The 144,179-nt window shown below is 40.8% G+C and overlaps 3 protein-coding genes across 10 annotated transcripts; 1 reads left to right on the forward strand and 2 right to left on the reverse strand.

Moving 5' to 3' along the window:
• Positions 1-8,883: 8,883 nt before the first annotated feature.
• LOC113022917 (uncharacterized) lies at positions 8,884-16,063 on the reverse strand. The gene is made up of 2 exons (XM_026168845.1): positions 14,060-16,063; positions 8,884-12,931 (listed from the first exon to the last, which is right to left on the reverse strand). Exons 1-2 carry the CDS (start codon positions 16,022-16,024, stop codon positions 10,403-10,405), a joined length of 4,494 nt encoding a protein of 1,497 aa, XP_026024630.1. The 5' UTR covers positions 16,025-16,063; the 3' UTR covers positions 8,884-10,402.
• A 371-nt stretch (positions 16,064-16,434) lies between these two features.
• Positions 16,435-46,462, forward strand: LOC113022918 (zinc finger BED domain-containing protein 1-like). Its single transcript, XM_026168846.1, has 13 exons — positions 16,435-17,949; positions 18,125-18,377; positions 18,555-18,775; positions 38,355-38,462; positions 38,556-38,687; positions 40,736-40,810; positions 41,308-41,446; positions 42,829-42,949; positions 43,047-43,122; positions 43,283-43,419; positions 43,615-43,693; positions 44,562-44,649; positions 44,835-46,462. Exons 1-13 carry the CDS (start codon positions 16,835-16,837, stop codon positions 45,195-45,197), a joined length of 2,907 nt encoding a protein of 968 aa, XP_026024631.1. The 5' UTR covers positions 16,435-16,834; the 3' UTR covers positions 45,198-46,462.
• A 13,651-nt stretch (positions 46,463-60,113) lies between these two features.
• Positions 60,114-117,325, reverse strand: sema3fb (sema domain, immunoglobulin domain (Ig), short basic domain, secreted, (semaphorin) 3Fb). 8 transcript variants are annotated; one of them, XM_026168853.1, is made up of 19 exons: positions 116,887-117,325; positions 114,787-114,967; positions 79,127-79,287; positions 78,708-78,770; positions 78,103-78,222; positions 76,747-76,836; positions 74,962-75,055; positions 72,845-72,964; positions 72,463-72,602; positions 71,137-71,251; positions 66,218-66,287; positions 65,972-66,116; positions 65,521-65,743; positions 64,369-64,457; positions 64,202-64,243; positions 63,408-63,565; positions 62,967-63,034; positions 62,594-62,727; positions 60,114-60,681 (listed from the first exon to the last, which is right to left on the reverse strand). In XM_026168853.1, the coding sequence occupies exons 2-19, from the start codon at positions 114,902-114,904 to the stop codon at positions 60,229-60,231; spliced, it is 2,403 nt and encodes an 800-aa protein (XP_026024638.1). In that variant the 5' UTR covers positions 114,905-114,967; positions 116,887-117,325; the 3' UTR covers positions 60,114-60,228. The 8 variants fall into 8 exon arrangements, with proteins under 8 accessions (XP_026024638.1, XP_026024637.1, XP_026024635.1 ...); XM_026168852.1 differs by having other exon boundaries at positions 62,579-62,727; XM_026168850.1 differs by having other exon boundaries at positions 62,579-62,727; positions 62,967-63,049.
• Positions 117,326-144,179: the final 26,854 nt, after the last annotated feature.

The following is a 144,179-nucleotide window of genomic DNA, read 5'->3' on the forward strand; positions in this document are numbered from 1 at the left end:
AAGTCGGTGTCTCAAACATCTGCTTACCTGCGCACAGTGAGAAATGTAGCTGCTCCACTCAGCTGCCATTTGTAAAGCAGCTACAAGTTCAGTGCAAGCCTGCTTCTCTTTCTAAGCATCCAAAAGCATACACACTCTAAAAAAAGATCTGCTGGCTTAACGTAAAAAAATTAAGGTAACAATTTGCATGGATCTTTTTAAGTTACTTCAGCTTAGCCACTATAGCGTAAATGCCACAAGAGTTCTCTAGTTAGGCAAACTCTATTCCTTACGTACAAACAACATGATTTGCTTTGTCCTCTACAAGCTTAATTAAGTTGAACCAACTTAATTTTAATTGTTTAAAAAATTACTCCATTTAGTTATTAAAACTTATTTTTTTACTTTTATTCTACTCAGAAATATCCATGCAAATTGTTACCTTAATTTTTTTGAGTACTAGTAACTTACAATAACTTATAACTTACAATTATACAATAAATTACACATTGAAATTCCAGTTTTATGATCAAACTGTTTATTAGAACACCAGTCCACCATTCCAGACTCATTGACATTTCAATAGCAGACAAAATTGTTGCCTCCATAAAATAAATGACATAAAACACCCCTGTAAATCTGTCTCAAAAAGACTGAACATTTTGACAGTCATGCTCTGATTCAAGTTTGTTTGTGTTAAAGTGATAGTTTAGGTTTTTTTTAAGTATGAAGTACATTGTGAGTGTATTACACACAGTAGACAGCAGTCACCACATTCCTGCCACCAACACGCACGATAGGCTCAGTTTGTTTGTGTGACTTTGGTAAATCTGAACTAACCCGAACTAACACCAAAGTCACCAAATAACACAATTACACTTACTGATCAAGGCAGCAGGAGACCAGCAACTCCTGTGTGCTGTCAGGTAAAATTGCTGTTTTTGTCCATGGACGCTGGTGGGCCAGAGCGATTGAAACAACAAGCAGTAGAACTTCTCTTTCCTCACAGAAAAGGCTGTCTGATAGCAAAATAAAGCAGTAAACATATTCTTGATATAATGTACATTTAAACTGACATCAGTTTTATTAGGATGGAGGCTCATCTTGCGTGCCGGTGGCCCCGTCTGCTTCTCCGTAGGTGGAGCTTACTGACTGCCATCTACTGTGTGTAATACACTCACAATACATATGTACCTCATATACAGCCTCACTTCAAAAGACCCGAGCTATCCTTTTAAAGTGCATTATTTTTAACTAGGTGTACTTAATGCTCAACGCTCAACTTTACACCTACTGCCTACTGTAAAGTATGTAACACAACACATTGCAAACAACAGTGGAACATTTCCCGTTTAATTTGAGGATAGCCTCACTCTTCACATTTTTTAGTACAACAGTTTACTTTTTAGTGACATTACCTTAGGACTGGCTTTCAGATCATCCAGCTCGAGGAATATCTTTTGAAACACTTCAAAAGTGTTTTTCAAAAGTGTTTTTCAGTTCTTTTGGGTAGCTGAGGTTGAGTGCATATATCAGCCCCATTAGCAAGGCACAGGCTCTGGGTACATCCAGGTCTGCTAGGACTTCTGTTCCTTCAAGTATGATCCTTGCGCTGGCTGGATCAGACGTTGTGGCACCTCTGGTTACAATCTTCATCACTTCATTGGTAATATCCCCGCCACCATCCTGGTAGATCAGAATCAATATAAATGTTTTAAGTAATCATACTTATACATGAGAGTAACACAAAATAGGGCTGCAACTAACAATTTTCTCGATTATCTGATTATGTCTGTGAAGGTTCTCTTTGCAAGCTCCTTTGACGATTATCTGATTAGTTGTTTGGTCCAGAAAATGTCAGAAAATGGTGAAAAATGTCAATGTTTCTCAGAGCCCAATATGATGACCTCAAATGTCAAACATATTCAGTTTGCTGTCATAGAGGAGTAAAGAAACCAGAAACGATTCACATTTATGAAGCTGAAACCAGAGAATTTGGACTTCTTTTTCTAAAATAATTACTTAAACCGATCAATCAATTATCAAAATAGTTGCCGATTAATTTAGAAATCAATTAATAATAGATTAGATCGTACCTCTAATACAAAGTATAGTCATGTCTGATTTACCTGCTCTTTGAAGAGATCCTCCTCCTTTTCCCTGAGATACACCACTAAGCCACGGATAGCGACCTCTCGCCTTCTCTCCACAGAATCGTCCTGTGAATAAGAAAAAGAATGTCGAACTGCTCTTCGAGGAGGATGGGTTTTTGATAATTACATCCAAAAAAAAAAGGAAAAAAGGATTGACTTTATATGGCCTGAACTGTACCAATTATAGATTTCCAGTGATAATCAAAATAATGAATTGATCATTTCAAAGAGCCATTTCTCTGAAATGATCAATTCATGAACTTGAAAAATCCAGGTAACAAATAGAAAAACTGCAAAATCTTGCAAATTACTCTGCCAATCATGATCCACATCACCTATAATTTGTTTTATTATTAAGTATTTATAGTTTTAATTGATATTTGTGCCTCAAGCTCTAAACAATAATTTGACATAGTTGAGTTGTAAACAGCTACCTTTTAAGACTCAATATCACCTATTGGAAAAAAAAGTGGATTATCCTATTTGAAATAAACTACATTTCATTCATTCATACCTCTAGCAGCATGTTCTGGATGCGCCGAATGCGCATTTTTGCAGCCCCTCCTCTTGAGGACAGCAAGGACATTATTTTCTGAGAGTACTGGTCCAGCTTTGCCATGAATGTTGTCTCCAGGTTAACAGTGGTGATCCTTCTGAATTCTTGGTTTATCTGTATAAAAAAAAAGGCACAAATAGGCACAACATGTTAATGTATACAGTTTACTTTAAAAGAATACATACTGCAAATTATCTTATGGAAAAATATTTACCTGAACTGCATCAAAAAGAGCAGGCCATCTTTCTTTCAGGTCATTGATTTTTGGTGCTTGATTGACAACTTCCTGCCTGCGAATGGAGAATGTTATGTTATGTTTCCAAATCAAAGATATTTTTTCTTAAGTGATACAACTGCGCTTATGTATCTGCAGTTAACACCCAAAAGAGCAAAATTATATTTTATGTGCTAATGCACACTCAATGTAATGTCATTAAAACAACTAGTTTATGAATGTTACTTAAGATCTTTCCTGTGGCGTTTCTACAACATGGCGTTCGCTTCCTCGCCCGCGTTTTTTGACTGAACTTTGACACAGGCTGTTCTTCAGCTAGGGCTCAATTAACAAACTTCAATCTCACATAAAAATAACTCTAGGACTTAAACATCAAAATGCATCGATGTTAAACCAAATGTATACTCAGTAACCTACATTTGTTTAGTCATGAATGTAAAATGGCCCAGCCTTTTGCTGGTCAAACCTTCATCAAGGCTGCAACGATTTCAAAGTAGAAAGAAGAAAAACATGTATTACCCTGTCTTTGCAGAGTTAAAACTACTGCTACAGAAGCTCAGTGTCAATTAACACCATTTGGCTGCCACCGTAAAACAAAACTTAACAAAGACTAATGTTACGGTCGAATTACTTCACAAGTTAGCCAGAAGTGTAACGTTACTAGCTTATCACCACCACTCGCCGAGGAAGAGTTTAGTGTTGTGTAAAAAGGATTTCTTGCAGTGCGTGTTGATAGAGTCAAAGTTAGAGTTATTAGCTGCTGTGAATAAAACAAGGCAAAAAATTGTACTCACCACAAAGCTTTAACGTTTGATAATGTTCCGTACAAAATGCCGCTTCTCTGCTTTCTCTCTTTGCCTCCGTTTCTTTCGATCAGTGGTCTGAGAGCACAACATGTCCGGGCAAGTCAGCCTTGTACTCAGCTTTTAAAGGACGCTTACGAGATTTTTAAGTTGTATTAACTGAATACACTTTCATGTTAAGTTAACACAGAAATGTCTGTTCAAAATCGATATATTACTGAGCTAAGACTGTTTTCTTTATTTTCATTTCGACCAACTCATTAAATTAAGTTATCAACTGATTACAATGTGTACATGCAACAAACTTAATTTTTTATGCAGAAAAAGCTATTAATTTTAAGCTTTACTTACTAACCCCATGAATCATTTTTTAGAGTGCAGCAGTGACACCATCCTAATTTTCATGAACATTCTGTCAAGGGAGATTATGCATTCCTCATCCTGCTGCCCCCCCAGAGAGAATAGCTGGTAAATATGATGACGCTGTGGTGTACATTGCAAAAACGACCTACTTACTTAGACATTACACTGTATGTAGGTTTCTGTGTTACGAACTGGATCTTTGATATTTTACAGACAAAGACAAAAATGTTATTATCCCTAGTTTACATTGCACCAGAGATTACTTACTCTGCAGAAAAGCTTTTTAACAAACAGTCTTTGCACAAGCATAAAGGCGATTTTTCTCAAATAGGACATGAAGGTTGAATTAATCTGCTCTGTGGCAATGTTTTAAAGACCTCGGCAGACATTCTGCATATTTATGACTGCAGAAATGTCGGATCTAATTATTGAATTTGTGGTAATTTACTAACTCTCTTTAACAAATTTGCCACTTAGGCCCTCGTGCCATATTTTTTTTTATAACTGCTGTGCAAGAACAACTAACTTTCCCGCTTTTTATCTTCAGTAGAGATAAATTATCCTCACAAGCTCCATTCTGAAAAATCTACTGTCCACAAGAAAGTACACATAGACCAGCCTGTTTGAAAAAGTCATGCTTTCCTTTGTGCATAGTTTTCTTGGGTGTACAGTATGTGACTGTCAGAACAAAGTACTGTACATGCATACTGATAAGGCCTCTGCCTTGAGCTGCCTGATTCCTGGATTCCAGATGTAAATCAGTGTAAAGATTTTTTAAAAGGAAATTTTAAGAAACAGTTTTTGCTGTCTGGACAATAATGAACTTATTTCATTTTTGTTCTAACGGTTTTGCCTGTCTGTGCACAAAACTATCGTAGCTGCCAGGTATACTGATTTTAATCATTATTAAATGGTCACGCGTCTGTTGTCCGTCCATTCGTACACAGTCCACAGTGGTATCACCTGTGGTAGCATCTGCTTGCACATAATGATCACCCAATCACACAATAATTTGGTCTTTACCCCAAATTGTGCTCCAGGTGAAGGTCTCATTTGTCTTCTTGCAAGCAATAACATATGAATCGTAATTATTTCATTAGAAGGTTCACTAAACACTCATTTTCAAAAAATTTGAATTCTCTAGCAATTATTTCATGGTTCAGACTGTAGAGGGTTAATATTACCTTATCTTAATTACCCTAAAAAATTGTATCAGCATCTGTTGAAACCTACACTCCATTAAACTGTGAGTTGAGCTACACACTCCCACACAGCGTTTCTCATTTCTTTGGCTAATTAACCACATATTATTCCTTATAGCACTGACTGTGGAATTGATGCATTGTTCAAGACAATAGTTAAAATCCTTGCACTCATAATTTTTACATTTATAGGTACATGTACCTATACTGGATGGCATATAATTTCATCATGAAATCACCGGCCCCTTATCATCTTTTTAGCTGTAAACCGTAAATGCTTAAAATGTGTAGGCTATGAACCATTTCTAACCGAATTATGTATGAACAGCGGAACTGATACTGTGACTGATACTGATCAATATTGCTTCCTTTTGGTGCACACGTATTTGTATTTGGTTCACAAGTCTTCAAAAACATCAATGATCATTCCTAAATCAATCGTTTGCTATAGATTCTCTGGATGTGGATGCCAGACAACAACAGTACCCTTAGAACGTGCAGCAAGGGAATGCATTTGTCATGTTTCGGCTGTGTGGCAGGCAGGAATTGGACCCAGATGCAAACTCACGGGGACAGAACTTGAACTCAAAAGCACAGCTTTATTGCTGGAAAACAGATCACAAACAATACAAAACTAAACTGGGAAAAGCTAATTATAATGTACACCAGGAGACACGGGGAGAATCGCACACAGCATGAGGGAGATCGTGACACTGACACAGAGAAATACAGGGCTCAAATACACTGGGAAATAACGAGGGGAATGAGACACAGAAGGGGAGCACAGCTGGGAGAAATCAGGACTGACGAGAGAAGGGGGCAAAGTAGTAGGATACACTCACATGAGACACAGACCTTCAAAGTAAAACAGGAAGTAGCACAGACGCAAACTAGATTAGGGGAGACAGAGCAACTAAGAAAAACAGAGAACAACAACAAAGAGACATAGAGGGCAGCTACTAAATACTCAGAGAACTAAACAGAATACAAGAAGGCCAAATTAAGACACTAAACTATAGAATAAACTGGGGCAACAAAGAACTAAGAGCATAATACAAAAACTCAGAGACACAAGAAACTCAAAACACTGGGCCACTGACCCAGGACCGTGACAGCATTCATGTATTGTTGTCACAATGCAAAATACTGCTTGGGTCCTGGCATCCATGTGGATGACATGCACAACCCAGCTAAACATTGTTACAAAGCAAGCAGACAATTTGGCAAAGAGTTCATTTTGAGCTGAATCATCAAAGCAACAGCACCCTGTCAAAATCTGTCTTCCTGTCCTCTTGTTTTTGTGTCTCAAATAAAAGCCATGTCAAACTAGTGAAAGCTAGTGTGCTCTGCTGACTGACTCTGAGCCTAAATAATGAAGGAAAACTGGAACAGTTATTTCTTTTGTGACCAGATGCTTTTTAAAAATTTGGCAGGTTAATCTGTGTGACAATAAAGGGAAAAAGGTTTATGGTTCTTGACTGAAATAAAACCTCAAACCTTAACTAGAAAGCTGTGTGTATTCCATTTCAGGTGGTAAACATTTAAAGTAGAATTCATGTAATGATATGCTCTGACTGTCTTTACTGTACTTAACATCTCCCTGCAGGAGTTTTGCTGTAGATAGTCATCATTAACTGATATAATATCCCCGTTCCATTTCTAGGCTTTTCTCCAAAGCAGCGAGCGTTAGAAACTTCTCTTTGATTTCACACCAAAGCCTCAGGAAACAACAGTTCTGTAACACTCATCCCCATCAGTTTCTATTCCCTCCAAGAACCTAGTAGCACACTTCTAACAAGCAGCGGCATGGTGCCCTGACCACAAAGTCTCTTTATGCTGTTGAGTTTTATTTGCTCTCTCCAAATTAAAGAGAATTTAAATGAAGACGTGGATGGCTTTTAAGGCTGGACTTGGAGGGAGAGCTAACAAAATCTAAAACTGGTTAATTCTAGAAGAATGAGGGAGGCCTGTTTATGAGACTGAATCATTATCGCTGGGTTGGTTTTCATCCGTTATACTGCAGTGTGTGCTGATTTGATGATGGTTTCCTGCTGAAAATGAGTGAGCCACGTCGATTTCACACCTATGAGATTGCTTTCCTTTTACACAACAGTGTTAAACTTCCCACTGCAGCATTCCTGTTTTTGCTGACTCACTTTTTTTTAGCTGAATACCTAAATCTATTTCACCAGAGCTGATTTATACTGCTCAGATGCATTCAAGTACTTAGCAGCCTAGCCCCGTTTTGCAGCTGTACACAGTATTATTTTTAGCATGCTTCTATATATATCATGTTGCTATATATATATAAATATATATATATATATATATATGCTGGGGTAATAGGCTGGCCAAAGGAGGAGATAGAAGCCACTGACATAAAGACAAGAAAGCTCCTTACCATGCATGGAGGGTTTCACCCCAAGTCCAGCACCCTGAGGCTGTACGCTAAGCGGAAGGAAGGGGGCCGGGGACTGGTGAGTGTCAGCACCACAGTCCAGGATGAGACAACGAACATCCAAGAATACATTGGGAAGATGGCCCCAACTGACCGAGTGCTCAGTGAATACCTCAGGCAGCAGAAACCCAAGAAAGAGGAGGGAGACGAGGAACCAGCATGGAAGGACAGGCCCCTGCACGGTATGTACCACCGGCAGATAGAGGAGGTGGCTGATATCCAGAAATCCTACCAGTGGCTGGACAAAGCTGGACTGAAAGACAGCACAGAGGCACTAATCATGGCAGCACAAGAACAAGCTCTGAGCACAAGATCCATAGAGGCTGGGGTCTATCACACCAGGCAAGACCCCAGGTGCAGGCTGTGTAAAGATGCCCCAGAGACAATCCAGCACATAACAGCAGGGTGCAAGATGCTAGCAGGCAAGGCATACATGGAACGCCATAACCAAGTGGCCGGCATAGTGTACAGGAACATCTGTGCCGAGTATAACCTGGAAGTCCCGAGGTCAAAATGGGAGATGCCCCCAAGGGTGGTGGAGAATGACCGAGCTAAGATCCTGTGGGACTTCCAGATACAGACGGACAAAATGGTGGTGGCTAACCAACCGGACATAGTGGTGGTAGACAAACAGAAGAAGACGGCCGTAGCGATCGATGTAGCGGTTCCGAATGACAGCAATATCAGGAAGAAGGAACACGAGAAGCTGGAGAAATACCAAGGGCTCAGAGAAGAGCTCGAGAGGATGTGGAGGGTGAAGGTAACGGTGGTCCCCGTGGTAATCGGAGCACTAGGTGCGGTGACTCCCAAGATAGGCGAGTGGCTCCAGCAGATCCCGGGAACAACATCGGAGATCTCTGTCCAGAAGAGCGCAGTCCTGGGAACAGCTAAGATACTGCGCAGGACCCTCAAGCTCCCAGGCCTCTGGTAGAGGACCCGAGCTTGAAGGATAAACCGCCCGCAGGGGCGTGCTGGGTGTTATATATATATATATATATATATATATATATATATATATATATATATATATATATATATATATATATATATATATATATATATATATATATATATATATATAAAATATCACGATGGTATGTGATCTTTACGTATTTTTAAGGAGCATATTTTGATGTCAGTGTCTGCACTCTCTGTGGATTGATGCTATTTTGTCATCAAATTCATAATGATGACTCATGCAGATTCCCATATCCTCATCACACGTGTTGCCTTTGAGCAACACGCTGTCATGTGGCATTCAGTTTCAGATGTGCAGGACTTAACACAAAAGCCTCCACATCATCCTTGTTTTAACCATCAGGCTCTGGGTGTAGCAGGAGGAGCATCAGCACTCTCCATCCCCTGTCAGAGGCTCTAAACTTCCTATTTACAGTTTATCCAGTTCAGTGAAAGGATGATATAATGGGAGGAAAAGAATCCTCTGCTCCCAGATGGGAGAGCAGGGCTGTTCAAACTGAATGAGAACAGAGAATAAAAGATGAAGCCAGCATGCAATGCTATGCAGAGATAGAGCAGGAACTAATGAGAGCATTAGACCCAAACTACTCGCCTTACACTGAGTAGAGGAAACAGCAGATTGTGAGAGGACACGGGGTGGTGCAGGAAAGAATTGGATTGTGCTAACAACAAAAAAAAAAAAAAGACAAAAAGAAATATTGGGCTTTTCCCTCTTTTTATCACGACCATGATATCAGTCAGACACATGCCATGCAGTACAGTCTAGGATTGTAGTGCAGTGCATTAATAAAGTTGTATGTAGGAGTATTTTAGTCTTTGTCTGTTGATGAAAACCCCTTGGAAATTGAAACTGAACTGGAGGGCTCCAGGCTAATTTGCGTTTGCACATTTGTCTTGAACTGGAAGGCTTGGTTCCTAAAAGATCACCCTTAATGACTTTGGTGATCCCCTTACTCTTCCTTTTGTACTATGATGAGATTGATGGTTTGAGTCTTTAGTGAAATGTCTCAGCAGATTTTAAATAGATTTCTGGTGGTTAGCCTTGAAGAGCTGTTAGTAAAGTAGGACACAACGATGTTTTATTTTTCTTGCTGGACTCCTATGTCTTTAATGTGGAACTGTACAGGCATTAGCTCAGGGCTGCACCGATTCAGCTGCTCATATTTCTCCCCACACTTCTCTTTATTTTCCCCCTCTTGTCAATTTATCAGGCAGATTCATTAAGCCTCAGGTTAAGAGAAAATTATCCAGTTGTTTTGAAGGGAGGAAGGTTCAGGGCTGAAGCAATCAGCTTCATGGGCTCATCTGGTTAGAATAAGAAAAGCAGCCATCTAATGCAGAATTATTTTCAGGGTACTCCTTTTATTCTCAAATAAATAAGGCAAAAAAGGAAGGAAACAAAGACACACATGGACTGCCAATGCTCAGCTGCCGCCCCGTGTGGAAGTGAGGAAAGAGTCAGCCAAAAGTGAATGCAGTCCTTATGTACTGTGTGACATATAATGTGTGACAGGTGAGTGCAATCAAGGACAAGCACCACACCCAATCAAAGGTGAGAGAACTAAACAAGGTGCATCTGGTGAAGTGAGTGGGTGTGCTGGGATGTGCTAAAAGGTGGGTCTCTACAACAGCCGCCCCCATATTTCTAGTGAGAAATATGTTGATATGATCAGGATCAGTCTTCGTCAGGAAGCGAGGGCAGGGGGATCAGACAGGAGACAGGGCGGATATAGGTTTTATCCTGTACTAAGACCTCCACAGTTCTGATGTGGTCATCTGGGCTTTTCAGCAAGCGCGTCACTCTTCCTACAGGCCAAAGGGCTCGTGGAAGGTGTGAATCCATAATCATGACGACAGAGTTCAGTGTGAGATCTGGTTTTTCCTTCTGCCATTTGGGTCTTCTTTGGAGGGATGGTAGATAGTCTCTTATGAAGTGTCGCCAGAAGTGATCTGCCAATATTTGTGCATGTCGCCATCGTCGTCGGCCTAGGAGGTCAGAATCAGAATAGGATACCAGGGGGAGTGATGAATCATGTCGGCCCATAAGGAGAAGGTTTGGGGTTACGGGGTCAATGTCCGCAATGTCTGAGGATACATAGCCTAGGGGTTTTGAGTTAAGAATGCCTTCAATCTCAATTAGGACTGTTCTTAAGACCTCTTCAGTGACCATCTGTGCACCAATGGTTCTCTTCAGAGCATTCTTCACAGAACGTATCTCCCTCTCCCAGGCTCCACCGAAATGGGGTGCATGCGGGGGATTGAATTTGAAATGGATTCTTTTAGTCATCAGGACCGGCTGTAGAGTCGGAGCAAGGTTGTTAAAAGCTGCCTGTAGTTCCTTATCTCCTCCTTTGAAGATAGTTCCTTGATCACATATAATTTCCAGGGGTGTTCCTCGTCGAGAAATGAATCGTTGGAGGGCCATGAGGAAGGAGTCTGTATCCATACTGTTTAGGAGGTCAAGATGTATACACCGAGTGGTGAGACATTTGAATATTATTCCCCACCTTTTCTCCGATCTGCGGCCTGTCTTGACCTTGTATGGTCCAAAGCAGTCTATTCCTGTGGAGTAGAAAGGTGGTTTGAATAACCTAAGACGAGCAGCAGGCAAGTCTGACATTTTTGGAATGATGGGCTGTGCTCTCCATTTCTGACATGCGACGCAGCTATACTGATGCCTGCGTACGGCTTCCCTTCCTCTGAGAATCCAGAATTTCCGACATAGTTCAGCAAAAAGTCTTTCTGAACCAGCATGATGCAGTTTGTCATCATAATTTTGTATGATCAGTTTGGTCACTGGATGAGCAGGATCAAGTACTATTGGGTGAATGACATTCAATTCCAAGTCTGGGCTTTGCCGTAGTCGGCCTCCTACATGGATAAGTCCAGAATTCCTGCACAACACTGGTGACAAACACAATAGACGGCTGTCGGATGAGAGGGGTTTGTCTGACTGTAAACGGGCTAAATCTTCACCGAAACTGTCCAGTTGTGCCTGACGAAGGATTTCTTGTTCTGCTGTTTGATAATCAGCTGCAGAAGGAATGTTACCCTTTTGGTTGGAGAGTGAATGAGCCGTGAAATCCAATAGCTCTTGATACGTTCTGAAGCTGGGTGTGTATGTATGGGAGGGTATACTGACAATACCAAAAAAGTAGGATTTCTTTAACTCAGTCTGATCATCATCAGGATGGAGATCTGTAACTGTGGGCCAGTTATTTGGAGGTTCATGCAGAAACGAGGGACCCTCAGTCCACCTGTTTGGGCTAAGGAACTCTTTCAGGGATTTACCTCTCGTAACATCATCAGCAGGATTTGTGGCTGAATTGATGTATCTCCAGTCTTGACTGTTTGTGAGGTTTTGAATTTCTGAGACTCTGGCTCCTACGAATACCTTGAAACGGCAGGAATCTGACTGAAGCCAGTGAAGCACAGTTGTCGAGTCAGACCAAAGGGTGGTAGTCCTGACTGGTAAGGCGAGTTCTGTTTGTATGAGCTCACAGAGGCGTGCGCCTAGTAGGGCTGCGCATAGCTCCAGTCTGGGTATTGTTAAATGCCATTTAGGAGCAACACGTGAGCGAGCTAACAAGAAACTCAGTTCTACATGGCCTTCAAGATCATCTGATCTCAAATATGCGACAGCACCATATGCTCGCTCTGAAGCGTCACAGAAGATATGAATGTCTCGAACTGTGGTAGAAACATCCATTTCCTTAGAAGTATAGCAACGTGGGATGGCAATTTGTGGGAGATAACAAAGTTCTTCTTCCCAGGACTTCCATGCCTCTAAGAGGTCGTGTGGAAGGGAAGGGTCGTCCCAATCTCTCTCTTTTCTCCATAGCTCTTGCACCAAGGTTTTGGCGCGTGTTGTGAATGGGAGTAAGTAGCCTAATGGGTCATACAGACGAGCAAGTACTGCATAGATACGACGCATTGTGGTGGGGTGTGAGGCTAGAGTTCTGTATTTATAGGCAAACAAATCAGTCTCACAATTCCACAATAATCCTAATGTGCGTTCATGTGGGCCAGATGGCTTGTCTTCAGTCAGGCAAAGTTCATTACTTGCCGTTCTTACCTCAGATGGTAGATGGCTAATCACAACAGGATTATTGCTGGCCCACTGGCGAAGGTCGAAGCCTCCTTCTGATAGATGGTTTCTTAATTTGTCTAGGAGTGTTCGAGCTAACTCTGCTGATGGAAAACTCTGAAGACTCTCTGAAGACTGCACATCTTTGTCAGATTGATATTCCTTCACATGTTTCTGCAGTGCATAGATTGCACAACAAGGGCTGCAGGTCGTACCAAAGGGGAGTACCTGCCACTCATACACTGAAGGGGGAGCTGCTTTGTTCATGTCACGCCACAGGAATCGGAGGAGTGGTTTATCAGGAGGCAGAAGACGGACTTGGTGAAACATGCCTTTGATGTCGCCACTTATTGCTACTGAATGTTGCCTAAAACGCAACAAAACACCAAGAAGTGTTGGGCCTAGGATTGGTCCTGGCAATAGGTACTTATTGAGACACTGACCTTGAAATGTGAAAGAGCAGTCAAAGACTATGCGATCTTTATTGTTGTGACTTGTCATATGATGAGGGATATACCAGGTTTCTTTGCTATTGTGCATCTCCTCTGGGCTAAGTTTGACTACATAGCCTGCTTGCTCCAATTTCAAAATCTGATCCTTGTAAGACATGGCTTTGTCAGGATCTTTAGCTAACCGAGCCTCAGTGTTGTGGAGTCTAGACATGACTACAGTTGGAGGGACATTCAAAGGAGGAAAGTTTGCCATCCGAAGAAGAGGAGTGGCGTAGCGATTAACACCATTGATCTCAACCCTTTTTGTGGCCTGTTCAAGGAGTTCCAGTGCCAGTTGATCTTGCTTTGATCGGATCACAGATTTCTCACTGTATTCAGGTAAAGTGTCTAGTTGCCATAGCTTCTCAACATGATAACGCAGTACATCTGCAGATGAACTGAGAGATGTGAACAAACACTGCACATGCTCTGTACTGCTCTGGGGCTGAAAATCTGTGATCGGACCTTGAAGTGTCCATCCTAATTGGGTTTTAACTCCTGCAGGAGACCCATATGGTCCCTGTCTCAATGGAGCAGTAGGCGTGATGAGGTGAGTATGATCTGAGCCTATGAGCAGGAGTGGCGCTGCTTTATTAATAATGGGTAATGGGATACCTTGAAGATGCTTGTATCTCCGTTGGAGAGATGATACAGGGTAGGTGTGGTCTGAAAGTGCTAGGTGACTTGCAGTGAAGGCATTATTAATTGTGTAGGTTTTCTCTGGGTGTGCGATGGGTGAGATTTTGAAACTTACGGAAGAACCATGAATAGTTTCAACTTCTTGACGGACCGTTCTAAGTGATAATCTCTCTGCTTCCCCAGTTAGGTTGAGATGCTGTGCAGCTGATGTCAGAAGAATGGTACGCTGGGAGCCATCGTCAAGTACTGCATATGTTTCAAGGGTTCTTTTGCCGTTTCGCAGGAGCACTTTCACAACCTTTAAAAGGACACTAGGACAGTCACTAGGTCTATCAAAGTACAGTGTCCTCACTACAGGATTAGTTTCAGTTTTAGATCTCTTATTTACATCACATAGGATCTGTAGATGTAGTCCCATACAGGTGGCACATGCTTTCCTCAGGTCACACTTTGCGGCCTGATGAGTCCTAGCACAACGCCAACACCGTTTGTTTGCTTTTATCCAGTTTATTTTCTCATCCTTTGTCTTCTGAATGAACTCGGGACACTTACTAATGTGGTGTTCAGGTGAGCGGCAATATGCACATGTTGCCTTAGTTATGATGGGTTGTGCTGCCTGTACAGGATCATCAGATGTATTTGCCCCATGTAATATTGTTGTAAGTGGAGAAGCGTACTTACGGGCAGGTCGTGTCTGGTTGAAGGATGGAACAGGACTGGCCTTCTTTGGTTGACACCTGCATTCCATTTGCAACCAGGATGAGAACAAAGGCAAGGTATACGTCATTTCTCCCTGTTCCCTGTAAACATGCCGTTTGAAGCGACTGAAATGCTCTGCAGGCAACTTCACTAACAAGCGATCGACATGGGAGCCACAGTCTAGTTCTGCACGTCCTTGTTCTCCCATAGTGCTAAGCAACCCAACTAAAGCCTGTACTCGAAGAGCAAAATTATCAAGGCTCTGACCATCACCTGCTCTGATAGGAGGCAGTTCCAGTATATTCTTTAGCTCTTTCAATGCCAGCTGTCTTGGTTGCCCATAACGCTCATCAAGGGCTTTGATGGCTTGAGTGTATGGGTCAGGAGCGTAGGAAAAGGCAAGAGCTAATCGTTTAGCTTGGTCTACTTTGAGGTGATCAAGAAGGACATGATATTTGAAGTGCTCTGTCTCATGAGGATCAAGAAGGTTTGTAAGGGCTATCCGTAACATCCTGTATTGCATTTCGTCTTCTCTACTAAGGTCTGGAAATGAAGGACCTTCAAGCTTATATACATGTGTTCTCGTGCTAGAGGAGTGACCCGAGCTAGCAGTACCAGATATCAAAGGTTTCTGTTCATATGAGGTATTGGATGTAGCTGGTTGCTGCTCTAGAGGAGGGCAATGCTTGTGGTCAGATATGCGAATGAGAGGTTGAACAGGGTCTTCAGCTAAAGGAACAGCAGGTTGAACACATGAGATCTGGTCGGGATCCTGCCGTGATAAGGCCAGGAAATCAAAGGGAGTCTCATCTTCTGTAGCAAGGACTGGTCTAGGCAAACCAGTTGAAGGGATAGCAGCATCTAGTATTGTTGAATTAGGTAAAGGAGGGCTGGCAGCTGTAACTAAGCCAGACTGACGGCTAATCTGCGGGGGCCGGAAGGGTGATTGACAGGTTACTGTATCAATCACTGGGAGCTGCTCATGTTGTTGATGTGTTTGAGGACTGGCTCGTAAACTGCATACAGAAGCTTTGATTCCATCAGATGAGACTGTGCGAATTGAAGATCTGGAGCTACGAGAATGGGAAGGAGATGATTGAACCATAAATTGCTTAATCTCCCTCATGGTCGTTAGGAGTTCCCTCATGACCTCATCTTGGGTGGTGGGTAAAGGAACAAGGGATGTCTCTGGTGATCTTTCTGACTCTCCGACAGGATCCTGCAGCCCATGTGTGTCTTTATCACTGTGCTGCCATTCAGTTTGGCTCTCTGTCTCACATGTAGCTCTTCTAGCTCCAGGGTACTGAACTTCATACTGTTGCAGGTAGGCAGGAGGTCTACTATCACGACTGGATCTTCTAGATGGCTGCTGTGTATCCATGATGCTAATACCTCTCCGGCTTGGAGGACCATGTTTTGAAGGGAGGAAGGTTCAGGGCTGAAGCAATCAGCTTCATGGGCTCATCCGGTTAGAATAAGAAAAGCAGCCATCTAATGCAGAATTATTTTCAGGGTACTCCTTTTATTCTCAAATAAATAAGGCAAAAAAGGAAGGAAACAAAGACACACATGGACTGCCAATGCTCAGCTGCCGCCCCGTGTGGAAGTGAGGAAAGAGTCAGCCAAAAGTGAATGCAGTCCTTATGTACTGTGTGACATATAATGTGTGACAGGTGAGTGCAATCAAGGACAAGCACCACACCCAATCAAAGGTGAGAGAACTAGGTGCATCTGGTGAAGTGAGTGGGTGTGCTGGGATGTGCTAAAAGGTGGGTCTCTACAACACCAGTCATTTAGAAGCATTTTTTAATTCCTGCAGATGTATCTTTACTTCTGTCTGTGCTGCCCCAGGCAGGGTGCTTATATATGCATGTCTGTACTGTCTTTCCATGGACTGTATGCACCATCTTGTTGTACTGTATACAGGCTAAAACTGAAGTTTTGTTTTATTTTTAGGGGTGTCAAATTATCGCGTTAATTGCGATTAATTAATTACAATGCTATTTAGCGCGTTATGTTTTTTAATCTCGTTAATCTAATTTTTAATCTCTTGACGTCATTGATTTTGTATGAGAGTTGCTATGTTATAAAATCCGTTTTTATGTGCTGGGCTCCTTGTGCTTGACTTGTTGGGGGTGGAGTCACGTCGTGAGGTCAAGGTGAGAAGTGGTGATTAGCTTACAGTGTGGATATGGAGGCGCATCTGAGAGTTGTTGGCCCAATGAACGGGAAATTTGTATTTCATAAACGCCCCGACGGCACCATTGACAAAGGTAAAGTGGTCTGCCTAGAGTGTAAGAAGGAGTTTGCTTACCACCGAAGCAGCTCAAGTTTGGCCTATCACCTCAACGCAAAGCACCCAGCCGCGAGTGCAGCAACAGCTAGCAGTGAAGACGTTAGCAATATAGCAAGCCAGAGCAAAGCTTTTCGCCAAACAAAACTAGAGAATACCCCTCGTATGAGCAAGTCTGCGACCGACAGGCTGACTAATGTTATTGCCAAGTGGATAGCGATGAACTGTAGGCCGATAAATATAGTAGAGGACGAAGGATTGACAGAGGTGTTGCAAATTGCGTCCAATGACCCGTCATACAAGCCGCCGTGCAGGACTACAGTAACGACCAAAATCAGCAAAATGTACGACGGCGAAAAGAAAAAACTTGAGATTTTGGCGGAGGATTCTCCCAACTGTGTTGCTATAACCGGAGATCACTGGACCTCAGCTGGCAACCACAGCTATTTTGGGGTGACTGGACACTTTATTGATAGTGAGTGGAACCTCAACTCATTTGCACTGACCGTCATGAGAACAGAAACCAGGCACTTTGCTGATAAATGCGCCGAACAGTTCCTCAAGGTAGCAAATGACTGGGGTATTGAAAACAAGATATCCACCATTGGCACAGACAGCGCAGCAAACATGCTGGCTGCTATGAGAGCACTTCCATATGAGCACATCGCCTGCAATGCTCACATTCTCCAGAGGACCATCACGGTATGTCTCGATAGCAGTGGTTTTGTCGGTGTACTGGCAAAGTGCCGCAAGATTGTTGGTCATTTTAAACAAAGCCCTGCGAGTACCACAGAACTTAACCAACAACAAGTAGCACTCGGAAAGAAGAGCGATCAACTTATACAGGATGTACCCACCAGGTGGAACTCGACTCTCGCAATGGTCTCACGCCTCCTATGTAACCGAGAGGCTGTCCAGGCTACGTTGGACCAACAGAACCACAGGTTGGTCTTGTCAACCGAAGCTGAGTGGGCGAAACTGCAGAGGCTGGAGCTCCTGCTTGAACCATGCAAGTAAGTTCAAATAAACACCTTCCCATTTTAATTATATAAACTACTGTTACATGTGTAAAATCAAAATTAATGAACATAACAAGGAACTTTTAAGGACAATTAAATTGGAAATCAGTTACACTTTGATTTAAATGAATCCAGCTAGGTTTATTTAGCAACCTCTCCACCTCTGCAGGTATGTGACAGAGCTGCTGGGTGGTGAGGCCTACGTCTCTTCCTCTGTAGTGCTGCCTGCTTTTCGCCATCTGTACCGTGTCATGGACATTACTGATGATGATCCTGCCTACGTGGTGAAGTTCAAGAATGCCTTCCAGAAGGATCTGGCAGCACGACGAGCTAATGGCAACGAGATATGGTTCGAGGTGGCCACAGCATTGGATCCACGGTTTAAGGATTTGAAATGTCTTCCAAGAGAAAAGAGGGAACAGGTAGGACAATAAGGTTAAGCTGGACTAATGAGTCCAATTCATTATCAAATCAAACTTTTATTTATTATATGGAACACAAAGTTCTTTACAAGATTAAATAAAATTTAAAAAAAGCACTTAGTTTTAATCACATTCATTCATTCATTCATTCATTCATTCATTCATTCATTCATTCAGGTGTGGACCATTCTGGAGAATATGCTCCAGGCAGCAGAGCCCAGAAGAGCAGATAGTCTCCAGCCCTCCACAGAGGCTGATGGACCAGCTCAGAAGAAGAGGAGGAGCGAACTCCTTCTGGGGTCTGACTCTGACTCAGAAGATGGAATTGAGTCTGGAGAGCTGCAGCGCTACAGAGCAGAACCCAGCATCAGTATTGATGACTGTCCCCTGCAGTGGTGGTATGCTCACTCAGGAGTCTATGAAAAGCTGTCAGTCCTAGCACAAAAGTACCTGGCCTCCCCAGCTACCTCTGTACCCTGTGAGAGACTCTTTAGCCTTGCAGGCCACATAGTGCAAAAGAAAAGGGCAGCCTTGCTTCCAGAAAATGTTACCAGGCTGGTGTGTCTTAGCGACTGGCTGAGGAAGAAGAAATGAGACACATGTGGTCAGCATAGCTGCTGTGTCATTTGTAGCCTACTAGAATAGATTGCTTGATGTTCAGCACTTTTTTTTGTGATGGAAGAATACTTTGATGTGCTAACTTGCAGCACTGCAATGTCAGTTTTATTTTTCATTATCTGAAGCAGAGGAATTTCAGTGCTGTATTGCTCAGAAAAGAGCAACTCTGATGTGCTAACTTGCGGCACTTAATTTATTTGATTTTATTTGTATTTATTTTTCCACTTATTTTACAAAAGAATACAACAGTATGTAAATGGTTGCATCTGTTTAACGTTTGTTAAACAATAAATGACTTTATAAAGTCACTTTCTTTGTTATATCAGTCTTTTGGTCTGCCACAATAAGTTGAGGGCTTTCCTCAGCTATTTTTAGGTGAGATTAAAAAAGAGATTAATTAGATCAATTAATTAAAAATCATAATTAATTAATCTCTATTTTTTTTTAATCTCTTGACAGCACTATTTATTTTATTTTTTTTAATAAAAAGCTTCAGTTTTGATGGAAAAACAAATCAGCTGCTGGAACTCCTAGAGTTCATAAAGTACTGACATTCTTGGTTTTAGCATTTCTTCTTCCTGAAGACAGGTGAAAGTAGATTTAGCAAAAGGATGAGATTAGAGTCAGGGGTGGCTGTCGCTCCTGGTGATGACTTGATGGATCTTGAGACTACGAGAGTAAGACAGGGCATTTAGTGTGTTGGGTGCTGGGCCAAAGAAATAGCAGTTTTTCATTCAGCTAATTTGATCTGTTATATATCCAACTTCAAGAAAAGGAACTGCTATTTTTAAGAGGTTTTTAAGAAGTCTCTGATAACTGATCAACATTCTCCTTTTTTTGAAGGAAGCCATGTAGCAGGAGCAGCGTTATGAAACATGTAACTGACTACCTGGCTGTGTTAATAAAATGCTATTTAATTGTGGCTTCATTGTGACTTTAATCTACCTTTTATGTTGCCAAACAAAACAATATTATGTAGAAAAAGAAACATCATGAATATCAGCCTGAGGTTGATTTTTTTGCTGTGTTTGTCCTAGAAAGTTATTTTTCCTACTGTTTTCTTTCTTTTCTTTCTTCTTCTTCTTCTTTTTTAACAGTTGTTTGCTCTAAATGTGACCAATTTACAGTCTCATTTGGTCAGTTTTATTTATGTCCTATCATAAATTTACTGTTCATAATTTGTGTCTCTTTTGCTCTGTTAATTTCACAGTCAGCACTCTAAGGGGACTTTCAATTAGTGTTAGCTCGACATTAAAAACAAGTCCATTTTATTTATCACTGCTTCTAGATTATATTTTTCATGTAATGTCGATTTTATGGGTAACAATTAAAGTGTCTGTCCCGTGAAGCAGCTTGCAGGAGCAAAGCAGTTAATGAGGTTGGCTTAGTAAAGACTTGGGTGTTGTAGAGGAGAAGTTGAGGAGAGGAGAAATCTCCCAATGAGTCTCCAAAAGGCACAGCTTTATTAAAGTTAATTTGTTTGGAATTGGCAGCCATGATTATTAATCTCATGTAATTTCACTTTTGCATGATTATGGATGGATGGATGGATTGATGGATGATTATGCACCTAATAAATAATTTAAGTGGTATAACTTTTGTTTTAATGGAAATCATACAGCAATCATAGCTTATGATATCTTTAAAGGTGCAGGAGTCAGGAGGTAGAGTACAGCTTCTGCCAGTCAGAAGGTCAGTGGATCAGTTCCTTGTTTACTCCAGTCTGGATGGTGAAGTATGTTTGGACAAGACAAGTATCCTTGTCAAGGCAAGACAAGTTTCCCTCAGTGAATCCATCGGAGTGTTAGTGAGTGTCGGGAATGTTACAAAGTGCTTAGGTAGGTAAAAAAAAAGTGCTTACATGAATGTGTGTTTAAATATATATGAATATGCTGACATCTGCAGGCAACATCTTTGGTACTGGGAGTGTTGTGGTTTACATTCGTTGTCCTATTAATGACTTTAGTTTTACTGACGACTGATGTTTAAGCAGGTTTTGGTTCAATGAAAATCTTGCTAGAGGTTTTGCATCAGATACCAAGTGGCTGGACTGGAAACCCTTTCAAAAATAGGCTGTTGCCCCCAGAGAAAAATCACGTTAGGGTTCTTGATTCCTTCCACTGTGACCCGTCAGCCATAAAAGTCTAATGGGGTATTGCTGTCACATCACCAGGCATGGACACCGAGTTTCAAGCATTTTCAAAATGATGCCATGGGAACATCTACTAAAAATCTTGATGATCAAGGTCAAAAGTCATGTTTTCTGAAAACCTTATGAACACGATAACTCAAGAAAGATGGCACCTAAGATTTTAAAATGTATACCATAAGTGCATTTACTAGAAGGCTGAGGGCTAGCATGGGCGACAGCCAGTATCTTTATAGTTATTCTGGAAATGAATTGGTAGTCAAAACTGTCGCTGACTGTCGCATCTTCTTGTGAATCTACTTTGTGCAGATTTGTGTGCATACTCAGGAACATCTGTTTTCTGCACCAATGTTAGACATCACCAATCATTTGTGATAGTATTGCTAAGACTCTTGCATTAGCCTTTCAACCTTAAATTCTCCCCAAACTTGTATTCTTCTTATAATCTTTGATGTGTATCTACAAAGAGTACAGCCGGAGAACACATACAATATGTTGTGATTCGTTACAATCACAATACTTTTGTGTATTGAATTACAAGTGACATAACGGTACAGGAGTGTTGACAGCAGAGACATTTCTTGGGCTAAAATTAGAAATTGTGGCTGTCTCCAATGGAAATCCGAAAGGACACAAATTCTCATAGAGCATCACACTATATGGTTTCACCGTGCATTGCACAATGGCAGGCGTGTATTCAGGTATGTACTCATATGTATACAAACAAACTATTCTCCTTGTCTGCAGCTGTTTCATCAAAAACAAGCTAACATTGTTTCTCACACACTCTGTCCATAGGGAATGTGCTTATGAGCCATGTTACCTGAAGACTATTGTGCATATATACAGTGGGGCAAAAAAGTATTTAGTCAGCCACCGATTGTGCAAGTTCCCCCACCTAAAATGATGACAGAGGTCAGTAATTTGCACCAGAGGTACACTTCAACTGTGAGAGACAGAATGTGAAAAAAAAAAAATCCATGAATCCACATGGTAGGATTTGTAAAGAATTTATTCATAAATTAGGGTGGAAAATAAGTATTTGGTCAATAACAAAAATACAACTCAATACTTTGTAACATAACCTTTGTTGGCAATAACAGAGGTCAAACGTTTACTATAGGTCTTTACCAGGTTTGCACACACAGTAGCTGGTATTTTGGCCCATTCCTCCATGCAGATCTTCTCGAGAGCAGTGATGTTTTGGGGCTGTCGCCGAGCAACACGGACTTTCAACTCCCGCCACAGATTTTCTATGGGGTTGAGGTCTGGAGACTGGCTAGGCCACTCCAGGACTTTCAAATGCTTCTTACGGAGCCACTCCTTTGTTGCCCGGGCGGTGTGTTTTGGATCATTGTCATGTTGGAAGACCCAGCCTCGTTTCATCTTCAGTTCTCATCAGTTCTCACTGATGGAAGGAGGTTTTGGCTCAAAATCTCACGATACATGGCCCCATTCATTCTGTCCTTAACACGGATCAGTCGTCCTGTCCCCTTGGCAGAAAAACAGCCCCATAGCATGATGTTTCCACCCCCATGCTTCACAGTAGGTATGGTGTTCTTGGGATGCAACTCAGTATTCTTCTTCCTCCAAACACGACGAGTTGAGTTTATACCAAAAAGTTCTACTTTGGTTTCATCTGACCACATGACATTCTCCCAATCCTCTGCTGTATCATCCATGTGCTCTCTGGCAAACTTCAGACGGGCCTGGACATGCACTGGCTTCAGCAGCGGAACACGTCTGGCACTGCGGGATTTGATTCCCTGCCGTTGTAGTGTGTTACTGATGGTGACCTTTGTTACTTTGGTCCCAGCTCTCTGCAGGTCATTCACCAGGTCCCCCCGTGTGGTTCTGGGATCTTTGCTCACCGTTCTCATCATCATTTTGACCCCACGGGATGAGATCTTGCGTGGAGCCCCAGATCGAGGGAGATTATCAGTGGTCTTGTATGTCTTCCATTTTCTGATGATTGCTCCCACAGTTGATTTTTTCACACCAAGCTGCTTGTCTATTGAAGATTCACTCTTCCCAGTCTGGTGCAGGTCTACAATACTTTTCCTGGTGTCCTTCGAAAGCTCTTTGGTCTTGGCCATGGCGGAGTTTGGAGTCTGACTGTTTGAGGCTGTGGACAGGTGTCTTTTATACAGATGATGAGTTCAAACAGGTGCCATTCATACAGGTAACGAGTGGGGGACAGAAAAGCTTCTTACAGAAGACATTACAGGTCTGTGAGAGCCAGAGATTTTCCTTGTTTGAGGTGACCAAATACTTATTTTCCACCCTAATTTACGAATAAATTCTTTACAAATCCTACCATGTGAATTCATGGATTGTTTTTTCACATTCTGTCTCTCACAGTTGACGTGTACCTCAGGTGCAAATTACTGACCTCTGTCATCATTTTAAGTGGGGGAACTTGCACAATCGGTGGCTGACTAAATACTTTTTTGCCCCACTGTATGTACTGCAGTGTCTGCACTAAAGTACCCATGGACACTCATATTGGAAGTCAAAAGTGGCCATTTGGATTGCATTTCTAATAATACAGTTTGATCCTCTCAGTAGGACGTAGATATAGAAGTTAATTTTTTTATGTATGATATCTAACTCTTTGTCATTTACATACGCATAATAGAGATATAATCAGTTTTATCAGCTTTTATCAGCATTTTTAGCTGTATGCTTTATTGGAACAGCTGCCATCAACACAACTCTCACTACTTCGCTGTTTCATTGAGCTAGTTTCACTAGAGAAACTGCACTTGCAAGAGACAGTTCTACATTTTCTAGTAGAATATATAACATTGTACAAAAGTCTTTAGCCACCCCCTCATTTCATTATAATTTGTTCCAAAGGAGTCAGAGTTTCTTATAATTTTTAAAAAGTGGTCTTAAGCAACAGTTTTTCAGGGTTTCTGAAGCTTGTTTGTCTTTGGCTCTTTTTTACCTGTCCATTTTTTATAGGACTGAAATGGCCTGCAAAAGGTGGCTGCAAAGAACCATTCAAATTAGGTGAACAAGGGGGGAAAAGTGAGACATGCCAAATTACACAAGAACTTGACTGAAAAGTTGTGGCAGCAACACATCCAAATTTGAAGTTTTTGGTTCAACTTGTTGTAAATATGTACGGAGGAGGTCAGGAGAGAGTTACCACATTGTCTTCAGCCTTCAACAAAACGTGTTGGAGGCTCTGTCATGGTTTGGGGAGGCATTTCACCCGGTTAGTGTTGGAGATCGAAATTGATGGAATTATGAACACAGAATCTTTTGATTTACCATGTGGAAAGCATCTGATATGCAACTAATTCATTTAACATTCTTGAATGATCTCAAACACACTGCCAATGTAAAAAAGAATAATACAATAAAACACTATCAATCATGGATGGCCTCCCCAGAACCTGAACCTGATCATTATTGAAGTCAGCATCCAAAGAAGAGCTTTGTGTGTTCTTCAAGAGGCTCGAAGAAATATTCCTGAAAGCTACTTAATGCACTGACAAGAAAACTGTCTAAGAGAGTTCAGGCTCTGCTGAAGAATAAAAGTGGTCATGCCTAATATTAACTTTCAAGCTTTTTAGAACTGTCCAAACTGTTTTTGGCCTATATGCTGCATTCCCTTGAATGTTTGCACATTTTAATGAAGTGCTCCACCTATTTCCCATTGTCCTAACAAAAAATAAAGAAATGAGGGCTGGCGCAAACCTTATTGTCGTATGCACATCACTGTAGAGACTTTAAATATAGTAAAATAGGTATTGCATTCTAAGTAGAGCTGGACCGATCCGATATTACGTATCGGTATCGGTCTGATACTGACGTAAATTACTGGATCGGATATCGGAGAGAAATAAAAAATGTAATCCGATCCATTAAATATCAAAAAAGCACCTCATAAAATGCGTCGGAGCTGTATGCATCACGTGATAGAGCGGCTGTGTGTATTTGGAGCCTCGCTACCAAACCAGCATTTCATCTCCGAGGAAGTTTTCCCAGAGAGAAGTAAAGCAACTGTGTAAGTTCATCTCTGAATGTTTGTAAAGCATTCCAGCATTAAGCTTAACAACCGATATATGGAGCAACTGCCTCTTCTCTCCCTCCCTCCCTCTCCTGCTGCTACTTCAATCATGAAACTGATTAATGATCAGCTGATTGGCTTTTGAGAGTCCGTCTCTCCTCTTTGTTTTTGGCCCACTTTGCACCAGAAAGAGGAAACCAGCGGCTGAACAACAGCAGCACGTTTAACCTTGATAAGCTGTTGTTAGAATTTATTTAATATTACTTTCTACACCAGGATCCTTTTCTAGCTGACGGCTGGTAACTGTGCAGGGGCGGATCTAGCAAAGTTTAGCCAGGGGGGCTGATAGGGCATTAATAGGGAAAAGGGGGCACAAAGACATACTTTTCTTTCTTATTCTCATTTAAAATGTCGAGCTTTTAATAAATAATTATTTGAATCTTACACCCAAAGTTTTAATCTTATGTAAAATATATAGAAGTCCATTACTGTATAACTGTTAAGTCTAATATACCCTAGTAAGCTATACTACTAAAATATTTTGGGCGCAGTGTATTTTTTACATACAGGTATAACAGAATGGCTTTAGTGTTGTTGTTTATTTAAATCTGAATATGAACTTATACAAAATGCAGCAAGATATTAAAAAAACAGTTTTATTGATTAAAAAACACACTATATCGGAGTCATATATGTATCGGCAGATATCCAAATTTGTGATATCGGTATCGGACATAAAAAAGTGGTATCGTGCCATCTCTAATTCTAAGTACATTCTAAATACGTTCCCACTTTTTAGGGAAATATGGTTAAATTACTTTTAATTCAGAGCTGGCCTATTAAAAATTTCTTTATAGTTTTCACTGAGTATTAAAATACTTCAAAAGTTTATCACACTTGTAAATGAACATGTATCATGAGTATAACAGTTTCTTTTGTATTCAACAACAACAAAATGGTCTATACTGTGTAATGATGGATGTGTTTCTTTTGTACATGGTGGGCATCAGATGTAAAAAGGGTTGTTTGCCGGTCCTGGAAGGGTTGGAAATACATTGACCATATAACTGTGACTCTTTGCTGTATGTGACACATCCTGTTGTCTCACTTCCTCTCTAGAAGCTGCCGTAAGAAGCAACTGTACTCTGATTTGTCATGTGACTCTTGTAAGGTGCAAAGTTAAGCTCGTGCTGTTGTTTGCTTAAAGTGTTTCGCCATGAAGCGTGGCTGCGAGAGAGTGATGGCACAGGATGACAGAAGGAAGTGGGAAGGAAGTGAAGTGCAAAAGTGCACTTACTCTTGTGCTGATGAAGCAGCTGCAAAGTGTTCTCATTCATAGAAGAATGCAGCAGTGTGAGTCAGATGCACAGCTTTTGTTTTGAATGAATAAAATCACATCGTCACCTATTCTTTAATAAAGTAGAGATAGCACAATACCACTTTTTTATGTCCAATACCGATATCATAAATCTGGAAATCTGCCGATACCTTCAGGGAGTGCAGAATTATTAGGAAAGTTGTATTTTTGAGGAATAATTTTATTATTGAACAACAACCATGTGTTAGGTGTGGGCTGTGTGCGGACAGGGATAGGACCCAAGGTGCAGACTCCAGAGACAAACGTAAATTGAAATAGCTTTAATGCTGAACTCAAACATAACATAACTGGAAAAAATCTAAATAAACTTAAACCGGCGGATTGACAAAACACACAGCAAAATAAACGGTAGATCGCGACACGGACACAGAGAAACACAGGGCTTAAATACAAAGAGGGAGCAATCAGGGAATGAATAACAGGAGGGAAACACAGCTGGGGCAAATCAGAACTGACGAGACAAAAGGAAGCGTAAACTGAACACACTGAGATAAGACAGAGATCTTCAAAGTAAAACAGGAAACACATAACACAGACTCACATGCAGGCACTACAGAGGGAACAGAGACGTAGGACCAGGGCAGACACAAACACTGACTGAACACGGGGATATAGGAACTAAGGATACACAGAGACGCGAACTAGACAAGGGGATACAGGTGATAGGGGAGACAGAGCAACTAAAGAAGACAGAGACATAAACCATAAGACAGAACTCAAAGAAACCAAAGACTAGAAAGTATAAATAATATAATAAACTCAAAAACCCTGGGTCATTGACCCAGGCATCCTAACACCATGTTCTCAATGAACCCAAAAAACTCATTAATATCAAAGCTGAATGTTTTTGGAAGTAGTTTTTAGTTTGTTTTTAGTTTCAGCTATTTTAGGGGGATATCTGTGTGTGCAGGTGACTATTACTGTGCATAATTATTAGGCAACTTAACAAAAAACAAATATATACCCATTTCAATTATTTATTTTTACCAGTGAAACCAATATAACATCTCCACATTCACAAATATACATTTCTGACATTCAAAAACAAAACAAAAACAAATCAGCGACCAATATAGCCACCTTTCTTTGCAAGGACACTCAAAAGCCTGCCATCCATGGATTCTGTCAGTGTTTTGATCTGTTCACCATCAACATTGCGTGCAGCAGCAACCACAGCCTCCCAGACACTGTTCAGAGAGGTGGACTGTTTTCCCTCCATGATGGACCACAGGTTCTCAATGGGGTTCAGATCAGGTGAACAAGGTGGCCATGTCATTAGTTTTTCTTCTTTTATACCCTTTCTTGCCAGCCACGCTGTGGAGTACTTGGACGCGTGTGATGGAGCATTGTCCTGCATGAAAATCATGTTTTTCTTGAAGGATGCAGACTTCTTCCTGTACCACTGCTTGAAGAAGGTGTCTTCCAGAAACTGGCAGTAGGACTGGGAGTTGAGCTTGACTCCATCCTCAACCCGAAAAGGCCCCACAAGCTCATCTTTGATGATACCAGCCCAAACCAGTACTCCACCTCCACCTTGCTGGCGTCTGAGTGGGACTGGAGCTCTCTGCCCTTTACCAATCCAGCCACGGGCCCATCCATCTGGCCCATCAAGACTCACTCTCATTTCATCAGTCCATAAAACCTTATAAAAACCAGTCTTGAGATATTTCTTGGCCCAGTCTTGACGTTTCAGCTTGTGTGTCTTGTTCAGTGGTGGTCGTCTTTCAGCCTTTCTTACCTTGGCCATGTCTCTGAGTATTGCACACCTTGTGCTTTTGGGCACTCCAGTGATGTTGCAGCTCTGAAATATGGCCAAACTGGTGGCAAGTGGCATCTTGGCAGCTGCACGCTTGACTTTTCTCAGTTCATGGGCAGTTATTTTGCACCTTGGTTTTTCCACACGCTTCTTGCGACCCTGTTGACTATTTTGAATGAAACGCTTGATTGTTCGATGATCACGCTTCAGAAGCTTTGCAATTTTGAGACTGCTGCATCCCTCTGCAAGATATCTCACTATTTTTGACTTTTCTGGGCCTGTCAAGTCCTTCTTTTGACCCATTTTGCCAAAGGAAAGGAAGTTGCCTAATAATTATGCACACCTGATATAGGGTGTCGATGTCATTAGACCACACCCCTTCTCATTACAGAGATGCACATCACCTAATATGCTTAATTGGTAGTAGGCTTTCGAGCCTATACAGCTTGGAGTAAGACAACATGCATGAAGAGGATGATGTGGACAAAATACTCATTTGCCTAATAATTCTGCACTCCCTGTATATGAATCCGATATAGTGTGTTTTTTAATCAAAAAAACTGTTTATTTAATATCTTGCTGCATTTTGTACAAGTTCATATTCAGGTTTAAATAAACAACAACACTAAAGCTATTAGTTATACCTGTATGTAAAAAATACCCTGCACCCAAAATATTTCATGGTTCAGTAATACTGATCAATCAGATAAACTTAAACCTACACCATCCTTCCTATTCTGGTATTTTAAAGAGTACTTAGCAGAAATATTAAGCAACCTAACTAATAGGGTTGCAAACTCCCAGCAAAAAAAAAAAAAAAAATAGGGAACCACCCTCCACCTCTTGATGCTTAATTGACATAATCAACTTTAATTTGATGCAGTGTGAAAAAAATTGCACATAAATAAATTACTTTTTCAAGAATAATTAAATAGATTCAACATCTTTCTTCAACAGAATTGCAGACTGCACAGATGGTATCTTCCCAAAGGAAAAAGTAGCATAGCTTACTAGGGTATATTAGACTTAACAGTTACTACATACAGTAATGGACTTCTATATATTTTACATAAGATTAAAACTTTGGGTGTAAGATTCAAATAATCATTTTTTAAAAGCTCGACATTTTAAATGAGAATAAGAAAGAAAAGTATGTCTTTGTGCCCCCTTTTCCCTGTTCATGCCCTATCGGCCCCCCTGGCTAAACTTTGCTAGATCCGCCCCTGCACAGTTACCAGCCATCAGCTAGAAAAAGATCCTGGTGTACAAAGTAATATTAAATACATTCTAACAACAGCTTATCAAGGTTAAACGTGCTGCTGTTGTTCAGCCGCTGGTTTCCTCTTTCTGGTGCAAAGTGGGCCAAAAACAAAGAAGAGAGAGGACTCTCAAAAGCCAATCAGCTGATCATTAATCAGTTTCATGATTGAAGTAGCAGCAGGAGAGGGAGGGAGGGAGAGAAGAGGCAGTTGCTCCATATATCGGTTGTTAAGCTTAACGCTGGAATGCTTTACAAACATTCAGAGATGAACTTACACAGTTGCTTTACTTCTCTCTGGGAAAACTTCCTCGGAGATGAAATGCTGGTTTGGTAGCGAGGCTCCAAATACACACAGCCGCTCTATCACGTGATGCATACTGCTCCGACGCGTTTTGTGAGGTGCTTTTTTGATATTTAATGGATCGATTACATTTTTTTATTTCTCTCCGATATCCGATGCAGTAATTTACGTCAGTATCGGACCGATATCGATACGTAATATCGGATCGGTCCATCTCTACTTTAAAGGTGACGAAGTGTTTAGGATCCAGGGTCCTTCAATAAACCCTCAAAAACTTTTCATTCCTCTGTGATGCTACGCAAACAAACGAGAGATGTAGTGGATCTGGAGAGACTGGCCCTGTGTGAGACTGATGCAGACACCGTGAGCAGTATTGTGTACTGAACTAGGATTAAAAGAGGGCTGAGTGGAGAAGGCTTGTAATTATTACTGTACTGCCAGACCTGCCATGCTTCTGCTCCTAGCACACTGTTTAGCAAGTGCCCCAGGACACAGAGATTCCTCGATACAAGAAACACACGGATCACAGGCCCAGTGAGACACACCGTGGAAAATGAGACTGCCAGCCATGAATAATTAATTCAATTGTGAATTGGCCGGCTTTTTAAAACCTTTGCCACTATCTTTTTATTCTAACCCTGCTCTACACATGCTGCGGATTAATGCAACTCCCAGTCCCTTCGTGTGTTCCCTGTCTGCTGTTATTACCCTGCCTTCCTCCTCTTGTTATAGAGCTCTCTCATCCATGTTCTTCAGCTAGCTCTCTAAAGGTTGAAACAGCAAGATTTATACGCCGCCTTGCAATTTTAATTAGTGCAGTAAAAAGCCCCAGAGACATAGCATGCAAACTTTTTTTTTTTTGGTCAACATTTCTAAGAATTCATTTCCCTTAATCAAAATGAAAAAAAGATGTAATTCTTGTGCAGTGCAGTAATGAGGCAGAGCGATGATGTTGCTGATGCTCTTCCAAGTGAGTTTTGGGGAAGTTCTTTTATGAATGCACTCATATGCCACTCAATTAATGCAGCTTGAACTGTATACTGTAAAATATCTTTGAACTGGTTTCCATCTTGGTTGGCCCATTTTTCTGGGAATAGTAGCAGCTATTATTCTGGCCTCTATAACAGAGGCACTGCCGGGGTCACTTACTGCCGATGTAGATTTATTGCATACCATCAGTATTCCACCGCGTCTGCTGGCCTCTCAGTTACTCTCCACACTAATGGATTGTCTCGGCTCTTAGCTGAAACTGTTTATAAAAGTTCACTTAGAGTTGGGCAGCTTTACATTAATGGATAGCAAATGATTTCAGTGCAGTGTCTATATTTGCCTGTATCTTTAATTCATAACAGCTACAAGGGTAAAATTGCACATAGGTTTTGAGTTAGAGTACAACGGCTGGACTGCCTTCATGTCATTTTAATGATTTACTTCCTGTAGCTTTCATACACCTGCTCACCCTTCACAGCCGACACATCCTTTTGTTTTATGTGTCTACACCCGACTTGAAAAATAGCTGCTTCACAGTCTTGGTGTTGCTTAAAATTATTATTGCACCTTCAAAACTTCACACCTGCAAGTAAAGTCAGATTTCTTTTTTGAATTAGTAACGTTTCACTTAGAAAGCAGACGTGATAGGTAAGATTTACAAAGCAATTGTTGGTCATTTTTTTAATATAGCACTCGTCTGACCTCTGAGATTATGTTTAACACGTGACATGTATATGATGTCATCATAAACAGAAACAGAATACAGTGTATGCCACAGGTCGGCGTAACGAGGAGCATAAGATTAGACAACACCTGGGTTAGTAAATATGTTGATACAGTTATCGATGTGAGTTACAAAGACAGGTTGTTAAATGCTGGATTGAATGTCTGTAGACACTGCTTAGGACTGGAAAATGTGCTCTCTGTTTCAGTGCTTTATATTGTTCTACTGTCAGTCAGGAATGAATAGAAGAGCACCATGGTCTTTGTAGTACAGATGCAAATACAACAATTACACAACAGAAGCTACAGAGGTTCTGCGTATTATGTCCCCCATAGTAACCAATCCCATCGCCTGACGCTGACAGTCTGTGTGAATCTCAGTGAAGCTAGGATTTGAAAAGAATCTTGAAATCATTGTTTGAAAGTCGTGAAAACATGAAGGAGTCGATACATTCTTACTGAAACTCAAAGTTAACTGTAGCCAGAGTGTTATTTATGAGCCCATTAGTTTTCCATTGTTTTGGCACAGCTAAAGTTGAGGGCTTTCAGACCTGACGTGCTGCAATCCAACAGATGTGCTTTCTATTAGCTTTCACTGCAAAAAGAATAGTTTCCTTGCACTGTGTGCGTGCAATAGAACCTTTCTGCTCAGAAGGCTTTATTAAGACTTACACAATTGTCACTGTGCCCATCTGTGCTGCCCTTATTTTCTCTTTTTAGCTGAAAGCAAAGTGCTCTCGCAGTCTTTTGGGCAATCCCAGGAGGAGATCAGTGAGGATGAAAGAAAACGAAGGTCAAGAATGTTTATTTCCAAAAACCTAGAGAGACGCGTCTTTTTAGACTCAGGCTCCAACCAGTCTTTAGGAACACAGAGAATGGAGAGATAATGAGAGACAGAGAAAGAGATGATATTTGATCTTAGCCTTGTCAAAACAGAATTAGTAGTTTGCCCAAAACACTCAAGTAGTGTGCTTGAGGGACTCAGCATGGGTGGTATTTGTGTGAAAGATGAATTTTGACCACTTATTCATATTATCTCCTGGTTATGTTTGCTACCTAAAATCTTCAGAAGAGCATTAATAGTAAATGATCGGACTGTGACTGCAGAGCTTCAGTGAAACATTATAAAGCTACAGTGTGTTTCCTTCAAGGTCTGATATGCCACACTGGCTGCGTTTTGGCTTTTTTAATAATACGCTGGCACACCAGTGTTCAACTATGTCACATTTAACCAGTCAAACGCAGCTAACTGCATGTAACGGTTTATCCTTTGGTTTCCTTCTCACGTTTTGGTGGCTAACTCTGGGTTACCCTCAAAGCGTGCCTGTGATCTCTCAGCTGTAGAAGAAGGCTAAATGGAGAATGGGAACTTTCCTGCTGTTTGAGTGAAACCTCTCTGTTTGTCCAAAGGTATCTTATTAGTATATTAGTCTAATTTTTTGGTCTTAGGTGCGATATAAAAGCTTTTTATACTTCTTGATCCTGAAAAATGTTTTCAAATGAGAAATGTGTGATATTAAAAAGATATGACACGGTTTTCAATCATGTGTTATGCTGTTATTCTTATATAAGATGAGCAGTTATGTGTGTAAAATGTGGTTTGTGCATGACTGTTGCAGTTTAGCACTGCTTGGGTTCGCTTCAGTGAAGTATGTAATGGCCTACAGTCAGCACAAGCGTAATGCATGGGATCTGATCTTTACTGTGCATCCTCATTTAGTAGCTACTGAGGCAGAGGGGGAGTAAGGGTGTGAAAGAACGCCGCGCAGAGAGTCAACAACTAAACATGAAGTGAAACATTTCTTAAAAACAAGGGAAAAATGGCTCACTTAAGTAAGCTAACTATACCAACTACTTCCCTGTGGAGTAACCCTGCATTATATCCCAGTAGCAGCTAAAATAATCCCCACTTACGTGCTTCAAAAAGCACTTTCAGCACTGCCTTTAGTCTAATCCCTGGCTTTTCCAGGCACTGCAAGAGTTTCATCAAGCACAAAGAACTAAAACGACTCATTTCCTGACGGCCTTGCCTGGCTGAAGGAGGTATTGCACTTGCTTAATAAGCCTCCATCTTTTTTCACTATCCATCTTCTGTCCTGTAAATCCTCACAGCACTAGCAGAAATTCCTTGGTGATATAGTACTGTGTCCCGAGGTGGGCCCACAGCAGAGTCACAGCACACAGTGGCACATAAAGCATTAAGAGCCATTGAGTAGTGCTCCCCAGAGGCAGATAACAGTCAGAACACGGGGCGATAATGCTTGAATGTTGCTGATGCCGGTCGATTGAAATGGATCCATTATGCAGCCTCTGTTATGTGATATAGCAAGCATCCTGCTATTTCTGCTTCAAGTGCTTGACAAGTTCTTCTTCCATTACATTGCTTCATGAGTTCTTTGAAGAATTACATTATCTGGTGTTGAATTTTTTGCGTATGTTCTCCCTTGTGCTTCTTGTGGCTTTGCAGGCTCAAGATAAAGTTTTTCAAAAACCGCAAAGGTTGATTTTCTGGATTACTTCATGCAATTCATTTCTCAAAATTGCGTGCCCACTCTCTTCTTCTCATGTGCATTTTTCCTAGAATGTCACGACTGTGGCTACTTGCTGAACGTAGCCATAATGTATTTTTCGGACATGTTTTGGCCTTTTTCGGTCTGCTAAACCTACTCAGAATGTCCTCCATTTAAACCACCATCCCTGCAGAACTTTCCTTTCATCTTTGCAGCGCAATTTTACTGAGCCACAGCATTGATATACAATGTACTGAGAGTGAGAGAAAGAGAGGGAGCCAAAAAAGGTCAGCTCCTCTCACTGACTGCACAAGTCAGTGTTGTGCTTCAGTTAAGAAAAGGAAGGGAAGTGAGCACAAAGTTTTCTCTTCACAGTTTTCTCAGCTGAGCCTTGTTCATTTAGATTGGATATCAGAAGCTGCAGAAGACAAATTTCCTTCTTACATAGTAAGAAGGTTCTCATTTTCCCTACTACCCTGCGTCACAAAGTGACAATACAAATGGTTGCTTCATGGATAGGAAATATATATTTTATACCGTATGTTCATCTCTAGAAAATGCTGTTCAGGCATTTTCCACTACTGCTTTACATTCCTAGTTTTGCAAAGAGGATATTTATGCGAGTCCAGTCAGCAAGCATGCAGTGTTGTGGTTGCTGGCCCCAAGGTATCTGCACTGGATTAATAAGTAGTATGATTCCTTTTTAAAAACACTAGTAGACACAGAGAGAGTCACTGCTTTCTCTCAGGATTTCTTGAATATATCAAGGGATTTCATCCACATTCTTGCTGATTCCATTTCTTTTGGTTTTTGGAGGGCATTTTTCTTCGCATTGGTTGTTCAAAACACAATAAAATTACATTTCTCAATATGTTAGGATTCTCATACCATAGGCATCCTCATGACTTATGTTGATGCAGAGAGCTATTCTTTAACACAGTTTTTAACCACTGGAGGCAGTGTTGCCAATCAATGAGCACAAGTGTCTCCATTTCTCAGGTATTAAAGGTGCTAAATTAGCGAAACACAACACTACTTATGTTTTCACAAGATTTACTACCATGTGATATAGAGGGTATTACTCAGGCAGATGCGGTCACATAAATCTATAGAGTCTATGGGGAATGAGGAAAATAATGATAAAAGAAGTTTCCATTTGTGGTCCACTTTTTTTTTTGATCCAGGTAGTTTATTAAAATTATTTTTCCAACAGTTAAACACATAAGCATATACCAATAAATGTACAACATTGCTCCCACCTCTCAATAACAGATCTCAAGTGAAAAATAAAATAGTGATATATATACTCAGAGTACACACAAAACTATAGGCATGCAAGACAATGGGCCACTGGGCTATATACATTCAACATAACAGAATCATGATTCCATATCACAGGATGACATTTTGTCAATATAACTAATGACCGGTTGCCAGGAAGGATGAAATTTTCCAGCACACCCTCTGATGGTGAACTTAATCTTCCTTAGATGAACATCACGTCTCTAATCCACAGGCCAAATGTTGGGGGCCGGGGGTCCTTCCACTTGGTGAGAATAAATCTTCTGGCCAGCAGAGAGGTGATAGAGCAAGTTTATTCAGGGATGCTTCAGAGGGAATCACACCAAACATTTAAATCAGAGGGGTTGGCTGGATCGTTTGTCCTGTTATGTTGGAGTTAGTCTGAAAGGTTGAGCTCCATCCATGTAACTTGTGTAAAACATGTAAAACATGTGCAGCAGAGTGGCTGGAGCTGTCTTACCCAGGCCGCATGTGGGGTCCAAATCAGTGGAGATGATGTACAACCTTAAAATGTATAACAGATCGCCTGATGAGTTGGAGATATTCATTGAAACTTGTAGCCAAGTTGTCTCGGGTATTGTTTCTCCTAGTTCCCCTTCCCATCTATGCTTAAGGCCCTCTAAGGTAGTCAGCTTGTGGTCATTAAACACTGTATACATTTTACCAATGATCTTCTTTGAGTCCGTTTTGTTTTTAATTATCAGGTCCAGCAGAGAAGTGGACGGGTGCATAGGGAAACACTCAGAATTAGATGAGACAAAACATCTAATTTGCAAATATCTAAAAGACTTAAATCAACGTAAATTAAAACTTTTTGAGAAAGCTTTTTTCAAAAGAAACAAACCTCTTATCTATATACAAATTGTTGAAAGACCGTATCCCACACTCCAGCCAGCCGTGAAATGCTTCGTCCATAACCGAGGGTGTAAACAGGTGGTTTTTCCTTATTGGAGCACCAAGTCACAACTCAGTAAGATTAAAGGCTTTTCTGAATGAATAACAACACGGTTGTGTGTATATGATGGTTTTTAAGTGGTCCACTTTTTGCCCCAATTCTAGTGTTGAGTCGTTTTGAGCAAGTTCTGGTTGTGTTAAGCATTATGCATGGAGAGCAAATGAGGAAACTAGTCTGATGAAGTCTGGAAACCGTTGGGTTTGTTTGGAATTAATTTAGTTTTGATTTTGCTTTTTTAACCCAAATTCTCTGGCACCCCAAAACTAGTGAATGTGTTCCCAGATTGATAGGAATATTGATAAGCATTTACTGCTGCATAACTTTATTTAAAAAGTACAACAGTTAGAACACTTTTTAGTGTGTTGCCACTGAGCATCATGTATGGCTTTTAGTTTGCTTGAGTTTAGGTCCTTGTGGAATAAATGCTGTTGTTGTCTGGTTATTGATGTCTTTTTGAATGAGTTGGAGTGATAGGAGGGACTAGACTGAGGTTATTCGATGCCTGGCCTTATATTCTAAAACTCTGAGTCATGTGCTTGATACACTGTTATATTTGTGACGATCCCTAATCTCTTTTTCATTACCAGTTTCAGACGACGCAGAGATACATTTCTTGTTAAACTAGTGAATTTATTAATTGTGTGTAACAGCTTTCTCTTTTGTGTTTGATCTGTTTGATTTGTGTCTGATTTGCTATGAAGATTACTGAGAAGAGTTAGAGTTGAGGTTTGAGATAATTAAAGACACGTAAAAAAGCTGATTGAAGTCTGTGAAGTGTTTGAAGATGGATTGGGAATTTTGACTTCAGACACAATTTTGCATTTGGCCATAAACAAAAATACACATGCTAACCGCAGCGAACCATGAAAATTCAGAAACAGCTCGGCTTGTCACGGTCTTGGTCTTGGGTTCGCTGCTCCTGACTTTACTGTGCGGAGAGAAGATTACAAAGAAAAAAATCATTTCTCCTTTGATCTCTACAATAATTATTACACCTCAGCTGCAAATAAAACCTTTAATGTGTAGCAGTGATGTGTAGTGACTTTTGTAATAAAGCAAGCAGAGAGAAATACAAATAAACAAAATAAAATAAAGTCTTCCACTACTTTTTATTAAGAAAATGGACCACATTTAAAAAGTGCATGATTTTATGATGCCTGCCTGGCATCTTTCTGTGTTATATAAAATATTATCACTTCAATAGATATTGTCAAAACATTTATCATTAGCTGACAATGAGTGCTGGAGGATTTTTTAAATCATAGAATCCTTTACTAAAAATAGGAAAACTGTGAAAACTTGCCAACATAGAATTATGTTACGCACCCCCCCCCCCCAAAAAAAAACAAAACAAAAAACAAAACAAAACAAACAAGTTTGAAATTGAAACTGTTAAAGAGAGTCACAGAAATACTGTAACGCAATTAGATATTAAAGTGCTGATTTAGAGCTTAGAAAATACTTGAATTCCCTCAATTCCCTCTCTGGGTGCTCTGCCGATATTTGCTGGTTCCCTTTCTTGATTGGAAATGCTTCAGTTGTTGTGGGATTCACCTTACTGGGCTCTGTGTTTGAATTAACCGTTAGTCCTGCTGCTCCCTGACCCCTGTGTTTTGTAAGTTTCTGCCCACGGAAAAGTGCTGGTATATTCAGTGCAGACTTTTCAAAATTATGAGCTGTAACATAAAGGTAGGACTGTGTAGCAGTTATGCCTTTATTCTTATTAATGCTGGATCATGAAAGCTCTGTTTAGCAAGTTTAAAACAATCTGTGGCACTCATACTGCCTCTGGTGACTCTTTAGTGCTCACACTTTGGAAATGCTTTCTCAGCATTTCTGGAATAATTATTTTATGGCTGAGGGAGGGATATGTTGCAGCCAAGTCATCGTCCAGTGTAAGATTAAGGATCTGTGTGAGGGAATAAATCAGCAGTAGTTGGAATGACCTGACAAATTGCAATGATTTTAATCTTTATTCTTATTTATTTCGCTCTGTCTTTTTTTATACCACAGGTCAGGAGTGGCCATGCCATTTGGCTGTTTAACAATCGGGGAAAAGAAGGATTACCACAGTCCTTCGGACGTGACAGATAAATATGACCTGGGTCAGATCGTTAAATCGTAAGTATCTCGGAAGGTTTTTGCTTTTGAATTTGAATTATGCTTCCATTATGTTGTTTAAGAAAAACTGAAGTGCTGTGAAAATCTTTTCAGGGAAGAGTTCTGTGAGATATTCAGGGCCAAGGACAGAACTACAATGAAGATGTACACATGTAAAAAATTCCTGAAAAAGGATGGGAGGAAAGTCCGTAAGGCTGCAAAAAACGAGATTGCCATATTGAAGATGTGAGTTTTTCATCTGATTCATCTTGCTGTGTGACTCTTGCTTTATATTTAATTTTACTGAAAATGATTTCACAGAAAACATCTTTTTATGAAGAAGAAGAAACAGCTCAGTGCTCTTTAAGAAAGCAGAAAAGTGAACTTCATTCTGCTGAGTGATCATATGCAGTCACTTTTTAAAGCCTTTATTATCAGAGATTTTCCTTCAGCTTCTCTTTGATGATCTGACTTTCTGGTAAAGCCCACATTAGCATAACCTGAGCCTTATCAAACAATTTGTCGCTGTCAGCAAGCAAAGCAGTAGAGTGAGATTACCATAAAAGTGCTTTTTTTTTATAAGGAGCCTTTGAAAACACCGATTATTCCATTCAAAATTAGACTTTAATAACAGGGATGTGCACTGCATCCACATTTCATGTTGTAGTCATCAATGAAGGGGGTTGAGCAGTAAGATGACAGTGTCAAAGCCTGTGAATAATTGCTGGCAAAACATCAAATTACATTTTGAAGAGACAAATGTGGGCTGACATTACAAAAGAAAAGAATGAAAATGGGAAAAAAAGAGATTACTCTTTCAAGTTACCTTCTTCCATTTGTTTTGTTGTTACGCAAGAGAACGTTCAGTTGTATGTTCTGTCAGTTTAGCTTCTTCTTGTTTAGTTTCATGTTTTGGTTCCCCTGTAAATATCCTGGATTTGAGATTTAAATCTCAGTTTAACATGTGATGCAGCCATAGTTTAATACGGGAAAAGTAACAGATCTAGTAGTAGATCTAGTACACGTCTAATTGGGTTGGTATGGAAACATTAAAGAGGTATTAATGATCAAAGAACTGACCTCACAGGCCATTGTTCATTCTGTTGTGCTAGTTTCAGTCATTGTGCAAAGGTACTGTTTATAAGGTTGGGGAAACCTGCAGTCAGCTGAGACTGAAGAAGTCACTTGGACGAGTGGTGAAATGTTTCTCCCACTGAAAAAGCTAAATCCAGTTGAACAGAATTCTCTTTTTCTTTTACTTGGATGATTGAGTTTGCATCAAGACATTGGGTATAGCTACTTAGATTTGCATGATCCAATATCATTTTAAAATAGTATATACTATTCCTTACCAGAAATGCTCAACAGCATACACCTTAGTATCTTCTGGAAATATTTTTGTATCATACTGTAAAACATAAACTGTCACTATGAAGCTGGACATTGTTCATTTGGGGGTGTTTGAGGATTGACTCACTTTTGGAACCAACCTCAGGTAGCCCTTCCAGGAAATGCAGTTTTTAGGCATCATTGATTATTTTAAAACTAAACTAAATATTCCAGTCCTAAACAACAACAGAAAAAAATAGTGTTTATCTGCTTTAATAAGTTGTTACAGTAGCTAATAGCTGGTCTGTAATATACTGGACTGCATCTACTTTCTGCCATTTATTTCATGGCAGGTTTGAAAAAGAACATTTATATAACACATGATGAGTATGTGCTCTTTAAAAATTCTCCAGTACTTCACAGCTTGTGTCTGGATTCTGATTCAGACATGTAAATTATGGTTACAAAACACACACCTGTGATGCACGATGAAAATCATTCATAAATGTCCCAAATCTCAATTTTCCATTCACAAAATTAACTTTGTGCTTGGAGTGATTGAATAAGGAAGCAATTAAAGACAGAGCTTTTTAGCAGACTTCCACAGTCAGCACTGTGGAAAAATGATCATGAAAATAACCAGTAGGCTCGTGAATGTCCTTCAGAGTTTCTTGCATGTTGCTGTGGTTGTTGAAGGCATAGTCAATGCTCATGATATAAATGTTTGAGATATATGCCCATATGGATACATCAGATTACACAAATCTGCGTATCTATGGGAATTTAAATATGTCTTGCATATTTAAATATGTCTTGTTCCCTCTCTCAGTTTTCAGAATGCATGTTGTTTATGTGCATTAAAATGAAAAGGTATTTACATTAGCCTTCTAAAAGAATGAATGACTCAGATCTTATCTGATATTTGACTTGATTCTCTTCTTGTGTCTTTTGACACATCTTTTCAGGGTAAAGCATCCCAATATTCTCCAACTGGTGGATGTCTTTGAGACCAAAAAAGAGTACTTCCTCTTCCTTGAACTGTGAGTTCCGATGTCTGATGAGCCAAGGGAAAACCTTTCTGCTTGTCTTGACCGTAACTTAAACTTGAAATGTATCTGTTTATATTGTTGATACTTGTGGTGAATGAGCCCAAGGTCCTGTAGATACAAGAACAGCTCCAGTCACTTGGTATTCATTGTGAAATTAGCTCTTTCATGATTTTGTAATCTTGTGTACTGTATTCCATGGAATTCCAGAACGTGGGATTCTTTTTTTGTGATTTAAAAAGCTTTTGGTTATACGGAAATCTTTTATGCAATCTTGTTAAATAATAATCAAATTAGGATGTCTTTATTTCAGTTTAAATTACAGATGTATTTTTTTTTCTTTTTTCTAAACTGTTAATAGTAGAGAGCAAAGGAAGAAAAAGAATAGGCCAAGACAGAAAAGTTTTTAGTAAATCTTAAATTTAAACTGTTCGTTAAAGCTTTCACTACTGAAATTAAATTACATTCCTAATTTCCAACAACTTCCACAGTGCAACAGGCAGAGAGGTGTTTGACTGGATCCTGGATCAAGGCTACTATTCAGAGCGGGACACCAGCAATGTGGTACGCCAAGTGTTGGAGGCGGTTGCCTACCTCCACTCACTCCACATTGTTCACAGAAATCTCAAGGTAATATGCTTCAGGATATCAAGTCGCATCATCAAATCAGAAGTATTCAAAACAACATGACTGTACTGGAGTTCATTAAAAGAGACAAGAATATACAAAGAATATCATTTTTAAACACATGTCCTCAGTTAATCAGTTAAAAGCTGTTTTCATCACATTGAAATAAAGAGTACGATGTAAAAAGGTTTCCAGCAACTTTCAGTCCAGTTTTACTAAATGGCTAAATGACTTTTCCCTGAAAAACCAAACTGAAAGACATTTCTGCACCGTTATCAGTTTTCTCAACAACAAACCTCAGCTTAGAGAAAAGGTGTGCAATCCAAAACATCTGCTTCTTGGAATTAATTTCCCTTTCTGCCAAGCTACCTGCTACTGTGCATAGTCACAATTGTTCCACCCTCTGACAGCTGCCTCCTGCAGCGGGATGTTGCACACACCACTTTTCTTTCTTAAAAATGACGTATTTAATCTCATTACACTGAAAAATGGTGAGTTTCAGGTTTGTTTTCTTAAGAGAGCATCTCATAGGTTATGTATGTCCTTCACAGCATAGAAAGAAGAGAGCAGGCACAAACATCTAGTATTATTTTTCCCCCAATGCTAAGCCACCTCCATATGATGCTGGTACAAATGTGTTCATTTGTAGATAACACTAAGGAAACGAGGCTTTCAGGATCAATGACGCCTTTTTATTGACTTGTTTTTCTGTAATGTTGCTTTTTGGTCGTCTTTTATTGTTATTAAAGCTTTTGTTGTCTTTATTCTTTTATTTGAATTTTTTGTTCGTTTGTTTTAATTTCACTTTTAAGCATTACAACTTTTTCTTCTTCATCTTAACTAGTTTAATTGTGTTGTCTTACTTATCATAAATCTCAGACCATATGAGATAATGTTTAGTCCTTGTAACCTCTTGTTGATAAAGTTAGCATTTTTCTACAAGATAGCATCATTGCACCATGATAGCAAGATAGCAGCACCTTAATTTCTCACCAAATACCTCCAAAAATAATGATTATAGGCTTCATAAAACTAAGACACTACAATATAGTAGCCATGCCAAACATTAGAGTGTTATCATTATGAGCAGTGAGAGGGATAGCATTAGCATGTAGCTAAAAACCACTGTCTTGCAACTCATTAGTATGCAAATTTGAGACAATTAGAGAACGGTAGGTGTTGTATGATTTTGGACTTTTAAATGTGTGTCAGTGACAAATGCTGTGAAAACTGTTGAAATCCCACTTCGTAATACATAATTAAACATTTACATCATTTAAGTCTTCTCTTTATTTTTGTTTTGAAACCACTGGAAATTTAAACTCGCTTTTTTTAATGCCTTAAATATGAATATTACATCAGCTAAAAAACGTCACTTTTCACAGTTGGAGAACCTGGTTTACTACAACCGCCTGAAGAACTCAAAAATAGTCATCAGTGACTTCCATCTTGCCAAGCTGGAGAACGGACTAATCAAAGAGCCCTGTGGGACGCCAGAGTATCTGGGTGAGAATATTAAATTTCACAACATGCAAATGAGGCAGTGCTTGTTCTGGTTTACAGACGTGTAGAAATTTAGTGAATGTCTTTTTTTCTGGTGCAGCTCCAGAGGTAGTTGGCAGACAGCGATATGGCAGACCTGTGGACTGCTGGGCAACAGGCGTCATCACGTATATTTTGTAAGTTATGTTTATGAGACTTAAAGGCTTATTCTCAGTCACATGTGGAAATTTGATTGATCTGTAATGCTCTGTTACAGCATAAGCTTGTTTAAATATGGGATGAAGGCTTTTTTTGGACTCCACATATTCACTCTTTTTTCACTCTATCCTACATCAGGCTGTCAGGCAACCCACCTTTCTACGATGAAACTGATGATGATGATTATGAAAACCATGACAAGAACTTGTTCAGAAAGATCCTAGCAGGAGATTATGAGTTTGACTCTCCGTACTGGGATGAAATCTCTGATTCAGGTACTTTTAGGATAAAGATAACATTGTGAAGCAACACACTGACAGCTTGCTCGGTAAACATTTCAGATTTGGAGAGTTTTCTCCTCTTCTTTCCGCTAGAGTGTTCAAACATATGTCATATTTATGTTCTCGTCTGTCGGGGGAATATACCTGTTCTTTGTTGAGTTTCTTCTGTACGATATTTTTCTTTGACAGCTAAGAGTTTGGTTGCTCGTTTGATGGAGGTGGATCAAGACCAGAGACTGACAGCCCAGGAGGCTATAAACCATGAATGGTAGGCAACGGAGCTTTGATAAATTGTGCATTTAAATGAAAGGACTCTGATCCGACCATATTAATTTGACCTGAAAGACTTCTCAAAAGTTCATTTTGTTTTTTGGTAGAATCATGCAAAGAAACAGTGGTTAGCATTTCCAGGATTGTTACTGTCCTGAGCATTATTTGCACTTTCTCAGTGCACTCTCTGACAGTCAAATTCTGCACAGGTGACAGCGACACATCAAGCAAAAATATTTATTATAAATGTTTTTTTTAAGCATATAGATGTTCACTATAGGTGCAACAATATTTGTGCAATGTTTGATTCAGATTAGCCCACCCATTAGGGAGCAGATAGGGTACAGACAGATATATATACATATACTACGATCATTATAGTAGGATTATTAGCGGTTAGCCAATTATTATTGGCTGCGTCTGAGACAAAGATCAGGCACAAACAGTCTTAAAACTTGGTTCCCTGAAAATATATTGATTAACATTCTTCTGAATCCCATTTGCATGTCTAAATGTGCTTTAATTGGAGTTACCTGTTACATTTCTCTATAAATATAATCTCATGTTATCAAGTTGACTTTATTACCTGTATACAGCATTTTTTTAGCTTCCCAGTTACCACTGCTTATTTATATTTCACAAGTCTAACCTATGAACACAAATAGACTGTCAATGCCAAATTCCTGAAGAAAAATAGCCAAGATAAAAATGATCCTTAAAGGTTATTTTGTCCTTAGAAAAGTTTGCCAATCGATAAAACAAACAGCAAATTGAGTTATACTGTGTGTAGCAGCCCGTGGCACATGAAGGTAAGGATAATGTGAATCTCTGTTGTGAAGTTGTATTTCTCCTGTTTTGTGCAACAGGATCTCTGGTGGTGCAGCCTCAGATAAGAACATCAAGGAAAACGTGTGCGCACAAATAGAAAAGAACTTTGCCAGAGCTAAATGGAAGGTGAGCCCTTTTGTTCTCTCTTTCCGGAAGCTTTTTTTCTTTTTCAAAAAGTTCGACAATAGTTCTACTGTCTTTGAACAAGGATATACAGCAGCACGGTACAGTGTTGTGTAACTGTTAGTTGCATTTTTTGGGGGGGGTTATAGCATCAATTTGAGTTCAGTTTGATCTTAATTCTCCCACAGAAAGCTGTTCGGGTCACCACCATCATGAAGAGACTGAGAGCACCTGAGCACAGTGACGCAAAGGCGGCAAACCCTGCAGCCGGGGCCCCAGCAGACTCCACAGCTCCCCAGGCTGCTGCCGACCCTCCTGCTCCTTCATCTGCCACAGCACCTGAGGGTTTAACCGCTCCGGTCACAGAGCTCCCCGCCGGAGCGGAGAAAAGTCAACCGGCACCAGAGGCCTCGGCCGGGGTGGCACCCTCAGCCGAAGACCATCAGCAGCCCAGCCCCGCTCCACATGGGGACGAGCCCGCATCGCGTTGCAACGGTGAAGCTTCAGCTGCCCTTCACACACCTGCTGAAGCTGGTGATGAGCAGGGTTAAAAACCAACCTCCCACCCCCGCGCCCTGTTTGACTTCTGCAGTCCCCACCTACTCCTGCACACTGTACATTAGCTGCTAGCATGGTGACACTGACTCTGCTTCTCTTTCACTTGCAGCATTAGTATCATCTCATGGAAGCTGTGTGCTACCTTTCCTGAGCCTGACTGCTACGTTGCCTTGGCTTTTTCTGTTTGTTTTTTTTTACCCATGTACGGTGCTTTTTTTCCCCTGACCTCCCCCAGTGTGCGTCAGATTATATAAACACTAACTTCAAAATCTTTAGTTTTAGGGCTAAAACGATTTGCTGTCAAGCTGTGGCTTGCAGCTAACATTTTCTTTCCATTTCTTCTCATAGTGATAAGAGAATAATGGAAGACATAATTGTGCTGAAAACAGCTTTGATTCCTCTTTAATGAGCCGACTTGGGAAACTTCTCCCTGCAGTTATCCTCGCAATTCCAGTATTTGTTTGTAGAATCGGTAGAAAAGTTTTGCTTCTTAACATTCGCACCTGAAGAATATCACGAGCACTTCTCTCACTTGACACATATGGCTATCTTTACCGTCTGTTGTATTCTCCACTTACCAGTTAATGGGCTTTTAATCAGCGACTGGGAGTTTTTAAGCCAGTGTTGTTTAGAACGAGGCAGCTGCACACATAAGCACACACAGACACTATGTTTCTTTGCTAAGTTCCTGCTCAGGAAAGAACCTCATAGCTGTAAGTGTAAAGATTCTGTACATAGAGACCTTTGTAGAAGTAGCCAAAACAGCATGCTTTCTCACTTTTGCTGTTCATTTTACACCCACTTGGTGGATAAAGATGTGCTACAGCCAGCTTTGTCTTATCACAGGCCACAGCATTGTCGTCTCTTGCCACAAGCCATGTGAAGGCTAATGTTCTTTTCAAAAGCATACTGTACATTACGCTATCAACTGCTGCTGTTCCTTTGGCGCCCCCGCTGTTAATGTGAAACAACCCCACCACTCTTTTCCTCCCATTTTTACATAGCAGTTCTATGCATCCAAATTTTTTTGTAGCTTTTCTTTTTTAGACGCCCTCGTGACATCCCGCCATCTTTGACTTGTTCAAAACATTTGCGTTCAGATACCGACTCAAAATACTTCATGCACTGTGGTGACTTTGCTGTAATTAGGGCACCATCACTTACTCTTTGTTGACCTGTATTGTACTGAGATGTGCAACCACATATTTACACTGTGTTTTTTTTTACTATTTCTATTATGTATTTATTTAAAACTTTATGTACATGATCATTTTGCTTTTTTCTGTTTCTTTTTATTTATTTGGCTCTTACTCTCTCTTTTTATTTCATAGATTTTTCAGCTTATACTTGATAAACAGTAATAACAATCTCATCTTTTCTTATCACTGATCCCCTTGAGTTTTAATAATGAGCTACAGAAGGAAACCTCTGTAATCACTCTAGTGGAGTTAGAGCAATATTTGACTGGCTGCAGAAACTGTGATTCCTGGTGTCCTTTCGATACAGTCCACATACCTGTAAGTAGAAGTCTGTAGTCCTTTCTCAGCTGTCAGGCCCATGAGGGCCACTGACCTACATAGACACTGACATATGGCTGCTGTCAAATTCATATGTGTCTCAATGGGTGGACTGTAAGTTCCCATGAGCCCGAAACACGGGCCACATGAAGACAGTAGCCACTCTGCCAGTGCTATGACTTAATTCAAGTGTAGTATGTCATGGCTTATGCACAGCCAGCTTGTCTGATTTCCCCACTCTGTTGTCAAGAATATTTACTGTGCACACCTGTCCAATTATATAATAAAAAGATATATTTCTCCATTTGAAACTAAATGGGAAGAAAAAAGAAAAGGTTTACAATAGAATCTCAAGTTTGACCTTTTTTTGTTACAGTCGTTTACTCATAAAAGTATCTCTTTGAATGTGTTTAAAGTAGATTAGTCGAAGCATCGTTCAGATTGCATCACCATCTTTCTTACATTGTTTAGGATGAATATTTCATCTTTAAAAAGATGCTTAGTCAGAAAGATATCAGATTTTTTTAATGTGAATAGATTATTTCATGTAGTGTGTTCTCTTTGTTTAGATGGCAAATAAATACTGTTCATATACTGTTGCACAGTTTGAAGCAATGCTTTTTCCCAATACATACTCATAAACCCTGTATTTAATAACCCATGTCTGTTCATTTTGCCGAGCACTTCCAGGTGTATTCGTAGATGTGATGTTGCCAGGACCAGTGATCATCTGTAGGTCCTGTCCTGCATTTGTGAGCTCTGTACTGTACTCTTTGACTGAGTTGATGACTTTGATGGTAATAAAATTGGATTCATCTGTTTATCCATGTGCGATCAGCTCTTATTTCTCGTCCAAGCGCAAAGATTGTGTACAGCATCTTTCAAACCAGTGAAGATTATTTTGAGAAAATGTGGGAAAGAGCCTGCGTCATTACACTCTGCTTTCCCCTTAACCCGGAGGAGAGCATCTGTGTTACACGCGCTCAATTAGCACCAGCTTAGCACCCATCCTCGTGGGGTGTGAACTCGTGTTTCGAAAAATCCCAGCAGTGCCATTTGGTGACACTTTCCAAGACACTTGAATTGCATCACACTGGAATAATAATGCAGAGAGCTCACTCTCCAGGCCCTCCGGGGTTTAAATAGGCTTCCTCTAGTGAGACTTTCTCTTTTTAATGCCCATTCTGCAATAGTATGCAGCCATTGATAGAGCCATCAGGGCTCAAGGGGATCCTAACTCTGTCTTTTTGTCATTGGATGACTTCATTAAAAATGGTAGGATGAGAGAAGCGTCTTTTTCCTCACTCTCTCAAGCAGTTGCGTGGAGATGAAATGCCAGTGATCAGAGTCCGTCCTTGCTGAGAGGAGAAGAGAAATTCATATGGAATACAAAAAATGTTCTTCCTCTGGGCAAAGCTTACATATAAGCTAAAAGCTAAGACAATAACTGCACATTGGGAACTAAATTTTGTGCAATAATGTGCAATTACAGCAACAAGCAAGAATGAATCTCTTCTTTTTATCGATGGTCTTTTTGGTCTTTTTGTCGATGTTACTACCTCTTCCTCAATCTGGTAGTGATTAACAGATGTGCTGTAGACTCAGTTATTGGCATGCAGGTTAAAAAGAAAATCAAACAAATCATTCCCATATGAACTTGCTTACCTCCCTCTCACTCTAAAATCCTACAGAATACACGTATATGTTTCAGTTGTTATTATCTGTAAACAGTCTATAATAGTATAACTTTGACAATGAATAATGTTAATTTAAAAAAAATGCATCTAAATTAATGCCAAGAAATATTTTAGTAATATGTTTTTACAGTCTATATATGATATTTCTAGGGCAATAAGGACACTGAGCATAATCTGTGGTATTTTTCCAAGATGAATCAAATATATACTGAAAAAAATTGTCAAATGGCAATATATAATAATTGATACATACATGTTTAAATATTGTCAAAAATAGACACTTTCACTTAAGTGCTATACTTCTTATAGACATGGTTTTACAAATTAGGTCCATAACTTATTAAACAAAGACCTATTTGTTTTAGTTTTGTCTCTGTACACCACCACAGTGGACTGTAAATCAGTACATGTGTGACTGAAGTACAGACTTGAATTTTGAATTGTACAAAAAGTTTGCACTGATAGTTTTGGCATTACAGCCGTTTTTACACATAGTCCACCATTTTCAGAGGCTCTCTATTAAATTTTGTTTCATTTTAAATACAAAGATTGCTTTTAATACTTTGATGAAAATTGTTTGCAGTAAGTGATTGTCTGACATCTGGAATCCATAGACGTCACCAAATGCTTTGCTTCCTTCATCGAGATGCTTTTCCAGAATTTTACTGCTACTTTATTTGCTCCAATCACTTTTAAACTGTGATGTGCTGTCTGCTCAGTTTTGCAAAATGTGGTTGAATCTGTGCAGAGAGCACAGCTCTCTACACTTCACAGTTCATCCTGCTGCTCACACGAGCAGTCACATGATCAGTAAACATCAGTTCCAGTGGCAGCTACACATGCTCATGACATAACATCTTTTTTTTGTTTGTTTTCTGTTGTTTTTAAGTTTTCTGGGAAAGCCTGATCTCATTCTTCTTTTTCTAGAGTGTAACCAGTCCTCTGCATTTCCATTCATGAAGGTATCTCTGGACTGCAGATCTTGACAATGACTGGCTTATCTCAGTGTTCTTGACTTTGCTAGATGATGCAAGATTGTTTTTCTGAACCAACAAAATTCTTCTGCCACCATGAACTTTGCCTTGTGTGATCTTTCAAACATTTCGGTGTTGCTGAGCTGTCCAGTTTACTGTTTCATATCTATGGTTCTATTGTTTCACAGTGCTTGATTGATCTACATGAAGCACAAGATCTGAGTTACTGACTTAAAAATATATGGATTTTCAGGTATGTTCAACAATGGTCTAATCACAGAAAGATGATGTTGGATGTCGAAAGAAAGAAAGCACGAACAGTGTAATCATTTACAAATGCAAATATAACTGGAGTGGCAAAACAGTCTCCACACTTCACTCCAAATACTTCAGTCATGCTGTAGAGAGCTGGTATGGTATATGAGAGAAAAGCTGACACTGCCCTCTGGTGACCAGGTTTGTTTCAGTCAGCAGTCACGTCAGTGGAAGGAACAGCAAAATGCCTGCAATGCAAACATTAAATACATATGCTCACATTAAAATACCGGCAGTATAGAAGTTTCTTACCTGAACATACAAACATGCATGTGTGAGCTAAACAGTGATAAGCACGCAACATAAAGTTCAATTAAGTTAATTTTGAAATACTGATATTTCTCAATAGACAAACTCATAGATAAACTGACTGAACCTATTTAGTGTAACTGGAGCTGTGAATCACTCTGTGTACTCTTATTTATCTTATTTAACTATTAGTATTTCATGAAAAAGCCTTTTAAACAGAGAATAAAGCTAAATGTAAACAACACGTTCCTTTTATGTTTCCCACTCATTTTTATTTATATGTGAATAAGTGAATGAGGCTAATAGGTTAAAACTATCCAGTTTCCTTCCTTAAATACAGACTATTATATACACAAATATACACTTAATTATTTTGTGCTTCTGAATTTTTGGGAAGACTACTCCAAAGAGCTCCAAGAATAAACTAAGGTGCCTAACAGTAGCTCAGCTTGACCACTCCAACATCCTTAACAGTTTATCATTATGTTAGTAGCGTTGATACGTTTTTATTGAATAGATTTAGCCAATAATACCTTATTTAATTATAGGGTTTAGGAATCCAGCACTTCAAGTAGCACTGGGGGATTTGGTGCGAGTACCTCTACCACAGTCAGTAAATGTTGCAGGCAACATAAAATCATAGAATAAGTTAAAGTGTTATAGGTGTCATGTGTTTTTACTTATTTTCTAAGAAGTTGAACCCCATGAACAGTACTGATGACAACATGCCACCTGCTGGCTGATAGCATGAAATGCATGTGTGAGCAGGACCCCTGTTATGATTGCATAGATGCAGCAGAGAGCAGTGGTGCTCCCTCCCATTCCTCTGCTTTACTTTGACAGGTGCTGTTTGTCTGCAGCGGTTGTTTCGCACTTTCCCCTGAGCCTCCTCTGTTTGTGTTTAGCGTATACGAAGGTCTGACAAAACGACGGCTGACAGTTTACAAAGGCCAGAATACTGTGTAAAATAAAACTGCCAGATACTTTTAGAGGTGAATTCTTTAACACGTTTATGACAAGTCCCAGAAAAAGACTTTAAATTGCTGTCAGTTCATCATCTCTCCAACAGACTGGCCTTAGTTTTTAATACTGCTCCGTTGATCCTCAGGAGGATGCTTGTGAACAAGAACACAGTTTCGTGCCAGACTTCTGCCTCTCAGACTTCTGGGTTTTTCCTTCCTGACAATGCAGGCACTGTCCGACAGCTCTCACTGTGGGAGCTATCCAGAGAATGACTCTCCTGCCTCTGAGCTGCAGAGTACCAGATGAGACTCGCTGATAAGACAGAGCCGAATTCCACATCTGAAAAGTCCACTGAATGATGCCATAGCTTGGCACTATGTCATGTGATTTGACTCTTTGGAGATAATTCCCTACAGTAACACATCCCTATTGTGTTGTAAAGAATGGAGCACAGAAATGTCCAATCAGATTGTAATAGGTCATCCTTTTGTTGTCAGTGGTGCTGAATTCCCAACATGTAGATCTGCTTCTTGGTTTTAACTGGTTTATGATTCAGAGGCAGAGGTGGCTGAATCAGAAGTGATCTGCGTGTTGATGACATACATAATTTTGACAGCCATAGCACAGGAAGCTGACCTCAGTTACTGGTGTCATCTATTCAGCACCGTGGGACTCCCAACCTAACACCCCGTACATCCTCCGCTGTACGCTGGTAGGAATCAGATAAGCAGTTGGAACAGAGCCCTGTCTATAAGGAGAAAAAGAGACGTCAGAAGTCTCTAGAGCCCAGACGCCATCTGATGCTCTCTGAATGCACTGTGATGGTTTTTCAAACAATCTGATATGTTGTTCCTTGTATCCTGAAACAAATCCACCCTGTTCTAAAAAAAAAAGGAGCAGGCATGTTGTCATTGTCACTTATTCAGATGTGTCATTTAGTCTAAACTGAGCAATGAAAGTTCTTTTTGTAGAACGGTCTCAACCACCTTTGTGACAGGCACTAACAGTCAAACGTTTTAGAGCGCCCCAATTTTTCTAGTTATTTATTGCAGTTCAATTCGTACAAGTCCAGTGAATAGTTTGAAATGGCACAAAGGTAAGTGGAGAACTGCCAGCAGTTCTGCAGCAATGAAGGTTGATCAAGCCTTAAAAGCTGGTGTTCCAACTTTTCTGGAGTGCTTACGATCCCCTCTGTCTGCATAAAAGCAGTGGTGGAACACACTGTAGTACCATAGCCTCGTGAGCATCCGTTGAACATTATTTTACTGCAGAAAGTGTTGCTACAAAAATGGCGAGAAAAAGGCAATTAACAATGGAAGAGAGACTGACCATCATAACATTTAAATGTAGGTCTTTCATACAGAGAAATTGCAAAGAAAGTCAAGGTGTACAGTTCCCTTCACCATCAAAGGCACTCAGAAACTGGGGCAAACTCTAACAGGAAGAGGTCTGGCAGATTCAAAGCCACAACTGAATCAGAGAACAAGTTTCTGAGAGTTAGCAGCTTGCGTAATAGGCGGCTCACTTGCCAACAGCTTCAAACACAGCTCAATAGTGGTCAGAGTAAGCAAGCCTCAGTTTCAACTGTGAAGAGAAGACTTTGAGCTGCAGGTTTGACAGGACGAGTTGCAGCAAGAAAGCCATTGTTAAGATGTCAGAATAAGACAAAGAGGCTTTCCCGGGCCATTAAACACTGCCATTGGACTACTGAAGACTGGAAGAAGGTGTTATGGACCAGTCAATCAAAATTTGAAAACTTTGGTTCATCACGCAGGATTTGTACGCCATCGAGTAGGTGAAAGGATGGCTCCACAGTGTGTGGCACCAACTGTCAGACAATGGAGGAGGAAGTGTGATGGTCTGGGGCTGTTTTCCTGGATCCAGGGTCAGTGAGAGGCAAGATAATGACCCAAAACACAAGTCCAAGCTATGGCAGAACTACCTCAGGAAAAAAAGAACACGATGGTCTCCAGACTTAAACCACATCAAACCGGTTTGGGATGAACTGGACAGAAGAGTGAAAGCAAAGCAACCTACAAGTGCCACATTTATGGGAACTTCTGCAGCAGATATGGGAAGAACTTTCTGAAGAATATTTGATTTCTATTGTGGAAAGAACATGGGTGTGTTCAGCTGCTATATCTGCTAAAGGCAGTTACTTTGATGAGTCAAAAGTTTAGAATACATTTTGGTCTATAAATTCATTCCATGATTTATTTATTTTTTTAATTCCAGTTGCTTGGTTGTTTGCTTTCATTTCAGAGAGCAACAAGACATTAAACTGCAAAAATTTTATTTAAAAAAGTGAAAAAAATGGGTGTTTTAAAACATTTTACCTGTAGTGTACATGTATGCACTTATGTATGAACATCTGAGAGCAAGTGTTCTCTGCATTCTGATCTTTTCTTTTTTTAAGTCAAAGCAAAATCTTCCACATCACTGACTTTGCTTGTTTGCTCATTATGATTTAGCTCCCATCAATTATGAACCCTTTGAGTTTGTCTGAGCATCAAAGGGAGATGAAGCCTTCTTTATTTATTTACATCCTTGCTTGTCTTAGTATTGATGGGGAAAACGTTCCTACTTAAAGGTGTGCTTGTACTGTATAACACTGGCTGCCAGAGAACAACCGCAAACATCAACCAGGCTTTTAATTAGTTAAACCTCACTATGACCCTCTTGGATATTCTTTTCCCTTCAGAACAGCTTTAATTCCTCATGTCAGAGATTTAACAAGGTGCTGGGAACATCCCTCAGAGATTCTGGTCACATATTAGCATGATAGCATCACATAGCTACTGGAGATTTGTCATCAGTTTGAGGTTATCTGAGCTTTGTGACATGGCCCGCTATCTTTCTGGAAGAAACCATTAGCAGATGATTACACTGCGGTCATGAAGGATGGACATGGTCAACAGCAATACTGAGGTTGGCTATTGCATTTAAATGATGCTCAGTTGGCACTAAAGGGCTCAGAGTGTGCCAAAACACATGCCCCACAACATTATAATACCAGCACCAGCCCGAACTGTTGATACAAGACAGAATGGATCCATGTGGTCATGTTGTTTAAACTAAATTCTGACTCTATTCTGTGACAGCAGTGACTCATGAGACCAACATTTTACTAATCTTCTGGTCTCCAGTTATAGCCTCAGATTCTTGATCTTTGCTGGTGCCCAGTGTTATCTTCTGTGGCAGGAGCCCATCTGCTTCAAGGTTTGATGTATTATGCTTTAAGAGATGCTCTCATGCATACCTTGGGTGCACTGAGTCTTTATTTGAATTACTGCTGCTTTCTATCACCCCAAAGTCTGGCCATCATCCTCTGGTTTCTGTTATTACCAAAGGTTTTCACCTAGAAAACTGTTGATCAGACCATTCTTTGTAAACCCTAGAGATGGTTGTGTTCGAAAACTGTACTTCAGCAGTTTGTCCTCAACATGTCTACATACTTTAATGCATTGAGCTTCTGCCATGTGGCTGTCTGATTAGATATTTGCATTAGTAACCAGTTGAATAAATGCACCTAAGGGTGTCCTAGGTGTCTAATGCATGTATATCTAAAGCCCAGTATCTTTGTTCTTCTTAACCACAGAGGTCCACTGTTACTCAGAATAAATCCCAATGCTAACCCTGACCCACCCAAGTGACAGTTTCTCAGTACATCACAGTAAATGACTTAACTTCACAAACCAAGTATATGACACAATTCCTTAAGTGTGTGATGTTGGAAATCATTTTCTGTCCTTTACAAAATAAAATGTTGTTTCATGCACTTTCCATGTTTTATATATTTAGCATCAAAAAGCAGGGAAGCTGAAAAGAGGATGGATGGATGCAAATCCTGTGAGGATGTATGTGAGAGGTTTTCATCATCCAGTTATTGTATTACTTGCTTTTAATTGTCTTGTGTTTGTTTGTATAGACAGTCATTTTCTGTCTTGGGTTTATTTTCTTGTCTTCTTCTATTATATCTACTTCCAGCTACCTGCCAGCTCCTCCAGTGGCTTTTAGTCTTTGTCCTCTTTTACCTATCTCTGTTTCTTCCACTGCCACTTTATTCTGACCTAGATTGTTGAGAGAAAAAGCGAGTCACTGTTGGGCTGATCGGAGGTCAGCCGTGCCATTAAGGCTTTTATGAGGTGCAGAAACTCTGGTCTGATGTAACTGACACCGCTCTGGCCTGTTCCCCTTGGGTGCTGTGGGTCACAGTTTGCCTCCATGAACTTCCATTACCTCGTAACATCTGAGTCATTATATGATGGAAATATTAGTGCTGAGTAAGGGGACTTGAGAGAGCTGCATTTAATGAACGATTGCACAACAGATGAACACAGAACAATGGCAGCTCATAATGCCCTCATGCGGTCTGAAAAATAAAGGGTAAAATTGAAACCTTTTCTCAAAGGGCAAGAGAGTCATTTCTGATTATTGCTAGTGACCAAAGATTTCATATCATGTCATATGAAGTTTGGCCACATCCCTTAAAATGTCTGAAAACCAGTGATGGGAATAACGGCGTTACAAGTAACGGCGTTACTAACGGTTGAAGCTGTCTTCAGCTTACCGTACCTTATATCAGTTAAGCGGAAGTTGCTGTCTATGTAAGTTAAGCGGGCGCTACAGCTTTAAGCAGCTGCGCACGCTCCCGCGGACGGCAATCGCTTTCTGCCCAACGATCACTTTTTGGCACAACACCTGGAGCTGAGGGGGCAAAACAATGGCATGAGTGCTGCTGTTTGATTAAGGAAGAATAAAGTAGTCGTGGTAAGCCAATCACACGACCACTTTAAGACAGGCCACGTAAAACCAGAGTCATGACAAACTATATATACGCAGCGTTTTTTCCTCAATAGTTTCATCACGTTTACTGTCTAAGGACAGCGCTAGCAAGCAGTCTCTGCTTATGACCAAAAAAACCCCCAAACCTGCCCTTTCGTGTTGGTGGAAAAATGCACCATGTCACCAGTCAAAGAATGATATGGCAACATGACATTTGGCTGTTTAGGAAGAGGTGGAAGTTTTAGGAGTGATGTGTTGTCTTGTGTAGTTAGTGTGTAGTGTTGTGGATAGTTTTGTGTTGTGTGTAAGAACAACAAGGCGACTGCTGTCTCCAGGTAGAAAACAGGAGTGATGCACCTGCTGCTGTCAGACCTGCAGGTATCAGGCTTGTGATGTTGTTTGTAAAATTTGTGCATATAATTTTAAAATTGTCAATTTATATTTGCATTTAAAGTTATGATTCATTAAACATGTTTGTGGTTGTTACAGTAAAAAATATAACTTTTTCTACTCGGATTTTATGTTTTTTAGATCAATTGTTTTATTACAGTATGTCAAAATGAAAACATAACTGTAAATTCAGACACGCGAGGTTGTGCTGAAAAGGATGAAACAAGGCAAAGTAAATCGTTTTCAAAGGTAAAATCAAAAGTAGTTAAAAATGGCCAATTATACCCTGGACCACAGAGGGTTTTTTTTTTAAGTAACGCATTAGTTACTTTTCAAGTAATTAATTACTTTTAGAATCTTGTAACTCAGTTACTAAGTCAGTTACTTTTTTAAAGAAGTAACTAGTAACTATAATTAATTATTTTTTCAAAGTAACTTGCCCGACACTGCTGAAAACACAGCTGACTCAAACATGAACTTATCATTACACGATGAGCTCGCTGTATAAGGTGAAATCTTGCTGCAACTTATTTATTAAATAGAAAGTAGTTAATAAAAAATAAAAAGGATTGCAATATACATTCTTAGATCAGTTTTTATAGCAAACTGCACTATGTCCTGAACAAGTTCATGTTTTGAAATGAGAGAAGTTAGCTCTTAGCTCTCATAGTTTTTCTGCCATGCCTTCCTTCACCCAAAACGTTTTCTCTCCATCCTCCACTTTCCACAATTTTAGACATGAAGCAAGATCCAAGCTGTTGTTTAGAAGAAAAAGTATGATGACATCTGTAAATTTTTGTCTGTTTTCTCTTCAGATTTCATATTAGTTCAGTTTACTTTTGCTTCATACTTTTGTATTGATCCATTGAGGACTACAGCTCTAAAGAGAGAGACCCAGACCCACTCGGTCTCTGCAACCTTCTTGAATAAAGTTGGACTAAGCCTTTATCAAAGCAGGTATTTTTGTCCAGCTCTATTTAAGCTTCTTAACTCAGAGCAGTATCATAATGAGCCGCTGAATCGGCTAAATAGAAAGCAGCCATCATTAAACTGTTCACACATCTGCTTTTTTCTACAGTGACGCGTCAAATGCGCTATTTTAAACAAGCAAATTGGTGGGTTTTCTCATTTAAGTTCAGATATTATTGTTTGAAAATTCAAATTTTAGTTTACTGGTTGGTTTCCGTACTAGTTTCAGTCTTTTTACTTGTAATATGGGGGGTATTTGTTAGTGGCAGATTTAAGAAGTTCAGAAGCCATGTTACAATACAAATAGACACACTTTGTAAAGGCAGTTGACTCAGAGTCATGCAGGCTTCCTCAAGTCTCAATAAACAATTTCACCAAAGCCTCCTCAGGTAGGTTGTGCTCACAGATGTGACCAAAGCCTTTAACTAAAGCTATTTCTGATTTTCCTCTTTCCCCAAAATAGATTATATTTTTATTTTTCCTAACTTTAATAACCTTGTTTTGGAGTGTCTGTCTTTCTCAGGAAATAAGCATTGATTATCAACCCCTTAAGGCGCTTGCAGTGTTGTTGACTGTCTAGCCTTTAAGTACTGATCGAGCCTGGACATATTAACCGATGCGGATTAGGAACTTGTATAATCCATACTTATTAGGCCCTGAGGTACAGATGCACAGATATAAACAGAGGACAAATGTACTTCATTGCAAACTCAAATGAATTGCGTACATTTTATAGAAATGTGCATACATATCTCTTTTACAGGTACAACTTTATTCCAAGGATCCAGAGGGTTCTAGGCAGAGCATGGAAAACATTCAGCATCAAGCGAATCACAATGAAGGGGGGGAGCATTCCATTCTTATAAAATATAGAGCTTTAATTTATTAGTCAGCAACAACAATGGAAAGGGAGGATAAGAGTAATTTACACGAGTCATTACAATAACATCACCTTTGTGCATTTTCTTTTTCTGTTTTTTTTTTTGCTTAATTTTTTTTTCATAAAGTCTGGATGATGCAGAAAGAAAAAAAAACATACAAAACAAACAAAACACTCAAAAACTAAAGACACTTTTAAAAAAACAGAAATACTCAACAAAAATGGTACAACCTTTCTTTGCATTTTTTTCATATTTCGTCTCCTCTCATTTAAACAAGATGATCAGGAGCTTTGATTGATTCCTGGGAATACAGACAGATCCCAAATTAAGGAGCAGATACAGATACCCATGTATGAATTATAGATGCATCTTCCCCGAGGCATCCACACTGACTTTCACACTGCCTAAAAAGAAGATATACTGGAAGCCCCTTAATGTTAAAGTAACATGAAAATAATATATTTTAAACTTGTTCTGATTTTTTGGGAATTAATTTTTTTTTTTTACAGAGGAGACTCCAATAGTTTTACTTCCTGTAGATGTGCTGTATTAACGTTTTCACCAGAACTGTCTAATAGAGGCTCTGTGTAATTAATATGATGCTTGCTTTCTATTCCCACTTAAATGACTCTCACACATATATCCTATCCAAACTTATGAGCAACATAATTTTACTTTACACTTTGACAAGATCTATAACAATGTCAATAAAAAGATGTATCGTGCTTTTTACAGGGAATATCTGAAATGACGGCATCTTTAAAGCATTTATTTTCCCCATTTTGCTGTAGTTAAGTTGGTCAGACTGCACTGTACACCCACAGAGATGAAAATAAAACAGAAGAAAAAAATCCAAAACAACCACACACTATCGTATTATCTCAGAATTACAGTACAAATACAGGTTCATGCACACAATGAAAGCCAGCTTCCCAATATTCAATATTTTGGTTAGTGTCACAACATTGTTACAATGCTCTGTTGTGTATACGGGCTATTACTTTTTTTTCCACACATGAATGTCAAAGAGAAAAAAAAAAGATGTCTTGTGTGCCAAGAACTGCTAACAACTGCTGCCTGATCCGGGCACTTTCCCCTAAATGCACTGCAATTGTTTCTTCCACAATTGTGCCGTGCCCGAGTGTGCTTGTTGCATATGGCCCCAGCCAATGTCCCCTGAAATGTAAAAGAATAATGCCCAATGTGCAAAATCCTCAACCCCGTATTGCACCTCGGTCTCAGTTCAAAGGAGGTTTGCATCGGGAAGAAAAAGTATTTTTATTAATAGACTTGCAACATAACTGATCTGATTTTTGCTTTGTTTACTTTAAAAAAAAAACTTGGATTCATAGCCAGAAGAAACTGCAGGTTACTGAGAGTAGAGTACAGTAAGATTATTATCACTGCTAAACAAATGGAAATCATTTTCAGCATGATCAGTGTCTCTGCTGGCGTGTAGCAGTGGTGCTGCAGATATTTTACAATCCGTCCTCCAAGGAAGAAGAAAATAGAAGAAAAAAACAAAACAAAAACAAAGGGCAAGCACAAGATTCCTGTAAAATGACCCAGTTACAACTTTGATAATATTCGAGTAGTCTTCTGTAAGTCTGGGTTCCTATGGAGAAAATACTGTTTCTCCACAATGACCGGGACCATAAGTCAGTGGTCCCCTTGCAATATGAAGTCTCTGTCTGCGTGCATCACAGGTGTTCCTGCAGTGTCCGCATATACAAAACTCCCGGTACTTAGTCAAAGCAAGCGAAAAAAAAAAAAACAACAGAGATCCCATCACCTCCCGTCAGGTAGCTCAATTCCCCGTTACTCAGAGCTGTAGCTCTACCCTAACAGCTCAAGAGCCTCATAACACGTTTCAAAGAGTTGCCAAAGTCATACGATGCTGGCAGATGAGTTTTGTAATGACAGTAACAGCAACAATAAAATTAACAATATCAATAATAACAATATTTGCCCCAAAGGTACCTATACACAAAGAGCATGTTTTTTTCTGTAAGTACAAAGAAATCCACAGAATGATACTATATACAACCTACAATAAATACTGTGTATCATATATCTTACTGTTTGAATGGATGTATTGGGTGTAGTGGGGTTTACTCGTAAGCCTCTTTTCTTGTCAGTTTCTCAGCTTTTTTTTCCGGTTTGTGGATATTTTTTTTTTCACGCTGCTACTTTCATTGAGTCGCTCCCAGTTTTCATGGGGTGGGGGAGGGTTGTGTTTGGGGGTGGGTTTGAGGGGGGTGCTTCAGACACAAAGTCGGGCTCCTCATGTCTCTACTCCCTGCTGCTCCCTTTCCTCCTCCCCGTCCCTGTGATGTCGGCGGTTGCGGGGCTTCTTCTGCTCCTTGAGCTCTTTCAGGTCTTTGGCCTTAAGGGGGCCCAGCAGTGGGTCTCCAAACTGCCAGTAGTCCTGGCAGTACTGATTAATCAGGCTCATCTCTGGCTGGCTCAGGATGGTCAGCAGGTCCTTGTACTGGCCTGCGCTGGGGGTCCACTGTGTGCTGCCGGAGTGGAAAGAAGATGCCATCAAACCTGCACCGCCCTCCACCAGTGCACTGTTGACAGCCCGGCTTGACAACACCACCAACTGCAGCTTGATCAGCGTGTGTTTGAAATTCTTTTCTGTGGCCGTGCATTGGTACAAGCCAGAGTCAGAGGGCTGCAGAGATCGCACGAGCAGACCTTGTTCTGTCTTCAAAATCCGACCGTCTGAGCGCATCTGCAAAGGAAGGGTTACAGTCCATTAGCAAAAGTAGTGCAATAACCTGTGCAAAGATACATGTGTATTTACTTGATTCACAAAAATAGTGCTACATATATCTTAATGAGGTTTTGTTTATGTAGCATGTTTAAGTAGATGTAACCAACATCATCTAGATTGTGTCATTTGTAGTCATCATTCTTTTGTTTCATTAATAACTGTAGTTTAATTTTTTTTTCCATTGTGTTACTTACATGTATAATTGTCTAATTTGTAGGAGTAGCGAAATGGCCAAGTGCCAAACATGCAGTTCCTCTAGTGGCCACTTGAGGTTGTCTACAAAAGTGAGTCACCTTTAGACCTTAGCTTTAAAAAAAATTTTTTTAAATGAATGAAATTAAAATTCTTTGAAAATTCAAAGTTTTGCATCATCTGGGTCTTTTCAGTTACAGGTGCAGACTAGGCTGTTAACTGTCTGCCAGGCTTCACCTCGGTTACTTCAAGTCACTAAACCAGATCTTTTGAGTGTATTTGTGGTGTTGGTGTCCTTTGAAACAATTTTTCTTACAATTAAAAAAAATAAGTCTATGTGCTGGCTTTGGAGGGCAAAACTCTTGTTTTATGTTTGCCTGTTACTTAGCAAAATCAATACACTAAGTTTTCTAATAAAGCCTGCTAGCCTTAGCTGATAACAATAATCACAGAGGCCAAAATTAGAAAGGCTTCAAAACAGCAGTCAACAAACCAATGGGAGACAGTAGGTATGTTCATATCAGTATATCGAACAATTTGATCTCCACCTATTGCTCCAAACCTCTGCGACTGCTGGAGGTAGTGCTATTAATGTGTTTGTTTTAGGTTTTAACATAATCAGCAGAAATGAAGACGCTTAAATTTGAAAGCATGTTATAGTGTCACATAATAACAGCAAACTCATCTTCCTGGGACTAATAAGTATAGAATTTGATACTCTCAGCATAACTAAATATAGGCTTTTATCAAATATTAATAGAAACAGGTCTTATCCTTTAAAATGTAACAGGTGGAAACGATCCATTATGATATGCTGAGTCTATCATGTACAACAGACATGATATCTTATTGATTTAATTGCGTTATTAATTGCATTTCTCCCTTTTGCACTTCAGGCTGAATGTGTGAAGCTGATTCTATTTATTTGTTCCAGCATTTGATCTGAGCTTCACTGTTTGTATTTTTACATCAGGTGTCTTCAGCATTAATTCTGGTCATGAGGTAAAAAGAAAACAGAGCCAGCAAAAATTGTGAATGAACTGTAACTACATCTGTATGTATATCTACATATAGAAATCTGATTGGATGAGGGGAGCTTTTTTTCTTTTCTTTTTTTTTGCTCACCAGCAGCAAAGACTGCTCTGCTTTTGGGAACAGATACCATCCAACAGAATAGTCAATAAAAGAGAGGCAGCAACAGTACATAGCTTCACAATAAAACTTTAACTAGATCCTGAGGGTTGTATATCACAACAGAGAGCTTTTTTTCACAGCTCCCCTTTATGTGTCCTTCCCTCCGTGCCTCAGGACAGCTGGAGGCCTGTGCAAGAAATCAGGCATCGTTCAATCACAGCCCAAAACACTTAATCACGTTAACAGATAATCAAGAGGAAATTAGACTAGAGTTATTTTTCAAATGTGTCACACTGCACATAAATCTCTCCTCTTCTCCACAGCAACATAGTGAAGAAATTAAACATTGTGGTGAGCATATCGAAAAGGAAATCTGTGGAACTGCTCATGTGTTACCAATGAAGGGAAATCCAAGCAAATTCAGTGATTCAGGAAGTCTATGTGACATTAAAAATGGATAATTATGTATTTGAGTGAGCTACCCTGTAATATAATCTGCTTGTATAACAAGAAAAATTGAGAAACACACTGTTAGGCCGCTCACTTCTTTCCTGCGGTCACTGTTATCCCTCTGCACGTGCCATTTGATGAGAGCGTGTGGAGAGCGGGCCTGACACTCCAGGAAGGTACTGCTCCCCTCCACCCCGTACTGCACCATCTCCAAAGTGTTCTTACTGGCTGCAGGGCACAGAGAGAGATTTCCATGGCAACCAAAACACTCATTACCATGAGCTCCGTGGAACCAAAATCTCAGTTGGGGCAAATTAGAAAAAAAAAAAATCCTGTCTTTGTAATTACTTTAACAGGTGCCGGGATACAGTTATACAGTTAGCAGCAAAAATGAGCCAAAATGTCAACTGTCTAAATTTATTAATAAGGTAACAGCAACCCAGGAGGCACAGGAACACATGTCTTACCCTTGGAATTGAAGCCTCTGCACTGGCGGATGGGGTTCCCGTACTTGACATCCTGCCTCCGGCTACGTCTAAATGGGTCAGACCAGTATTGCCAAATAAGGAGAGAAAAACATCATAAAGCAACTGCAAGCCATTCAAAGCTGTTTGACAATACAGAAATGCAGTAACGTACTCAATGCACATTGAAATTATCACAAACTATCGTCATGTTAACATCTTTAACATCTGTGTTGTGTGTTTTTACTTGTTAAAAGAAGATGATTTATTAGTGTCATCAGCCACAAAGACCGGGACATGAACACAACTGATTAGGAATGCCACTGAAACAGCCATTCAGCCATCCAGGCAATCTCAACTGAGCGCCACTCAACACGCACGTTAGGTCAGTCAGTTAGTTATGAAGTTAGCGTAGCTCATGCTAACAGCGCTGTTGGTGCTTACCTTTTCTGTGAGGCGGAGTAACGGGAGCAGGACTTGCCATCCCAGGCGCAGTAAGGATCTCTGGCCAGACAGCAGTCAGCGCAGGCCTCGCCGTACATGTCACAGCGATGCAGAGCCAACTGGGTCAGCCCTACTGCAGATGACACATACAGCTGTTGCTGTTGAAAGAAAGAGGGCGAGAGAGGTATTTAGACTTTTATAGGAGAACTGCAAATCACACACATCAGGTATGTTTTTTAAAAAGTGCTCTATATTTAGAAAACTACACTTCAATGTAAATGCTGCTGAAATTCCAACATTAAAGCATAAGAATAATTTGTGTGACAGCGTTTATTTTCTTTCACATAAAGACCTAAACCCAGCTGGATGTAATGAGCATCCATCCTAAAACAGCAGCAGTCCCTGGATCATCGGGGGCAACACTGAGCTCATCTCTATCAGGTTGCCATCATAATTTTATGATCAGCTGTTGACATTCATCAGTCTGGCAGGCTTTGTGTAACCCTAACTCCATCTGCAGACTCGTGTCATAACGTGCAGAAGAGGCCAAGTATCTGAATCATTTTGAAAGAAAATACGGAGCTTTTAATGTCTTTTCCATCTTTTCTTTCTTCATTGTCTCCCAGACTTTTCTATGAATTATGAGGGAAGGGGAAAAAAATAACGGGAATACAGCTGTAGGCATGTAGCTTGTGACCTTTTTCGAATCACATCATTAATTTCTTTGGAGGGCGGGTTCCTTTTCTCCTGTGTGAGCAAAGGTTAGGTAAATCAGTTAGTGCAGACAGGCTTACCCTTTTGGACGAGATCTTCATTGTAGTTATAGGAGTGGGGACCTTGATGTAGAAAATGAGAATGGGGAGCACAGTGTGTTACAGTCAGTTTAAGCACAACAGACACACATAGCAAAACAGAAATAAAAAGGAGGGTGACAGAGAGAGAGAGAGCAATCAAAGCTGACCTTGAACACCTCGACTTCCTCCAGGACCAGCTCCTCTGTCTGAAGGTCATCTCTAGGCAGCACAATGACTTTCTGTACCGTTCCCTTGTCTGTGGACCACAACACACACACGTCAGTTACACACCGACATCCTCACACCCCCGCCGCTTGTCAACGGGCCCTTGGATTTCCATTTTATTTTCTCAGCAACCTTTAACAGGAGATAATCCTCATATCAACAGGCCGCACTGTACTCTGTGTTTCTGTCACACGGCTCTCTTTGGTTCCCTCAGTGACACGAAGCTCTGTTCTCCTTGGAACACTGACTGCTGCCGCCATGACAAACCTTTCCCGTCATTCTTGCCTTGACCTATTCATTTGGATGCCGTGAGATGTTCTACAAAGAGTTCCTGTGAGAGGGGACACCTGAGATTTATTATGACTTCTGCTCTAGCCCTGGTGCAGGACTGAAAGGCTGCCTCTGACAGCGGCTGAAAGGACACACATTCCTCCAAAGTGGCTGCCGTCACACGCAGGCCCATTAGTCTCTTCCTCTTAATGCACAGACGCACAAAGAAACCGGTAAGGAGGCATCACACACGACATGTAAAGGCAGCATACTGAGCTGTGGCGGCTGTCACACAGGGGCCTTATTAAAGGCTCACAGACAAATCTCTCTGACACCAGTGGGCAAGATTAAGGTGATGCGTATGCTCACTGTACTCCTCCTTCCTCCCTACTTTTCTGTTTCTCCGCTTTACTCCCCCCCCCCCCCCCCCCCCCCGCTGCTGATCCACCCCCGCCCTCCAGGTACAAATCTCCTGTTGTTTACTCCATGAGAAGACAGCGAGGTAAAAGCCCTTTGATTGGTTAAAGTTCCACTCCAGCACAAAAGGGGAAGAATGCTTTTCTCCTAATGATAAATGATTGCAGGGGAGCCAAGCCCTCCACTTACATGAGATTTATTTCCAGGGGGCTGGGGCATTCTGCTCTCCATTATTCAGTGTCCCACTGACACTGTCAGTCACCATTCCCCGACTCTAATCAAAGGGGTCGCGGGTTCAGACTGACTTCATTTATACACATTCGTTACAAATGACCCACAAATGGAGAACTGGCTCCACGGATCATTTCTAACACATAAAGTTATTGCACTTTTAGAAAAGCACTCACCAGTTCCTAAGAAGAGCACTTCATAGTTGCCGTCTGCAGCTGCCACCTGGTCCACTGTAATAGTGGTGAACTCATAGTCCACGTTGGTCCGAACCACCAGGGGGCGCTTGTGCACTGGGTACACTGCGTTGTGCATGGCAGGGTGATTCCTCATAAAGTTAATCACTTCATCTGGATAGTCCTTAGTGGACTTCATGTTGGGGGTGAACGTACCTCCGGGGCACTGGAAGGGAAACAATAACATTCTCTGCATGAGTACCACAAGCCGAAAAAATTGATGTGAATAAATAAAAAAATGCCTGGTGAAGAGCCTGTCCTGCAGTAATATTTTAAGTTTGCTTATGCTGATGCTTGCATCTAACTCGAGCTGTTTCTTAAGTTAGATAGAAGGCCCTGTTATGCCAGCTTGCAATGGGATTTATGTCCAGGGTCAGCGAGAGGTGAAGCTCACCGTGCCAGGTCGAGGGTAGGGTATCTTCCCGGTGTAGGCCACCCACTGGTAATTAGGTCCCTCCTTGTGGGCAAAGGGGCCATTGAAGACCATCCGGATGTCAGCCATAGAGTACACACAAACTGCCGAGCCTTTGAACACAGAGCTGTGGAGGAAACACAAAGTGAGCCAAAGACAAAAAAAAAAGGGTAACTTAAAAAAGAAGCAGGAACAGAGCCTGCTCAGGATCTGGTGTGGTGCACTAACCCAGAGACAGAGAAGACTCCATATATGACAGGATTTTTTATATCCTGTGTTGGTCGTATGTAAACATCTCCTGTGATGGAAAAAGAGAGAAGTCAGGTCAGTGCAAAGCGCAAGCACTCTTCTTCACTAATATTTACAGTTGTTTCAGTGAGTCCAGTCACTCTCAGCTAGTGGGGAGGCGATGCCTCCCCGGAAGAACCGATGCCCAAAAAAGATGAACTTTCAAGGAAACAGTACATGCTACAGGATTTGAAACCAACCAGCTTGTGTTAAAAAAAAATACACAACTGCATTTTTAGGTCTTGAGCATGGCTATAATAGTTGATATTAAGACATCTATAAAATCCATGTTAGTAGTGCACATGATGTGTTATTTGTTTATTGCATAAACCTGGAAAATCTGTGCCGGTGCCTTATATTGCATGCATTTACACATCCAGCCTTTACGTAATCAAATAAAATGACACACAGGAAATGAATCTACTGTAGTATTTACAAAACTACGGGAGCTTTTTACAGCTTCAAAGAACTTTAGCAACCACAATATTATAACCTATCACCTAATCATCCCATATGAAGCAATCCAAGCCCCAAACAGGCATTTAAAGTCGAGCTGTGAAAGCAAACAGTCTGGATATCTACAGTCTAGACTGGAGGATTGCTAAACCCCGAGAGATTTCCCAGTAAAATTTATACACGGTTTTCTATCCTTTTCCAGCATCCATAGCTCACGTTTTCCAATTTTAGAGAAAGGAAATATCTCTTCTCTCCCAAAGGAGAACTGCATCATACAGTATGCGTTCAGGCCAGTTTTAGAGGTATTTAAATCATAGATGCTCACCTCCAATCCTCTGACAGCAACAAATAGGAAGTAAATGCATGATTAGTGATGAGTCTCTCTGCTCTTTAGTACCTGGCCTAAATAACAGTCCCAGGAGGCATATTCAGTCTACAATAGGAAATGGCCTTCAGTTTGAAAAAGAGAATGCACTCCCAACCTAGCTGAAAACGACTAGGAAAAATCTTCAAATGTGGCTGTTAGAGCTTGCAACGTGGGAGAATAAGGGTGAACTATAGAAGAAGCTATACCAGTCAAGATTTATGCACTCTCGGTTCCATATAGACCAGCATGAGAAATTAGCTGTCAGACTGTTATGTAGATAGAATGATACATGGGTGAGATAAGCTATCTTTGAATCTGAACTGCAGGGTTTTGGGCTTGTCCACATTAGCGAGGCTGTACAGTCTTCCTCTGGGGACTGCGTGCAGCTGTGAACTCATCTCAGGAGGAAAAGGATACAGCTCAAAGATAGCGGGCACTTTGCCCTTCTTTTTGAGTGGCTACCAGTTTCACACCCATCCACACACCCACATCGCCACGCCATCTTCCACAGCTGCCAGAGGCAGAGCATGGAACGGTCACGGCTTTAGCGCGTTCACAGCACGATGGGCCGTCACGGGTGTCACACAGCAGATGATCCTTGTCGTGACACCCAGCTGGTGCTGTTTTACTTTCACGCAACGAGATGCAAGTGCGTGCACATGTAGACAAGACAGCACCGAGGCCAACATACAGTAGAGTTATACAGTCGCTAAAAACAGATCAAGGCTTCAGGGGAGAAAAGCTACGTGAGTTCCAATAAAAGCTAGTCTGACAGGACAGGGATGAGTTTGCTCCAGGGAATGTAGCATGTTAATAACAACTAGGAAAGGATCCACATACCACAACCAGCTCTTTTTATTTTCATTTGGCAATAATATCTCAGCCATCACGCATCCAATTTTATTTAAAAAAGAAACAAAATAAAAGAAAAGGTTTTCTGTTTGAGTGAACAATTACTATTCTTCTCTAGCATATCTCACTCCTTCACTCGTTTCCTCTTGCTCTCTGGCTTTTCTTCTCCCTACCTATTGATAAGAAATGCATTTTAAAGCATTGCCTGTATAAAACATAGAAGCTTTATAATGGTTAACACTATTTTAGATCATTGTGGGTCATTTAGGTAAAAACTGAAAGACAGAGCAAAGAAAATGTTACATGTTCCAACTGCAAAAACTCCCAAGGTCTCAGACGTGATTTGCCAAAACGTTCTACATCAAAGACAACAGCTGCTCTGGATGTTTGAAAAACTCCTCAGTAAATGGAACGGTACTTACGCGGGGTAATAATAAGTTATACATTCATATTTTAAAGACTCTTAGAGAATGGCAGGGTTAAGAGTCTCCTCACTCAAGGATATCTAGCTGAACTGAGAACGTGTCCCAGCTTGAAACCATTTTCAGATGCGCAGTTACAGTACTGCTTTTATTCGACATGATAGTGGATGTTTGTGTAAACTTTGGAAAAAGACTTTTCCAAAGTTTTCATGTCACACAAGAGGTAGCCTCAACATAGGTAAATAAACAACACACTGCACAAAAAAGACATTGTTTAGATGTTTATGTTGTAGTCAGAAACATGTCTGGAAGACATTAATAATACAGTCCAGCAGTCATAAATAAAATCTGGATCTGACAAAATGTTAACAGGGACTGAATGAACTGTGGGGGGGGTTTTCTTCTTTCTTGCAGATGTTTGTAGGAGTCTTTCATCTGAGTTTATTACATAACTGCAACTGGATCTGTAGAGAAGTCATCTAACTAAAAGAGCTGTGCGGCAGAGTTTCATTTACTTGAGATTCTTAGATTTATGTTCCGAGCTCTACAATAAAAGGTGCTGGGCCTTTCTGAATGGAAACTACATGTTCTCCCTGTGCCTGCAGGAGTTATCTCCTGGTACTCCAGCTTCCTCTAACAGCTCAAACCTTAACTGTTGGCTGTAGGTGTGAATGTGAGCGTCAATAGGTGTCCCTCTGTGTTAGCCCTGCAACAGATGAGAGGTGTCCAGGGTCTACATGACCCATGAAAACTGAAGAAAATGGATGGGTTTAGTATTTAGTGGTTCTAGTAAGTGGATATTTGGGCAGGCTAGTTACTTTCCCTATTGTTTTTTTAATTATTTATTTTTCACGATTATAGAAGATGCCTGTTATAGAAGGGGATGTCATATTCATTCATGAGAGTTGCACAAATGTTCTCATCTAACTTTTAGGAAGAGAACATTTTGTTGTATTTCCCAATGATCTCCATTGTGCTCAGTAGTTTAAGGCCCTCTTAACATCCTAAAATTGCCGCTTTTGTCTGCAAAGACTAACTCTCCAGCTAAAGAGCTTTTCAAACATTCAAACTAGACAGTAAATGTGATGCCATTTGCATGAAAAAATTGTGTCCCATTTATTGTCTCCTCTAGGAGTCCTTGGCAGGGATGCTTGCTTTGTGTAGCCGTTCCTTCTCTCTGGGCTACTCTGGCATGCCCGTCCTTGTTCATTCAACAAGCCTGTTCCATTAAACATTTACAGCCTTATTCAAGAAATATCCAAAAGATTCATCATCGGCACCAAACACTGACAGCTCCCCGGCTCACAGAACCGCTCTACAATGCACAGTGTCTGTTTCAACACCGACTGAACTAGGTAGAGACAGAAGCCTTGTTTGTAACTGCAAAGGCAGCTCATTCCTACTTGTGATTTGTGGGGAAGAGGCTGCACAACACAAAAAGGCCACCGGGTTTTCAAGTGTCACTTTCCAAATCGTTCAGAGGTATAAAATAAATGTCAACAGTAAAAACAAATAGGTGTTTGTTTGTTTTTAACTGCAGTCAGGTGATGATAAAAGCAAGGACTGCAATGAAGAGAAAAAAAAAACTAGCATGGCATAGCACTGTTCTTTCTTAAAATTAGTTCAAAAGCAACAGCGGGCACACAGAAAATCCCCCTATCAGTCTTTGTCTCCATTTCCAACCAGTGGTGACAGACAGAGGACGAGTTTCCCTCAGACAGTCTAATAGTCTCACAGTCACAGACATTCCTGCTCGGTGACCCCATTCGTCCACCATCAGGCCGCCGTCTCCTCACTCACACACACACATGCACACAGACACATACACTTACTTTTGTTTTAAAAAAAAATCTCGAAAGTAAATGACAACTACAGTGGCGGGGTTATGGGTGTCAGTCCTATTACAATACCGTGAATGGGCCTACCATATGGTTCAAAGACTGATGTGTGTGGGTGTGTTTGCACTCTTGGCAGGTGCTGCAATAGAACCAAACCCTGCAGAGAACTATTGTCTACTCACTATTTCAGTTGCGATTGTACATGACAGAAAATGAAAATGAGCACGTCTCAAATAAATCCAGTCACGCCATTTTTTCCTTTGCCATTCAATACCCACTGTCAGAATGATTAACTGCACAAAGAAGAAGCATGGCTTCTGTCAAAACGTCGGGTGTAACTAAAGTTGTGGGAGGATGCGTAAGTAATGCTGACTTTTTTCTTTTTTTTTTTGTTGAAAAAGTGGAATTTCAGTGTCAAAACGACTACATTCAAACACACACATTTAATTTTTACAGTGTGTAATTAGACCGATTACAACAATTACAACTTGATTTAATACATCAGGTGCACTAACTATTTCAATCATGAGTTAATGACTTCCCTCATATTACTTGAAAAGTGCCAAAAGACTTACGTGAGATTTAGGAAGGTGATCCAAATATGTTTTTTTGTAACTTTTTTAAATGTGTTTTTCTGATTCACACAGCTACACTGCTGATAGAGATGCTAATCTGCAGACTAATTGCTAATAAAAAATAACTGTGAGTTAGCAGCCCCAAATGTGTAGGATGTAAACTGAAAAATAAGCAGTGAGCACCACCGCCCACAGAGAAGGCATTGCGGAGCTTGCAGCACATCTGATTGACAAGGAAGTCTATAAAACATCACCCCACCCCCACCATGTAACCTACTCATTTCCACATCAACAAAAAACAGTGGAAAGAAACACAGCATGATGCGGGTTTACAGTCCTTTGTACTCACTGAGCTCGTCAAAGTGTGTCTCCATGCCGTCGGCCCCGGGCACAGAGCAGATGAGCCTGGCCTTCAGGAAGGTGCTCCACTTGTTGACCAGACAGCAGTGACCTCCGTCGTCGTTCTATTTTTTGGGAAGGGTGGGGGTGGACACAAAAATACAGTTTCTCCATCAGTTGCATCCTCATTAGCCCTCACCCCACCCCCTCCTGATTTAAAAATAAAAAAAAACCCAGGTGGAGCCACCCACACATACGTGTCTCTGATTTGCAAAGACAGGAAGCTAAGGGGGGGTGCTGATGGGGTTAGGTAAACACAGTTTCCTCCTATTTAGGCTCTCCCATCTGCGATGGAGTGAAGCCAGAATCCATACCAAGATATTTCGAGAATGTGTCACACTTTGTAAGAAATTGTCTTTTTTATAGTAATTTTTTAAGGGTGGCCAACCTTCACTCTCTTTATGCTTTCCCATTTGGGAAGTTGAAATGTTTTCATACTCTCTACCATAAATGAACCAAGTGTAGTTTTGGTGGTATGCACGGTGCGAAGAAATGCAAAGAGCATCCAGATGTGTGGCGAAGTAAGAGTGACAGGCCGGGGTCTCCATAGCCCACCGAGAGGGCGATGAGTGTTTGTCTGTCGGGTCAGCACCTGACCCCAAATAAATACAACAGTGAACAACAGATGTCTATTCATATTAATGTACAGAATTCACCTGCTTGCTGCTACTGCTGCACATTCACCCAATGTATATACTACATATATATATGTATAATGTTTTTCCTCTACACCCCCCCCCCCAATTTTTTTGCACATGTCGAGGAGCGTGTCAGGCTACATTTCACTGTGTGTTATACTTGTATAACTATGCATGTGACAAATAAAGAACCTTGAACCTTGAACTGAGGCGCACGTTTTGTACTCCGAACCGTTCTCATATTCCTGCTGTTAGGCTCACACGTGCACGCAAACTTGTAAGACAGGAACGTTTAATGTGTAAATACAACCAGCTCAGTAAGATGACACAGTGTGCAGGCCTTGTGATCCTGTGTTTTAGGACTACTAGTGACAATATCAGTGCAGAGGGAGATCCTGTGATCAGAGGTCAGAGGGCAATCTGACATACAGAGGGATCCATTGTTAGCATGAAGGTTAAAGACACATGTGGAGTCCAGCAAGTTAACAAGAGGTAAATACAAGTCCTTAGCCCATACACATTTAAAGACAGTGGGTGCTTCTCACTGGGAGACTCCAGACTTTTATTAATCACGCTGCAGTTTCTCTTTTCATCAGGATCACACCTCAGTGGAAAAATGCTCCTCAGTGTATACACACCAGGCAGATACGTCCGATACGGGACTGGGTCACAGGAGTCTGGCCCATCTCAGAGGACTTCTCTCGGAAGAAGAAATACAGCTTGTCATCATTTCTCTCGGCACTATCCGGGATGAGGTGTATGTGGACAAAAGTGGGGTCTGTGGGGAGAAGAAGTGGTGAGATGTTTATGTGGACAGTGATCTGGGGAAAACATCTGGTTTGAGATCTTTTCTAAACTTTCAGCCTTTCCTGTTTATCACTTGCTGAGGCTTTCTAAACATCTTCAGAAAACAGCAATCCTTACATTTTAGCTATATTTTATAAGCTTGTTTGGATAGCACGATAAGGAGCTGTGCACAAAAGTCTTGTGTATCATTTATAGGCTAAATAGGACTGTTACCGTTCAGCCATCTGGAGTTGTACTGATCTGTTCGCATGGCAGTCTTTGTCCCCAAAGTACGGAAAATGGCAGAGTCTGTTCCCATAAAGTCAACATAGACCCCAGCGTACAGTTCTCCATCTGAGAAAGAGAGAAAACACTTGAGTTTCGTGAGATTCCTCGACTCTGACATTATTCCAGCACCACCCTTGGCACGAACCACCAGCTTTTATTTCAAAAAGTATATTTAGAAAAATCATGACGCTCTTCAGTTTCACAACACAGAAGCTAAGCATAACAAAGTCATCATCTGCACATGCGAGTGGTCAGGACGTGGTTGCAACTTGAGACGTAAGCAACTGACATTTAAATGGCTGATAAACAAGGTAAGCCTCCACTGTTCTCATTGTCTCCTAATAATATGTCAGCATTTTGGGGCTGTACTGCTTTAAAACACTATAAGTAGCTTGTATTCTTGTACCAGTACAAAGTGCTTGTTTAAAGGATTAAGACAAAGAAAATTATCTTATGACACGAAGGAGATAAAGATACTCAAGCGTTCAACAAAATTCTCATTTACATACTTTTGGGCCTCTTGTGTGGTAGTCAGACCTCAGCCCACTACAAATGTCTTTTTAATTCTCTAAAATTGATGTGCTCTACAGCTTTTAGCAAACATTACTAAAATAGGAGTATATAGTTCGTTTCTTGGGGATTTTTTCAGCTGCAAATTAACAAACACTTTGCTGATCTGCTGAACACAAACAACAATCGACACTGTCATAAATGCAACTGTATCAATGGTGGTCAGATCCACTATAAAAATTTCTTATTTTTAAAACATTAAATTCATTCATATTTTCTCTTATTTCAGGGTATTAACTGTGTGCTCCTATCAATACAAACTTCAAACTTCCTGAAACAGCCATCAAATGCACTTCATTAAGACATGAGATATGAGCACTCCCGTGTGTGCAGACTGACAAATGTATAAAAACAGCTTTGTTAAGCCACAGGGAGGAAAGGTGTTGGTCTTCCAGCTGTTGTGTGGGCCCCACTGGAGAGCAGGTGTGCCTCTCAGGGCTCTCAGAGATGGAGAATGGAGACAGTAGGAACAGGAAACACTGTTGTACCACCATTATACTCAATGTCATGGTCCCCGGCAGTACTATAGGGAGATTGATGATATATCATTAAAATGTCCACGGATGATAGGATACCTAATGCGGTGGCGCATCGAGCAGTCAGCGGTCAATGGTGAATCTATTGTTGTGGTACAGGGTTCTTAATCCTTATCAACACTAACAACAGTGTCCCTTACATGACGCTAACTGGTGGATGTGGGAGGTAAATCCATCTTGGATGACAGTACTGGTTCCATACTGGTCATCTGGCACTGCGCTAATGCGGGAAAACAGTGCCAGTGATTTACACCCGCCGCCTCGACCCACAGAGAGAAGATCGCCTTTCACTGGTGGCAACTGTGCGGCCTGGACCTGACTAAATGACCTTGGGCAGTGGCACAGAGGACACTGGCTTCATGAGTGAAACAACAGATGATAAGACATTTCATCCAAACCTAATCTCACTGAAAATTGAAAATCATCTAACGGCTGAAACGTGAAAAAAGCGAGAGCACACAATCGTTTTGTTAATATTTTGCTTCACTGACTTTGTTTGAGGCATTGATCCCACATATCAGCACACTGCCAAATTAAGTCAAAGTTTTAGTTTTTCAAATGGTAATACAATAACTATTTATTTTTTTATTTTTGCATGTCAGACGTATTTAGATTTGAAGCCACTAATTCCTCAGTGGAGGATATAAATATTAATAGTCACATATTACTGAGCCCATTGCAGTCCTAAGAAGGAAAAATTCCTAGTGATTCTAGCTAAACTGTGGGAAAAAGGCAAAGTGACAAGGACACTTGACCTGACCTTGTGGTTATCACTGGCTAACAATAAAAAGCTCTTTACAAAGTATGCCAAACATAAGCCCATTGAAGATCATATAAGGAGAAATGGAAGAAAAGATGAAGAATCCATATGAGATGACACTGCTGTTGCTAGAAGGAACTGTGCTGGACCGTGCCTGTGCCTGCAATCCCATGTGACCAAACCCAGATGATACTTACTGATCAAAGCTGACACGCTGTTGAGCTTCGGGTCATAGGAGCACTTTCCTTTCCCAGATTCTACTTTGCCTGGTTCCAAATGGAAGATTTCTTCCTGAAATGGAAAAAAAAAATCATACAGAGATGGCAATAAATTCAACACTCTCCATCTTGTCACTGTGATTCCCTTGTGTAGGGAAAATGAGGCAGCATATGCGCTGCCTCTGACTCCTGCGGGACCTATAGGTCCTGATGGGGGATGAAGTATCAAAATAATGAGTGTGTGTTCATACAGAAAAAACACATGCAGGAAAAGCGATGGATTTCTAATCCATCTCCATGCCACTCCACTGTAAAAAACAATGTGCTGCGGTGCTGCTTCTCTCGGCATAATAAAGCTGCATGCCAAATATCTCTCAGCTTCTCTGTGCCTATGGGTGTGCAGGTCGACTCGTGACACCTGCAATCCAGCAAAGTGAAAACAAGTCTGCGATGGAGGCTGGATGACTGATGCTCACTGCTCATGGCATCCCAGCACGCAAGCACTGAAAGGTGATTAGCAGGAATTTGCGTATGATAGTGGGGAAAATGAAACAGTGGCACGCAATGACATGTCCTGTAGCTCCGCCGCAAAAACCAGAGCACATCCAATCCCTATTTATTTACTCCCAGCAGGCCGAGATGAAGACATCTGTGTCGGTGTCCGTCAGCACTTATTTAGGAGCACTGTGCCACACTCCCTTCACTAGATCATACACGCAACCCTTTACATCATCTTTGATTAAAATCACCACTTGCGCCGATAAGTAGATGGCAGCTTACTCAAAGCCATTCTGGAGAAAAACCCAAAAACGGTCACAAACATTTATGTGTACCGGAGGGAAACTGTGCCCTGAATGTGTTTTTACAACCCTGCTATAAAATGTGACCCTTGAGAAAAGGTTGAAACACGTGTAGAAAAAGAATCGGCCTGAAAAAGAAAACAGTTGAAACACTTTCAAAGTGTCCCACTTCACATAAAGCCCTGTTGTCCTTCAAAAGTCCCTCTCTGCTTTTTAAAGTGCTTGGAGAGCTCAAACAGAGAAGACATGTTGAAGTATGTGACTCTTTTATTTCCTCAGCTCCATAGCTAGTTGGCTACAGATGGCTGGTGTTTGCTCTAAGCTAACAGAGCCTGCTGTGGGAGTGGGTCAGATGCTGACTAGTCCTGTCGCCTCTGTGGGAGAGCCTGAATAACATTCCTACAGAAGGCGGAGGGCTCTTTGGGGTGAAGAACTGCTGGGTGTGACACCCTCGAATGTCTGATATGATGAAGAAGAATGATTCGGAAATCTGCTCTTTACAGCTCCAGCTAAATGCTAAATAGAAATGACCGTGTCATGCATTGAACAGCAGCAAAAGCCTGTTTAATTAAACGTGGGCCGTGTATCTTTTGTTTTTTTTACAGCCGGATCAGCCATTTCCAGTTGATTAGCCAGCTCTCATGCAAAATGTGGCATTTAACACAGAGGCAAAGCACCAAAAGGACAAAGGCTAATAAGACAGGGTGCTCAGACAACAAGACTTACACAAAGGAAATGTGAATGAAACAAGGAGAAAACGAAGCGACGTGAAATGAAATGCATTTTCAAATTACACTAAAAATGTCGAGATCGTGCAGGGACTGAAAAACAGTGCATGGAAAATATTACAGAGATGAACAAACGATGGCCAGGTTAAAGATGGTATCGACAAAATGGGCACAGACACAAAAAAGGGGAGCATGCTGCTGGTGATCGGTTCGTGCAGACAGGGCCCGCATCGCACCTTGAGTCCGAGTGTCTCGTGCACCGCACTGGGTTCAGCTGCACGGTTAGCCCTTCCTCTGGCTTGGGCCATCTGCAGATACATGGACGTCTAAAACAGGAAAAAGCAATACATTCTCGGCGTTACACTACTGATGAGGAGGGATCAAGGCCTTTCATGACCTTGCTGCAGATTGCTTGAGCCTGTTTTGACCTCCAGACATGAGACATGAGAAACTCCCTAAACCCTGAACTTCTGAGATCAATATAATACAAGCGCGTAGGGAAAGGATAAAGAAATATGTACGCAAGACTGTGCAGGGAATGCGGGTTTCTTTATTGGACCAGATGGTGGAAAAGGCAACAATAACAGTCCTCTATTCTGTGGTTTTGTCAGTAAAGGCTGTCACAGTATGCCACATACACACCCCTAAAATCTGCTGGCACTGCAAAACATTTAGCTACGAGTCTTTAAGCGCATCTTAGGAATGTTTCTTGCGATGGTAAAATCTATTGATAGAAATCCATCTGAATTAAGAGTGACAAGTGTTCCTACAGTATGTGTGTCAGGATATGTGTGTGTACATGCGTCCGTGCAGAGTTTACCCCCTCTTGTTTTTACAGTTGTGGTTAACTCCACAGACCAGCTGAGAAAGGTGCTCAGGGGTGTATGATTTGGACCTGTCAGTGTGACAGAGAAAATAACAGCCCTCTCATTAATCCACTAGAACTGGAACATTCCACTTGCACCCCATAATGGGAGCTCCCACTTGCAATTACCCAGCATCTCACATGGTAGAGGCTGGCGGGTGGCCTGGATGGATGCATGAAGGGGTGGAAGGATAGGTGAGTGACTGGGTGGAAGCCCTTCATTAGTAACAAGCTGTATGCAGCAAGGGGCTCGAGCAAGCTGTGCTCGCTGTTGCGATTTCTCTGTGATCACAAGGGAAAGTCAAATGGGAAATTTACTTTTTATTTATTGCCTTTTATAAAAGTCCCCTGGTCACAATTAGGGAGCGAGTGTGATATTTAAAGGAAAGTCAGGTGTTAAAGAGGAGTACGGCAGCGTAAGCGGACTGGCTAGGTTTACGAAATTCAAGAGGTCCCATTAAAGATTGAGACTAAACAGAGTAGCTCTAACGGCACACTGGGGACAACAGCTGTGTGCTGGTGAGGCTGGTGTGCTGGCTGCTTCGCCATATGGGGACACAGGGTACCACAAGCAAGCTTAATGATGGAGCAAAATCATCATAAAGGGAGCTTAGTGTAGGGTGGATGGAGAGTAAGGCAAACCATATCATTCATGATGTAGATGGAGGAAATTTTTAATGCTGCTAAGATCAACTTCTCGGCCTCTACATTCCTTTGTAATTCTAACCTGAGGTTTGCGTCCGCGGTTGACAAAGGTGCAGACCGGATTGTAAGCTCCTGTCCCACAGACGTACAGGTGAGTCCGGTTCCATGGCTCAATTAGACGAATGAAGTTTGCACACTCCTCCTGGAAACACAGACATTGAAGGAAATTAAATAGCAGTTCATAGTTAATCTTTACTGCCAGACCTCCTGCTGATTTACTGAATGCTCACTGATTCTTATTAAAACTTAAAAATCTGCCAGTAATAATGTGCTTCTATTTGTATTTGGGCAATATATCAAACTATCAGCCAGCAGTGCTTGGTTCCCGAACTCAAGCTGGCACAAAGAAGGATTCTGGGCTTCTCTGCTCCATTCCTGTCTCATTGGCTAGACACGAGGGAACCAGAATTTTACTGGGCCAGGTCCAACTCCGCAGGTAATTCCATTTAACAGGTTCATCACATTAAAACTGATGTGAACAGATGAGGGAATTATATATTTTAAATGCAATTTATTTAAAAAAAAAAAAAAGATATATTTTATTTTTTCAAGCTATCAAGTTTAAGGAAACAACTTTACTCGGGCAATCCTGCTCTTGGTATGTGCATTTTCAACGCGCATACTTACATTGGCATCTTTCCCACTCACGAGGCACTCCATTCTTCTTTGTTCAGGCACTGGCCAGTGGATCTGCAAGAGTGGGAACGCGGGACATTTTATAGCTCCAGCCCAAAACGTTATACATCACTGGCATTTATTGCATATTTGGATTAAAATTTTAAAAGGGATATCCACCAAGGCTAATATAAGTCCTGTTGGGATTGTCATAGACCAGTTACAGGGTTTTAATGAGCTGCACCAGAAACAAAAAAAAAAGAAGAGTAGTCCAACAAAAACTTGATGTGAGCAAACCGAAATGTCTGCTGCTGGGGCAAGAGTGGGGAACATTTCACTTTGGGTAAAACTGCAGTAAAGGTGCTGGCTTTATCCCACGGTAACAGCCCATTTTAAGGCCCAAAGGGAGAAAAGCATGGGAAAGGTCTTACAATACGTGGGTTCTTGTTGATGTCATGGAGGTCCAGGGACAGGATGTGGTCCTTGCTCCCAACATACATTCGATCATGGTCCTCATCCATACGAAGGATCCGATAGTCAGATGTGTTGATGAGGTAGGCGAAGTGATGAGCGGTACCAGTGGATCTCAGTTCTGTATGGAAACAGAAATGCATTGGTTACCGACAGCTGCAGCTACATGTGCGCATATTCGCGCGCACACATGCATGGGCAACTGACACATTCCTCGTGCCACTCCTCCGTGGACTTATCTGATGGTTTTTCACCGACACTTGTGTAACAGAACACCACTCATTAGAGACAAGTGCTACTGAGTGTCTGTCAAACAGCACTGATGGCTTAATACCTCCTGAGTGGATCAAAGGATCTAGAAAGTCACTCGTTAGTGGCAGTCTGTGGGAAGCCAGCAAACACAGAAACAGTAGACCGGCAGTTAGCTATGATGTTCATACTACATAGTTCATGGAATAGGGTAAGGCACAACATTTCATTGCATGCTTGGACACCATTCTCTGAAGGTCAGACAAGTGTGCGCTTTCAGCAACACAATGCAGTTGACACGTCCTCGCATGTCTACAGTAACCCAATCTCCCTATAGACTCTGTGCTGGAGTGTTTGTTTGATATGTTCTGCTTCGTTCAGCAACCAAGTACAGGCAGAGCAAAAGGCCACGGCTAAGACAACAAAGGCCCCGTGTCCCACCATACATAAACACACTCCTTTGCAATCTATAGGGTAAGAGGCCTTAGACGCTGGCATTCAGATACTGTTGGACAAACAGAGAGGTTTCACTCAAACAGCAGGAAAGTTCCCATCCTCCATTTAGCCTTCTTCTATAATCGAGAGATCACAGGCACGGATTTGAGGTTAACCCAGAGTTAGCCACCAAAACATGGCAGAAGGAAACCAAAGGATAAACCGTTACATGCAGTTAGCTGCATTTGACTGGTTAAATGTGACATAGTTGAACACTGGTGTGCCGGCGTGTTATTAAAGGAGCGAACGCACAGCCAGTGTGGCATATCAGACCTTGAAGGAAACACACTGTAGCTTTATAATGGCCAGTTTAAGATTTTTTTTAATTTTTTTTTTAACAAGCTCTGTATGTGTAGTCATGTATTGTGGGTTTGACGTTACTACGAGGTTGTTAGGTGTTTCTGAAGAAGAGGTCTGGCCACCCAAGCATGCAAAGACATCCACATGTCCACCACTGGTCCTTAAAATAAACACCATCTAGAGACCTTTTTAAACAGACTCCCTATGGAATCTGATATTGCCAGTCTTTTGAGCCAGATCTAAATTTAGCACGGGGGTTACGTCAATAAGCAAAGATTAATAGCATTAGATATTCTATATTTATACAGTTTGATTTAATAACTGTGCCCACCAATGGAACGTTTACAGGTCAGCAGAGTGATTGGCAGCTGTCAGCCCCGCGTAGAGGAGCTGCAACATGTGGCTGGACCCTGTGATTATTTGTGTTGAGTCTTAAGTTGAATGATGAGTCCCCATACACTCTAGGCCAAGTGCACACTGGATAAGAATGCATTGTGCACACACACGCACACATATACACACACATTCCGAGGGCCAGTCGGGGCGCCCCCCCTTCTGAAGCAGGTTGTCAGCGACTTCTCAGTGTGTGTTTGTTGTCAGAGAGGAGCTGGACGGGACCATCTGTCAGCCGAATAGGAAATGTGAACAGCGCAAAGCAACAACACGCCCTATTGAGAGGCGCACATTAAGAAACAAACACATGTACTCTAATCTCATAGTTATCTGACAACATGCAGACAGGCCAGACTGAATTCTATGTCACAGGTAGAATTTACCCCAAATGTTGTGCCTTTCCTCGTGACTTATCCTTCATATTTGCATGTAATGTGGTCTCCACCATAGACATCACCTTTTAGAAATCCATTTAACTACAACAGAACCTGGTTACAAAAAGGCGCGCCACTCCACCTACTGGATATCATTGTCTTTTCTGTCAGTCCCTCTTAACTCAATCCCAAAGTCAAACTTCACCTCAGGCGGGGCCACATGGCATTGTGCTCGTTTGACATGTTGATCAAGGACGTATAATGGCAGCAGACTGAGCTTGGCTGCAACTCTGCTCCAGAGGTCAGGCCGCACAGCATGTCTCTGGGCTGAGATTGGTGCCAAGCAAACACTCAATCACAATCAGCTCGAAAAGACATGCAGAGAGGCTACACTTTTGCAGAATGCCAGTTTGGAGTGTGTGTGCTTTTTCTTTTTGTTGTTTATGCCCATACCTAAAAGATGAAGGAGAATTTGTGGGGTTGGGGTGTATTTCCCAGAGAGTAACAAAATCTTATGTTTGCTACACGACTCATTTGTCTTAATTTTCTGGCACTGAGCTGAATCTAATTTGCAGACAATCCCCCGATGTTTTTCAACCAGTCACATTTTATTGAGCTCGGATATATTAGGCTGCACACTCAATCAGCTGTTTTCCCAGACTTACTTACAGATTTGCAGCCCCAGATTACAGTTTCACACAGGACAGGCTCAGAGAGGCTGAACTACTTGTGCTCTTTTGTCAGCCACATTAGAGCATGACAGCATTTTCCACATGCAGACTTATCCGAGAGATTGAAAGGCTGGGAGCAGAGTGTGAATATGTCTATCAGAGCCAGATAAACTCATAGTAGCCCATTACTGCCTGTATGGCTTAGGCCCACTCTGGGGGGTCTGCGCACACACACACACACACACACACACACACACACACACACACACACACGCACACACACACAGCAGGGGCTTTGTTTCAGGACCACACTGCTTCTCCCTTGTGAAATTGCAATGGCTCTATTAGGAGGTGAAAGTAAGCCGGTGGGGCAACCTGATCCTCAAGCTCAGTGTCTATCCCATTCCTCATTCACTTGGGTTTTTACAGTAGCATGCCTGCACCTGCGCACAAATGAGAGAAGGTCACTTTATGACATTTTTCCTATTTTCAGTCTTTCTTGTTCATGAAAGAAATGCAGGTGTAGCATAAAGGCAGAAAGTTAAGCTATTTCACAGTAGTCACCTCAGGCATCTCGGTTCCTTTGTGTGTGGCGTTCCGGTCCACACTCTTCAGTCTGCTGAACACAGACAATCCGCTTCTCTCTCCAAGGAACCCAAGGTGCTCTTGGCTCAAACAGCCCACTGCCCGTTTCTTGCTACTCGCTGCACTCTGGCCTCAAGAAAGCCCTTTGCTGATCTTTGAGAAACTGGATGCTGAGCTGAACGAGACCTGAAGAAATTCTAGCTTAGTGGCATCAGAGCAACCTGCTAAAGATGCTGGAGATCTACCAACAATACAAGGCCAAAAATCTACTACCAAACTTTTGGTAAGTTTATATGATGTGTATCTTGACACGAGTACTACACTTAAACTCAGTCACGACTTAGTTGTACTGTCCCCTCTTTTTTTTTAACTGCTACTATATTTTAACTGTAAGGGAACAGTGTACTTTGTACTTCACTAATTGTGTGAGACAGCTGTAGTTACTATACTTTACTTTACTTACTATAATTTGACATAAAGTAGTAAAGATATCAATATAGATAACAGCCTTTTTTGCATTTATACATTTATGTTGGAGCTAAAAATGGAGGATAGAATGAAGACTTCAGAACCAAATGAGATTACGCATTGACTCTATGCGCTTGGGATTACTGGTTTCTGCATTAGCACTGGAGACAAGCAAGATACAATCACAGCCAGTTATATCTTGGATCACGGAGCCATTATCCTTACGCTCAGTATACCAAGATCAATATACTTGGTCTACATGGCATATTACTACCAAGTAGGCCAATCACACTTGTTGTGGTCATGCAGCTGAATTTTATATGCTTGCGCGGGTGAATGTCAGGCTATGGTGTAGGTCGAGTCATATGGTATGCAGCAACATTACAGCGACAGCACAGATTGAACGCAGTGTTAGAAATTAAGTGGCAACCTGGGACCTCTTGTCATGTCAAGTCAAGTGGCTTTATTATCATTTCAACCATGTGCAGTTGTACAGTACACACTGAAATGACACGGCGTTCCTCCGAGACCATGGTGCTACATATAACAGACAACTGGCACAGGACCACATAAAGTGCAAGTGTGCAAAAATGTTGTAGATATGAATTAATTATTAATTATATTTTAAATAACTGAGGTAAAGCTATCCAGCGGTTTACAAAAAATAGAATAAGATTTGAAAATGTCAAAAGATTTTTGTAGCAAACTTTACTTTTTCTTTTTTTTTTTTTAGTTTTGTTTTAAGATATTCTCCCCTCTCTGGAGGGTCATGACCTATGGAAAACTATTGTACTTAAGTACCAAGTATTTACTTAAGTATTAAAAATATTTACTTCTACCCAAATCAAGAAAGTAAAAAGTACTATTCAGTTTTGTGTGAATTTGACATAATCAGTACAACCATCCTTGTCAAAACTCAAATTCTGTGACCATTCTGCAGATTAATATACCAAACAATTTGCCACTAGCAGTAGTAGCACTGAAGCTCAGTGAAGCTCCTGTTTGAACACCACTGGACTTTAAACAGTTGTAAGTTTTAATCTTGCTGTACATTTGTCAGTGTCAGCCATTTAACTATTAGCAATTACCTAATACCAAAATTAACCAGCTGTTACCATTGAGGTAGTGGCAAGCAGAAAAATGACTATGACCAATAACAAAATGATTTAGCAAACATTATTAGTGCTGCTGGTCAGTAATGTTAATAGTCAGTGTTAATTTAACAGCGGAGCACAATTATTTGTGCCTAAGTGTTCTGTTTCTTTTAAAGGTGTAGTTTGAAGCTGAAAGTGTGAGCCTTTCTTACCAACTCTGTTTTAACAACAATGCCAAAACCTGAGCAGAAGCTCAGCACTACCTCAGACAGACAAAAAAAAATTCCTCTGTTTATTTTTGTTTGTTTTTCTGCACTACAAACTGATATCGAGTTTATAATTCTAGCATTTTCCTGCAAAACTGCCATTGTTCAGTACTTAGAGTTAGAAACAGTGATGTTATTAGTGGTTGTTTCATCATGCAGTTCCCATCAGACTCTACTGTAAAAACTCAAAACCTTAAAGAGCACTTCATTTACAAAACCCATCTTCACTACCAATGTGAGTCCACTCTAAAATGGGTGATTGGCTAGAAAGAAAATTGTGTTTCGTTGCACTAAAGTGCCAAAGCAAGACATATATCGAACAAAGCACAGATTCTTTATTTCTTTCTCTTTGCATTCATCAGGTTAATTAGCCGAGTTTAAATCCTCATTCACTCAAGGTGACTACATGTTCTGCAGACTGCAATACAATACAGTTGTTGTTCTGGAGAATAGTGGATGTACCTTGACCGCAACCCTTTCCTCAGACCATTAGAAGTACAAATGTATTTTTATAAGCTTACCTGGTTAAATGAGGTATAGAAACATAGGGGGAGAAGCATGCCTCACTGTCAGATGGAGCCAGCCCTTTTCCTCCTGAGAGAATACTTGGCTGCTGACGGTGATCTCCAGGGCTGCAGGCCTGCATGTTATAGCGTATCTCCTGATCTTAAATTAATAGCCAACGGGCCGAGTTTACTTTGGAAATATGTTTGGACAGGCATGGAGCGCACTCACGAGAGTTCATCTCCAGAAGTAAGAAAGTAAGAAAGCGCAGTGGTTAATGCCGACTTATATGAAGTGATTTCCCACCATGCCGTACACGAGGGAGAGAGGAGACGGGATTTCACATATCATATTCAGCTTTTAATGCGTCCTACCTCGCAGTGTGCTTCGGTAACATAAGAACTTCCTCTCATTAAAGCAGCGATTACTGTATCCAGCGTAGCTTAACAGTACGCGGCCCGTCCCACTCATAACTTTCCTGGCAAATTCGCAGCAAGCGTCGGATAAGTGATTGGATCATGGAAAACTTCAGACTGTGTGTTTAAACAAAACAGTGACAGTGAGCGAGAGAATTGAGAGGGCCTAAATACACATCCTGGCACTTGACAGCGCAGTGGCCACTCGCTACTTGACACTGATATGGGTGTTCCACCCCACTGCATATTTCTCTGGTTTCAAATTGGGTAAATTAAAAGTGGAGGCCACTGTGAGTGTCAGTGCATGTTGCTGCTTGAAGCCTGCAGTACTCCCTGTAGAGAAGTATGGGAGGTGAGGAGGAGGAGGGGGATGATGATGGGAAAAGACAAAACTTTGCAGTCCGTTGCTTTGACACTGAGCAGGAAGGGAGCAATGAACAAAGCGGACGAGCATTGTGTGGAGCAATGATCTACTCAGTTCACAGCTCAGTGGTTTTCAATTGGGGAACATTTGTGGCTAATTAGAAACTATTGCGGCGCCCTGTGCTTCTGTCTAAGGAGCGATGCATGATTAGAGATGGAAAATGCTGGTTATGATCTATGCAGATCAAACAAGTGTAAATTAAAATAAGTAGGGTTAAATAGGCTTGGATTAAATGCTCTGAGGTAGTGCAATAATAGGTAGTGCAGAAATACCCCAGTAGCTCCTGGCATATCACAAACAAGCTGCACTACCTGAGCATTGCCCCAAGGTAGTTTCCAACCCGTCAGAAAGGTGTGTCGGTTCTCACACACACACACACACACACACACACACACACACACACACACACACACACACACACAGGTGATAATTAGGGTGATTAAGAGGGGGTGGGAGAGGTTGCATGCTCTCACACATCAAAGGCAGCACTTGTCAGGAATCCTAGCCAAATATTTGAATGCTGTCAATGCAAAGAAGGAAAACTCCAGTTAAGACACTCTTATTACTCCTCACAAGGCACGCTTCGTTGCAATGATGGAGCGGCACAAAACAGCTTCAGAGACTTTTCTGGGGGGTGAAGGAAAATAAATGCAGGGTTTCCTAGTTGGCAGTTGGGTCAACTTTTAACAAGGCGCATTAATGAGTTGAGACGCCACAGGCGACAGTGCCACAGGTTTAAGAGACTTGCTCGACATGACACAATTCTCATTAATTTGTATGAGTCTAAGTCACTGAAATATTCATAAGAACCACTCCCTGCTGAGCTGTATAAAGGTGCATTTTATTCTCTCGGGCATGGTTGTGCACCTTGTTTATTATGTTTGCCAATAAAGTGGAGATGAAACTGAGAGTAAGAGTGGAGATTGGGCAAACAAGCTGCTATCTGTCTAAGAGGACTGTGTCAATCTATGCTCATCCTGCTGTAGCATGACCTCCTAATGCCGCTCCTGCAGATTTCTGTTTATCTTCTCAGTCAGGAGAATATGCTTGCCTTTTCTATGAGGGCGTTCATGTGTTTGGAAAGAGTTCAGAACACTTTCTGCACTTTATTTGAGCAATTACCTCTAAGCTGGAACATTACTGTTTAACTATTGAGTTACGATGTGGTATTTAACTGTTTGGTGAAAAAGAATTGGCACCTCTATGCAAAATAGCCACAAACAACACATTCAGACTTTTGTTTTACGCATATGTTTAACATGGGAGTTTTTTCTGTAAGAAAAAGTCCAAGAAATGATTGAATTTGCACAGTTGTGAGCAGAGTTGGCCGATATCCAGATGCCTGTATGCAAGAGCGGCCGTGTTTCCTCTCTTATCTCAATCTAGCACAACTTTCTCACAGCGATTTCCTGTATTTATAGAATAAGGAAGCCTTGATATAGGGGCACTAACATAGCGATGGAGATTAAGAAACCCCCTTCTGCTTTAGGACAAGTGGGTGCCCACTGGAGGGCCTGACTGCCACTTGCGCTGCCGTCTTTTCAGCAGACTCACTTTAAATCAGCAACTTTCGGGGCCCAGAGCGCCTTCTCTCTCTCCTTCGACGGCCTCTTTCAACTTCCCTTCATGTCAAACATTTACACGACTTATTTGGGTTTGCGTGAGCTGCATGCTTCAAAGCCAGCAGAGGAGTGACAGAGTTGTTAAAGAATGCCTGTGTGATTACTGGAGAGTGGGTCTGAGGTGAGCTGGGCTGCTAAAGGAAAAGGAACGATAAGAGCATGAGAACGCAGCAGCTGCTCGTCTTGGCTCCGTCACTGTGAGGGCAGAGGATAATAAAAGCGGTCAAAGGCTTGGCCACTGTGTCACATCAGATAGGACATCATTCAGCGGATAGCAAATATGCAAGGGCACAGAATCTAGAGATATGATCTGACCCACTGGTAATGCCAAAGAGTCTGACCCGCAGAGGAATGGTAATCTATTGTGATGGCCTCAAAGCTTCACTGCACCCTGTGCGTGTGTGTGTGTTTGTGGAGAGGCAGGCTCTGCAGCTTGCTACTAGGAAAGAAAACACAGACAACACAGCGTGCCTGTACAAACACCTGCCCCATATGTGCAAAGCATCACCAAAAGCGGTTATGCTTGCCATCATCTCACTTCAAATTTGAAACTGACAAGGCATGGCATTAAGATGACAAATCAGTCATTAGCAGTCGTGTTATTTTTGCCTTGTTGTCTTGGTTGTCTTCTTTTCTCGTACATGTTGCAAACACCAAAACATTTTGAAAATTCTCAGAATACTTTGCACACGATCCCCGTATCATCCGATCAAGCTAACGGCAGAACTGGAATATGGGTTCAAGTTAAGACAGCAGAACAAAATTACATACACAAATTTTCTGCACTCATGTTTATAGCGTTAAATCTATTTGTGGATACAAAGACCTCAAATAGATGCAACTTTAAAGGAAAAAGGGGAATTAAAGAGACAAGTTAAAATGCGTGGCTGTCTGTCGGTCATGAAAGCATCTGGATACAAAAGCTCTGAATCCTTGCTTCCTCTCTCTGGAAAATCAAAGTTCTGCAAGTTTTATGGTGTTCTTTTGTGAATTCAAAAGCTGTTACTGTAAGCACTGTATTTGAACAACTTGATTCCGGATAAGCAGCATTAATCCTACACCGTGAAAAAAAAATCCTAAAAAAACAGTAATATTCTGGCAGCTGGGGCGCCAAAATAATACCATAAAATAACAAAATAACTTTCTCATGAAAATACGGTTATTTTAAGTAATGACAATACAGTTTGTTGCCCTAATTTTACATGGGATTTTGCCTTTTTCAAGTGCTTTTAAGCATTAAATTAGGAACATTTTAATGTGATTAAACAATGAAATTACCTGTAAACAAGGTCAATGCATGTGGCAATATGAATAATAATACTTAAATGTTCAGAAATATACAGTTAACAGTTGGTTTAAATAACAATGGATTGCATTTATATAGTGCTTTATGAGACCCTCAAAGCGCTTTACAATCCCACTTTATAATTCCCCTCTGGCCATCACCAGTAGGTGGCAGGTGAAGTGTCTTGCCCAAGGACACAACGACCAAGAGTGTCCGAGCCGGGGCTCGAACCGGCAACCTTCTGATTACAAGGCAAACTGCCAACTCTTGAACCACGGCAATAATAATTATTATTATTTGATGTATAAAAAGTTTATAAGATTAATTTTATATATTTTTCCATAGCATTACATTTTAATTTAACAGTTCAATCTTTCAAATAACGGACAAATATTTGTGAAATTATGATGCATTTGTGAACGTATTTTAACAATCTAAATATGCATATGTACAGACAAATACATTTAAAAAACAAGAAAATTATGTTTTATTACATTTACAGTGATTTTATGTTAATTTACGTTTGAAATGTAAAATCACAGTCTATTAATGGTACAGAACAGTACAAAACTGTAAAACACACAGTGAAGTACTTTTATATTACAATTTTTTTTACAGTGTAGAAACAGGAGTGTGCACAAAAGTATCTGAAATCATTATTGCCATGAAAAACAAAAACACACAAATGAGTGTGTGCGGAGCTTTGGCGTGATTCCAGCCATTAAAACCACAACAAAGTGAAGCTACTTGGCTATTCATGGCATGCTGTTTGTATTCTGTTGCTGCGAGCTCCCTCGCTAGGGAAAAGGTGTGCCCCCCTCTTGTCTCGACATACGTTGAATGTGATCCGTCATAATGGATACGCACTAACAGCGATCCCATATCACACATCATTAACCACCACGTCTGTCCTCACAGTATCCAGAAATCGCACCGCCATCGTCTGTGTCGGCGGGAGCCGTGACACCCCACCGTCGTCACCTCGTTACTACCGTGCCCCGTGCCCCTGTCGACCTAGGGAGGCTCACCCACTATATAATTAGGAGCCACTGTCGTGCCCCACCCCTCCTACATCCACACCCCCTCCTCGCTAATGGCATCAATTTGTATTCACTGTCAGCTCTGATGAGCTCTCATGCGGAGAGATGGCCTTATCACAGAGCCTCTGGCTCCCGTCACCTAAGCCTCTCTCCTGCTCCCTGCCAAGTCCGGCGTGCTGATGGACAAGCAGAACGGGTGAGGGAGGGGTGAGGAGGGTTGTGGTTGAGGGGAAAGAGATACACATTTATCTCCATTCTCATGTAAACTCTTGTAACAGCAGACAGATGTGCTCACGGTGCAGAGGCAATGAAGAATCCGTAAGTCTGACTCTGTATCTTCCCTCGAACTAGGATCTGCTTTTGGACTCTGCGTTCTCTCTCCAAACAAATGAATGTCCTTCCCTCTCGGTCTAGATGAAACACATGAAAGCAGAGGTTTGGCTGAGGATGATGTCAAATGTGGAGAACTAGTAGGGAAGGAGATCCTCTCTGGAGAGCCTTGATCTAATCACACACATCTGCACAAACAGGGCTCTGTTTTAACAGACATGTGTTTTATTATCAGTCTCTACCTCAACTCTGACACATCAATGCGCCTGACCCATCCTGCGCGTCAGTTCCTGCAATACTTTGGCAAGCTCTGCAGACCTGTTTTGCTCCAAATAAACTAAAACTGTCACCTAATAACTTACTGGTTACTTAAGTAGTCTGGCTTTCTGAGTTATCTCTGGGGTTATTATTCAGCAGCACAGATAAAGAAGCCCTCATTGGAATATACCTGGCTAAAATCTTTGCAAGCTCCTTTTAGCAGTGTTGCTGCAGCCTGAGCTGGGAGACGTGCAGAGGTCAGAGGTCACTGGACAGCAGTGGCAGTGCTTTATGTTCTGGTTTAATCTGGGATTAGCTCAGGGTCAGGGTTATCTCTCCTCAGCCTGAGAGGAATCAGGAAACTGGGATTGCCTCGGGTAAACTGGCATTACTCGATGGCCCGTCCAGAATCTCAATGAGTCCACTGAACGGGAGCAAAGGAAAAAAAGGGAGTGTGTATGTCGAGAATGGCTCAGTGGGCTCGGGGTTGTAACCTCTCTGCCATCACTCCAGCTTCAGCTCAGTGGAGATAAGAATTGCAAAAAGCTCTGAATTACTACACCCGGAGAACCACTGAATCACAGGGTTGTGGTCTAGCCACAGTTATGTGCATACCTTCTGGCATACCTTCTGGTTTCCTGAGGACATTTAGCATGGTAAATTCATTTTAACACTACTTTTTGTACAAAGGCCAGGGGAGAAGGCAGAGCACACGCATTTATAACAGAACAACAAAGACAGCCCACTGCAGAATTAGCAAAGGAATTTAGGGCGAAGCAGCCACAGAGACTAAACGTGAAACCCTGACTGAAGGAGCCTCATTACCTTTAGCCTTACCGTATTGTAATCTGCCATACCTCAGATTCATGTCAGCCTATAATCCCTACATATGGTGCTGGACACACTCAAAAGGCAGAGACACACTCTGCCTGAGCGTTCTACTGTCTGCGGCCAGACGGTGTGTGCACCTGGGAGAAACAGTCAGCTACGAGACCAGAACAGCCTTAATGTAATGGAGATGGATCTGTCTCAGTCTCACTCTCTGTTTAATGTTGTAGAAAGTCTCTGTGAGAAGGCTGAAATTAATTTTACTGAATGTGTGCCACGCTTCACCAAAAGCAGAAGTAGAACAGAAACAGGTACGGTTAAAGAACAGCAGCCCATAGAAACTCAGGCTTCACAACACTCAGTTCTACAGACTGAAGTTCAGTTCTGTTCAAACATCCTGAAAGCTGCTGTCAAATTTACGAACAAAGAGATTTTTTTAAAGAAGCTGAATCTGTGATGGATCTGTCGTTTTTGTAAGAATCTGCCCAGAGGTTTCACTAAAAAACTATTTACTTTTCTTATCGTGAATGACACAGTTCCTCATAATAAATATTATTAAATGCTTATGTGTGTAATATTTTGAGTGTGACAGGCACAAGCAGTTGCATCAAAGGGCATCAAAATTCAGGTTTCAGCTGCCATGGGCTGACTTCCAGCTAAGAGGTTCTATTTTCTTTTTGTTGCTGATGTTTTTCATGCTGTGCTATAAAGTAAATCTTCTGCAGATTTACCATTAAATATCACAATCATCAGATTAAGAATAATTTATTAATACCCGAGGAAATTATGTGGTCGCAGTTGTTCCAAGACAGTAAGAACAGTAAGTCACTAAATTATATAATAGAATATATTACAAAATTACAAAATATAACAAAATAGCTCTATTATATATAATAGCTCAATTATAAATATCCAATTTATAAACCATATTTCCAAGTAGTTTTCATCCAGTGAGCCAATAATTTGATTTGCACGAGCAGGGGAACAACTTTGTCTTGAAAAGGGCTTTCAGAGCACAGCAGGACCACCACATAGAAAACTGTTAGAAAGACGTCTCAGTGCAACAATTTGTCCCAGCTCTCTCAGGAGCATCCTGACAGGCTACATGAAGATTCACAGTTGAACAGGCACAGGATATAGAAACCTAATGTATCTGACACCAGTGTCTCGCTGACATGCCCCGTGGTTATGAATGCTTTATTTGTCGAGCCAGTGTGGGGTCACCGTGTGGGAAGCCAGTTGTTCCTGCCCCTTCCTGAGAATGACATGAAGGCAGGACAGATTGTGACAGCAGCCATTGTGGCTCTGCTCCAGGTCTCTTCCTCCCACCAGTCTCCCACTGCTCCCTCATCCTGGGTAAGTGCGCACGGTGCCACCTCAGTGCTTGTCTTCCTGTTTCTTGGGTGGGCAGGCTTAAACAGAACTTGTAGGCAGGAAAGCCTTTGCCATTTTCTTTGCCATTTGGAGCCTGTATAGTCATCAGTCACCCTCGACATGAGCCACATGATGTTGATAGAAGCAGGACGTCCCCCCTCTCCCCGTCGCCTCTTTGAACAGGGGCAAATGATCAGCTGAGTTCCAGTGTGCCCCTGATTCCCAGGCCTTGGGGACAGGAAGTGGGATTAGTGAACAAATCCCGTTTTTCCACATGTATGTCAGCAGCTTCATTGCATTTTGCCTAATCACTTACTTTCTCTATTTAAAGGGCGCTCATCTGAAATGAAGGCGATTAGCCTTTATAAACAGCTTTGTGTTTTCGGCTGCCACTGCCTCACTGGGACCGTTCACTAGGCTAAGCTTTAAATGAGCTGTACCCCAAACACATGCACCCATGGGAACCAAGGGTCACAGGGCTAACTCCTTCTGAACTAAACTAACAGTTTGTTGGCCACTAAAGGAAACCCGCGTAGAAGTTACAAGTCAGCAAAAAGCTAAACTGTGACTTCATTATGCTCTCTGGTGCTATAAGCCTGCTGTTCCTAAACCGTGTTGTTTTAAAGGGGCTTCTAAGGCTCTGCAATCTTATCCTGCTTCTAAGTCATAACAAGATAATAGGTTCCCTTAGGACCCTAGGAATCAGTGTGGTGGGTTATGCTGTCCCCAACTGACAATTTGCATTTTACGTCAAAAAGGCAAAAAAAGAAATGAATAAATAAGTAAAACAAGTTATTATGATATCAGGAACAGTTCATTTCACGTCGCCTGGTCAATGAATTTGTACTGTATGCATGCCTACTTGGCCTGATCGACTTTTTTAGGGAGTTAGTTCTTTGCAGTCTTCTCCTACATGCTTCCTCTGAGCTTTATCTGTGTTCAGACTGTTATTTTGGCCAACCGTGCTCTATTCCCATGTAAGGTGGTGTTAAGGAGATAGTAGCTCAGAGGGTGGGTGGTGGTTTGCAGGGTCAGCGAGTTTACCAAGCCGATTTAGCCATCCCAGTTTGTCACTGGTAATCTCCCGGCAGCTAACAGGATATTAAAATCAGCCTGATAACTGCTGAGATGGATAGAGAGTGAAGCAGACCAAGTGGGTGCGAGAGTGATGTGTTCAGCCTCCTCCCTTTGTATCTTTCAAACATACTGATAACATGTGTAGCATGCACGTATACACGATGGGCCACAACTTTGACAACACCTGGCTCAAGTAGTCTAGGTTTTCCTCTTCCCCACAAAAAAGCTCTGACCCTTCAGCGGATGGACACAAACATATCTCAGGGTGTCCTGTGGTGTCTCTCATCCACTTGAGTGGGATGTTAGAAATTGATCTTTTGGTTTCTGGGGTTGCTGTTTGGAGCCCCAGAAGATCAGATGTGTTCTGAATAATTCTGTGCATGCTTGATCAGACTGAGATCTGGGGGTTGTGGAGAGGTCAGGTCAATAGCCCTGGTTATGTTTCTTGTGTTCTTTGAGCTGTTTCTGAGCAGTTTTTGCAGTAAGGGGAGGTGCCCTGGCCTGCAAGTGGAGGCCACTCCTGGTGTGTCATGTTGTTTCAAACATCACTGCACACAACATAATCAAACGATGCAACAACGCTGTAATGGATACAGAACCAAGAGTCTCCATTAGAGCAGTTTCTCTACACATGCAAAACCACAATGCAAACTAAGGATAAATGAGGCAACTCCAGATGGAAGGTGCTGATTAGGCGAAACCAAGAAGTGTGTGAAAGGTTCACATCGGGTCCTCTGTGGTGGAATATGGAGGTGTTTGCTTTGGCAGTGTTGACCAAAACCTCAGCCCCAGAGGCGAAAAGAGGAACGTGAAGCCAAAGCATCTTCGTACTGCTCCTCCTTTATAACCCCCCCTCAGTGCGGCCTCTTTTTGCCCCACCATAAACACTTCATTTCTTTCCGAACTCAGGAAACATGCTTTCTAAATCAGGGGAGCCTTCTCCTGTTTTTTCTCACATTCCCAGCCAAACAGAATTAATCTAAAGAGCTGGGATGTTATGAGCATAACTCTACCAGTATGTGACCTGTAATAAGGAGCTAATAAGCTGTGAACTTGAGTGGTCTTACATTTCACTTCCAGCCCAGCAGGACTTCATTTAGAAGCAAGCTTTTATTTACACATGCTACATAAAACGTGCTTGTCAAAATATATTTAATGACTTCAGGTGCAACCAGGTTTAAAAATCACATGTAGAAACTTCAGGGGGCGAAATTCAAGTCCACAGGTTGTCTTGACTAAGCCCTGACTACATGGCTATACATCTTCTTTTCAGCAATAGGTGTATAGTGCAATAATCAAATGGGTGAGAAATACACACCAAGAAAGTGTGTTTTATAGATTCTGACTGAACTGAACTGCAAAGAAAACCAAAAAAAAAAAATCCTGTGGTGTCCCAGGTGAATTAGCTGTAGCTGTAATTGCAGACCGAAAAAGTCCATCCCAGCAGCATTACATGTCTAGCGGAGTGCAGATATGCTAGTGGCACAAAGATCGATATTCCCTTTTCTCCTTTAAGTTGTGGTCTACCGAGCTCTCGCAGCTGAAGTACTTCTGTGATTGAAAGTCGTGCTCTGCGCTCAACCTCCCTCTGGTAAAGCCAAATATGAAGAGACAAAACAGCCTCTCTTTCTCACATCTCTTGATTGTCCTGCAGCTCTTCCACACGCTGAAATTGGCAAGGTGACCTTGATGAGGGGAAATGCCAACTGTCAATCATTGATTACCAGGACTTTTTACACATTCACTTAAGGGCTCCCCTTTCAAGTTTGATCAATATCAGCCAAAATGTAGTCAGAGAGTAACACAGAGGACTGTCAGCACTGTGCCTCAGGTAAGAGTGGGCATTTAAAATGGGTAGTGGAAAAACAGAAAAATGGGATCACACCACAAACCAAACCACACTAAACTGCACCAACATATTTCTTTAAAAAATACTTCTTTCTGAGGCTTTGCCGCAACTATCAACATAATAAAATCACAAGTGAGATAGATAATGTTGTTTTTTTGTTTTGTTTTTGTTGTTTTTTACAACCCCAATTCAGAAAAAACGTTGCTGTGATGCTGTGAAAAATGTTAATTTAAAAAAAGATTCATAAATCTCACATACCCAAAGTTTATTCACAATATTACATGGAAAACAAACCAAATGTTCAAACTGAGCTCATTTTGACTTTAATTAACCTCCAGGATTTTATAAGAGTTACATTCAGTTGGAGAAAAATGGATGTACGATATTTTATCTTACTTTAAGAGCTAAATCTTCTTCACGTGAACAAAGACCTGAGGCCGTGAAGCATTTTCACAGAACAGCAGAATCCATAAATGTGTTGCTCTGGAGATATGAAAATGTGTCAGGTGAAAAGGTTGTGCCCTGCCTCATTATTCTTGGATAGAATATTTGACATGGACTCAACTGTTAATCCAGAGAAAATCCTGCAGGGTTTTCCTACCCTGATGGTCGCTCCACGGATTGGTAGGAAGTGGTTATGGGAATGCTGGGCCGTCCTACTGCTAAGCCATGAATGTAACCATCCCACTCGGGCCTCGAATCCTCTGCACTCCCCATAATGACTCATTGATCTCAGCCTCTCAATCCCTACCTGCCTTATCTCAGTTAATGGGGCGGCATCGTGTTCTCTGACAGGGCTGCAATCTCTCCGAGAGCCTGAGTGCACTCAGAGGTCGGCGCTTTTGCGCTCTTGCAGCCCCACACCACAACCGGGAGGAAGAAAAATGTAGAATGTGAAAAGTGTTGTTTCTGAAGACACCCCCCTCCTCATTTGAGAAGTCCACAATCCCTCTAATACACTTTGTTGTGTTTGTTGAGTGGGATGATATACAGTCCCTATAGGACTTCCTTTATCGTTTCAATTACAAACTCGCACTTCACACATCAACAATTCTTTTGGTTGCTTTGGTTGATAGCCTGGCTTTGACCCCAAACATCTGAAGCTTACAAAAGGGACTCCCCTACACAAACCCATGAAAAGGCTGCAGAATCCACAGTGATTTATAACTTTTGAGGCTGGCATGACAGCAGAAATCAGCAGGGAGTAGGCGGGAGGGGAGGAGAAGAGTGAATGAATGGTCTAAATGGAGCAAACAAGTTCACTGTACTGCTATACATGCTCCTTAGCACGCTCCCTTTGCCTGTACTCCCTATGGGCCAATACCACTGAGATTGCAAAATTGACAAAAGAAAATCTGAAACTTATAAATCTCATACTGTACGGCATCAGATAAAAACTGGAGCAGGATTTTATTTTCCATATTATACTCCTTTTGGGGTCTCTTGACCATGAGAATACATTTCTTTTAAAATCATTTTATATCCTGAGGTTGTGGAAGTTTATTTAATAAAAATTTCTTTTCATTCAGCCAAAAGCCTGGATATCAGTCCCATATATGGGATACGCACTGGGAAACACGCCTGGGAGAGTACAGTGAAGTCATCTATAGAAGAAAAAAACAACACGTAAAAGAAGAGCCGGTCACATTTCAACTCATCTATATCCCAACATTATTATATCCCTTCCTCATTAATCCAGAGGAAGCCTGTTTCTTTCTTACTTGACTGAATAGTGCCTGAGGTGACATCTCCACAACGCAGCAGACATACAGACACCTTGACAGCTGTGGAAGTATACTGAGCTTTGGCAAAACTCAAAACTCAGCCTCCCTGGGAGATTTTTAATGACCAGTCAGGCTTTCCCCGATTTGGGTTTAAAATCGGAGACACCTGACAGCCTTGACGTTTGACTGACATGCAGGATATCCTGTTCTGTGACCCCGCAGTCGTCCTCTTGAACAGTCTTGGCAGTAGGTAATAAGCTACAGGAGAGGTCGGAGGTATGGATTACAAAGTGGCTAAAATACTGCACTGTTGAGAGTGAATTGCTAGATGGTAAAGACAAGAAAAGCAGAGGGGAGGAAGCCGAGTGGGAAGGCTTTCACGGGATTGCTGCGAAACAGACACAAATAATGGGCGAATAATCACTGGAATAAGAAAATGAGAAAAATAAATTATGGTAGTTGGAAAACATTTAGGGGCCCAGTGTAACCACGACATGTGTAGCTAGCAACAGCTGATTCCTGTTTGAGGCACCATTCACCTTTACTGAGTTTGAGAGCTCCTGTTTTGGAGGTTCAGCGTTTGTGAATTCAGGAATTAGTTTGAGTGATGGGTCTTCGACTTGAAGGTTTTTATCTGAAAGCTTGTTAGTTCTGTAACACAGACACTGATCTTACTACACTTCTTAAAACCCTAAACAGTTGTTCCTTAAGGTGGCACTCCTTTTGTCTTGCTGAGGTTTAGGTAAACATCCTTTTTATGGATTGAAGCGACTGCTTCTTAAAGGTTCCAGACATGTGGTTAAGGTTAGGAAGGAGCTTGGCCAAGCTTTAAAAAACAAGTCTTGGATGGATGGGCCAAGACTGTAACGCAGTCCATCCATCCAGCTTAGCTTCCCCCATACACAAACTTTGTCGCTCTTTAATAATGTATTCTGACTTCCTTCATTGCTCAACATGATTAACGTGATAGCTGGAGCACTACGTCACTCGTATCATTTTTGGTTCATGTTACATGTCCTGATGCTGTTGTTCTTCATGGGAGGATGCTCTCAGCCAGCATATCTGTGCAGGAAAGCGGCCTTGTTCTCACAGTCATCTGTGGCCCTGTAGCACCCGGCAATTACCCGTTAATTTCGTACGAAGCCCATCGTGGGTCACGTCCTTCATGTCCCAAAGGAGACCACATTAATATATTACACATCGCCAAAGAGAACACGATTCAGCTCCAATTATAATCCTGTTAATATCGTATGTTGTCATTGGCTCCACTCTTAATAATAAACTCGCAGAGGGCCATGGTGACTATATTAACAAAATGAACATAATTTCAATCATAAGGCTACAACTGATGCTTTTTGTATTTAGGTGACTTTTTAGTCTATTTCTTTCGCTATAAAGCCTAACTACATCCCAATGTTTGTGTTTACATTTTGATAACAGCGCTCGTTGTTTACTGCGGGCAGGAGCGCGCACCTTATGCCTTTGTTTGGCTGCTAACCCCTTGAGCTCCTCGGCAACTCAGCCTCACTTCCTCTCACTCTCCCTTCATCAACACTGCAGGCAACACACAGCTGTGAACAAGCCGGAGCCTCTAGCAATTCTCCTGGCCCTTGCCCAGCTCACACAGTGTTTCTGAAAAACATTTTAATTGACGCAGCAATTAAGCCAGACAAGTCAAAACAGAGCTCTTGCGGAACCTCTATATGAGCAGAGTAATCTGCTTCCCCGGGCAAGTTTATCTTGAGAATGTGGAGTATTCATCCAAGATATATTGCTTGTATCTCAGCCAGGGAGAGTTCACTGCAGAGAAAATATTTGGGAATAATGTGCAGTTAACTGCAGTGTATCACCGCTGGGAGTAGTGGGAGATTAATTAAGTGTACATCAGCATTAAAGGGTCGTGCCGGATTTTAACCGGTATAAAACAAATTATGCATGTTTGACATACATATGAAAAGCAGGCAGTTAGATTATTTTGCATTTATCAGTGCTTTTTAAACCTTCTCAAGGTTTTCTTTAAGTAAGAAAACATGAAACAATATTATGTGAAAATTATTACGCATAATGCTCAGTTTATATTTGAAAAACATTCAACTTCTAGATAAACGCCAACCAGAAAGACTTGCTTCAGATCAGCAGGTCAGCTGCTGTAATTGCTCTAAAACTGAGGCTACGTCCACACGTACCCGGGTATTTTTGAAAACTGAGATTTTTCTATGCGTTTGCACCTTTCGTCCACACGTAAACGGCGTTTTCGGTCACTGAAAACGGAGATTTCTAAAAACTCTGGCCAGGGTGGATAATTTCGAAAACTCAGTTTTTGCATTTACGTGTGGACGAGAAAAACGGAGAAAACGCAGCATCAAAGGTGTGCGCATTTTTTGACGTCACACTGTCCGCCACGTTATTGTTTCCGTGAAATGAATTTCTACAATACTGTTACTGTTAATTTTACTCTCTGCAGTGTTTAAATGCTTACATATACACACACAGTTACTGTCCCTCCACACATACGACTCGGTTCTGCTTCTATGCCCCAGCTTTGTTTACTTTTTCCCACTGAGGCTTCTACACTTCTGATTGGCCAACATTTCTACACGGTTAGGAATATATCGCCACCTGTTGCTTTGGCATGTTCCTGGCAGCGTTTTCCTTCATTTCTGCATGTACGTGTGGACGTAGCCTGAGGCCGCCAAACAAAAATCTTTTATCAAGATTCGTCTCATGTCACATGTTGTAACCTTTACCTGAAGTTACCAGAGCATGAGTGTCACGATTATGTGACATTAAAAAACAAAGGGGGGTAATTAAGTAAACAATTTGTGTCATTGTAAACAGCATGTTTTTAAAAAGTAGGGTAAAAGAAAGTAATAGAAAATAATTATAATAAGGATATAAGGATTCTGGTTAAAGCATACAAATCTGGTAAAGCTGCCCCTGGTCCTGCTGGAGGCTTCTTCCTGTCAAAAGGGATTTTTTTCCTTCCCACTGTCACAATGTGCTTGCTCATGGGGGAGAAGGTGACTGTTGTTTTAAATTTCACGCCCTGTAAATAAAACTGAATTGATTGAAATTGAGTGAAAGAATGGGAAACTTACAGAAATATCCATCTATCAGTCATCTTCCCCTTAACCTTGTCTAGGTTGCAGAAATGAGCACACCTCATTTTGTCAGATGTTATTTCTCACAATAAACCTCAAGGCCCTTTTTAAATCAAAACAAGCAAGAGTCAGATTGAGAACCAAGGCTGCAGATGGAAGCTTTACTAAAAAGCGGTGTTTTGAAAAGTCTCAACAAGATCTTGAGCTTTATTGTGAAAGGTTTATGTGGAACATAATCAAGCGGACACGCGATGCTGTTACCGTTGTTGTTGCTAACCTCAAACAGTGTTGGTCAAGTTACTTGAAAAAAGTAATCAGTAACTAATTACTGATTATTTCCCCAAAAAAGTAATCCCGTTACTTTACTGATTACTTATTTTCAAAAGTAATTAATTACTTAGTTACTTAGTTACTTTTTAAAAACACGATTTACAACCTGAATAGGTGATAAAGCGATAGCTCTTTCAGCCCAATTCTACTTTTTCTACATAATCCATCACACAAAATGTAATCAAATGGAAAAGTCTCTTTTTAAAACTTGTTTTATTAGTTTTAATCTTTTAACTTTATGCATCAAGCAAAAATTTAATTATATGCAACATTCTCTGACTGGAAGAAATTTGTTTAATATTTTAATTTCTGCACATTCCAGCACATAATGTTTTTTTTTTGTGTGTGTTTACACTCAGTCTTTCAAATAGATGCAAGTAAAACACAGCAGAAAATAAATAAAGTCAAAGACTAGCGGTCCTTTTGCTCTATTTTCACCTGTAAAGCAGGAGTTGGGTAGGCGGAGGTTTACCCTGGTGCAGGTGTGCCGTGGCGGTCAGTGGAAGAATCCGCGAGTTTCTCTGTGAGTTCCCCATTACGTGGTAGCGCACTCAGTGCTTGCTTGGAAGTTTAGGGGTTTTTTTTCGCTGTAAAAAGAAGTTTTCTTCCCACGCACAATGGACACTAATGTTTTTGTCACTTTTTATGGAATCAAACTCAAAGTAAGGTCAGTACTTCCACGCTTTAAACGCTGCACGCTCATACTCTCTCCCGCACTCGATATATATTGCACTGTTGATCTGCACACAGCTGTTGTCACGAACGTCGCACTTGCTTAGAAATTAAGAAATACTTAAGAAATTAATATAGCCACTACAGTGACCATCAGAACGATGAAAAAATATTGCCGTAAACAGTTTATTTTGCGACACCACAAAACAAATGATAGCGTAAAATGAAACGATAGACGTTTTTATATTGTCATTCGATATATATCGTTATATCAGCCCTAATTTAGATGACATTATTAGAGAATGTTAACAGCAGACCTTGTGTGTGAAGCCCTAACGACAAAAGGACAAAATGTCTGCAGGCATATCAACAGACATTTAACAGCACATGAAAGCATCCTTCACAATGAAGGCACGGCTCATAAAGGAGAATTAAAAAGGAGAGGGAACCCTGTGACAGGTAAAGTATCAGGTGTGTCAGTGATTGTTTGGGGTCATGACAACTCTTTTCAGAGCTCGCTCAGACTTCCCGTCTGATTAACGCATGAAAGTGAATTTTCTTGACATCTCGAGAGGCGTTGCCGAGCAGCTGAAGCACACTGTTAAGAGAAAGAAGTGTGGATGTGTTAAACCTGGAACGACACAGAGGTAGAGGTAGGCTTGAGCTGTGAAAAGACTCATCGCTGCATCTATCAGCAACTCTGGTGTCTGCGTGTTAAAAGCTGTTTCAGAACTTGACGTAACTTGGTTGTTAGATTTTGCAAGTTTCTTTGGCAAGAATAGAAAGAGAATGGAAAGCCGATAATGTGCAACTTAAACTAGGTATAATTTAAATATGCCAGGTTTTATCATCTTCTGTTGATTTTATTTCACTGAGCTTTCATGTTCTGTTGCCTTAGTTTTAGCTAAAAGACACTCCTGCTTTTCCCTTAACCATGCAAATCATAATAAACTGAGTCATGGTGTAATTACTTCTGACTGTGATGTTAGTCTCTGATGCCACTACGGATTTTTTTTAAGGTGCAATATGAGGTGCAACTACAATACCCTATGTCCAAACTGATGACCACAACCACCACAATAGCACATGTGCAACAAGTGCCTCCCACATCATTGCCAGTCTAAGCAACGCCCAACTTTTTTTCTTATTTCTGGCGTAATACTTTTGTGGAAACAAACTGCATCCCCTAAAACAACTCAAACACTTTGCTTGAACGTAGAGTAGATTTACAGATCGTCTCCACAGAGTCCAGCACTAGTGCTAATACGGCAAACACAGGGGTGAGCTTTACCACGGGCCTCAACGCAACAGTTAATTATGCCCAGAGCGTATCACCAGAAGCCCAGCATCTCACCTAGCCATAGTTTATCTTTCCGCTGCTAATTTGTTCCAATCAATTACCTTTGGAAAAAGGAGGCTTCCAAATTTACGGGGACAGGAAGGGGCTGTTTATTAATTCCTGCGTTTTTTTGTTTTGTGCCAATCTTTTAAATATTCCCTCAGGTTGGTTTTGTGCTGGGAGGCCTCCATTAAAAACCCATCGCTCACCACGGGGTTCAGCATGTGACAGAGAAGGGCGCCTGGACCCCCTGGAACCTCTCTCTCTGGAACCTCTTGGAACAGAGGGGAGGTTAACTGACTTAATTACAGGCTTTAAAACAGCAAACACTCATCACAGTTGAGCAGGATTACTGAGATCTGTCTGACAGCATTTTGAGTGAAGAGAAGAAACACTTTCAAGGTGGGCTATGATATCAGTGGTGACCCACATGAGGTGGACCTGAGAGCTTTGTCTTTTTTCTCTAGGTGTCAACTACAGTGACACAGAAATGCATTCACTGCTCCCTGAAATCCACACCACTGAAGCTCAACTCCAGTTAAATGACAAAATATGGACACATCCCATGGTGTATGATTACTGAATGGGTTTTCTGTGTTTATGTTTTTTTTCTGTGTCTATCCTGGAGAGCTCATCCAACAAACTTTCTGCAACTCTATTCTTGACTGTGCAGCCCTACTGTGCTGCTTTTAATTCCACCCTGAAAGATAAAACATAAGCATGTCAAAACTTGGGAAGGTAGGAGAAGACAAGCAGGGGTAAAACCTGATCCACACTGTAGCCCATGAGAGGAACTTTGGACTGATTCAGAGCTCGGAGGGAAAGAAGTGGGAGTGAAATCCTAGCTCACTCTGTGCCTGCCTCTCTTCCTCTCATCCCCTTTTCTCTGTCCCGGCCTCCCTCTGTCAGAGCGCTTCATCTTGGACTCTAGGCGCGTTTGTCTTCTCGCAGAAAAGAAATGCAAAGTAGGCTGCGCCGAAACTCTGGGAAACGCCACAGGACGTCCCTCGAGGGGGGAGAAATTAAATACGGCCACTAAGATCCACACAGTAAAGTGGCAATAAAGTATTCATTAACCCACCATTGAAGGGCTAAGCAGGAAAACAAGCAACTGAGTTAAGAAGTCAAACAGGGACTTAGAACACACAGTAACACCACGCTCTTTCATCTGAAGATTTACAAAACAATAAGAGGCTTGGAGAGCTCATGAGCATGTACATCTCGCCGAGAGAATCAAAGAAAAGGATGACAGAACAAAGTTAGCAACACCAGGGCATTACCAAATAGTTTCACAAATATTTCCCTTACTACTCATAATCCTCTCTGCTTTTATATTGCAACACATCTCCCACTGTTGGTCTGGCAGCGTGCCAGGTGGAGTGCAGGATGTAAACAGTCTCTTTTCCTCTTGTTGATTTTCATTTTCCCATCTGAGGACCTCATTTTTCACCTCCACTCTAAATTGCTGTCCTCCCTTTGGAGCGCCACAGTGGTGCTCCTCGGACCCGGACCGAGGAATCCTATAGGAAGCACGGTAAAAGGCCTGCGGGGATCCTGTGTGCGGCATTCATTGACAAAAAAGGCCTGATGCCAGTTTGACGTCCACCCCCAGGTCTCCCAGAATGTGAATGAACTTCTATGAATAAGAGGCAAACCTACACAAACACCCCTGCAGCTATAGGACCTTCACAGGGGGAAGAGTGTGTGGGCGACGCCAAACAACAACAACAACAAGGGGACTTGCATGCCAGGGTCTCCCCTTTTTCATCTCCCTCACCAATCAAGAGGACACAACACCACAGGGGGGACATTTACAAAAAAACAAGCCTATCAGGGGGTCACTGCCGGCCCCAGCCCATCCTCAATGGGTGGGATCAAGAGTCCGTCCCCACACTCTGCAATTAACACCTACTCCACCAACATGCAAAAGAGAAATCTCCAAATCAGCATTTCAAAACCACACCACAACAAAGACATCAAAGTGCATGCATTGTATTATGCCCGAGTGCTCTTATGGGTTAAACTCTTCAGTGTGTCTTCCAAACGGCCTCATTTCCCCTTACCAACGTGGAATAATGTATGACCTCATCAGTGATCGGATGAAGAGGTGGGAAGCAGGGTCTAAACATGGTGAAAGGTTTTAGGCGGGAGGTGAACTGCTGACTGCAGTTTATGAGCTGAATAGCGCACAGTTTCTGTGTTCTGCACTCCAATCTCACAGACGACTTTCTCTGTCCTAGCAGTATGGGTGACTGGTGATTGATAATGAACATTTGTTTGTCACTAAATGCGAATCTGAAGAGGTCAAATGTTGCCCTGGATTTACTTACTATCACTTTTTTTAAATTTTCTGAAACCCCAATAAAAAGTCACAGCGCAGCAGAAATAATCCAGTTTCATCACTGCGGCCAGCTGCACTGATACACAGCAACTAGAAACATCATGAATGGAGCCGGGGCTTCAGCTGAAAAAGATATTTATGGATGTATGCTCTTCTTGTACACCGCACTTTAAAAACTCTGTGTTATGACTTAAACTACATGGCAGCGATTACGTCAGCTTCACTAACATGACCTAATGTTTGCAAAACCCTTTTTTCAACATTAATCTCTATCAAGATTATTATGACAAAGATTAAGTGGGAGTCAAATGTAAACACTTTATTTAAAACTTTACTCAGAAAGTAGCCGCTTGCTTGTTGAACAATCTAACTAATACTCATATGATCAAATGTAAATATAGCATATTGTTAGGAAAATAAATTGGTGAAAAGTAGCCACCTTTAAATATATTTGCAAATTTTATGGTTTGTTGGAATTTGAGCTACTTCCACTTTCACAGCATATCAGAAATAAACATTATTTTCATTCCAGTAGATTTTATATGACAGCTTGTGCTACTAGGTGCTTTTCAGATTATTTAATTTACATGCAAAACACACAAAAATCTCAAAATACTCTTGTTTTTTTAAAAATCTGTTCCACTTCAGCTAATTCCAAGAGTAAAATGCTGCCCCAAAGTCAATGAATGAGAAACAATAATCGATTTGCAATCACTTTTAATACTTAAAATATTTTTATCTTATCATGGTTACTATACATACTTTACCTGAGCACTAACTGGGTGCTATCAGTGCTTCTACTTAAATAAATGGTCTACAGTATCTTTTAGTTGTAAAACAAATCATTTCATACTGTACATAGTAAACCTATGCTTGTCCAAAGTGCTCAAGTACTTGGACCGACCTCACACACAGAGAGCTGCTATGAAAGGTAGCGGCCTGACCATCGGGAGCAATTTGGGGCCTCATTGAAACAAGCTGTCAGATATCACAGTAAATATGTTTACACAGCAAAAGCATAGAAAACATACCATTAACATTATCAGCATTTCTGTCTTGACAGTTAACAAACTGATGGTCCAGTGCAGCATTTAATCTGTACTGGCAATATGCAGTCTATGACGTCACAGTGCATTGCACCATCTCAGCTATGGTGGATTTACTGCAGGGACGAAAAAAGGGCTCATCTTAGGAGTTCCAAGTCTGCAAGAGGCATCTGAAATACTACCCCCCAGCGTCAGAGGGTGAGAAATAATGTTGAGGTTGTAGATCAGAAGGTGACAGTGGCCTTGACCTCCCGTGTCTGGGTCACTCCCTCCCACTTGACCTTCCTGAGCAACTCCTATATACTTAGCGTCTTGATATGAGGGTGATATGAGATACCTCGTGAAGAGATAACGTTAAAAGCCTGCAACTACAGACGTGGACTGATTGTACTCTTTAGGCTAGAGTGAGGTAAGCATTCAGAAGCCTTAAGTAAGGAACAAGAACGAACAAGTGATGATTTGGCTGTTTGCAGCAAAAAACGAGCCAAGTGTCTTTTTGCAGCTTACCCCGGGGAAGTTTGGGGTGGTGTGCAGGACTAAAGTCACAGACCAGGAGGTACAAGGCAGGAGAGGAAAGGGACCGTTACCTTCAAAACCTGGTATGGCAGAACTGTGCTTTGAATATGATATGAACGTCTACATACAGCCCCGGTAGGGGGTTGGCGTTGGGGGTGGCGGGGTGAATTTGCAGAGGTTGAAGACAAGGTGGTTCAGTGTTCTGGATGAGCTGCAATGAAAAGAGTGCTTTGACAGGCTGGCTTCAAGGGAAGTGTTCAGGAGCAGATAAATGACTCAAACCTGAATACCATCCACAGTTTTAAGTCTCAAAAAGCAACGACAATTCTCTGTCTGATGATCTAAGAGAACAGAAATTGGTGAGTATTAGACCGTGATAGGGATCAAGTCATCCATCTGCCCAGATGACAAGACAAAGAAGCACTTCAAAGCAGGTGCCATTCACCTGGGCAACCACTGAATTCATTTTACCTGTCTCATTATCTTACTCCCACACCTCTGTGTACAGCTTCCTGTCTTTTTTACCATGTTTCTCTTGAGTTACATTTTCCTAAAGGAAAACACACAATGCCACATTCGAAACCGTAAACCTTTTGTGAAACTTGGGCGCAGGTTGAGCTGGATCCAAGAACTTGTGTAAGCCGTCTGGACCATTATTCTCCCTGACACCTTAATCTGCCACAAGAGAAACACTGGTGCTAAGAATATACAATGTTCAGCCTCAGCAGCAGTGCAAAGACAAAGCTAGTCTGAGTCTTCAACCTGTTCATCCGGTCTCCGCTAATGCCCTGTTTTCACAAGTGAGAAAAGACATGAAGTCCCACAGGAAGTCTTAATTATGCCACCTGGAAAGAACGAGCCTAGAAGACTGGCAGGTGTGCTAGATACCAACCAGGTTACCAAGATGTCAAGGCTGGGAATGCTACATCATTATCTATTATCAGTTTCCTCAACAAAGGAAAATGTAGTACAATGACAACAAAGGGTGACTGACGGTTTTCTCCTTTGAGAAGTTTTAGGCTACTGTTGGCAGTAAAACCTTTCCCTGGCAGCTTGTTGTGATTACAGAAACTAACAAAGTACATCATCTAACCTCATTACTTGGTTTCAACGTGCAAAATAATTTACGACTCCAAAACATTTGTCCATACTGTGACATAACCACGTTTGAGATCTCTAGTGCTCTAAACCTGCATATTTTGGCAATTTCATAAAAAACTGGAAGAGTGTACAGTTCCATAAATAGAAAACATATGTGCAACAGATAGCTACTGGTGGAAAGAAAGAAAAAATTACAACAATATCTGGACAGTTTGGGTGGTATTTTTCAGTCTTGTGAGGAGAGTCAGGGTGGCGGCATTAGATGCAGCAACATGCCCTTGAAAGACAAGATGGAGAGACAACACTGGGTCCTCATTCATTTTGAGAGACCATCTCGGTTTCACTGGCGAGTCACCTGACTCAGAAGGCTGCTCGTCAGGTGAAACCCTGACCAAAGCGCAAACGCCCTGCTCTCGATATGACAGATCTCATACTGCAGATGCAAAAAGAGAGCGCCGCTGACACGCCAGGAATCCAAAACACCCCAGTCCCCGTGCATTTACTGTAGTTCCGATGCCAGAGAAAGTTAGCTAAGTAGTAGAAGGAAAAAGGACATTAAGGCATAAGAGTTCGATTAGAGCTGAGCTGAAATTAACAGACTATTTGGCAGCTATTTTGATATGTTATGGTTAGAGTGGAGTTATTTACCAGTTCAGGCTTCTGAAATTAGTTCAGGCTTTTCTTTACCCAATATGACCAGTAGTTAAACTGTTAATTGGTTACAGCAACCATTTTTAATTCAGTTCAACTCAACTTTATTTCTATGGCACCAAATCACAACAACAGTCACTTCCAGGTGCTTCATATTGTAAGATCCTATCAATCAGACCCCTACCCTAAAAACAATGTTGTTTATTCTCATAAACATGAAGCAATAATTTTAAGAGTAAAATGCAACTGAAATATATCAAATCAAAAGTTTATTTATTCAAATAATAATAATAATAATAATAATAATAATAATAATGAATAAACAATAATAATAATCAATATGCTTGGAAAATATGCTTCGCATAAACTGCATACCGATCAAGTAAATTTCATTTGATCAGATTCCATTAAATTAATTAATATTATACAGACCTATTGTAAAAGAAATTGTGTATGTATGTATTCAACTAACTGAAAGAAGAAGAAGAACAGTCCTTTATTGTGATTATATGTTCACACGTAAAGAAATTTAATTTGGTAATTCTCAGCACACATGAAAAGAAGCACACACACACATACATATACATATATATATACATACATACATACACACACACAACCAACACTATAAAACAATTGAATGCATACTATCCATGTGTGCAGGTGTGAAGTATAAATATGTGCAGAAAGTCACAGATAGAATTTGGTAGAACTGAAAGTCAGCATGTTGGATATATTTTTTTGAATGAATGACCACTTGATGACAATGGGAATGAAAAATCCCCCTTTTAACAGGAAGGACACTCAATGAGGGGCAGCACAACTGGTTGTGGATGGGAGTGGTGCGTGGGGGATCAGCTGTCACCTTCATTGGTTGCCCACAATCATCAGAAGCATAAGAACAATGTTCTCTCTTAACAACTCTGCACCTGCACACACCTGCACGCACACACACACACACACATACACACACACACACACCTGCACACACACACACACACTCCCTACATCCAGTAACCATATGCTGAAGAAAGAGAATCCCAGCAATGATACTACTCCCTCTTTTATCAAACCTTAGGACCACCCAAGCAGCATGTGATACTCTTTACAACCTCACAGCCATATGGCATTAGAATCAAGCAGAGGTGCCAAGCGGCTATATTCAATAACACTGAAACACAATGAGTCAATTCATGGACCATCATAAAGAAAAGCCTGTGCGCATTTAACAGCGATTGGCAGTGAGAGGATAAAACACATATTCTAGGAGGCGCAGCATCAGCGCCGGGTGGGAGGCTCAGACAGAGCTAACGGTTGGCTATGAGATGACACTGTGAACGCGAGTTTATTTGCAGAAGGAAATTGGCACTGATAGAGACGGGGCATCAGCTTACTGCTGGATTCAGGGGCAACATGCTGAAAGGAGCCAACAGACTCATCTTTTCAGGGAATATCACACGTCTGTCCCACACATATACCTGACAAGTAGAGGGGTGAGGGTGGCAGGAGCACTGTCTCCTGCAGTACTGCAGTCTATGGCCAACAGATGAATAAATTCAATTGCAAAACTTTATGACGATAAATTCTTAGCACATTTAAAAGCAATTATGCATTACAGATTACATTACTTTTCATTACGGATGTGAGTAAAACTTGAAGAAAAGAATAATTAGAACCTGCAACACATATTGATTCATTGCGAATCACATTAAAATATTATCCACAGACACAAATTCTAATGACACTGTGCTTTAAGTGAAAAGTACGCTGTTATTTTTCATCTTCAGTGCATTCCAATCAAAACAATAGACTCAGTGGTCCAGAAATAAAATGTAATCACGGTACTATCAGTCATCCACCAAATAGGGGGCAGAGTTAAGGTTGCAGGGGGGCAGAGACAGACAGATAATCGATCCCAGAGTCTGACCTCTCAGTCTGAGGCCGTTGGACGTATACCGCTGTGAAGCGTTCACTGATTACCTGTGACCAGACAAGCATTCATGCCTAAAGTTGGGTGAGGACTGCTGCAGACCAGCAGTCACATTTCATTTACGCCAACTGCTAAAAAGATTTAAATGAAGCTCAATGAAGTGAACATAAACCATGCTGTGCTCAGAAATTAGCTTGGCCAGAGAGATAAATAGATTTCAGGCTGAGCTGCATCCCATTTTAACATGAACTCAGCTTTTAATTGCTTGAGCACAAATCCCCACTTAATGTGTTTCCTCACACGTGTGAAGTTATAGGAAAACCACGCAACAGAAGTTATGTCCATAAATTAAAACAAATGTGTGAATTCTAAAGTCCTCAGCAGTGATTATAAATGAGAGACAAATTTTCCCCATAAAGTTTAAGGAGCGGCCATTACAAATACAAATGTTTTGAAGTCATGTACACCGCAGCGGAGGATTAACACCATTTCCTGGAACATCGGGCTCAGCCTCTTTTTTCTTTAATATACACACTCTTCTCTACACCCACTCCATTAAATTAAAAGTCAATGGTTTCCAGGCCAAGTTGGACGTTACAATTAAGTGACACTTTTGACAGCTGGATCGCAGCAGAGCACAAGTTGCTCCGGACCAAACTACACTTGCACTTAAACCACCGTCACCACTTGGCCGTTTGCGTTCAGTGGTTAACCACAGCGCCACAAATGACTTCTGTGTGGCTGCCGAGGGAGAAGAGAGTTTTACACTAAATATAACTGAGCTTAGCTGCTGTGGAGACAAGCTGAGGTCTGGGACGTGGCCAAAGTAATAGTGGTTTTCAGTGCTTTTTCAGTCATTACTCTACTGCCGTGGGGTTATATGGACTCAGGCCTCGCAAACAGTAATTAGAGATCACAGCAAAACATCAGCAGCAGCCCCAGACGACAGGGTCAGTGGTTTCGTGGCTTATGCACGCGGTCGGGCACCATTGCAATATTACTGCGAGGGTGAAATTCTACCAGTATGCTTGAAGCAAGTCAGATGTGCATCAAGAAACTGAAAGGGAAGCTGCAGGTTGTTATTACTGTCAGCAAATGCACAAGTAATAATACAAAAGATCAAAAGTTTAAACTGCATTTGTCACTGAAACAATCAATGCTGAATAAACACTTAAGGCTTCAGACTCAAACATGCACGCCGATAAGGTCACAAGTGTTAAGAGCCTGGGTTCATTCGGGCAACTAATCTATAGCTCCAAAGAAGAAAGTGACCATGGGAATGTGTTGTGTGAACAACAGCAATAACAGTTTAAACATTTACTAGACAAGTGACAGGCTGGTTGTAAAAGGCCGAGCCCAAAGTCGAAGCGATACCAAACTACTGACTTATCGAAGCAGCTACTTCCCTGCTACACTGCTTTTTACATGACAGTTTCAGATTTGATCCTCATCTGTTGTTACTCGATGGAATTAAAAGCTAAACAGAAACATAACCACCCCATAACACGGGTTGACACATACCAGAATGCCTGGCATTTAACCCCAAAGGGAAGTTTCTAACCCTCTACGCTGCCACCCACCCACCAAAACACACATGCACTCTCACCCAATATAGACTACAGACTTTCCTGTGGGGTAAAAATAGTAGCCCGCTGTTTGCCGTTCACAGGAGGGCGTGCAGATGAGAAATATGTGGCTTAATGATGAGCCAGGGTGGCTTTCTCTTACTGCCACCTGCACTGCCTGTGGCGAGCCTGTTTATTGTAGCGGAGCTGACCCACATTCTGCCGTCATCCCGGTGGCTTTGGCCTCATGCGCAGTCAGAGGGAGGAGGTGGGGGCTAGTGTGCTGTAATCCTGATGATGTTATGGCATTTAAAGGACTTTTTACTTGTACTGACGGGACAGAGTGGCATTGCTGAAGTTAAGTGTGAGAAGCTTGTTTCCAAAAGGTGATAATTCTGAAGTGCTCTTTTGTGGTGCAAGACATGGCTCCACCCTCAGCGGTAGATTATGCTGGCCTGACTTTTCAAAGTGAAAATTTGCATGGAGACTCTTGACCCCGTGCCTCTGTTTGTTCTGAGCTGACGTTTGCCGTCTGCCTTAGCAATTAAGCAGACTAAGAAAAACTTTACATTAAAAGGCTTCTTCTTCTCTCTTTTTTTCGTAATCACCGGTCACGCCCGTTATGTCAACAACTGCATTTAAAGCATTTGAAGAACACAGCACAGCCTAAGTGATGTTCTGCGATTATTTTAAGCATATGAACTCACAGCAGCCCAGATGAGGCTAAAGTTCATGTGCCCAGAGTAGCAGAGCCATTAGTATGGATTTAGATTTGGATCTACTTTATGCAGGAACTGAAACATGTTATAGCAGAAATGTGGGCCAACAGAAGCAGCATGACTTTTTCCCTCCTCCCTGGAGTGTTTTGTCCATTTAGAAAATGCCATGTTTTCTGCAACACAGCGTGATATAAGCAGAACATTTAAAAGATTTTAAAAAAAAGAAAAAATGTAACTCTTAAAATGTTGAAACTCAGATCTTGCGTGACTTGGGAGTCTCAGAGAAAAGGGTAGAGCACATACACAATTCTGCCCATCACTTCACTAATGCACTGTATCTGGTGTTAAACGAAGACTGGTTGCTTTATTTAAGATAACTTAGCTCAAAGATGCCAGAAAGTGATTATTACAATAGACAGGTTTTCATCTCCACAGGATGCATGTCTCCATTAAAATCATTAAAACAGAAGAAAACGTGCATTACTGTGTGTTAAAAACTGTTATTGAAACCATAATTGATTCAGTCCCCAAACAGGAAGATATTTTAATATCAAAACTTTCACTGTGTAAATAAGCTACTTATCTGATAAGAGTCTATCATGCCAGTCGACTTCAAAAAAAAGTCACTTGATTAGTTGTTATGGGTTTGCTTTGTCCCCAATTTGCTCATCTGACACTGACTACAGCTTTTTGCCGTTTAAAGTGAGGAAGGCTTCTTCAGCCAGAGTTGCCCTTTCTCCTCAGCTGATAAGCCTGAACAAAGTCTACTTGCTAAGTTTATCCGTTAGACTTTTTATCCATTAGATTTTGCAAACACAAATCTTTTATCAAATGCATATGAGCAGATACATTGTTCAACTTCCCGTGTCCTCGAAGTACACTGAGAGGGTTATTTTAGCATCGCCGAACGTGTTTTCCTGCTATAAAAGCTGCACACGCGACATGGAGGAAAGGCAAAAGCAATTAGGTCCCATGATTTACTCTACCTGCTTTAATAGGGAAGTGAGGGCCTCCCAGACAGAGGTCATGGTTCTTAACCTCGCTGCTCTGCTACCAAGTTAATCAGTTTGAAACATGTGTTTAGTTCAGCACAGACAAGCAGCTTTATAGCTGCAATTTAAGATTTTTCTTCACAGGGTGACTCACTGGCATAATGATCAATAATTATGAAGTGGGACCTGAAAATTAACTCATACCCTCCTGTAGTCTCACCATAAAAGACCTGCATATTGCCCATACTTGTCTTCAAGCTGTGTTCCATTTATGCCGCCGCTCAGAGGCAAACTGCCTTCCCAAACAGCTCAAGCAAAAAACTTTACACATCATGATGCATCAGGGGAAGTGCAGCCAGCTTGCCAAGGTAAGGACTACAAGGCCCCTCTCAAAAAAGCAATTAAGGCAGAGGGAGTCATAATATTGAATGGAGAGGGGGGTGCATTCCTCTGAGAGAGGCAGTAGCAGTAGACTGTGAAATTCATATTGACTAGAGAGGCAAACATACACAGGTAAGCAGCAGTGCCCAGCTTTTTCCTTGTCAGCCAAAGAACAGCGCCTGTAGTCTGTCGCTTTCAAATATATAAGTTCAGCCATCCAAAGATGAACCTATACACCAGCTCACTGGACACAGAACAGCTTATAGAGTAAAAAAACCAACAACACGCACACAAACAATTTGCACAGTTCTCTCTAAAACAACACAGCACTAAGATGATATCTGGAAAATGAAAAAACTGCTGAACTCGGGATGTGAGCTCACTGGTGTGTTAAATCCCACTTGATTAAAGCAGGAAAACGCCTTCGACAATGAACTGTGCCAGTCCACTTAATTAAGTCAACTTGTACTACCAGGGAGCGCTGGGAAACGAAGAAAGCAAAAGCAAACAGGGGAGCTGCCGCTTGCTCCCCAAGCTTTTCTCTGGATGCTAATCAAAGGCTTGATCTACGAGCAGGACAGGCCCCGGGGATGTCGCTCTGCTTGGCTGATCCTGGCAATTTGCTCTTGGTAATACCCTCTCTCTCACTCTGCACCCCGGAGAACCCGGAAGACCATCTCACCTAATCTGTATGGCCGATGGAACGCACAAATACAACCTCCCCCCGCCTCCCAAAGTGCATCTGCTTCACCAGAGAATAATCACATAATGGCCATGGAGTTATTACATGCTCCTTATTATCCCATCTCTCTTTGTGGCTCCAATTTAGAGATTCAGTACTAAAGAAGACTGAAGATAAAGACACTGCATTTGATTAACTAAAACAATAATCATGTATATGCTCTCAAAATGGGCGAGACGTACACATTTCTCAATATGTGCATCTGCTCCGTCACTGTTTGTGTTTGTATTTGTGCAATACAGGCCAGTGGGAGCATCTGGTGGTTATTATGATGCCTGGAGGTCTGAGGAAAGGGAGCAGCGTGCGTATGAGAGTTGCATGATTTGTTTGTGGTCTGCGCAGCGCTGCTCTGGTGATGCTCTAAGTTCTTCCTCTGAAAAACCCTCAAGAACTTATCAAAGCCACAATCACTCCAATTGCACAACTGTCATTTCATCAGTCAGCCGGTGAGCAAACTCATGGCAGAGGAAAAACCAGCACTGACTAAAACACAGGAAAGCCAGGAGTAAACCAAGAATTAGAAGCAAGAGGGAAGATGAGGGTAGAAGAGAGCAGTTCAGGTTCCCACCTTTAAAAGAGATGAAGACACGGGGCGCGGCCAGTGGCTCATTGCTCACTTGGTTCCCAAAAGCCAAGCCGCACAGTGCCAGGAGGGTGTGGACCGTCCACAGACCGTCCAGCTGCATGGTGGACCAACCTCCTGTAGCTCCAAAGGCTGCTTTTTGTTTTTTTTGTTTGTTTTTTTAAATCTGCAGGGACAAAAAGAAACACGTGAGAAGAGAAGATGCTGACTCTACTTTACACTTAAAACCAAAAAAGAATCTGCCACCGTGAGCCTGTTTTTCATTTATAATTTTATGTGACGCGTCAAATCTGTATCTCCCAAGGGCCCCATCACACTGCGAGTTTTGGGCGACACCGCACCGAGGTGCAGAGTTTACGCCCAGATTTCTGGGAGCTTCATTAAACTGATGAGTCCTAATGGAAAGGAGCCAGACTTTTAGAGACTTGCACATTGCTTCCATTTGGTAAAAATTATGTTTGTTTTTCAGAGCGCGACAAAATAATGGCAGGATCGCGCTGACTCCACTGAAGCTTTTCTTCTGCTCCTCTACACGCAACCAAAATGCATTCCTGCATCATGACACCACGCTGTAATTACTGGGTTCACCTAATGCCAGGCTATACCACAACTTCACACTTACTTAAGGAAAATAGCACAAAAATAACATTGTGATTGATGCATCTCAAATACAGGTCTTAGCTGTTGATTAAAGAAAAGGCCTGCAAGTAATGACAGCCTCAAAGCTGAACAACTAAAAAAAAGGTGGTGACATTAATTGTTGATGAAGTATAGATACCTTTAAGCAGCTGATGTTTCACACATATGTGACTGACCATAAGAAATACTCGTGTATGCGGCTACCTCTTTACCTGCAAAACTTTTCTTTTCCACCTTTGTTCCCATAAAGCCTCCCTGAGCTTACTGACCGGACACCTACAGCCTGCATATCTCCTCTCCGCACAAACCACTGACACTTCAAACATTGGACGAATTTCCACCTCAAAAGCACCTTCAGAGACCTCAACAGAGCAGAACAGTCTTCAGACTGGTTGGCTGAAGCGAATTTATGAGTAAAAGCAGCTGTTTAAACCTCGGCTGTTTACAATTTGTAAACCATCCAGCTGTTTATTCTAAGAGAGAGGCCAACTCCTTCGCACAAGCGCATGAAATCAAACAAGGCACCGCTCACAGATGACACCGAGGATTGCGAAAGACACACCGTACCATGAAGTAAAAAATACAAATATGTATGTCATAGACAGTGATATGAAATATTAATACAAAAGTTTACAAAAACAAAAAACAAAAAAACAAAAACCCTTTTAGTCATGGAAACATCATATTAGTCCAAATAGCTTAAAAGAAGAAAAGGTCTCAGCTTCTTCACAGTTTATTAACTGACATGTGTTGAACAAATGTAATGCAATCATTAAAACTTACAGACGGAAACCAGTAAAATCTGGATGGACAGGGCTCAGTGGCTACAGCGCTGCTTTAATCCAGCAGACAAGAAAATAACCATCTGCATTTGCTGCCGATTAAAAACATTTTTTAAAACATTTCACAGTTACCGTGACACAGGGAAATTCCTCAGTGTTGTATTGTATGTAAAAATAAATAAAACACTATACAACTTTATTCACGTGCATGTATGAATGTGTTCTTCGGCAATGAATAATAATAATAAAACAAATTTCATGCAAAAATGTTGAATGTTGCTGAAACACGCTGAAATGTGTGTAACAGACTGGCAGTCTTGGCTACACATGGACGACAGAACTGTAAACAGTCTGGTGCGGTATTAGAGCGCACGGTAAACTGCACAGCTATTAAATAAACAGTGATAATGATTCGCGCTGGAATTGATTTTCCGATCAAAAGAAATTAATAATGATCATAATTTGCTGTTTCTGTTTCATTGTTTCAAAAAGAAAATGAGAGAGTCGGTAAGGCGTGGTGCCAATCATAAATTCAAGTATTTGACAAAAAAAAGCGCGATCCTGTATGCAGGTAACATGTTGCGTGATATTCATAATAAGGAAATAAAGTGTAAAATAAATACATAGATACATAATCACAAAGGAACAGTCCATACAGGCTTACCTCACGGGTCTCCGGATATAAGTTCAGCCTTGCAAGTCATTGAACAAACCAATTCCAACAGATCGATCACTCTCTCTCTCTCTCTCTCCAAGTTGAAAGCAGTAATAACAATAGAAAATCCCGGCGCGGCTTTCTGGTCGAACCCCGTTCAGGAGTGGGGTGGAGGTGGGGTGGGGGCACTTTGTACCTGTGCGCACTGCGTGTCTATTGGCCCCGGAGTTGTCAGTGAACACAATGAGAAAAATTACAGTTGCGCGAAAATAAAAAGGGAGAAAATGTTCCTAACTGAACCTTGTGCGTGACCGAGAGTCGATTGGATGCTGTCGTCGCACGACTACAATCAACATCTCGTGGGGGGGGGGGGGGGGGAAGCCGCTCGATACAAGAAAAGTCCCCGCGGTGTCCAGACGCGTAGCGTGTGCTCCGTCGGAAAGTTGGGCGCTCCTGACTGTAGGGAGGCAGGGCGCTAGCAGGTGGATGCAGAGGCCCATTTGCCTTAAACACACCCACAGGGCGGGCAGCGACAAGCCGAGCCGCCCATCAGTGAGCCTGCCAGCCTGGGGGGGGGGGACGACGGACGTGATTTACTACCTTATCATACCACAGTCAGAGAATAGACTTTATACTGTGCTCTGGTCTCGCGTAGCTGACTGAAAGTGTATTTGTATCACCATTTCATCATGGAACATTTATTATTACACAAAGATCAAAGCAGAAAGTTTTAGGATCATCCCCTTGTGACGATTTTATCAGGGGTTCACACCTTATTTAAACAAGATCAGGATTAACGCACTAACAGAGACAAAGTGTTCTGCGCCAGGTCCCACTGTCTGCCGGTCTTTATTTGTTAACTATGGGCTTTCAGTGGTGTTATGACAGTGTAATAAGTCATCAGTCTTTTTTTTAATAATTAGTTATTTTCTACTTTGTCTGTAAAACAAAGTAGAAAATAACGATTAGGGTCCTTTTTATAGATATACGGTCATACAATGAGACAGCCGAAAGTGTTCACAAACTGGCAATTCAAAGGCTGTATACCAACCAGAAACAGATGTGTAAAATAGAAAACTAAATCAGACAACAATACTTTTCAAATCATTTCAAATTTAACTCAAAAGACAAATGTTGAAAAACAGCCTTTAAAAAATAGACATGCATCGAAGCTGGAGCCAGTTTCATGCTTCAAAAACAGATGGGACAGGGAAATACAAGACTGGGGAAGTTGTGCAGTGCTCAAGAAAAAACTATGAAACACCTGTTTCAGAATCTGTCAGTAATTAAGATGATAAGTGACAGACTGGGCATAAAAAGAACTCAGCAGGGCTGAGTTTCTTAATATTAAATTTAAATTGTTTAAAATAAAGATTTGTTCATCTAAAGTTGCCAAGAATTTGGGGTTTTTATCATATATGATGCACTGCATAATTAAAAGATTCATAAAGTGAATAACAATCTCTGTAGGCAGGGACATGGCCAAAAAACAAAACTGTTTTCATAACCCACAGAGAGGTAGGATTCTTTTTGGAAATCCCACAAGAGGCTGAGAATCACTTGAAAATCACATGAAAACTAGAAATAGAGCTGCTTTCTCCAAACGTGTCTAACACTGAGGCAAAGTGGGGAAAATGTCCTGTGGGATGACCAATCAAAAACTGAAATTCTCTTTTCCAGGTTAACGAGAAGAGGGAGCATTTGATTTACTATCACCACACAGTTGAAGAGCCATCATCCATGACTGCATGAGGCTTCATTTATGTCTGTCCTGGGTAACCTGCAGATTCAGAGGCATCAATAATGTTAAAGAGTGTACACAGTTTTTGGAGCATCACAGACGGTCATCAGGACAGCATCTTTGGTCAGGAAGTGTCTTGGCTAGTCAGAAAGATGATCCCAAACCTCTTACTACAACATTATGGATTTGAAGCTGTAGGGCACCCACCGAAGAGATCTGGCACAATTTTAAAAAGAAAACGTAATAAAGGAAGACCTGACCAGCTAGAATCTCAAAAAACTTAGATGATGACAGATATGTTTTGATAGGTTTTACATTCTTTTGTCTGCATTGTGTTCTATGTTTACTTGGAAACCGTGTTTAATGCATGGCTGCAGAAAGTTATTTGATAATCATTCATAGAAAGCAGTGGTTAGCATTTAAAAGCTTTATTATTAAATGCAGGTAGATGTGAGATTTGCTGCTTTTTGCATGGAATTTAAAGCTACATTAAATGATTTTGGGCTCAAAACTTGGCATACGTTATAGTTAATTATTCCACTGGTCACCCTGAATGCTTAATTTTAACTTCCAAAGCAGGCAGTTGTATTTGTAAATTAAAAATTAGTCGGCTTTTTTGGACTCTGCTGGGCTACTTGGAGCCTGTAAAACACACTTGTCACAGGCCGTAAATACAAACCAATGAGATGAAAGAAAGTGAGAATTCTCTGTGGGTTTGTCACTACAAACAACACCTTTCATAGCACACAAAGTCATTTCGTCAACTGTGATATAAAATTATAAATTATGTCAACTGTAATGCCTGAAAATAGTACAGGGAAGAAGATGACAGGCACGTTTTTAAAAGTGGCAGCAGAAGCAACAACAGTTTGCCAAGAAAAGACCAAATGCTAACCGAGGTAAGCAATTGTCAAGTATGATGATGTAAAGCTTTTGATACCACTTCTGTGTTTATTAATATGCAAATTAGTTAGCTGCACATGACGACTCAGAAAAAATATTGTTGTGTGAACAGCTCTGAGTCGAATTTCCCATCTCTTCAACAACCGCTATAGTACAGCAAAGAGTCTTACACAGAGGAGCTGTTACTTTCCTTTAAATCAGTCGATTGTATTTCCATCTTCTATCTCTCTGACAACCAACGAGGCACCATCTGCCACCCACACATGAGGTGTGGAGGGAAAATTTTCAAGAGGAATTGGCCTAAATGGTGCATACATGTCTTCTTTTTTCTTTCAACAAGTGAGCGGCTTTAACTTAAATCCTTTTCAGATTCTTCTTCACGCCCAAAAATACACTTTAGCTCACCTTCCTCATACTTTTTAAAGTGTTTATCAAAACGACACAAAAATCACTCCTATTAGTTTCCATTCACGAGCTAAAAGTTTTGTGCATGCAAGTTTATTACAGGGTTACACTGATTTCTTTCTACTCAATATTTGACCCGTCAAGTCCATTTTTTTGTGACTTAGAGCACAGACAATGTCGCGATTGTCGAGTCTGACTTATCAGAAATTAAAACTCTTATCTTCGTTATGTACCCATTGATTTGAAAAAGGGTGAGTAATGTAATTCATTTGATGGTACATGGAAAATGACATTAAAATGGTTAATTTACTCCTCTATTCAAACACAGAGTTACCGCCTGTGAAGATATTCTAAAGCTCGTTGAGAAAATTAAACATTTTCCAGTTTTTAATCATATTCCATTCAGTGTCCTTTCACACCTGCATTATCTGCCTTTCATTCAATCTGGAGCTTTAATGGCGAGTCACCATTAAGCCTGTCGGGGAGTTTGAAAGTTTGCAAAAGAATTCAGCTGTTGGCTCAATGCTGTCAAAAGAAGCTGTCCCGCTCGACTTTTCTCGCATATGAAGCCGTGGCATTGGCTCTGCAGCCTTCATTTTGCAGCCTGACTCAACATAAAGGTTCTTTTTTAAAGTGACTTGGCAGAGGTCAAATAGAAAAGGATCAGTCTGATGAGTGCAAGTAGACTTCTTCCTCTTCAGAATAACTTCGGTATTCAGTAAAGACATGGCAGATTTTCTAAGAGCCAGGACCTCATGCTTCTCCAAAGATATCCTACACAAGCTATCCAATTTGTTGAAAGGAAAAAACAATCATCTGTCAGCTTGATTGCATATATTTTATGCATGCATACCATCGAGTTTCATACATTGTTTCTAAGCGAGCCCTGAACTGCAACATTTGTGATAAAAATCTTGACAGTGCTTGATTCCAAGTTGCTGCTGACATCTATCTTAGAGATGCATGAAGTTGTTTTAAAGTTCTGGAGAAGACCCTGCATTTCAGGTGAGGTGTGAACAGTGCTTTTGGTGGTTCTGCCTGCAGGGCAGGAAGACATGCCAGGTGTTATATCAGTATTTGTTCAGGGGATCATCTGTAATGCAATCTAAAGTTCATGTGTGGAGAGATGTGACACACTGAATGCCCCATAGACACTTCTTTGTGGTTTTTATACTTGTTTTGAACCGTAAAAGATCTGAGGTTCCATATCTGAGATTTAAAAAAAATGTCGTGACTGTTGCTTTTACTCTGTTTTGTCTACTTTGCAAATCTTTGACCATAAATCTTCTTTTTAGTTTTATTGTGATGTTCTTATCAACCCAACGTTTGGAAAGGTTAAATACTCATCACATAACATAATGGCATTGAAACACATCAAAACATGCTACATAAAGTTGATTTACTTTATGTTTCTCATTCAACCTATAAGTAAGAGACTGTATGACTCAAAATATTTCTAAAGTTTTCACAAGTGCTCAGATCTTCTACCTCAGTGAACATAGAAATACAAAAAAAAATCCATTACAAGTAAAAACAATTAATATTCTAATTCCATAAAAATTCTACTTATGTAAAAGAAAAGCTAATAAACAGGTAGTTGAAGCTAAAAGGAACTCTACTTTTTATGCAAACAGGACTGGTTTAATAATTTATACTAATACATTAAAATGTAAGCAGCATCTTGATGTCGTGGTTAGCAGAGGTGTGGACTCGAGTCACATGACTTGGTCTCGAGTCAGACTCGAGTCATTAATTTTATGACTTTAGACTTGACTTGAAAAAATGTTCTAAGACTTGTGACTTGACTTGGACTTTTACACCAATGACCTGGGACTTGAATTGGACTTGAACCGGTTTACTTGAAAAGACTTGATATTTCACCCCAAATATAAAATTTAACATGCATATTATATAGAGATTGAAAATGTGACATCATTCAGGGGTAAAACCGCAAAGGATTCTGGGAACTCGTGGCAAGAGGTACTAGCGCACGCAGGCTTTCAATTGAAATCAGTCACACAGCGATAAAAAGAAACACAAAAATGTCAAGAAGCTGTTGTATTATTAACTGCAATAGCCGGTCGCATGACAGCCACGGGAAGCCGACGGGTAAAGAGATCGGTTGTTATCGGATTACGTCGTTGAAGAGAAATTGTTCGAGCCATGTTTCCGAAGTGACAAACAGGCGACGGGTGGCCTGGATTGCAGCCATTCAAAGATCAAATATAACGTCCCAGAACACTCCAGCTCACAGGTTAGTCTGCTCCAAGCATTTACACAAAGGCAAGTCTGCTGTTGTAGTTAATGCGTCATTTTCATAACATAATTGGTGATATAGGTTACAAGCAAGTCTGGCGCTGAACAGAAATTGTCGCGCTATGCTCCTTTATTTATTGTGCATAAATAGTGAATTGTCCTGACACAATATTGTGTTTCGCTTCTGTTATTATGGTACATTGACAAAAACATATACTTTTATTCACAGGATAAAACAGGTTTTTTGTATCACTAATTGCCCAGTACGATTACAGCATACAATATTATTGTCACTGCTACATTTCTGTGATGCGTACCAGAAATTATTTCCACTGCTAATTAATTACCGTTGAGCTCAAAGGTCCTATTAATAAACGGTTAACGAATGTGTATTTATGACGACGATTTGTGAGACTGGTAAACTTATGATACGTACGATGGTCTTTACTTTCTACACGGTGCATTTCAAGGTCCTGTACCCATCCGTCGGTAAACTGTACCTGGGCTTGTTGCAGTGACCTGAAGTTACTAAACTTCATGAGTGTATGCACTCACTCCAAGAACCGTATAATTATAAATATGCATATAAATATGCTACGATGAGATAGCTGACTTCATCTAACTAGCAAATGTTGTCCAGGCTACGTTGGTGATGCAGTTTTTTTTAATATGTATGATATTTTTGTCATGCGATTTTAAAGCTGGTCCTACAAGCGCATCCAAGAATAACATGCAGCTTATCTCAGAACTGTCGGTGAAAATTATTCTAGGAGCTAAGTTTAATTGAGCTGCATTTTAAAGAGGTACAATTTCACAATTTGTGTATATTTTCTAAGTTCACTATTTTGTCATGTGTTGAGAAAAACACAGATTTAAAAATTACATGGTCTAATATTTACATTTAGCATAACTGCAACATTATTTTTTCGTTTTTTTTTTTTTAAAGACTCGAAAGGACTTGAAATTCAAAATTTCAGACTTGTGACTTTACTCGGACTTTTACACCAGTGACTTGAGACTCGACTCTGACTTGCCTGACATTACTTGAGACTTACTTGAGACTTGCAAAACAATGACTTGGTCCCACCTCTGGTGGTTAGAGAAGAAGCTACTAAACATTTGTTAAACGTCATTTACAACATCATATTTGCATCATATTGTATACACTCAGATGTGTTTTGAATGCAGAATGTTAGTGGGTAAAGTGCAATATTTCTAATATAATGCAGTTTCTTTTTAAAAGAACTGAGTGCTATAATATGGAAACAATACTCAAATTTAAATCGATTTAAAAAGACATGCAAAAAAATATTTTCAAAAAAATGGAATTTTGTAACTTATCATACATACAGCTTGTGCATTTTTCTTTCAAGACTAAATGGATTCTGTGGTGATTTTTTTTTGTATTTTATATAACATTTCTTAATGCTGCTTTTTATTTCATCTGTCCATTCATTTTCTTTCATTTACCCAATTCCTGATATCACAGGGAGACTGGAGTTTATTTCACAGGTCACTGACAGAAAAGCAGGGTGCACCCGGGACATATAATATGGCAGGGCTAACACAGCCGGCAACCACAGTCAATTTTGAATCACCAGTCTTTGGCTGGTGGGGGCGAGCTGAAGTACCTGGAGCACCCACACAGATACAGGGAGCGCATATTAACTGTCACAGAAAAGCTCCAGCTGGACAGTGGACTTGAACCCAGGACGTTCTTCCTGTGAAGCATGAGTGCTAACCGCTACATTGGCTACCCAGTGTTATTTGCATTTTTAAAAATATTTCATAAATTGTTGGTAGATTTTTAGATTTTATTGACTTAAATCATATAAACAACACTCAAGTTGTTTTCTTCTTTTTAATATTGTGGCTCTACACCAAGATGCTCATTATTAGTGTTTTTTGACTTATGTGTGCTGTCAACATATGCAGAGAAAAATGTGTCAATATCAGTTCTTCCCTGCAGGTAAAACAAACACGCTGACCACCAAATTATTGGGAATATAAACAATCATGTAAGTGCATCGTTATCACATTATAAATTGTCACTAAGTCACATTGTTCTGCAAACCTGAAGTGCTGTTCCTCTTGAGAACAAAAAGGTAATGTAAATTACAAAGTGCTCTTTGTTTTGGCTACTTCTACCTAATTTTACGGGAATAATACTGATCCTTAAAAGTATTAGGTCTGCAGCTAGCACACAGTGTTACCAACACACCCACATACTTGTACACGTACACATGCACAAAGCCTCCGAACTTAAACTGCCTTGTTTCTCCAACAACACGACTTAGCGATATTTCAAATTCAGCAGACAAGAGCTCACCTTGTGTTGCAGCCAGATAGGAGAAAAGCTTTGCTCCCAGCACTTTCTCTAGATGATGTCCTCAAAGTTATTAGCATTTAAATGAGAAAGGAAAAGTATCATATCTAGATCACAGAAGAACTCTCAACAGAGTAAAACTTGTTCAACAACTGGAAAAGTGTAGACTAAAGTTTTCTCATCTCCTGAGCTAAATGACTGAGTGTGAGTCAATTAGTATAACACGTACTTTGGGGATGGAAAGAAGGGGATTTCAAACTTTCTAATCATAATGAATACATGGATTTGACTCCTCAGACTGATGATTAAAGTTCAGTGTTTGGACCACCTTCCTCTTCCCCTACCTGTGTTTGGTGGCTTTGAGTAACACTTTCCTCTGTTGTTTTTGGCTAACTGTGGAACTCCATCCACTTCCCAGACGCTTTGGCCCTAACGACGCTTTACTGCCAGTGTCGCCCCTGCTGCCCCGGGGAACCACAACCCACAGCAACCAGAACGAAGGAAATGACTTTGATTTCCTTCCACTTTTCACACATCAAATGGGCAAGGGAAAGAAACCCATACACGGGGCTTGACCTAGCTGAATAAACAAACTTATGCCACAGTGTATGTGTGTGTGTTTGTGTGTGGGTGTGTGCACGTTTATAACTGTGTCAGCTGAATTGTGTGTGTGTTGGGCATAATATAATGTGTGCGTTGAGGAATAGGTGAGTTCATTTTTATACAACACAGCTCTACATCAGTGTTGACATAATGTGAAAGGTAAATATTCTGTAATTGAATAAAATCACAAACCGACACATCGGCCTGAGGAGAAATAGCCAACCCAGTCTAAGATTCTCAATACAGCGTTGTTCTCCAAGACTGCCTGTCTGAGGCAGGCGACCTCTGTAAAGTTGAGTGTCAGAATTTGAACAAATAATCCATCTACTAAAGTATAAATGATGATTTCATTCAGTGGAGTGCTGGGTTTGATTATGAAAAAAGAAACACAAGTTCTCTAGGTGGGTCAAACATGATTCATACTGTGTCATACTTCCCCTTCACACCAATTTTCTGGGAGGTACCATACTAGGACAGAGTTGATGTTGTGTTGCTGCTACCCATGGGAGAGGTAAAAGCAGGACTGAATCACTGAACCACTGAAGTATTGACATGTGCGTGAAACGGCACTCGTTTTCACACATACGATGATTATATATCAGAATCTGCAGAACTGGGAGGTCCTGCTACCATCCCAACACAATGCAGCAATAAAAGCTACAGAGACAGGGGAACGGGCCACACAGATTGTCAGCTACCTCTGACTGATGTTGCATTACCCAATACTTTGTCAGAGTGTTACACCACCAAAAGGACTATTGCAAAGAGTTTCTTATTTGAAAATGGAAATGAGGCTTGGGTTAGTTTGAAATTTGTCAGCCACTGAACTGATGCAAAAAAAAAAATTACTAAATTCTTGTGCTGCTCCACATAAAAGACACATTGTTTTGAGCTCCTTATTGCTGACTCTAATCCTCTCATATCAGTGCTCCAATGCTTCGTCTTAACTAATGTGATATATTTAGACATACAGTGCTTAACAAATTTATTAGACGACCTGTGATAATAAAAAAAAAGAAAATGCTAAACATTTTAGAAATGTGTCAAAAACTTATATTGTCATTCATTAGGTGAATAACAAACTGAATTAATGCATTTGTGCGCAATCAAATAAAACATTCAACCTTTAAACTAAGTTTCCTGTTTAGAAATGTAAATAATTGTGATTTGGCATCTTAATCATACTTAAATACCCTATTAAAACTGCAATGTGCATCAAATTTTTTCAGCTTTTTTTTTAAATAGAAAAAACATTAAAATTCATGGATACGAAGAATACTTTTATTTTGACATAGCATTTTTTCCTAGATGAACATAATCAGCTTTTTGTTATGTCCTTACCTGGATGACTGAGCAGAGATCAAGACATTAAAAATATCATTTTGATCAAAATGTTTGTGTGTATGTTTTCTGGATAAATAACAATGCCATTAATTTAGGGCTGCTGTAGCAGAAACATTAATTATGACTATGACCATTAATAAAGACTATCGACCATCCTGTAAAAAGAAAACAGAACATTTTTATTAATTAACAGAAAATGTTCTGTTGTTTGTTTGTTTATTTTTATAATAAAAACGGGTGAAAAGTGAAAAACAGCTGTTAATCTTTTATATACTTTTGTTATACAGGGAGTGCAGAATTATTAGGCAAATGAGTATTTTGTCCACATCATCTTCTTCATGCATGTTGTCTCACTCCAAGCTGTATAGGCTCGAAAGCCTACTACCAATTAAGCATATTAGGTGATGTGCATCTCTGTAATGAGAAGGGGTGTGGTCTAATGACATCAACACCCCATATCAGGTGTGCATAATTAATAGGCAACGTCCTTTCCTTTGGCAAAATGGGTCAAAAGAAGGACTTGACAGGCCCAGAAAAGTCAAAAATAGTGAGATATCTTGCAGAGGGATGCAGCAGTCTCAAAATTGCAAAGCTTCTGAAGTATGATCATCGAACAATCAAGCATTTCATTCAAAATAGTCAACAGGGTCGCAAGAAGCGTGTGGAAAAACCAAGGCGCAAAATAACTGCCCATGAACTGAGAAAAGTCAAGCGTGCAGCTGCCAAGATGCCACTTGCCACCAGTTTGGCCATATTTCAGAGCTGCAACATCACTGGAGTGCCCAAAAGCACAAGGTGTGCAATACTCAGAGACATGGCCAAGGTAAGAAAGACTGAAAGACGACCACCACTGAACAAGACACACAAGCTGAAACGTCAAGACTGGGCCAAGAAATATCTCAAGACTGGTTTTTCTAAGGTTTTATGGACTGATGAAATGAGAGTGAGTCTTGATGGGCCAGATGGATGGGCCCGTGGCTGGATTGGTAAAGGGCAGAGAGCTCCAGTCCGACTCAGACGCCAGCAAGGTGGAGGTGGAGTACTGGTTTGGGCTGGTATCATCAAAGATGAGATTGTGGGGCCTTTTCGGGTTGAGGATGGAGTCAAGCTCAACTCCCAGTCCTACTGCCAGTTTCTGGAAGACACCTTCTTCAAGCAGTGGTACAGGAAGAAGTCTGCATCCTTCAAGAAAAACATTATTTTCATGCAGGACAATGCTCCATCACACGCGTCCAAGTACTCCACAGCGTGGCTGGCAAGAAAGGGTATAAAAGAAGAAAAACTAATGACATGGCCTCCTTGTTCACCTGATCTGAACCCCATTGAGAACCTGTGGTCCATCATCAAATGTCAGATTTACAAGGAGGGAAAACAGTACACCTCTCTGAACAGTGTCTGGGAGGCTGTGGTTGCTGCTGCACGCAATGTTGATGGTGAACAGATCAAAACACTGACAGAATCCATGGATGGCAGGCTTTTGAGTGTCCTTGCAAAGAAAGGTGGCTATATTGGTCGCTGATTTGTTTCTGTTTTGTTTTTGAATGTCAGAAATGTATATTTGTGAATGTGGAGATGTTATATTGGTTTCACTGGTGAAAATAAATAATTGAAATGGGTATATATTTGTTTTTTGTTAAGTTGCCTAATAATTATGCACAGTAATAGTCACCTGCACACACAGATATCCCCCTAAAATAGCTAAAACTAAAAACAAACTAAAAACTACTTCCAAAAACATTCAGCTTTGATATTAATGAGTTTTTTGGGTTCATTGAGAACATGGTTGTTGTTCAATAATAAAATTATTCCTCAAAAATACAACTTGCCTAATAATTCTGCACTCCCTGTATTTTAAATGGCCGTAAGCAAGGTCTTTTCGATACGAAAGCTGTAAAACTCTAAAATATAGTTAAAAGTTCAAAATGTATGTCTTCCTTCACATTTATCACAGCTCTCCAGTGGGCTGAATGGGAGTCTGTGCAGGGCCAACCCCCAGCTTTAAAGAAATAAGATAAGGGCTTAGAGAATAAATAGGTAGCTTAGTCTTTAGCAGTGTCGCTCAAGTTACTTGAAAAAAGTAATCGGATTACAATAACGCATCTCTGGTCTTGAGTGCTTGAAATTCAAGGCAATTGGACCTGAAGTGAATTTCAATGCTGAAGGCTGCTACAACCTGCATGACTCAGAGCTTCCACAGACATTTAGCTCAGTCAGCTACATTAGCTTAGAGGGAAACAGAAAACCCGTCTATGTCCAAAGGCAGCAATAATCCCCTGCTAAACCGAAATAATTAACATGATGTGTTTTGCTTTTGAATTCATAAGAGCAAAAGTATCAATTTACTGTTTTATAGGAGGTATGTGTATGTGCATCTTGGAGTCTCAGTCAGACACTTAACAAGTGCTTCCAGGCTAGAAACAATCCCACATTTCACAACATGTAATTTTACACCTTTTTATGAGTTAAACAAACAAGATATAGCAAGTTAACTAGTGAGTGTCAGAGGACCTGGTAGGCTGATAAAAGTAATGTTCCTAGAAGATAAAAAAAAATAAAATAAAAATTGCTACATCTCACAGTTTTCACTGTTTTGCAAAGCTAAGTGAACCAGCTACTGGTTCCAATACATGCATAATACATACAGCCAGGTTAATAAATACTTGTTGTGTTGATCATTAATTTACAATTCAGATTCAGGACATCATCAGTTTGTGTCTTCATACTTTCTGATTTATTGAAATTAAACAGCAGACAACATGACACTTACTTTGTTGTGACAGTTGCATTATTTGTTAGCATAACTCTTTAATACGTATCAAAACTCATTAGACAACCATCCATGACTAACTAACAATGCCTCTGTCAGCATGTGTAGTTACTGTCGCTATACTCTCTGAAAAAAAGACAAGAAAAGTAATAACAAAACTATATTAAGTGTGTCTGATATAATAATGGATGAACATGAATGCACTCCAAGGGGTGGAGACCAGCGATATGAAGAACAGTCTGTGCTCTGCACCTTCTCCCAGTGTCTTGCTGTCTACTGTGGTGTTTACTTGGCACTAATCTGTGCTGTGGTCACTTCCTGAGGATGTCATGGGACTCCTAGTGGGTAATAGCACGATATTTCCTCTGGGTTGTCATTCCTTCCTTTCAATAGGATACGGGGGTCATGACCTCATCTGCTGCACTCATCTTCTAATACCAGCTGATTTCCTGCCATGCTTTAATTTCAGGGAAAAAAACTTTGAAAGAACTGTAGACTTCTGAAGATGAAGGAGTCCATGTGGGAGGGTGGAGAATACAGGACATAGCAGTGGAGACATGCAGCTATCAATATCCAGTGACTGAAATGACACCAGCAATAATTTACAATAATTTACATTTAGTAATCTCAGACAGTATCACTGTTGTCCAAGTGTGTCCAGTCAATGTAATTGATCCACAAAAATTTAATAGATGCTGTTTCTTACTATGGATCCTGTTTCCCTAACACACTAACACCAACAACAGAGAGGACAGATGGTTTGAAAGAGGAGTGAAAGAAGCCATCTATGTCCACTGTGAGCGACCATCTTTGAACAGAGGCGGGGGTTTACGACACCAACTCTCTGCCATCTATAATCCAGTTTTGAGATCCCTTCCCAGACGCCTTAACGCCCACTCACATCCTGGGCCATCTGATCTCAGGAATTCGCATGATAAGGTGGGGCCAGGTTTCACAATGAACTCACCCGAAACTCTGGCTGATTGGGACCCACACCCAGTTTCACACCTTGGCTCAGGCGATTAGAGGATCATCAGGGGGTCCTCTTGTCCCTCTGTGGGGGGATACTCCCACTAGGTTTATATCTGGGACTCTCCACCATTTGACCTTAGAACTGAAGAAGCTTCTCGGATGAGAGGTGAAACGTCTTCAAGTAACTTAAAGAAGTCCAGACGCTTTTCTTTGCCAGCTCCTTTGACAACACCAACAACAGGTCAGTCAGCATCTGATTGTCAGTAATGTTCTGTGTTCTTCTACCCATCAAGCAGGTTACACCCAAAACAAAATATCGCACTTTATGAAGAGGGGTAAAAAAAAGGAGACCGTTTCTGGATTCAACTTGAATCAATTCAGGTTATTTATATACAACCAAATGACAACAACAGTGGCCTCAAAGTGATTTAGACTATAAGCCAAGGAGAAAAATCCAACGATCAAAGGATCTTCTTTAGACAGCCATATGCGACAAGCACCTCGAGGTGAGGGCAGCAAGAAAAGAAGAAAGAGAAGAAAACAGAAAAGGAGAGCATAGACAGAGACGGGACAAAACACAAACTCAGGGAGACAGAAGACAGAAATGTACTGACATGCAGCAATGGTATGTAGACGTGGGGAGTGAGAATAGATGAGTGGAGAAGGAACAGTTAGTGCATGAAGTCCCTCAGGTATCTGGGCCTTACTAGCCTTAACTATAAGGTCTATGGCTGAGGTAAACCTGCATCTAGGGATGGGAATCCAGTTCGGTAATGCCATTCCTTGGAATTGTTAGTCTGCCTGCCTATCGATCCCTGTTATTGGTTCCACTTGCACTACAATTAGTTTGTGCACGGTTGGAGGAATTAGTGTCGCAATCTACCGTCTACATCATGGATGTGAACGTTACTTTTATTTTAATTGCACAAAAAGATAAGAGCACTACTGTAAAGTGGAAACTGCAGCAGGAGTAATACAGAGGAAAAAAACTGTTTTATGCTTCTTGCACAACTTCAGATCTTTGGAAGCAGCTGCATCAAGACACTAATGCTAAGCTAACCAAGAACTCATAATGATGTTAAAGCGGAGTGAACGCTGGCCCCAGCCAAGCAACCAGACCCTGAATTTCAGCAGGTATCAGTGATTGTCAGTCAGGCTGCAGCCTCCGTTTCTATCTGTTCATGTTTCTAAAATAGTAGAATCACTGTGGTGATTGCTTTGAAGTCTCTTTGTACTGATTTTCATCTTTATGAGTGTGTGAGTGTGTGTGTGAATGGGTGGATGACTGGATGTGTAAAGCGCTTTGGGGTCCTTGGGGACTAGTAAAGCGCTATACAAATACAGGCCATTTACCATTTTGTGTCATGCTATCAGCTTTGTGTTCATATGTGAATACTGAGAGAAAGATCATATTTGTGTCCTCCGTGGGATAGGGATTAGTGTTTGTGTGTGAGGCTGTAGCCTATAGGTTTATAATAATGGTAATTATGAGGCAATGTGTTTTAAGTCATATTTCAGAGTGAAAGTAATGTACAGAGTATTGTAATAAATTACTTTCTCCTGGGAGTCATTAAGTAATATATTGCATTACCCCAACACCGATGGCAACCAAGAGGGGAAATACCTCCAACATGAATGAACATTTGATCACACAGTGTTACCACGTTAAGGATTTGATACACTGCTTAGCAATGGTGGTAACTCTCAAAGCAGAGCCAATGAGAATCCAAGGAGAATCAATAGAGAAATTAATATCAATGATGAAATCGTCATTGCTACATTCTTATCAATACCCATCTCTACCTGTGACTTCTTCCAACTGGCTAAATTCACCAATACATTTAGAAGTTGTCTTTTTTTTTTTTTGTTTTAGTTTTTCAGGTCAAGTACAGTTTTGGAAATTGTTGCACCCATCTCTACATTCTGCCTCCTTAACAACAAACTGGCTGGGTTTCATTTACAAAACATAATGAAAACACGATACTCAACCACCAGTGGAATGAATCCACCCAGCAAAACCACAAACCTTGTGCCACTTTTGTTCCCTTGAGTTGATACTTTTCTGTTTCACCATTTCCATGCCAACTACGTAAACCTGGTTGTTGAGGTGGTGCCGCTGCCAGAGCTGAAGGGTTATCTTAAACTCCCTAAGAGAACTGATCCTGCAGACTCTCAATACTGGCTTGTGTAACTTGTATTGTTTCTGGAGAGACAGGATACTCCCTTCCTCTCCCACACCCTTATCCTCACCTTTCTCACCCATGAAGTCAAATACACTCCCAGTATCTCAAACTACTTTAGCTGACTTGAGTAGGCCAGCTCAAGTTAAATGCAACATTAAAAGACATTAAATACATGGCAAAATTGCAAGCAATTACAGCTATCATTTTAGAGCAGGATTTAACAGTCTGTGTACCGAGACATTTCCAGATCAAATTTTTTTTCAGCTACATTCCACATGCACTTTAATAGACCAAATATTAGTGTTTATGGGTGGATGTGTCAAGTGTTCACAGGTAAACTATTTGCTGTTCATATTGCTGCCTCCATCTAAATGCTGAGCCCCTTTGGAGGAAAGGTTTGATGCAAGAGTTGGTGAAGGGCTAAACTGGATAGTTTAGGTGTTTATTCTGAGTAATGTAGTGTGATTCCACAAAGAAGTGTATAAGATTTCAGTTCATAATTTAGTAAATTGAGTGAATTAATTAACAAAATATAGTCTATATTATCACTTGTTGCCATTTTTTAAACGTTTTTGAGAAATCACCAAATGTCCCTTTTTTTTATGAAGTATTTTCCATAGAATAATATGTAAACTAAAAAAAAAACAATACTCAGGCAATAAACAGATCTCTAGGAATAGGCATCCATAAAACAGAACAAAATTAGTATAACATCCAGCAAGCTACCTCATTCCCCAAGGAAGACTGTGACTGTTAGCTGAAGGTGAATCAGCTAACATGAGAAATAGCCTGGATGCCCACTCCAGGTTTGGAATTAGTTGCTGTCCCAGGTGGAGGACTTTAAGTATCTCTGGCTTTTGTCCCAAAAGAAGGCAAAAGTGAACACTAACAGACAGATTGGTGCCATCGTGGTACTGATGCACATGCTATACCAGTCTGTTGGGTGAAAACTTATCGATTTACAGGCTGATCTTCATTTCTACACTCACCTATGGTCACAAGCTCTGGGTAGCAACTGAAAGAATGAGATCAGAGGTGCAAGCAGTAGAAATGAGGTTCCTTTGAAAGACTGTTTGTTCTCAGCCTTAGAAATAGGGTGCTTGGTCATTTAGGATGATTTCAGAGTAGAGATGCTACTACACCTGACCAGGATCCCTTCTGGGACCCTTCTAGGTGAGGTTCTTCAAACATGTAATGAAAACCAGGCCGATCCTGGACATGTTGGAGAGATTACATATCTAGGATGGCTTACTGTGGGTTCATTTAAATTCTTTTATGACCCCAATTGGCTTCATCATATACATAAAACACAAACACAGTTTACTTGAAATTACTGAAAAGTGATACCACAGTGAAAAGGTGTTAAAGATGTATTTAAGCAAGAGACACAAAGGATGTTAAATATGTCGGTAGGATTAGGACTGAAAGTAATTACAAAAACTTTCAAATCAAATGTAATCCAGTGTAGAGGATAAATCAGGGGTAAAGTTTCCAGACCAGTCTATTCTGGTTAAAAGCCTTTTTGTAGACAAAAGCTGAGGCAGGCTCAATGGCTTCCACTAGGAAAGAGTTTTTCTTGGTACTTTGGGAGAAAAACTGGTCAAACAGTGAAGTGAGAATGCTGTCAGGTCTCATATAAACAGATTTTACTCTTCCAAAAAGGTGTTCAAAACACAAAGGAAGGATGCTGAAGCACCATCCTTGTTTCGCTTCTCCCTGTTGACGTTTGTCTCTTTCCTTTTGCCAGCTCACAGGATACGACTACCCTGGTGAAAGGTCAAGGGTATGCCTTACATACATGTGAGGGTGATACTGCCTCGCACACCACCCAGTAATGACGAAAACTCACTTGTTATTCCAAAAGAATATCTTGTTATGACATGACATCCCAAAAACCAATTTCTCTCACCTGTGCCAAATCCACATTTGCTGACTAATTTTATCTCTTAGTTACCGTGCTACTGTGACTGGAATACAGTAGGTCTGAGCCAGAAGAAAGAACAAAAATGCACATATCAGCATGCCCCTTATCATCCATAAATATCTCAGCAAGATTCCAGTGAAGACTGACAGGAAGGATGTGCACAGTCATGCTCAAAATTATCTTGAAACTATCTGCAACTGTAGCGTTTGCAGGATGCGTGAATACTTTGATGTCCTTCAGCTTGAGCACAATAACCCCCCATTGCCAAAAGTGTGGAGAAAAGTTTAGAAACATACCTGCATGTGACTATCAAGAGACTTAGTGACATTGTGTTTTAAGTACTGTTAAAATTCCAGCTCTCTATGTGTGGCACTTGTGTTGTCTGCCATAGTGCTGGAGGGGCTATGGGTCCTGCATGTCTGGGCTGCGCAGCTTCTCAGTTTGTAGACTACACAGCGCCAGGAGGCCAAAGCCTGGATTGAATTAATTTTCTGGGAACTAAGTAACACTGTCAACATCGCCAAATGATACACAGCTTCAAGATTGGATTTGTCCTTAATCAGTAAAATTGACTTTTGCAAAGTTTACACAAACACGATCAATCCTTTTTTACACATTAATCTTTAGCTGCTTTTGGGTGTGAACTGAGCTCAGTGGGATTGCATGATGTCATGGGAGTGGCTGCTGGGTTGAACATTGTGTGCCCCTAGATGTCTGTAGCAACATTTGTGTTTTTCTACAAATGTATAGTTCGCAGTGCCGTGGAGGACTCAGGGATGTATGATTAAAAAGCTCTAAATAAATAAAAAATGCAAGCAGTGCAACCAGACTGCCTTGAAGATGCACAGAGGTCACTTCCAGAATGATTTCATTCTCCTGTCAGTGACAATGCAGCTGTGCGGTACAACTTTGTCATGTTGTAGCTTACAACTACACAATTCTTCAGGCAGTAAATAAACAGCTCTTCCACTTAAAACAGAACAAAGAGGAACACCTTAAAACTCAAGGACCAGGATATGATTGATTACTGAGTGAAAGTTCTTCCTAATAACTTAGAAGTGTGTAGGTTTAAAGGGCACTTTAAAGGCATGCTGCTGTTTATTTTATAAACCCTGAGTGAAGAAATCAAGTGCAGCCAGACTTTTCCTGTCAGGAATGATTATTTTCCATCTGCAGCACTATCAGAGCCACTGAAATTTTGCTCAGGTGTGCGTGGGAGACCCAGCTGCAACAGACATCATGATCAGATGTCATCCAAATGTTCATATCTTACAGATGGGCTCTAAAGGGTGATAAAGTCACAGAGTTTTATGCACTTCTAATTACTGGCAGTAATTAATAGCTCTCTACCTAGATGATATGTGAGCAGGTTGCCGTATGTGAAGGCCTGTGTATACTAGACACCATCTGTCAAGGTCTTTAATGGCTTCGAGTTTAGTATCAGCGCAGCAATCCTGTCAGTAACACACTGCTGGAAATTATACTGACTTTCATTCCTTTCAAACAAGAGCAGGAGACTTCATCAAACAGTACTCCGCATGAACCTTTTGAACCGCAAACTGTTTTGGTTTCTAGGCCTGGCTGGATTTCTGTCCTTCCCTGAAAACCCTTTGTGCTCTCCTAATACGACCTATTGGCGCTGTCACCTCTAAAGGATTTTCCAGGACAAATCTTGCTCCCTGGCATCAACATTAGTCTCATGCACAAAATTTACTTTTGTCACGTTAGTATGACTCACACTTGAAACAGAAAGCGCTCTTTTACCCGCAGTTTAAAAATACTAACTTACTTCAAAGCAGCTTCTTTGGTTTGCATAAAGAGAGAAACATATTTGTGAGACTGCCTCAGGAGTTTCTATCTAATTACGTTATAGAGTGTGAAGGGAGTCTGAGGACAATATATGCATGTCACCCAGTCGTGCCGGTGCCAGGTCATTAAAATCAGTTTTAAAAACACGACATATTTCCAAGGGTGTATTTGTTGTTGCTAGTACTCTCTAGGCAATATTGATGACAGGATAAGCTTGCTTCATAAACGCTTTATGAAATGTAAAAGAAAAGGGATAAAATAAAACCACTGTATAGAGAGAATGTCCTGATCTCAGATTTTAAGTTATTATGTGATGAATGACCAACTCACAACGGCCCAGACTCGGGCCAGTAGCTAAGCATGCTGGTCTGATTCTCATTGAAGGCGGGCGATCACAGTTTGCATGTCTCGGGGTGTGACTTTGAGAGATCAGTCCCAGCTTGGACAGCAATATCACTTTGAGATATGTGACATAGAAATAAAGCAAACTGTTATGGTTCCAGCTAAGGGTTTGCCATTTGGCTGAAATGTAGCATTAACTTATCTTTACTCGAAATACTGGAAATACTACAATCACCCACCACCAGAGCATAATAGTAAATATCTCTATGGCATGCAGACTATTTTCTTCTTAAACAGGAAAGGATAAAACAGTCATTTGTTGAGCTCTGTGGTAATGGTTCTTGGCCTCAGGGAAACTTTGGTATTACATCAGAAGTTTTCTTGTGAGAAATACCTGGGGTGATTCATGGACATTTACGGTGTCAGTAGCAACCCTCATTACCTTTTCAATGAGAAAAGCTAATGAGAGAAAAAATATAACAGAGGGGGGCTGTAGAAGAAAACACCACCTGCAACTAAAACCTGCAGCTCTCCCAGATAGCGAGTGAGGGAATGCAGCGTGGAACAGGTGATCAGATTATCCCCCTATCCCAGCAGGCAGCCCAACAGTACACTCAAGTATTAGCAAGCAGCTCTCTGATGGAGGTCTGGATAGTGTCACACAGCTGAGTGATAAGAGAAGAGAGATAAGCAAAGAGGAGAATAAACCTAATATGTCATGACAAAAGAGGTGGAAGAGATGGATGCAGTTTAAAAAACACAACATGTAATCCTTATATGGCTTATACTAGTATGGAACAAGGCTTGGAAACGCTAATGTTAGCATGCTTAAAAAGACAACGCCAACAAGTTGATGTTTTCCATATTGACCATCTTTAGTTTTGCAAGTTAGCATGCTAATATTTGCTTGTCATTAATAAAAAGAAACAGCTGAATCAGCTAGTAATGTTTTTTACAACTACATGACAGTTTACATAAATCTCACTGAGGACTGGATCAATCAATTATGAAAATGTAAAACTATTAAAAAAGGTATTTTTGAACTAGAGAAGCTTCTTGCTTGTCAGCAAGTTATATCTACAAACATAATATTTTCAGATATGAACATTATGAGTTGAATGATCATTTATAGATCTGATACATGTTAAATAACCTCTGTCAGTCACCGAAGGTAGAATTTCAAAAGGTTTCCATAAATCTTTCATCCTGAGCAAGCAAACAGCTTGAACCATCCTTGAAGGTTGTAATGAGCAAGCTGTGCAGTGAACTTTGACCCAACCAGAAGGCTCACTTTCTTTCTTCTACTCTCTTTGTTATGCACAATAGTGCAAACACAACCACATCCTAGACCACCTCACATTTGCACACACAAATAAAAACACACACTTTCATACTTATACCCCACCCTGAGGGGGTTTTCCACAGTGGGTATTTACATTACAAGCTGAAGGACAGTGGTGGTCTGTTGTCAGGGAAATGTGCCTGTCACCAGGAAATAGTCTTATTTACAGCAACACACAGAGAACAGTTAATACTGACTGAGGCAGGAGGGATTTTTTTTGTCTTTTACCTGTGCACATGCTGGTAACTACCCTCCTGCTGCTGCATGAGTAACATTTGAGAGATCAAAGAGTTGGGTGACCTTAACACCTATTGCGAGCTTTTACCTGGACAACCAATACATGACATGGTAGTGTTTAGTTTGAGTCGCCTCAGAGAATAACATGAATCACTTCACTGGTCAGTCATAGCAGCACATCCAGGTTTTTCCCTTATCCAGTCAAATATCACAAGATCTACTTGATTGCCTGGCACAAATCCATTCTAGATGTTTTTGTTTCCATTTTTGGATCACCACAAGGTCTGTACATGTGGGTCAAATTATTATGTTTACTGTATGCTGACAACCCAGTGTGGTAGTTTTATTGGCCTCTAATCAATGACAAAGATAGGGTCGGAAAAATAAATATGTCCGATTCTTTCAAAAGCACCCAAGCCAAGTCTTTGGTTATGGCAGGTAGGTTATGCAGATTAGAACCGATGAGGTGTCACTGTTTGATCCGAGGTGGGAAGGGAGGAAAATGAATAAACCAGACTGAAAATCTCCAGCCTTGCCATGTTGCTCCCAGGAGAGCAACCAAGCAAAAGGAATATGTGATAAAAACAGAGAAGAGACACAGGCAGAGAAACTTTTGGTTTTGAATTATTGAAACATTCTGAGGTTGTAGTGTGTGCCTAACACTGTATTTATGCACAAAGCTCTCATGAATAAATGTGTATGAGGGTTTGTGGTAACTCATGGGCTGATACTGGAGTTACCAATGTGCCTGATTAAGACAAATCCCAAAACCTTCATAGCTCAGGAATGCCTTTAATTTTTCACCATATGCATGCAGCTCATGAATGACAAGATGAAGTTAATAACAGTCAGTTTGGTCAAAGCGTTCATTTCTGCTGCTTTGAGTCGGATTTCTGAGGTAGTGTGGCCTTCACACAGTGCCACATGGAGAGTAATTGAAATTGGTGTTGAGTCTGTGGTATCCATGGCAACCGCCCCATATTTAAAGGGAGGGATTCTCTGCTAGCATTGTGTGCAGACTGTGTAAATGTGCCCAGTTGGGTGAAGCAAGTCTGGCGCGTTTCACTTTCATGTCCTAGATCAGAGCCATGCTAATGCTACTCTGAGCAGTATTAGCAGCACTCAGCTCACGCTCGCTTTTAATTGTGAAGCGTCCATAGCAACTGGTGATTGCCTATGCCAGAGAGTGTTGCCAAAACCAGCAGGCCAATAAACCAGAGAGATTATAAATGGTATGAAATAAAATCTTTCGTCCTTTATGGTGATTTTTCAGAGGGAAATTTAAAAATAAATAAATAAATGTGCAAAACAAAAAAGATAATGAATATTTAAACTGTTTTTTTGTTTTGCTTTTTACAAATAGTGATAAACTGCAATGAGTGATTTTTTTTTAAAGAACACATCCATTTTGCCAAACTACACCACATCATTGAATTAAATGTGAACTGTTAATGACAAAGTAAATGGGATAAGCCAGTGAAGACAGAAAAAGGTCCACCTTTAAAAGAGAAATCAGACTTTAACCAGTACGAAGGAACTGCTCCCATAAATAACTTCTCTGTAGACATGTAAAGCCAGGAGAGAGGGTTTATGGGTGTTTATAAATGTCCTGATGTGATACACACCAAATGACCTGTTCTGTAAATCACACACTCAGGATCCCATGCTTTAACTAAAGACAGTTTGTGGTTCTAATGCTTCAAATTCACAGGGCCTGTACTCACATGAAGACTTTATAGCCCTCCTAATAACAATAATAATTTACAGCTTGTGACTTTTAGAGCTGATGTGTCTCTCTCATAAACAGCTATTATTCACCACGCTGTCACCTCAGCAACCTGCCAAATATTCGACCTGACCGTGAGCAGACACGTCCAAGAGCATGCTCGTGCTCTAATGTGCATATTTATCACTAAGATCAAGAGAAACCTTTTGATACGGTGCTGTTATACAGTGATACACTGTTTAAAAATCATATATTTTATATGCAAACCCAAAGTGCTTTACAACATAGTATGCATCTGTGCAGACCTCCGTCCATTAATAAATATGAAATGCTTAATTTGTTGCACTATATCAACACATACAAACAAATAACATCTTGTTTGTATGTCATCTTGATTTTCTGTTGTGTTTGCAGACCTTATGACACCTCCAATTGAACCAGTTCAGTGCCTTTCTATTTTTGCTAGAATAGAAAATTCATTTATGGATGTATTCACTGATTAGTTTTGTTTAGCTTAAAAGGGGTTCAGGTAAGACTCACATAGTATAATGCATACAATAAAACACAGAGTAACATAGGGGATTTGGTTATTCTTAGTTAATGTTTCAATCTAATAGTTAACTGTTTATTTCTAAGAACGCTGACAGAGGACAACTGTTCCTTAACATGTGAAACAAACTGTAGGTTACTTATGTCTCCTCAAGGGTCTGAGGGTTAAAGGATCATGTCCATGACTGAGCTGCATGAATGTTGGGCCACCTGTTCTTGTCTGCAGGCTTAGTTGTTCATCTGTTCTGAACTTAGGCCATTGCTGTGTCAACAGTGTGTTGTCACCTTTTCGTTTTCTCAGTGCTGAAACATTTTTCTTTCACCCAGATGACACTGGCATTCGGATTCATTTAAATCTATTGAAGCAGTAAGTTGCTGATAACTACAAAAGTATTTCTTTGGTTAGTCACAATACGTAATCCATATCATGTCTGAGCATGTTTAGCCAGTTTGCTCGGCTAGTGCTTCAAACAGTGCAAAACCAGCTTCCACTCCGTCACATTTTGGAAGCTGCTACTTGCATAAATGGCATAAAGGGTGATGTCTCGGAAATAGGATTTTTTTTTTGCACAAAGCGATGTGGTTTCAGTCGAGCTGAAGACACAGCATGGACACGAATTTGTATTCGATGACCACAAAAACACTTGGTGGAAATTTCGAGATTTAGAGGAATATCTTTGACATGAATTATCTGAAAACAGAGAAGACCATTCTTGGCATGCTGGTAAAGCTCAAAAGATAACGGTAACAAAAAGCAGACCAGATGACAACTTGACAAAAACTGAGGGAGAACACACAGACTAAATATAAACGTCGAGCAAAGGGAAAATAAAGCTCGGGTAAACTCGAAGCATCTAGAGCTTCAGTAACTAGAGCGTCAGTAAAGAACGCACAATACCAGACTAACCATGAAAAAATAAAGCTGAAACAGATGAAATTGAAACAGGAACCAAGAAAAATGTTGCGGAGCCAACAGTGGGATGCAGAAAAGGGAAATACATGAGTCGCAGGAAGGATAAGGAAGACACTTGGAGAATATATGTATAAAAGAAGGCTTATATATAAAAAAAATAAAGATGAAAAAAAAGACCATGACATTTCTAGCTTATAGCAAGGTTAATGTGCAACTGAAGATTGGGTTTATAGGTGGAGGAGGTCTCATGAGGCTCCGATAACTATTTACCACCTGTTCCCCAGAGCCGCAGATCTTGGCATTTGATAGCAGCTCAATCAACATGGTACTGCTGGTATTTGGCAGCATTATCAAATGACAGATAATCACCTCATTGTCCTGCAACCATGTCTTGCCACCACTCAATGCCAGAGCTGGGCTGGAATCAGCCAACCGGCAGTGACCCTTAATGAAATACTGTATTCCAGCATCTCTGCTAATACAGACAGGTATCTCATTAGCTGTTGAGTTGTGTGGTATTTGGAGCAGGTGGGTAGCCTTGCTGCAGATGCTGAGTGACATCCCCTTTTATCTTGGCGTCATTGGGTCTCAGTCTCACACAGAGAGAGTTGCAGAAAAAGGGAGACAGAGAGTCACTCATATCTCAGCGACACCGGTGGCAGATGTCATCTTGGCGACCAACGGCTTTCTCCCCGTCAACATATAAAAGCCAGACATTTATGCATGTATGTCATTTTTGCTGAAACAGAGATATGCATGGTGTGTTTTTGGTTGGAAGAGATCAACTCTACACACACGTAAGAAAACATTGATGTAACTGATTTATGGATGTGCTAAAATGCTGCTTGTCAGGGTCATTGCCTCTGCACACATTCACTCACAGATAGACATGTTTTCCCACACACTGACCTCGTTGCTGGCTCACATGTTACATGCTACAGTGTTTTTGTCTACAATGTGTTTGTGAAGACAGCAGCAGCTCCATTATGACATACAGCAAGACAAGAGCATGGAGGAGTGACAAAGAGACCCACACAGTTACATTTTTTTATTTAGGAAAATAATGTATGGACATTTGTACTAGTCGGACAGCACGGTGCCACGGAGGTTAGCACTGTCCCTTCACAGCAAGAAAGGCCTGAGTTCAAATCCACCATCAGGCCGGGGTCTTTCTGTGTGGAGTTCGGATGTTCTCCTCGTGTTTGCGTGGGTACCTCGGCTTCCTCCCAAAGATGTCCAGTTAGTGGGGATAGGTTAATTGGAAGCTCTAAATTACCCATAGGTGTGAATGTGAATAGTTGTCTGTGTCTATGTGTTAGACTGATGACCTGTCCAGAGTGTCTCATGCCTCTTGCCCTAAGACAGCTGGGGTTGTAATATCAGTATTTGTTTTTATGAATCTCCTTAAATTAAGAAAAGTATGCTTTTTGAAATGTCTTTAAATGTGATATTGTAAATTTAACGTTCTGTGTTGCCCTTTAAAGCAGCTAGCAGGGCTGAGAGGAATGTTTTATGATATGTAAATGAGTGGAAAGAACCATTAAATACAGGGATGAATTTAATAAAAGACAATTCTTGAAATGCTGTCTGGAAAAGATTGTTCTGGTGGACAGCAAGTGTGATTTTGATCACCAACACAAAGAAAGGTGGGTAGTCTAAAAAACACACAGCTCACACACAGAGTCCTGTATTAAGGTTACTATGTTATAAAAAAAAAAAAGGTAACCCTGGAATTTCTTAAGACAGTCTTCCCCTTTTTACAAAAGCCTTTTTCATGATTTTCAAGCTATAGTGTGTTATAAATATATTTCTCAATATAAAATCTGTGGTGTTAACAATAAGATTTGAGGGGTGGTGGGTCATAGCAGGTAATCTGAGGCCAGACCAGATACCTCTTTCTGACCTCTCTGGCCTTTCTCTTCAGGTTGCTCTGTAATTACTTTGACCTGCAAAGACTGCCTGGCTCTATCCTTCATACTTCAAAAGACAGCATCTCTCACACATTTACTCTGGAGATGAGTACAGCTGTTACAATATCATCTGGAGAGAACAAATTCCTAGTGTAGCTAGCTACATCAATACACGGGTGTGGATGAACACTGTCCTAAAGCAAGGATGTTGATTTAAATTACAACCATTGTGTTGTTTGTGTTATTGTTATGTTACAACTTTCTTCATGCGCATGTTCTTTAGTCCTACTGATGATTTGCTTTGGTCTTCATTATAACAATATAGTGAAATGAAACATTTCAGCCTGGGGTTTGTTTGAGTGTTATGTCAATAAATATAGAGCTTCTGTGTCTTTTCTCTGTATTTCAGACTCTCAAAGCATATTTTTGGCCCGTGGTGATTTTTGAAGTGAAAGCATTAACTTTAACGCATCCAACATGTCAATTAAATAGAAACCATAGTACATCCAGCTACAGAATAAACCAGTGAAGAGCAATCTATTGTTTCTCATCCAGGTCGTGCCGTTTCAATTTGCTTTTTCTGGCCATAATGTTAGTAGAGAGACCATCCTTGTCTTAAAGTACCAAAAAAGCATGTATTTATCTTATATTTATTATCTGCATAAACATGAGTATATATGAAAAATGATCTTGTTTAGACATGAAGAAACTCAAAAGGCAGATTGCTGAATGTGCTGAATTTGGTCAGAGCTTTTTCCTTCTTCACTTTCCCGTCTTCCTCAGCTGGTTGTTTATCTGCACAAGCTCAGTCCTTGTCTACTTTCACTTATGGCAGCCTATTATCACCAGGCTTAGTGTGAGCCTTGTCCAAAGGAGAAAGGATTATAAAATAATTTATTCAAAGGAGCAAGCTGATGTCATCTAAAATTACTTGTTATGGAGACTGTACGAACTAATGCTACTGTATTGACATCATTTATCCCCCCCCCCCCCCCCCCCCCCCCCATTCCTGGATGCAATTAAAATCCACACTTGTTCCACAAAGTTAGA

The sequence above is a fragment of the Astatotilapia calliptera genome, chromosome 5 (genome assembly GCF_900246225.1).
Source record: "Astatotilapia calliptera chromosome 5, fAstCal1.2, whole genome shotgun sequence".
In the NCBI taxonomy this organism is placed as follows: domain Eukaryota; kingdom Metazoa; phylum Chordata; class Actinopteri; order Cichliformes; family Cichlidae; genus Astatotilapia; species Astatotilapia calliptera.

Excerpts from the sequence above, each read along its gene's own strand:
- LOC113022918 (XM_026168846.1), top strand. The coding sequence starts at position 16,835 with ATGGAGGCGCATCTGAGAGTTGTTGGCCCAATGAACGGGAAATTTGTA. Across the intron at positions 40,811-41,307 it reads TACTTCCTCTTCCTTGAACT|TGCAACAGGCAGAGAGGTGT; the intron begins GTGAGTTCCGAT and ends CAACTTCCACAG. Across the intron at positions 43,123-43,282 it reads GGCGTCATCACGTATATTTT|GCTGTCAGGCAACCCACCTT; the intron begins GTAAGTTATGTT and ends ATCCTACATCAG.
- LOC113022917 (XM_026168845.1), bottom strand. The coding sequence starts at position 16,024 with ATGGATACACAGCAGCCATCTAGAAGATCCAGTCGTGATAGTAGACCT. Across the intron at positions 12,932-14,059 it reads AAACTATTCATGGTTCTTCC|AGTTTTCCATCAGCAGAGTT; the intron begins GTAAGTTTCAAA and ends GAGAGTCTTCAG.
- sema3fb (XM_026168849.1), bottom strand. The coding sequence starts at position 114,904 with ATGCAGCTGGACGGTCTGTGGACGGTCCACACCCTCCTGGCACTGTGC. Across the intron at positions 71,252-72,462 it reads GTATCGGACGTATCTGCCTG|AACGACGACGGAGGTCACTG; the intron begins GTGTGTATACAC and ends CCCAAAAAATAG. Across the intron at positions 62,728-62,966 it reads CAGAGGCTTCAATTCCAAGG|CCAGTAAGAACACTTTGGAG; the intron begins GTAAGACATGTG and ends TGTGCCCTGCAG.